Here is a 130,347-nt window from a genome sequence, read left to right as displayed (position 1 = left end):
GAGATGGGGAGATCTACACACAGAGGATCTCCTTTCTATACGGCTCTTTGGGGCATGACCTGACCCTTAACTATTCACTTTTCTCTAGATTAATATTGCCATGGCCTCATTTACATTAGGTGGCAATCTACAAAATATCATTAACCCTCTTCTCAGTCAGCAGAGCAGAAAAAGTACCTGGCAGCAAGAAAGAACCTCATCCTGTTTTCATTAAAGCCAGTAGTACAACTCCCAGTGACTTCAGCACTTAGCATCAGGCCTAAAGACACTGGGCCAGACAACTGGCTGGTGGTAATCAGCATAATGCCACCAAAGTCAATGGAGCAGCATCAATTTGCACCAGCTGTAAATGACGCATTATTTGTTGGCTCCTCCTTTCACAAAAATCATTGCCAAAGTAGGCTCGTGTTCTAAGAAATTGCATACCAAGTTGTAATCCAAGTGCCAGTCTCTACACCCGGTTTATAATAGAATTTCAGACACCCTTTTAACCATGGAGCTTCTGTGTCCTTTTGGGAAAAAATCCTTTGCCGTCTGAGTTTTTGACTTAATGGCACATATCTAAAGTTGTTTATAGTTTAGAATGACCAGATATAGTTGGAACAAATTACTAAATTAATCAGAATATCGTTTATCTCTTCAGAAGAAAAAAATAGAAATCATCTATATTTTCTTGTTCCAAAAATTCTTATTTCCTATTGCTAAACATTAATTATTTCTTATGAGGTCACATAGAAGGATAATGTTAAAGGCCTTCTGGCTTCTGATGTGGCTGATTTGCACTGCCAGAGCTTTAAAGGTACTCCCAACCTGGGAGAATCCCAGGCTGACATAAAGCCAATCTACTCAGTACTCCAGTAAGGGTAATGAAATGTACTGAGATGGGTCATGCACAACCCAAGAAATACAAAATCACAACTGCATCTTGTGAGTGTTTCAGTTCTGTTTTGCCATTTAATATGCATGTCCTCTGCCATGGGAAGGGATGCTAAGTGGTCTAAGCCCTTTGTCTGAAACACTGGTGCAAAGCCATGCAGGATCAGTTCAGACACCTGTGTGTTGATAAATTGTCCTCCAAGAAGTTTACCATGCAAAGGATTTTTTTGGATGAGACTTTACAAAACAAGATTCTATCTGAGCGTGATGGGGCCAGATTTTCAAAGGGGATTGTTACACCCATACAACTGTGTGTGTGTGTACTTAATTTGTATGTATTTTCATACACATATGAGCAGCTAGATGAATAATTGTCACTTGTGCACACAACTGTTCTCTCAATGCATGGCAATAGAGTATTGCACATAAATTAGATGTACTGCCATCTCTGAAAATCTGGCTGGTTTATAGCACTTTCATAAGAGCAGATATTTGTTCCAGTGTCTTTAGCCAAAATTTCACCTCCCACACTAGTGTGACAGTAAGCTGTTGCCCTTCCACCTCCATGGTGGCTTTATTCCAGTGCTGCTGTATTCATAGGATGTCTAAAGCACTTAGAGATCCTTAGGGATGAAAGGAACAATAAATGGAAAATATTATCATCCTCTCTGGTCCTCTGGGACAGGCTAGATTTGAAGCACTTAAATTTAACTTAAACACCTGTGAAAAAACATCTAGGGGAGATATTCTGATAGATTCATAGACTTAAGGCCAGAAGGGAACACCATGATCATCTAGTCTGATCTCCTGCACATTGCAGGCCACAGAGCCTCACTCCCGGTCTCCTGTATTAGGCCCATAACCTCAGGCCAAGTTACTGAAGTCCTCAAATCTTGATTTAAAGACTTCAAGTTACAGAAAATCCACCATTTATCCTAGTTTAAACCAGGAAGTGACCTATGCCCCAAGCTGCAGAGGAAGGGAGGGGGGAACCACAGTCTCTGCCAGTCTGACCTGGGGGCAAATTCCTTCCTGACACCAAATACAGCAATCATTTAGACTCTGAGCATGTGGCAAAACCCACCAGCCAGACACCTGGGAAAGAATTCTCTGTGGTAACTTAGAGCCCCTCCCATCTGGTATTCCATCACCAGCCATTGGAGACATTTGCTAATAGCACACTCAGATGGGCCATATGCCTTTGTAGGCAACCTCATCATACCATGCCTTCCATAAACTTAGCGTGCTCAGTTTATTCAAAGGAACAAGTGGCAGTTAGGTACCCACAACTGATTTGCAGCAGGAGTGGATCACATAACTGCCATTTGTGGCTTTGAATAGCTTCCTCTAGATTTTTGTCGAAGGTGTTTAAGGTTTAAGTCAGAGTTAATGACACAAATAAACAAAAGCTGAGGTAGTACATTGCCTCTTCCATTTCTAAGGACCTCTCTTCACATACAGTGCTACAACTTCACCGGTTCAGCTACGCTGCTGTGGCATGACTGAAGACACTAGTGGAGACCCTCTCCCATTGGCATAGGTAATTCAATTCCTCAAGAGGCAGTAGCTATGTCAGTGGGAGAAGCTCTCCCAGTGACATATGGCTGTCTACCCTGGGGGTTAGGTCGGTATAATTACATTGCTCAGGGGTGTGAAATCCACACCCCTGAGTGACGTAGTTATACCGATGTAGGTCTGTAGTGTAGACCTGGCCTAATTTCCCATGTTGTGGCTGAGTATTGCTAATGAGTATTAATTACATTAAATTATATATTTAGATTCAGAAAAGTCTCTGTATTTTCCTATCCAATGCTCTGGGCACTGATTCCGTGATTCAAGTTGATACTATATGTAACATTGTCATTTATAGACCTCAGTCCTTTGTAATGCCCGAGCTGCACCACAGTCAAACAGACTGATGAAAGAACACAGTTTCAGTCGTAGGGGTATCTTCTGCATTTAGAGTCTGCTCTTGCACCTGGGAAGGCAATGGCAGCTTTGCCAGTAACTTCAACAGGCTTTAGATCAGATCCCAAACACATGCATATAACCCTACTAGTGTTAATAGACATACAAGCACAGTCAAGGTGAAATTGACCCACGGTGTGAAGGGCCAGCTCATGCCCCTCATGCTACTAAGCTTCATACTGAGAGTGTACAAGGGAGCCACAGGTGTCTGCACACCCTGTACATGGCACCAAAGGAGTTTTTGCTTTGGTTCCACTTAGATCAAATCCAGTTGGTGCAGATCCAGTGGCCCCCACATCTCACATGGAGCTTCTGACACAGGAACTCTGGACTTTATTGTCTGGTTTCAGTCACATGACCTCCACTGGTCTTCATAGCAATCAGTGTCACTTAGAAAGACAAAGAAAACTATACATGCAAAAAGAAAATACATAATGAATTATATGAAACTTTTGACAGCAGTTGGTTTGAAAATGAGTACATTGACAACCTTGAACTAAACTAAAAATAATTAAACCCACATTACTCATCCACAGAGAATAGGATACTTGAAGGAGATTTCGCACCTGCACAAAAGATGTCCTTCCAAATAAATTTCTGTTCCCCGCCCTTTCTATGTTAATTCCATGAATGGCGCTGAGTTAGTCATCCCACTTGATGAGGCATTTATTTGTTGGACTGGTGTCCTTCCATTATTTTAAGGGGGGGGAGGACTTCTGAATCACTGGTCCTCTAAATATTTTTCTTTCTTAATGAACAAAAGTGTGCATTTTTCTGTTCTAAGTCATAGTGACATGTTACAGTGTAGTCATCTTAGAGCACTGACAAGTTCACATGCTATTGATGGCATAGGGCAGTAGTTCCCAAACTGTGGTCCATAGACTACAGTAGTCCTTGGAAAACTTGCTGGTAGTCTGAAGAGAACCGGATGGTCTCATGGCGCTGGCTCCTTCGCCTTGTTTGCATCTGCTAAATTGCATTAAAAGAAGCTAAATATCCATAAAATACTTCCCTAACGTTAATTTTCCAGTTTCTGTAGTTGCTACAGGGATGTTATTTGATCACTGATTGGAAGAGAGATTGTCCCCCAAGACAAGATATGGTCCATGCTGTGAAAAGGTTTAAGAACTGTTGGTATAGGGAACATTGCTCATGATCAAATGCTTGCAGTATTCTGCCCAATGCAAAATGACTTCAATAGGGAAGTGAGACTCCTGTGAAAAGGAAGCCACCTAAACATATATATACATCCCCTCCACTCTTCTTAAACAATATAAAATTTAAGGGCCACAGATATTTTAAGCTGAGGTTTTCTGAACTACTAAAATGTGTGGAAAAGGTGAGATTGCTCTGTACAAATACTTGTGAAACTAACCAAATAGAACAAATTAAAATATGGCTTTCTAATACTACGGAGACTTGTGAGTTTAGCATCAAAGTGTCATATTCACAATCATTGCTTTAATTCAGCCGTAAGGGCCTGATCCCCATAGACACTGCATACCAGCAATTCCAACGGAAGGCATGGTATATCTCTAATGTGCATACAAAAGCCCAGTGTCCTGAGGAGGCACTTCAAAACAAATTTAAATCGCTAAATACAATGAATGGGAGTTGTGAATGCTCAGCTCCTGTCAGGATCATGCCATTAATGGAATAAACACAGCAGCAGGGGGATGGAAATATTGATTTCAGATAATACTATATTAACTTACACTCCCTGATTATCTTATAAGTGGCAAATTTAAGCTGAATAAGAGGAAAACTTGCTGACGATGAGATCTGTGCAATTATCTCCCAGGAGAAATAGTGGAAGTCTTATCCAGGATAGAGACTTTGAAACCTAGATTGGACAAAGCACTTCAAAATATATCATAGGAAGCAATTTGGCAGAGGCAGTATTTCACAGAGCATAGTAACCCTCATTGGATATAAACACATTTTAAAGAAACACTGTGATGGATCCTTTAAGACCTTAGGGCCAGATTCACTCAGGGTCTCCACCAGTTTCTGATGACACAGACAGTGGCACAGATCTCCCAGAGGTGAAATATCTACCCTGAGAAGGCCTGCAACAACACAAGATGTCTCCAAACCTGTTCCCCCCCACCCCTCTGAGGTTGCGCACAGCCTCCCATTGCAGCCCCAAAAGGGAACAGCACTGAGGGAACATTGGGGGATGTGCTTATTCACTGCACCACCACTGCAGCCTCAGCCAGTAGAGCTCTGGGTGGTGATTAAAGCTGCTTTCCCTCAGAGGCAAAAGCCTCCTGGTTGCAACAACCATCACTGCTGCAGGGAGTCACAGGGCTGTTTCAGGACCCTATGCCTGAAAGGGAAATCACCACCACCGGCTGCCAGGGGAGTCTAGGGAGGAAGGAACAGGACTCTGGAAAGGGCTAATGAAACTGGGAGGGTCTTCATTAGGCCAACTTGGAACTACCTGGGAAAGGGGTGTGTCTGTGAGGGCAGGCCTGTCAAGAAGGAAGCCTGTCAGAGTACTGAGAGAATGAGAGTGCCATGCCTGAAGCAGTGAGGCTTACCAAGTAGAGAGAGCCAGAGCTTGAAGGGCTGAGGCCTGGGGGGAAGGAGCCTGAGGATAAGATGGGGGGCTAGGAGGCCTACAAAGCCTGAGAGAGGGCAGGAAAAAGACCTGGAGCTGAGCCCCCAAAAAGATCCAGCAGGGAATTGAGAGACACTCACTGGCGGGGGGAGGGTAGGATCTAAAATGGATGTTAGAAGCCTAAGTACCTTGGAGAATCTGGGCCTGAGGGACTGGAACAGGACCTGAGTAGAGAGTGAACCAGAGTGGAAAATATTTGGATTAATATTGATGAATGACTTATGTTGCAGGGACTCCAACAGAAGACCTGAAGAAGGAGAACCTGAAACTAGTGTGACTGTAGGTGTTGATTTATCTATTTTGGACAGGGGACTTTGATACCCTGAAAGGGTGAACCCTGACCAGTCAGGACGTCCAAGTCACCAGAAGGGTAAGGGGATCATGGACATCCAGAGGGAGTGCTTGAGAGGCAGAAACTCAATGTAATCCTGTCTGGGTGCTAGGGGGTGCTCTAACGGATGGATTTCCCCTTGACACACAGCTTTTACAGGGGTGAATCTAGTCCCTATTCTGTGCTCTGAGCAGATGCTGTATACAATAGAGCCTTAACCATGCTTTGGAGTACTCAAAATAAGCATCTGTTTGGATTGCCCAGGCGAATTGGGGGCTCACACAAGTGTACCCTCTCCTGTCTCTTTGCCTGTGTGAAGGCACTAAAATCTAGTCTCACTTTGAGTACATGAAGTTCTAAGTAAGCTCTATGGCTGGCCACGGTGAGAAAAATGTTCTTTCATGGTGCATTATGAAAACCCCCTAAAAGAAGCTTTTCACACCACAAGATCTTCTAAAAGGATTCTGTCAACACAAAAGCAAATTCTGACAGTAGCTGCATTTAAAAATATTCAGACCTCCAAACTCTGAAAGACATTTCCTTATTTAAACTTTTGTTAGTCTTTCAGATCAATTCTGCCATCTGTGTTCAGGGGGACTATATCAATAACTGCATGAACAAAAAATGTGTTTTGATTATTAAAATTATTGGGGGGGTTTAAATCAATAGCTTATCCTTCACATTAAGGTGTTATGCCTATGGAAATTGCATATTCAAATACCCAGAAAATCAAAGGAACTTTATCTCAGAGCTGATATGGAATTTTTAAGGTGCGCAGAGATTACTGTTCTCTGCTTATTGTGCATACAAAGAAACAGTTGCTCCTGCACTTGGTCCAGATGCACAACAATGTATACTATCTCATATACTTCAAATAAGATGCTGGAACTGCTGTTTTTGAAATAATATATAAAAATTAGTTTCTTACAAATCATGGTAAATAGAGACCTATGTCATTTTTCTTAAAAGTAGGGATTCCTACATAATTACAACCTGCCTTCTGAAAATTCCCCCTTTAGTTTTATGCAGATTATTTTATACAATGTAAGGGTCTACACCAGCTAACATCTGCCGAGGACTTTGCAAGTCAAAATAACTGTATAACTGTAAATCAACACTCCTACACTGTTTTGCGATTACCTTAAACTCCAGCCTTTGCAACAGATTGCAGCAAAGAAGAGGGGAAGAACTAGAAGTCCTTATTGTTAACATAACTGACAAAGAATCTTGTGTTACACTCAGTTTTCAGACTAAAAGAAACCACTGTTAAAGTCAGAGCAGATTGTTTTGGAAGGGTACTGACTATGAATTTGATTATTTGGTAATACCAAGGACATTTTCAAGTTAATTCAGCTGGAAGAGTCAGTAATGTCAATAGCTACAAATTAGTCACCTGTGCTGAAATAATCAGCTTCCTAAAGTACATATTCAGACAAATGTTAAAATTGTGGGTCATTTGATCCTTCGTAGAGTTTTTGAAGTCTAAGAAGAGGGCAATCTGCAGATCAGAACAATGTGTCTTGGAGGGATGGACTGGAAACCATCCTGGTCAGGCAGCCAGTGAAAATTCAGATGTGTAGTAACTAGAGTCTAGTAACTCTATTACAGTTGGTAATTATCTTGTAAAATTATCTAGTGCTTGAATTGGCAACCAATTTTACCACCTGTAGGGGATCATCTATCAAACTCTAAGGTTATGACATATTGGACCCCCCAGGGATAATAGTTGGGACACACAGCTGAATGAGACAGACACAAGGAAGGATTAAGCAGCTGGCAGGGATTTGTTAATTTAACACCGTGGAGTGACACTCTAAGTAGGTCCAGTGGGGGAGGGGGTTTACCAGGCTCCCACCATATATCCCATAACTCAGGGTAGAGGCTCCTCAGCCTGTCCCAAGGATTCAGCTCACTCTGCTGAATCCTCTCACCCTCTCCACTGTGAAGGGGACAGAAGGTGCCAAAGAGGGACCTTGCCCTGTGAAGACCTAAAGTCTCTCCTTTTCCTAAGGTCCAACAGCGAAATCCCAGGTCTCTTTTTTCTGAGATCTGGCCCTTTTGGCCTTTTATCGACACAGGACTCCTTCTGTAGGTAATGATAAACAAAACATTCACACAAATGACTACTGGTTTCTAAGTCCCAAGCCTAGTTAACTGAACTGTGCCTCCGTCACAATGTGAGCAAGGCAAAAAAAACTACTAGGCCTCTGCCAATTTGGCCCCCAAAGAGAAAAATTCCTTTCTGACGTCCCGTCCCCCCCAAAACCCAAAAAGCTACTTGGCCAAACCCGCAACAGCCTAAAACCCCAGCTCCTATACTACAACTATAGGGAGCAAGGCTGGGGCAGCTAAAATGGGGTAAGAGGGTCCAAAAGAACCAGGCAAGGGTTTGAATTAGTGAGGTGCTAATGAGCTCTCATCTCCCTCAAGCTGGTCAATGGGAGACAGAGAACCCATGGGAGATGAGAGGTCCAGCCTTGCTTTTCTCCAGCATGCAGTCTCTTCCCTCCTTTCCTTTCAAGACTGTCCACCATCATGCAGCTCCTATGAGTTCCCCCACCTGCTGAGCTGGGTGCGTGGCATTTGACTTGATGCTACAATCTTAGAAGTGAGCAATGAGAGAGAAAATGCATCCTTTTCACAAATACGTCAATTACTTTAAAACTCAAGTCACAATATTCAACTGCACTCTTTTTTTAAATGGTTTTTAATTATGATTCCAAGGACAAACAGTACTTCATATTTGTGTAAGACAACCCATTAAAAACCTAACAAGGACAATAGCATACTTTGCCTTGAAGCATAAAAGATCCATATGGGAGTTTTAACATCTTGGAAACAGCAGAAACTCTGGATCACATGGAAAAGCCTGAAATAAAAGCATGACTAATCCATGCTCCTTAATGACTGTTGAAGGAAACACAGTGGAAAATATCCATCCATCCATTACCCCAACCAGTGGCCTGGGAAAATAAACCTAGGCTGATTCTCGCTGTCCGTTCTTTTGTTATCTGATGAGATGCTCAATTGCTTTATCCCAAATTTTGGAGACTATCTTAGGTCTAACTTTCTTTATAGAAAACTTGTTTTACAACAATCCTAAAAGCCAGTCATATTTTTCAAAATCTTTGCTGCAAGAAAATTGGTAGCCTTCCATATAATCAGAATTACTTCATTGTCCAATATCAGTGCCACTAATTACTTTTTAAGCCAGATTTATTTGTAACCCTGAGGCAACCCCTCAAATGAATAAAGAATTCTTTTACTTTGATGTAGCAGTATGTTATGCCACTTATGGATTGTAAATGGTATAGGGGTGTGTACGTACATATTTCTATAAATATTGGCAATTTTTATAAAACCCTTGTATTTTGCCATATGTCTAAAATTTCCAATAGCATAAAAGCATATCTATTTTTTAAAGTATGAGATTGGATAAAACCTTTTATAATTTTTTTTTAATCTTTATAACAAAGATTCTTTTAAAAAACATTGGCAATGTTTGTTCTATAAGCAATGAAAGTGTTTAAACTGTATTCATAGTGAACAAAATAGGTGATGAATTTGTCTCAGGCTTACCTCAAATTTATATCACTCTATTTTATAGCAATCCAAAATATTTCCTCAACAAAGAGCAGCAAATATTCTTCCAATAGTAGCTTGTTACGTTGGTGGTTGAAGGACTGACGTGCATGTCTCTCTTGCTTTCAGTCAGCACTTACATAATTTGTAATATGGTAACACCTAGAGGCCCCAACTGATACTTGAGCCCCCTTTGTCCATGACACTGTACAAGCATACATGAAACAATCCCTGTCCCTAGGAGCTCTCAATCTAAATAGAAAAGACAGACCATGGGTGTGGAAATAGAGACACAGGGAGGTAAAGTGATTTGCCTATGGTCATATAGCAAGTCAGTGGAAGAGTTGGGAATAGACTCCAAGTCTCTCAGTGCTGTGCTCCACCGACTGTTGTAAGGTTTGCTCTACCTCTTTTCACTAATTTGTCTTAACCTTGTATTCCTGATCAAAGTCCAGCTGCGATTTAAGGGTATGCTCTCTGATAGGTTGAGGCCTAGTCTCTATACTAGCACAACTTGTGCCTGCAAATTGAACTGCAGGGTACATTCGGTGTGTTAACTATTCAAATTTGTGCCCACAATTGAAATGTAGTCATAATTTGGACCTATAAAAGGGGCAGAATTTGTACCTACCACCATGTGCACTTTGTATCTTCTGCCTGCCTACAATCTCTTGGCAGTTTGAATTCAACACAATAATCTTCCCTTCTATCCTAAACTGTTGGGTAGTGTTGCTGTGCGCTGTTTCATTTCATACCAGAAGTGGCTGCATTTCAGTAGTAGATGAGGTGATTCCTATTTATAAGCTTGGAAAGAACTTTGGAATCCTTTAGGATGAAATGTGAGTTATCAGAAACATCATATAAAGTTTATGTCTAGGCCCTTAGGAGGGATTTGTTGTTAAAATTGCAGTGTGGTCAGCTAAAACCACAGATTAGATAGATAGATTAGATTAGATTAGATAATCTGTGGTTTAAGATGACCACACTGCAGTTTTAAAAAAGCACACACACATTATAGATATATTTCAGAGTCGCAGCCGTGTTAGTCTGTATTTGCAAAAAGAAAAGGAGTACTTGGGGCACCTTAGAGACTAACAAATTTATTTGAGCATAAGCTTTCGTGAGCTACAGCTCACTTCATCGGATGCATTCATTATTATAGATATAGATATATTATAGATATAGATAGATAGATATACCACACCTATTCATATTTCAATATACATCCCATTTGCTCATTATTATGAGCTCAGAGAAAAACATATACACTCCTCCACTTGTACATTGAATTTAATTCCAGATCCTGATGCACACAAAATTTAAGAGCAAAGATCCCAAAAGACGGCTCAATTAGTTAATGTTGGCAACGTGCTTTGAAGATTAAAAGTACTGTGTAATTGACAATTTTTATTAATTATTTTTATAATTACATTGGCACATAATGTAACTCTACATTGTAAAATATGTTTATTCTGCTGGAATGGAAGTTACAACTTAGAAACTTTTAGCCCCGAATGTTTTTCTTCACTCACTCACTCACTTTGAAAGCCTGAGCCCCAGGGTGATGAAATCAATTCCTGGATGCCACAGTAGAGATTGCCATTCACTAAGCAGTGATTTTCTGGCTGGAAAGACTATGGAAGTAATTTGTGGCCTTTTACATCTTTAATGCAGGACAGGGTTTAGTCATTTTGGACAGAGATAGATTAGATCAGATTTGGGTCAGTACCTTGAGGGCTATTCATTAATTAGGAAGACCACACAGCTGTGCTCAGGTGAAGCTAGGAAGGAAATACTTGTGGATGCATGACTTTAGCACAAATGACTTTCCCTGTCAGATTTTTGTGCTATCTTTAAATGGTAGCATTATTCCACAAACGAATAAACAATTTAATTTGTCAGGACTCTGAAAGTCACAATAGAGTCTTTTGTAAGAACAGATGGCCCTGGGCCACAAAACTGGGAGGGATCCCACTCCAGATCATAACTTCTTTCCAACTCCTTGAAGCTCAGATTTGGGAAGCTCATTCCAGAGATAGGGTTAACTATGAAATTTTAATCTGGATCCAGATTTGTGTTTTGAACACCCCTCCCTTTTATGGGGGTGTCTCTGGAGCCAGGGTCTGGGTACAGAGCCAAAAGCAATATAAAATATCATCATAAGCAGTAAAAAGGGACCAGAAAATGAAGGCTGATATGAGGCTGATATGTATTTTATGCTATTTTTCAATTTCCATATGTGTTTGATGTATGAGAATGCTCACAGAAATGCTGTTTAACTTACATAGCTTGACTAATGAGTGAGGTTGCCCTTGACACCATTTCTTATTCGACCAAGAAAATGATCATTTAGAAACTGCAAACAAAGAAACTCTTTGATTTCAAATGTTTTTAACCATCCTGGGGGAGGAGAAGAGGAAGGATTCGCAGTACAGTGTGCACACACAAAATTACTCTTTTCTGCTACAGTTTATGTATGTTACTCAGAGGCTTGCAAACATTTTATTTAAGCTTGCAGTTAGTTTCATTCCCCACAGTTGTAAAAGATGTTGGGAGAGAGAAACGTAAACTGTTAAGCAAGCAGAATTCTCTGTGCGTAACATGAGAATCAAATATTGTGTTAGTATTTTTCTCCTTGTACTTTGCAAACGAGGAGCCCTCGTTGTTCAAATTCAGGCAATTGTTTTTAATGTCTTACTATTAGTCCTGATCAGAGGTTCCAAATAGAGTGATGGGAACTAGAAACTTTGATCTGGTTGACGTCCTACAGATTATTAGTGTACGGAGAGTTTGTACCCAAGGAATGTTAATTAAAAAAATGTAACTGTTAATGCAATAAAGTTGACAGCAAGAGGAAACAGAGTTATGCTTTTGCTGCCAAGAGAATGATTCTATGGTACCATGCCTTCTTACAGTGATCAGAAGTCTCTTGTCTAGAGCGACATGAGGTGGGTGGGTCTTTTATTGGACCAACTTCTCTTGGTCATTGAGACAACTTTCGAGTCACGCAGAGCAGGTGAAAAGTTTCAGCTAATCTAGGAAGCCAGGCAAATAGCAAGAGCTCTCACATCCATTCATTAGCCAGCATTTTCATCTAGGACAGCTAAAGGTGAGTTCTAGCATGAACTTTGTGTCTTGTTTTGTTTTGTTTTCTATTCAAATGTACTCTGCTATAGTGCAGTGCTTTGTATATAAATGCCCTAACCTTGTAGCATCTTTTGCTGTGTTGTCTGGTCTGCATCATCTGAGTGTATTTTCACAATTGGGATTGAAATAAATGTCATATCTGAACCTTTGAATTTTGCAAGAATAGGGTTAGGGTATGAACCATCCACGCTGGTTGCTAGGGATACATTTTTTTGACACAATCACATAAAATGAGAGAGACCTTGGTAAATGGCTGTATAGCAAATTAATATAATTTTACACTGAGATTTCCTTTGCCCTATTGTTTTTCAAACTCTGTTTTCAGCTACCCCTTATGCCTATGAATGCAACAAGCCTAACTTGCTCAAAACTAGTTCTGAGAGGCTAAACTGGAAAACTGCAGCCTGGGGTTTTTTTTGTTTTAAAAAAAGCTTAGATCACCATTTAGTTTAGCAGGGCTTATGCAGATCATGGTCCCTGTTGCACCAGTAAAGTGGACCAGGGACTTAGTTAAAAGTAGTGGTTTTTTTACTCCTTCAAATCTTGGTATAGATCACCAAGTGAATCTGAGTTTTATGGTTTCCTGCTATCTTCCATTTGCTGCACCTCACAAACCCCAGGAGAATTAGACATGATTGGCAGTCAGCCTCAGAGAGGCCCAGAACTGAAATAGCAGGGATATTAAAGGTCAGGACTGAGATGTATTGGCAGAGTTGATACCTACCCATCTGATGAAAGCCAGTGCTTTTAATCTCTCTTTCAGGAGCCACTCAGACAACAGTTTTCAGAGTAACAGCCGTGTTAGTCTGTATTCGCAAAAAGAAAAGGAGTACTTGTGGCACCTTAGAGACTAACCAATTTATTTGAGCATGAGCTTTCGTGAGCTACAGCTCACTTCATCGTCTGCTGCAGTTTCCACGGTATGCATCCGATGAAGTGAGCTGTAGCTCACGAAAGCTCATGCTCAAATAAATTGGTTAGTCTCTAAGGTGCCACAAGTACTCCTTTTCTTCAGACAACAGTATATACTTAGAATGCCAGAGTTTCTGATGCTTCCAGGGCACTGGAACAAAATGTTCTTATTGTTTGTGGGATCCGGGGACTTTTATTATTAATTAAACAGTTGTAAATTATTGTAAACTGTACATGATATTTTTATTATCAAACATCACATCCGTTGCTTTAGGAGCCTGACCAAAGCTCACTGAAGTCAATGGAAAGGCCTTTTGGGCCAATTTTCAAAAGAGCACAGCTCCCATTTAAGGCATCAAAATAGGTAGATTTTTCAAGAGTATAAGATTTGGGTGCTGAGATCTTTTGAAAATCTAGCTTTTATTTAGGTTCTTGAAGCCCAAACCACTGCATCTACACTGCTGTTTTTAGCCATGCTAGTGTGGGTAAAGATAGCATGGGTGTGTCTACCCAAGCTGCAATCACACCTCCTACTGCAGTGTAGACATACCCTAGCAATGGGAGCTGAACTCTTTTCATCATTTGGTCTTAAGGAGTAAAATATATGTCCTATTTTTAAAGCTTCTAAAAATCTGAATGTTCAATAAGCTGTGTAAGAAAGTGCACTACAGAAAATGTATATGACAATGGTAGCCCTTTTTGACCCAAGCAGCTAGTCAAAGTTCAGGCCTCTGGGGATGTTCTAGTTGCAAGTAGAAATTGATGATGGAGTCTGATACTATCTTTTATGCAATCTTGTTTATTTACAAGAAATATACAATATCCTGCTTCTCTGAACACAGGAGGAACCAAAATCAGGGGATAGCCTCTTTGCTGATAGCTTTTGCTTCTTTCAACCAGCAGCTCGGAGCCAAAACCTTCCTCTAGGCTTCTCCCCATGTCATATCATGCTTACAGGCTGCCACTTGGCTTTTTTGCTGCCTCTGCATCTCCCTCGGTTTCTTTTTGGTTCTTTTCCCCGTCCCATTAGACTTTTTCCACACCCACAGACTCACCACCCACGTGGTCAGAACAATACCCAATGGAACACTCCACACACATGGTACTAGTCTCTGGGCAGACTCCATTATGCCTTGTTTTAGGTGTGGCCCCTTAACCATCTCTTACTACTATCTTAAATGAAGGACATGTTCACATGTGATTTTCAAGAAGGATTTAACTCAATGCATTAAAATTCTCAATAAAATTCAACCCAGCTCATAATAGCAACATCTTTTATTGGAGGGCTAGTTCGACTTTAGTTATATGCATGCATGCACAGAAAATATCCATTCGGATATCGCCCTTTGCCACAAATATTTGACCAGTTAGGAATTTAGCATTACCGTCAAACTACCAATTTTTATATTAATCTCAAAACAGAGTCATGCAGAAAATAACTCAGTTGTCAGTTAGCATGCAGTGAGGGGGAAAAAACACAAGTGAGGAAAAAAGTTAAAAAAGAACAATAAAAAATGAAAATAATATCTATAAGGAAATCAGAATCTTTTAACAAATGTGATTCTTAAGGTTCTGTTTTTAAAGAGAGGCACAAAAGATTTAGCTATGTACATTTCCCATGAATTTATGGGAGAACAGATGTTTAGAACCAGCTCCAGATACCATAGTTACACTTGTATAGTTTGGATGGACTTAGGGTTAGCAATTTTGAACCTGTCAGGGTGATAAATAAAACCCGTGGCAGGATGTAAAACTGCAATAGCTTAAAGGAGTAATTCCTGGAGGAGACCTGAGAGACAGAACAGATGTTCCATTTATCAGGTAAAATGTGTTCAACAATATCATGTATTCACTATCGTTTAATTGAAAATCAGTCCGTCCTCCATTTTCACATGTAAAGGCGACACTTGGTTATTTACAACTAGAAAAAAATTAATGGTTCCTCCATTTTTAATAAATATTTCATGATATAACTACGAAAAGCGACAAATGAAACCACCAACCCCAGCTAATAGGTCCAAAACTTAATGGTTCTTTACAAAGCAGATGACATATGACAGTTCTTTCCCATATTTGCTTAGAGATTATTAAGTACCAAGCTTCCAGGAAAAAAATCTATTTGGGTAAATTACTTTTGTGATATCATAAAAACTAGATCTCTTCTCTGCTGAGATATAATAGTGTCTAAAAGCAAGATATTTACTTCCAAAGTAAGTATACATGAACAAGAAGAAAAATTTAGAGTTTAGACAATTCTCAGTTCATTTCAACTAACAAAACCAAACGTGAGGGTAAAGAGCAGACAAACCCAGCAGGCCACAGACAGTAGCCTAAACTAACAAATATTGTTGGAACTTTATGGGGAAAGTTTTCAAAGGGGCCCCTTTTGGATTCGTAAGGTCTTGATCCTACAACATTGAAGCCAATGACAGTTTTGCCATTGCACCCACGGTTGTGGGGAAAGAAGGATAATCATACAATTCATACATAATTGGGCTGGCAGGAGGAGATTGGGCTTCTATATCTGGCTCTCCCACAGATTTTCTATATTCATAGATTCCGAGAGTTTTAGGCCAAAAGGGCCCATTATATCACCTTGTCTGACGTTCTTTATATCACACAGGCCATTGAATTTCACACAATTAGTCCTGTATTGAGCCCAATGATCTGGGTTTGATTAAAACCTAACTTGTGTTTTGGATAAAGCATATTTCCAGAAGGGCACCCAGTCTTGATATGAAGACATCAAGAGATGGAGAATCCACCACTTCTGGTAGTTTGTCCCTCACTATCAAAAATGTGTGCCTTATTTCTAATTTGAATTTGTCTGGCTTCAGCTTATAGCCATTGGTTCATGTTATGCCTTTCTCCACTAGATAGAAGAGACCTTTAGTATACAGTATTTCTTCCCTGTGAAACAATTTATACAATGTAATCAAGTCACGTCTCAATCTTCTTTCTGATAAACTAAACAGCTTGAGCTCTGTTTGACCTGGGGCAAGTCACTCATCCTCTTTGGACCACATCACCCCTGCCATCATGCATCCTGCTGATCTAAATTGTTGCAGCAGCCAAGAATAGCCTGGGCATAGGAAAACCCCAAACAAAATCTCTTTCTCCCTTGGCCTGCCCCATGCACCAGGGGCTCCTGTTTGGAGTGGCATAGAACTGCCCCCTTTGAGAACCAAATCAAATCTATTCTTCAAGTAATTACACAACCCGTAACCAGAGAGAACCGGGTTTATATTAGATTAACCATCCCACCAGCAAAGGCTACAGGACAATTTGCCAGCCATCACTGCTGCCAACAGAGGTTGCGAGACAGCATCTGCCACTACCTTATGGCTGCTGCAGTGAGGAACAGCTTTTGGGTAGAGGAACAACTGAGATGCATGCTAGGGAAAGTGCTGAGAGAGAGTGGAAGAACTGATGGCTTTGGAGGCGAGGGAGAAGATTGCATTGAATAGGTAAGGGGAAAGGAGTTTGGATTTTTTTGTTGGAGTATCCTACGCAGTGAATGTGGCATATATCACTGATTAAGGTGCGCATTTTTTGAGGAAGCCCTTCAATAACATTTTGGTAGCACATAATTGCTATTGTATATGCTTTAATTTGTTCAATATTTTTCTATCCAGCAATCATTATTCTCGATAATGTACATCCTTCTAGTTTCACTGAAATGAGAAACTGAGTAAGTGAGAAATCCTGTTGTATGAGTCGCTGTAAGAAGTCACTATCCACTGTATGGAGGAAATTTTGAGCTTGTTTAATTTATTACCTGAAACACTTCCAAACCATCTATGGCTGATTACATAACTGCTGGGGAATTTCAAGAACACAAAAAAACAGGAGGAAGCAGCAGCATCCAGTAATTTACTCAGGTCCTCATTGCTAGTTCTGAGCAAACTTTTACCTCCATTTACATCTTAGCAAATCCCATGAAATCAGTGGAATTGCCCCAGTCAACAGAAAGCAAAATATGGCTCATGAACTTTATTTCTAGACTTGTTGGGGTCCAAGAAAGGAAGGTCACATTTAGAGAGGTGAAGGAGGACAATCCTGATGTACTAGTCAATCAAACAAGAGCAAGATATTGTTGTTAGGCGAATCTTTCACCTTAGAACTATAAATATAGCACCTTATCCATAACACTAATGTAGAATCTAAACACACTCATGAGTGCAGCTAAGCTCCTTGTGGCAATATTTAACCAGCAGCTTGTGCTTCCCCATCCCCAAAAGAACAATTTTCATTGTTGGTCCCTTCTTATTTCAAGACATTTGTGAAGGGCAGAAAAATAAGCTTCTACATCTTGTTATCTGGGGCTTTCCAACTACTAAAATACAAAATTGAGAAGAAACTGGGTAATTTTTCTTTTAAAAAAATGTGCAGAGAAGCTGTTATTCCCAGAGGTATTGTAATAGCTGAACAATTCCACTCTTCTCCATGTCTATGCAAATAAATCCTTATCCACATTTAGGTGATGACATTTGGGTAGAAAAAATAGATTTCCTGTGGGAAAGCTTCTCTATCACGTGGCATTCAGTTCCTGAAAACAGCAATTGATCTGTGGCGGTCAAACCTATTTAAACCATGTTTGATTTTACCAGAAATTAGTCCCTCAGCAGTCTCTCTTTTTAAAGTGAAATACCAACTAGTTTTTTCTGTCTGTACATAATATTATATTGCTAATATTCGGCAGATTTCAATTGGCATTTCTTTCCTCTTTTTTAAACCTGTCCGTGAGGTCTAATGTTAACAAAGGTGAGAGGCACATAGAATTGCTTTGAGCCAGGAATAGTGCAGGCCAGTGCTCTGCAAGCTACGCACACACTCTGCCCATGTGTCTATCAGTCTGGGAGCATTTGTAATTCTGTGGGCATATTCATGATAGAATGGTGGGGGAGGTGTCACTTGATTCATAAAAAGCTACAGAATCATAAAAGCTACAGGTATCATCCTCCGCAGCATAGCAGGGAGGGATTCATCTCCCTCCCCCCATCCGTTGCTCCCAGTTCCAGGTCCTCTGGTTGGTGGAAATGTTGATAATATAAAGTAATCAGAAATGGATTGAGTTGAGTATCATTCAAAAGCCTTTTCTCCCACAAACACAGAGGTACCAGACATGACAAACCTACAACAATTATGTAGATATATATTTGAGAAAATCTTTAAAAATCAATTTTTAAAAAATTATACTTTAACATGGGTGTGTCAAACCTGACACCCTCACAAAGTTAAATTAGGGTCCCTGACTGACAGTACTGTGTTATCAGCTAATACTCAGAACATGATACCTGATTAATTTTTTTAATGTTACAGATTTTTTCAAATGGAAGAAGTGCTTCAAGTTGATTTGCCATCATCAGCAAAAGAAAAAGCAGTTCAGTGGTACTGATCATCAGCTTTGTTTATTATGCCTATGGAGGTGCAATGAGGTCCTGGTTAAGACATCAGCATTCAGCCAGATATTACTGAAATCCATCCGCAAATGGTACGCACATAATTATACAACATGCATTACATAACATAATTAATTACAATCCCAAAATAAATTATAACGATTCTTGGTTTTACTTGGATCTTGATCATTTGTAGGCATCAATGGGGAGATGAGAAGTACTGTCTAGTAGCTGAATCTTTGAAGAGTACCACCTTTGAGGACCTGTTTCAACACAATGCTCAGTGGCACTTTACATGCTGTAAGAATGCACCCCTAAACTGAATTTGGCAACGTTGGAGAGGAGCTACATTGAACATTAGGAAAAAGTTGAAAATGTCAGGACAAGTGCCAGCTGTGGGTAAGACTTGCCTTATACTTAGTCCTATGGTATGCGTTTAAGAAAAACATCTGATTCTTCTACAGTAAATTCGAAGCCCAAAGGCCTCCACTAAGCACAGTTTCAACAGGTGAGACACTGTATGAAGCAGTCGCTCTTAGCATGGAAAGTAAAGTTAAGTGGGTGAATGGCTGGGATGACTTTCTCAGAAGTAACCAAGCACCATCTAGACTTATTAAATGTTGTTAAATGACAGGGTAATTTTAAAGCTACAGGATGAGCTTGCTCACACTGCCAACACATTCTCGTATGACAGACTGGAGATCATTAATATCATGATGAAAATAGTCTTCAGTGGTGAGATAGCTAAAGATGTCAGTCCAATGGATACTTTGGGTCATGACTTATATGAAGCCTTCAATACACAAAGAATTATCCAAAGCTCTGTCAATCTATAGACTCCAGTCAAGAAGAATAGACTTAAGCTGGGTTTGAATGCAAAGAAGAAAGTCAAAGTGAAGGTGGCAGAGACTATTACAGAGTTAACCACAGACAGGTCCAGGTCATTGTTTTCTCATCTCCTGGTTATATCTAGATCTCAGCATGATGTTGATCTACATGAGACTTTGGACAAGTATGAGTTCTCCATGGTACCATGATCAATGTTTGAATGCAATGGAACAATGCATATGTGCCAGGCAAAAAGCAAATTAATGCACATCTTTCATGATCTTACTAAACCAGCACCTATTAACCACAAGGCCATGTAACAGGGTGCACTCACCTCTCGCAAGTGCCCTCTTGGGCCGAGTGTGTGTGCCTGAATACTCTCTTTCTCTCTCTCTCTCTCTCTCTGTGGTGTGCCTTTGGAGACTCAGCCTTCCAACCAAGTCACACACAGTCTGTCTGTGTGATGAAAGCAAAGCAAAACCCCTTCCAGGAGTACAAGTCCAACAGGGGTCTTTCTCAGTGCCCTCTGTAATGTCTCCCACCAGTTGTCCCTGCTCTGGGATAGAGCAGTGCCCCAGGGCTCCCTCCCTGGAGACAAAGTCCTTGTCCTCTTAGGGCCTTTCCAGACGCAGCTCTCCAGCTGGGCTGCTGCAGTTCAGTTTCCCCCCTCTGGGATGCCTCAATGTCCAGGCCACTTCCCCCAGTAGTTAATAGGGGCTGGGTGGCCCACCCACTACTCCAGGTCCCAGCCCAGGAACCCTGTAGATAGCAGCTGTCCACTGTGTCCCTTTATCTAAATCGCCCTGCTGCTCTAATTCCTTGGGCCACTTCCCCACGGCCCTGCACCATCTTCACCCTTACCTCAGGGCCTTGTCCTGATGGAATCCCCGCAACTAGCTCAGGGCTCCTTCTCACTGCCCCCAGCTTCTGGCTGCACTACCTCATCCAAGGTCCTGCAGCTCCCTCACTGCCCTTTTCTGTGGCGGGGCCATGAGGCCTCTAGCAGGGGCCTCAGATGGTCTGATATACCCTGTCCCAGGCCAGTACCTATGCCAGCAGAGGCCTTACAGTGTAGCAATCATATATGGTATGTCTGAGGTCAAGCTTTTGATAAACCAGAACCTGTTAACACCTGCTGAGATTTATTATGAGGCTACAGAGAAACCACTGACAGAACAAGGAGTAATGGTCTCAAGTTGCAGTGGGGGAGGTTTAGGTTGGATATTAGGGAAAACTTTTTCACTAGGAGGGTGGTGAAGCACTGGAATGCGTTACCTAGGGAGGTGGTCGAATCTCCTTCCTTAGAGGTTTTTAAGGTCAGGCTTGACAAAGCCCTGGCTGGGATGATTTAGTTGGGGATTGGTCCTGCTTTCAGCAGGGGGTTGGACTAGATGACCTCCTGAGGTCCCTTCCAACCCTGATATTCTATGATTCACTGGACCTATGATGAAGTCCGTGCCTGACACATATGCAGAGGAACCAATTAAAATATTACCAGAAAGAAGATGCTCAGTGGTATTGTACCTGTCCAATACAAAATCATTGACTCCGCAAACATTTCCAAAGTCACAATGAAGAAGCTACTATCTCATACTCACACAAAGGATGAGTTAACTGCATACCTTGCAGGAGAAATGCTTCCAGCATGCAAAGAATTCATCAATTAATTTTGTCAGTGCATGGCATAACAAAGCCACTGCCTTGCACTGTTCAGTGGAGTTTCTTCATAGTTCCCATGAAGAGGCTGACACTACAAGTCTCTTGCATGCCATCAATGCCACAGAGAGGTGCTACTCAACTCCAGTTTTGCACAAGATACAGGTGTTCTAGTGCTCTCTGTGAGATGCTACCCAAGACTTCTGCAACATTCTGTTTTTATGCCTGCTGCTGGGGAGCTGAATTGCTGTATATCCCTCAGAGATGTGTTCCTATCACTCATATTATTAAAAGCTGCCACACTGCCATGTTTCCATGTCTTTCCAGGATGTGACACTATGGGAAGGTTGACTGGAAAGACCAAATTATCTTATTGGAAGTGATTTGATTCAGCCTTTAAAGGCTCTCTCCTCACTCTGAAGGAGCTCAGAATGGCTGAGACAGTCATTGATGAGGTCACAAATGCAATGGAGTCATTCATATGCTGAGTTTACCATTTGAAGACCAACATTACACTTGAAGAGCTAGGTTGGATGTTTTCCAAGAAGCAAACAAATGGCTAAAAGATGCCACCAACAAGGGTGCATTTATACCTTTGTGACTGGGTATACTCACCCTGCACTGGGCCGGAGGGGCGTTAACTCCATCCTGTGGGCCAAGGAAACCATGCCCACCCGCTCACCCTGACTGAACATGGTCCAACTGGAACCACAGTATAAGAGGGAGCAGCTCAGCTCAGTCTGGGCTGACCGGTGATGAGAGCAGATGTGTATTGCAGCCTCCTGAGGGGGAGTGCCAGAGCCACTAGATGCCAATACCGGCCAGGTTGGTGCCTCTTTCGAACCTCAGACCACTGCCGAGGCCAATAGTGGTGAGGCAGCAATTGCCCAAGGACTCTCCTCCCCCCACTCCCCATGTTGGAAGAAGGGGTAGGAAGTGACCCAGGGAATGACATGTTAGTGACAGATGACCAAGACTGAGCAGCAAGGTATCGGTTCCCTATTGTCCCCCTACCCCATCCGACCCACTGTAGACACTGCCAACGGGTGGAGAGGTGAATTGGATCACTAGGCCTTACTGTCCCTGAACCCTGGGACAGCCTACTGATTTTGGCGATTGGGCCAGACTGCCCTGGGAAGAATGGCAGCTACTTAGACTTTGGCCACTGGGCCTTATTGTCCTGGACCCCTGGGACAGCCCGATTGACTCTGGCCATTGGGTCACATTACCCTAGTAAGAAGAGCTGCTACTTAGACTTTGGCTACTAGACCTTACTGCCCTGAAGCCCAGACCCACCTTAGTGACTGGGCCCGTGAGGCCATACTACCCTAAAGGACTGACTGGGTATATTACCCTGCAACAATCTGCTATCAATAGGGCAAATTATCAAGCAATGGAATGGCTCGGGGTGATCGAGCACATCCAGAACTACCCTCCCCTATCAGGCATGGATGGGTCTTGGGAAGATGGACTGATCACACTAGAAATGTGTGAAATGCTATGCGCTCTTGAATCAATCCTTCAGCTAATCAAATGTTCATGTGCAAAGACCAGGCGGTCACCACCCTGCAAATGTTTGGCCAGCAGCCTGCCTTGTACTGAGATGGGCGAGTGCAGCATGGACGAGGATCAGTGTGACATTTCTAGCCATGGTGCCCTTCACAGAGATGACCGTGACGATGACTTTGCTGAAAAAATGTTTTCAGTCCTACATATCAAAGCTAACTTCTCTAGGGTTATCAAAGATCAGTGTCTTTTTTTCATGTAAGCAATGCAGCCCTGTGGTAAAGTATAATTTTTAAAAATTATTTTTGAACATTTTCTTGAATATATATCGACCTAATTGTTCTAGATTTGTCATGTTTGGTACCATTGTGTTCAGGGCAGAAAGGGCTTTCAAATGACACCCTGCTCCACCCATTTCTGAGGACACTGTCTTATCAAAATTTCCACAAACCAGAAGCCCTGGAGCTGGGAGCCAGGGGGGCAGTGAGTCTCCCTGCCACACTGCAGAGGGTGTCACCACTGAAATTCTGATTCTGTAGATTTTTACAAATCAAATGACACCTCCCCTATCTTTCTATCACTAATTTGCCCACAGAATGGGAGTTTACTACATTATGCTCCCAGACTATACCCTGAGCTATAAAATCCAGGTCAACCCACTGGCCTCCTGGGAAAAGAGTGCCTATTATGCTGAACTGTGTGATGCTTTGGTGATCTAGATGAATATGCAACCATGCCCTAGAACGAAACTACCAAATGTGTTGTAACAAATTGGCTCATGTGTCCGTATAACACTTCCTCCTGTGGGTGGAGTCAGACTGTTCAGCTGAGTAACATAGACTCTATAGGTCAGATCCTGAGATACGGCCAAGAAGTACACAGTGCAAGTTGAGGCTGGTGGGTGCAAAAGTGGTATAAAGCTCCCTTTGCACTCCCAATCCTGGAGCAAAACATGGTCCCCAAGCTGGTTTAATTTAAGCCTTTGTCCCAAAGGCTGGTTTAATTTAAGCCTTTGTCCCAAAGGGCCAAAATAGCAGCTGGGAATCAACACCGCATAAGAGTGCCCTCGTCACATTTCCTTGACTCCAAACACACCCCATACACAGGATGATGGGGCATAAGACCCTATACCACTAACAGGGGTCCTCCTTGCACTGGGGTGACTCTCCCATGACCAGATACACAGACTTTGCTGTCAGATTCCACAGCAACATGGCACAAAGCTGATGCAGCTGCCCTACAGAATCCAGCTGTACAGTGCATATGTGGGTGAGCACTTACTCATACAAGTGACTTCTACAATATTACTCATGTGCATAAATATTCATCCATGAAAACAAAGATTGTACAGCAGGGCCCAAAGACAGCACACAAGATAGGGGCCAGTGCCCTTGAAGATGTAGAAACAGATTCTGTTTCCAGGAAGTTCTGAATGGACCCAGGGAGAAGCAGTGACAAAGGTGAAGCCTTTGCTGGCCACAGATTTCTTACAGTACTTATTTGTGACCTAGGGCATGTCTACACTGCCCCACAGTTCAGGCTATGGAGGAGGGAATAGCAGTGCTCACCAAAGTTCTGTGCTGTAACTCTCCCCTGTGGATGGTACAGGTGCAAACTAAAAGGATCGTATTTCACATAGACATAGTCCTCTTCAAACAGGTCTACCTTAATGCGAAGTACAAATCTTTTAGCTCATGCCTGCAGCATCCGCACAGGGGAGTTACAGCATAGGACTTTGGTACACTCTGCTATTCACACCCCTATAGTCCAAACTGTGGGGCATGCCTATAGTCCCCATTTGAACCCATCTTTCCAGGGATAAAAGCCAAAGGTATTAACTCATTGCACCACCAAGTCTCTTTTTATGTGAATTTTCTAAAGTAATACATTTTAGTCAAGATCTTGCTGTTTCCAGTCATTTACATTTCCTTGAAAGGAAATTCTTAGATTCTCATAACTTTTAACTGTGTTTTTGAATCCACATGCAAAGTCTATGACACATAACTTTGTTTTTTATGGGATCTTTTCTTTTATTTTTAATCAAGGCTTTTTATACAATAAAACAGGTAATCTTATTTTAAATCTGTGTATAACAGGCAGATGCACTGTAATTATAAGGTTAAGTTCTGGTAACCTTAAGTATGTTGAGTTGTACCTTATTCCATGAGTATTCATGATTACTACTCATGAATAACGATGGCAGACTGTCCTAAAATAGCGTAAGATCAGTCTTCTGAAGTAACACGTATTTCCTGTAATATTCAACCAAAAATGACAAAGGAGCAAGTAGCCTGTTTAGTTACTCATTTTGAAAAATCACGAACATTAACAAAATGGATGAGGAAATGAGTCACAGAAAAGTAGTTAGTCCACCAAATGCATGATTTATGGCAATGCTACTCAATTTGATATTCCCCAGTTTTCAGTGGAATCAGTTCCCAAACATCAGCACATCTCTCCAGTAAGTAATCTATTCTCATGTCTTATAAGAAAGGCATGGGTTGAAATCCTAGTTCCATCAATGTCAATGGCAAAACTCCCCTTCACTTCTGCTGGGCCAGGATTTCACCCATGTTATTCACTGAAATTCTCAAGCAATCTCCTTAATCCTAAGGTTGATTCTCACTGTTTGGTAACCATTAAAACATATGATTTGTAACTAAATATAGATTTTACAGTAAATTTTGTGCTTCTTTTTTGCTAACCTGGGGAATACACTACATCTATACACATGTATTTAAGCAGTTATATAGCTGAATTTACATTTATGCAGATTCTTAATTTTTACTTTTTTATTATGCTAGAAAATGGTGACTGGTACATTTTCTTACTAGGTGATGAATAATTTTTTACTTGTAATTTGTGTCAAGCTCTTTTTCAATGGAAATTCAAATTCAATTAAAAAGCACAAAAAGGCATTTTACAATTCTTTTTATACTAGTTAAATAAAACTACCTTAACAGTCCTGGGTACATAAGAAAAAAGTTTATCAAAACAGTTTTAAATGCAAAACATGACTGATTCATTAAACAAAATATTAGCCGTAGATGGTGAATTGAACTGCTTCTGGTTATCTTTGTCCTTCAGTATTTTGGAACTAATGGATTTCATTCTCTCACACCTAGATTCATAGAATCATAGAATATCAGGGTTGGAAGGGACCCCAGAAGGTCATCTAGTCCAACCCCCTGCTCAAAGCAGGACCAATTCCCAGTTAAATCATCCCAGCCAGGGCTTTGTCAAGCCTGACCTTAAAAACCTCTAAGGAAGGAGATTCTACCACCTCCCTAGGTAACGCATTCCAGTGTTTCACCACCCTCTTAGTGAAAAAGTTTTTCCTAATATCCAATCTAAACCTCCCCCACTGCAACTTGAGACCATTACTCCTCGTTCTGTCATCTGCTACCATTGAGAACAGTCTAGAGCCATCCTCTTTGGAACCCCCTTTCAGGTAGTTGAAAGCAGCTATCAAATCCCCCCTCATTCTTCTCTTCTGCAGGCTAAACAATCCCAGCTCCCTCAGCCTCTCCTCATAACTCATGTGTTCCAGTCCCCTAATCATTTTTGTTGCCCTTCGCTGGACTCTCTCCAATTTATCCACATCCTTCTTGAAGTGTGGGGCCCAAAACTGGACACAGTACTCCAGATGAGGCCTCACCAATGTCGAATAGAGGGGAACGATCACGTCCCTCGATCTGCTCGCTATGCCCCTACTTATACATCCCAAAATGCCATTGGCCTTCTTGGCAACAAGGGCACACTGCTGACTCATATCCAGCTTCTCGTCCACTGTCACCCCTAGGTCCTTTTCTGCAGAACTGCTGCCTAGCCATTCGGTCCCTAGTCTGTAGCTGTGCATTGGGTTCTTCCGTCCTAAGTGCAGGACCCTGCACTTATCCTTATTGAACCTCATCAGATTCCTTTTGGCCCAATCTTCCAATTGGTCTAGGTCCTTCTGTATCCTATCCCTCCCCTCCAGCGTATCTACCACTCCTCCCAGTTTAGTATCATCCGCAAATTTGCTGAGAGTGCAATCCACACCATCCTCCAGATCATTTATGAAGATATTGAATAAAACCGGCCCCAGGACCGACCCTTGGGGCACTCCACTTGATACCGGCTGCCAACTAGACATGGAGCCATTGATCACTACCCGTTGAGCCCGACAATTTAGCCAGCTTTCTACCCACCTTATAGTGCATTCATCCAGCCCATACTTCCTTAACTTGCTGACAAGAATACTATGGGAGACCGTGTCAAAAGCTTTGCTAAAGTCAAGAAACAAGATTGAAAGAAGAAAACAAGTTTTCCTGCCATTTTAGCTCCCAATTGATTTCTTGTTTAGCTGAACAACCTATCTGTAACAATAGAGAGACACACAAAAATTTCCCAGGAGTAAAAAGTTAAAGAAACTCCTATGACAACCCAGTTCCTGTTTCTCTGTCCTCTTCCCTCCCACTACCCCACTGGGGGGCCAGACACCCACAACTTCTCCCCCCACCAGAGCCCAGCCATGGGGCTCCCCCCAGCCAATACATACAACCCCCCAGCCCCTCTCAGAGCCCAGCCACAGGACCCCCCTAACCCAGACACTCACATTGCATCACCCCAGAGCCTAGTCATGAGGCCCCCCCGGCCCAGATACCCACCCTCTTCCCTCCCACAGAGCCCAGCCCCGGGACCACCCCCAACCCCAGCCAATACACCTGCACCCCCTCCACCAGAGCCCAGCCATGGCCCCTCCTTGCCCAGACACCCACCCCACAACCTCAGAGCCCAGAGATCCAGAGGGAGAAACAGCTTGATGCTCGGTCCCATGCTTGCATGGAGTTTCCTGTTCGCCACCCTCTCCTTCCATCAGGGCATGCTGGGAACTGCAGATGCCAGGGACCCTCTAGCTCCCTCCCTCTCCCCCACGGGGAGTGTCTCCTATGTGCGAGCTGGGTTCTGCAGAGTCCAGCAGCCCGTAGTGGCGGCCAGCAGCACTGCAGCCCATTTCTGTGGGGGAAAGGAAATTCTGCATGCACAATGTTAATGTCTGTAAAATTCTTCAGTGTGCAGTGGTGCAGAATTTCTCCAGGAGTAACATACATAATGGTACTCTGGCAGAGTTCTAGTGGTTTCTGAAACAAAGGGTAGACAGTGAGGACTCACAAACTAAAGGAATACTACCCATCTCCTATACACTACACAGAATTTGGCCCAGGAAGTGGCTTTAAAATTTAAATGAGAAATTTAACATGTATAAGAAAGCCAATATTAAGAAAGGATAAACATAGTTTTTTCCCTATAATAAATGTTAAATAGAACTTTTCTTTTCACATGGGCTTTTTAAAATCAATAATAAACATCCCTTCAGAGGCTAATTACTGAAAAAAGGCAACTTCTGGGAATCACTGATTTTTTTGTTTTGAGAGATTCAGAAGAATTGTCCTTGCAGAGAGATCATTTACTGAAATAATGACCAAATGTAGTCATTGTATAAAGTCTAAGAGCACACTAACTTATTTTGATCAGGTTGGGAACTTTTGGTCCATATTGCGCCACCAATGTTTGTTTTCAAACAGAATTCTATCTGTGTAGATATCTATGGTACTGAAGAACTCACAAGATATTAATAAATTAATCCTCAAAACACGTCTGTATGTGGAGGGAGTTATTATTGTCCTGTCTATAATATGGCTTTCATCATAGTATTATCTGAATATCCATCGACATTTTACGTATGGGGGAATAAGGTACAGAGAGATTAAGTGACTTCATAGATTTTTAAGACCAGAAGGGACCACTGTGATCACCTAATGTGATCTCCTGCATAACACAGGCCATAGAATTTCCCTAAATAATTCTTAGAGCAGATCTTTCAGAAAAACATCTAATCTTGGTAAATGGTTCCAATGGTCAATTACTCTCACCGTTAAAAATGTATGTCTTATTTCGAGTCTGAATTTGTCTAGCTTCAGCTTCCAGTCATTGGATCATATTATGCCTTTCTCTGCTAGATTGAAGAGTTCCTTATCAAATATTTGTTCCCCATGGAAATATCTATAATGGAGCTTTTCACTGGTGTCTCTACTCTGGTACAGAAGTCCCTAATGTTGACAAGCTTGCAGTTTGGTGCCTTAGTTACAAGATCATCTTCCACTGAAAACCAATGGAGAGTTTTTCTTGAAAGTAGATGGTACTGTATCGTCCCTTGACATTTTTGTTTTAAGTGACCTTTAGTCATTTTTGCAACAGTAGTGCTGGCTTCTTGTTTTCTCTCCTCTCAGCGCATCCTGGAAAAGACTAGAAGAAGGAAAATCTCACTGTTACTGGGCTAACAAAAAAACCCCCAAAGAGTACACATAATTACCCCTGAATAGTAATATCCTATGTACAAGCACAGATGTGGGAAGAAGCAGAGAGAAGCTATCTCAGACTGCTGCTGACAGCAGTACTTAGCACACGTACAGGTTTGAATGGTGGAGGAGCATTAGCAAAGACGCAGAGATACACCCCACTTTACACATCAGAGACAGGGCTCTGGACCAGATTGTAGCCATTTCATGTCTTCTTGTCAACATACAAGAGCTGCAAAGTTGCATTAATTACCCTCAGGGGGAATTTTTCCCAACACAGTGGGAGTCACTGGCAGGCCACAGAGCTGACCTTAGCCCATCCTACATCATCCCCTGCAGGAGCCCACAGCACTGGAGATGTGGTAGCAAAAGGAAAGGTATGGCCAGTGCTTTTTTACACTCTGGCTATTCCTGGTTGCTGGAACAATCTATAGGGGTTGTTGCAGCAAAGGTGTAAATTAGGTTTTAGGCTACTCTAATCTGCACTAGGGGCCATAGCTAGCCCGTGAACAGAGTAGGCCATCTGTGCAACTCTACCTCAAGCCTTTTGCCAAGCTCAGCATATGTACAGAGATAAAGTGGCACCCTGCATCAGTGCATTGCAGTCAGTTACAGCCAGAGGCCAGACCAGGGGATCTGGAATCCAGGTCCACAGGACCATTAGGTGCTAGTAAGCTCCACCCAGCAACCTGCTGTGATGTTATTGACAAACTGTGACCATACAGATCACTGTTGCAACCACTGTTGCAGCAAATATTGTACAAAGGTTGACATGTGAGGTCTCTATGAAAAGATTACAATTTGCTGATTATAATTATGCTATCTGTATGTGTGTATCATTTTTGTATTTGAAGTTATGAATATTGGCTACATACTTGTATCTCAATATGTTTGATTCTAAGTAGCCTCAGTGAAGCATTTGGTCATCTTCTTGAGAAAGCAGGTTATTTTCAGATTAAGTGCCCAATCAAGAAACACTTAACTGACAATGGACCTTGGGAGACTCCAATCCACATGAGAAGTCTTCCTGGGAACGTTCAAGGTAGCATGTGAGCAATGGCTTCCGCCTACAAACTGAGTCATGCATGGACATGTGACTTACCCATGTGACTCCAAATTCCAGCTTGCTGCTGTGATTTTGCACAGGAGAACAAAGGGGTTTCTGCCCACAAGAAAAAGAATATAAAAGGCCCTGGAAACCCCTCCATTTTGTCTTCAATCCTGCTTCTTACGTTTGGAGGAACTTTGCTACAAACTGAAGCTCTGAACAAAGGACTGAATGACCCATCCAAGCTGTGGATGTACTCCAGAGACTTGATTTGAACCTGCAGTTTATTCCATCACTGCTAAAAACCTGAACAAAGAACTTTGCCATTACTGTATGTAATTGATTCCATTTAACCAATTTTAGCTCTCATCTATATTTCTTTCTTTTTATGAATAAACCTTTAGATTTTAGATTCTAAAGGACTGGCAACAGCATGATTTGTGGGTAAGATCTGACTTGTATATTGACCTGGATCTGGGGCTTGGTCCTTTGGGATCAGGAGAACCTTTTTTCTTTTACTGGGGTATTGGTTTTCATAACCATTTGTCCCCATTATGAGTGATACTGGAAAACTAGAGTGTCTAAGGAAATTGCTTGTATGACTTATGGTTAGCCAGTGGGGTGAGACCAAAGTCCTCTTTGTTTGGCTGGTTTGGTGTGCCTTAATAGTGAAGAAAAACCAGCCTTGGGCTGTGACTGCTCTGCTCTAAGCAATTTGTCCTGAATTGATACTCTCAGTTGTGTCCCGTCAGAGGCAGCATTGTTACATCTGCTGACAGTTGTTACGGCAGAAGCTGAACCCCAACAGAGGACTCCTGATTGGCAGGACGCTGGGCGTCCTGACTGGTCCACAGCTTGTATATCTGCACAAGAAGTAAGATTCACACTTAGAGGATCACATGACTGATTCGGAATACCACTGCTGGGTTCATTGGTCTGAGATTAGGGGCAGCAGTTCAGCAGAAACAATCTGCTAATTAATTGCTGCCCATCTTCTAGTGTTTCCTTTTTGCTGTTGCTCCCAATCATCCAGGATGGTCTGTCATTGCCTCCTCTGCTATCTGAAAAGGTCCTCTAGTAGCACAGCATGGCATGGTCAAACGTTAAGAACTGAATGCCTCCTATTATTGTTGTTACCTTGTGTTCCCTACCTCCCATGATGACCCACTTGTTTACTTCAATTACTTGTTATGACTTGGTGGAGTTGGTTTGGTTTTGAGGGGTCTTTTAGTTTGTAAGCTCTTAGAGGCAAAGACAGTCATTTTCTATGTGTCTGTACAGCACCTAGCACAATGAAGGCCTGGGCTGGTTAGTCTCTAGGCTCTACTGCAATATAGTAAAAAGGATAAATGCCCATACCTATAATAATAATAAAATGAAAATCCCACCTTTTCCTCTCCTCCCTGTCTATCCCGGTGGTACTACTGCTACCATCATTCCTCTGCCTATTATGGTTTATCTTTTACCCCTAATATTTCTGTAATTTGTTCTGGATCCAAATTTCCCTAAATAAAAGGATTTCTTAATAGGTTTCAACCCTCTGCTGAGGTCCATTATCAGTTCTATGCATCATTCAAATCCCAAAAATAGAGCATAAGTGCGACTTAAGTGGTTCACAGGCTGCATGATGTCCCTCTGGACAGCCGCGAACTTCACCCAACATGAATATCATTCCAAAACCATATATTAACCATTGCCAACCCATTATAGTTCACCTTAATTCCCAATGCTCTGCAGCAAGTTATACAAGTGAGAAATGAATCACGGTGGGGCACAAATGCTACAAGCAAAACAAATAGGAGATTATTCAGGCTACCAGCTTAACTAAAAGACACCTGATCTCAAACCAGCTGCAGCAAATGTCGTAGGCCTGCCCAAGATAGAAAACTGACAACATTCCATACGCTCTTTGGGGTGGTTATAAATCTTTTATACCCAACTCTTACAGACAGCCCTAGCTAAAATACTCTTCAGGCCAATGGACAGCACTCACTTCCTAACAGTGGAAATAAAATGCCATTTGCAAGAGACAATGAAATCCTGAATACCATGTTGTTTGGCATGTGCAATAAATAGCAGGACCACTGCAAGAGCTGGTCTTTGTGCAGGCTGTAGTTACCTATTGCAACCACAAGATGACTCTTGTAAACCATGCAAATAGCGTATAACTCATACAAATGGAGCATTTGGGAAACATGAACAAATTCACCACTTATAACCTGGGTGTATTGGTTTTATATTACACCAGCATATCACAGAAAGTTAATAATAGAGGGTCAGATTCATCCCTGGTATAACGCCACTGACTCCAACAAGAAAACCAGTCCAAAGATTTTGCTGAACATAAGGATATTTTTAAATGTAAATCACAGGTGCTTTCCTGCAAGGGCAGATTTCAGCCCCAATACAATGGCTAATAATGAAATTCCACACTGAAAGTATTGCACATGAAACAAACAGTACATCGGGAACCATGATGGAAAATGGAATTCGCCAATGCAGACTCCTATCTCCAGTCCTATCGAGTGTATTATAGTTTAATCTCGCTTGGGCAATGGCACAGTGTGAGAAACATGGTGTCTGTCTAAATAGATAGTTTAGGAAGGACTAATTGAAAGAAGTTGTGATCATTGACAGTGACCATAAGAAAGACCTATTGCATGCAGTAAAAGTATAACAGGCTGACAACCACCAAGTGATGAGAACCTATTGTAAATAATAACAATTGGTGCACAATAGGGAGAACAGCACTGCACAATAAATTCTTTGGGGGTGGGTGATGGTGCTGAAGGACAAGGAGAAGTTGATCAGTGACAATAAAGTGCTGTCTCTTAATTTTTCTATTATAGGAATTATTATTTTAAACCCTGACAAGTATTTACTAGAAAACTTCCCAGGATGGTTAGAGAGGCGAGATTGTTATTGTCTTTACATTGGGATGGATGCATGCATGACCCACATGAATTATTTCTGTAAATTACACAACAGCTTTTGACCTTATTTTATAGTCAATGTTTTAGTTAATGCATTTTTTCATTAAATGTTAATGCTGGTTTTAAAGAACTGACTAATGCAGCTTGATAGACAAATCCAGTTTAGACTCTCATTTTGTAAACAGACTGTAATTTAGTACATTTGCATCGCCCAATTTGCTCTGAAAATCTGTGCGTTGAAATTAGAGCTGATGGAAATTTTTCTTTTGAAATGTTTAAGAAAATTTTCATGGTAGCAAAATTTCGGAAGATTTCAATGTCATTGAAAGTGACATGAAAAACTGTAAATGTACAGTTTTTGGTTGATGAAAAAATCAAAAAAATTAATCTGGACAGGTGACATTTTGAGTTTGGGAAATATTTCCTGACCAGCTCAAATTGAAATGTCTCATCTCAAAATGGAAAATATTCCTCAGTTGTTGTTATCTAAGTTAGGATGAAATTACACCAGACACATATTCACCTACCCAGTAAAATAATAATATTTATCACTAATAATCCACAAACCCCAAAGCTCCTTACAAAGAGGGTAAATAATGTTATAGATGGGGAAACTGAGGTACAGAGAAATAGCATGACTTCCACAAGATCACAGAATGAATCAGAAACAGAACCCTAGATTCCAGGCTACTCATGAGTCCTCCCCACTGGTCTACACTGCCACCTGAATTCAATCTTTTGGAGCTGCTCCCATGTATTGCTAAGGGCAGGTCTACAATTTAAACACTTAAGTGAAGATGCCCCTACACTGACAGGAGAAAGTTCTCCTGTCGGCGTAGCCTTCCCAAGAGGCGGTACCTATGTTAATGGGAGAAGCTCTCCTGCCGACATGGTACTGTCTGCCTGAAGGGTTAAGGTCAGTATAACTACATCATTCAGGGGGGTGGATTTTTCATACTCCTGAGCTATATAGATATACTAACATGGGTCTGTAAAGTAGACCTTAGGTTGTAAGTTTCTTGGGCCAGGGACTGTCCTTTTGTTATGCATCTGTACAGTGCTTTGTACAATAGGACCCCAATCTATGACTGGGACTCCAGGTGCTACTGTAATACAAATAATAATGTTATAAGCTGGGTGAAACCTTCTTATGGTTTGAGTTAAAACTCCATTGAGATTATTAGGTGTGACTCACCTTTCAATTAAAATAACTGTAAGCAAAAGTCTCCACCTAAGACAAAATGTGTGTGTGAACCCACCCAGGAGCTTCTGGCTGAGTATAGTTTTGGGTATGTGTGGGTGGGAAGAGAGTTTTCATAGAAACTGAGAATGGACAAGAACAGAGTGAGAAGGAGAGGTAAGAAAGCCAACTGGGAGCCCTTATGCACAGGTAAAAGCTAGAGAGAGAGCTTTTGAGTCTGGTGTTAGCAAGAGATTTGGAGGCTGTAAGATAAGAATCTGCACATTTTGTTCTTGGTTCCTTCTGCATTGAGAGACACCAGACTTTGTGCATTCATTGTAAACAAAATTACATCAAAGAAAATACCAGACTCCATCAATTTCTACTTCCAACTGGAATATCTCCAGAGCCCTGAACTGTGACCAGTCAATCAAATGAAAAAGGGGCAACAATAACAATAATATATCTGAGGCCAGAATGTGGCTTTATGTCTATCCTACCCCTTTGCCCCTGAATGAGGTATTTTTTTCTTGCTTTCTGAGTTCAACTTCTTGCTCTGTTGAACATACTGTCCTTCGCAACCTTTACCCATGTGAGTAGTGTTGTTGAAGTCAATGAAACAAATGACATATGTAAGGATGTAGGGCCCGATTGTTACAATGTATGCAGTAATAAAAATAAGGCAGCTGAGGAAAACTTGGTTTTTCAACAGACCAATTAGAAGAGTTCTATACTGCAGTAATATTAGTGGATGTTCTGAGGCTTAATATGTATATCTGTGTAAGATTTTCAGGTGAAACTTTATATATAAATCCAAAGTATACAATTGCATATTAGATTACAAAAGAATTACTTTAGGCACTTTTGTAAATTCTCTGCCTGAAATATTGCTTTGATAATTTTCCAGAGTAATTGGGATTTTCTGTAAATACCATACCAAAATAGTTACCTCATATACTGTACAGTAAATATACAGATCATCATCATCATTCTGCAGTGCAATGCATGATACATATCATTATTAATTTATAATAGCTATTATGGATCATTAGTCACTTCTTAAAGGAAATTTGTGACTCAGAGAGAATACTTAGACAGAATAATAGGTGACTGTGATTTTATTTCTAATTAAATCATGGGAAATTTAACAATAGTCTGTGATGACTACAGTACTTCATTAGAACATTAGTGGGTTGATCACCACCGTTTTTTGCTGAAGGAGACAGGTAACCGTGTGGTTGAGAATTTAAAGTTCCTGGAACCTCTCATTCTAATTCTGGCAAGCTTGATTCAACCCTTCATTTTTCTGAGGTAGACTAACTGAGCAATGTGCAGTTTAATATGTGTGTGGGTCTACTGGTGGGATCCTAGAAAGGTAGATGCTGTTTGAGCTGCATGAGCATTAAATATCCCAAGGCATTCTAAGTGTGAGGGGCTTGTCCTGAAATCTTTAGCCAGAATAGCTGGGACCTGACAGAAAAGTCTGAGCACCTTGGAGTCTGACTTATCCCTCATATTACAAGAGTAGCTCCAGTAAGTGGGGAGCACAAAGGTGGCTTTAAGCTATCTTCGCACCATTCCCTGCATCTCCAATTAGCTCCTGCAGCAAGCATAGTTTAGCTGGACCTGAGGATCTAGCCCAGGATATTACATAAAAGACATAGGCCATGATTTTTTAAAAACGGATCCTCATTTTAGATTGCTAAATAAGCTATACTACACCATGCCTAGATGCATCAATACAATGCATTCCATTGCCCAATGCAACAAGTTCCCATAAATATACACTAGCATAACATAAAACTGTGAAATATAAATCAGCCTTGTTTACTAAATTCTACTTACAGATGTTGATCAAGTTGCTTGATAACTGTTACATTACATGATTCTAAGGAATGGTAGGAGGGAAATCAGCACAATAAAAATAATGGATTTCAAGAAGGCAGACTTTCGCAAACTCAGGGAGCTGGTAGGTAAGATCCCATGGGAAGCAATTCTAAGAGGAAAAACAGTTCAAGAGAGCTGGCAGTATTTCAAAGAGACATTATTAAGGGCTCAAGAGCAAACTATCTCACTGCGTAGGAAAGATAAGAAGTATGGCTTAACCAGGAGATCTTCAATGATCTGAAACTTAAAAAAGAGTTCTACAAAAAGTGGAAACCAGGTCACATTACAAAGGATGAATATAAACAAACAACACAAGTATGTAGGGATAAAATTAGAAAGGCCAAGGCACAAAATGAGATTAAACCAGCTGGAGACAAAAACGGTAACAAGAAAATATTCCACAAATACATTTGAAGCAATAGGAAGACCAAGGACAGAGTAGGCCCGTTACTCAAGGGTGGGGGAACAATAAAAGAAAACATGGAAATGGCAGATGTGCTAAATGACGTTTTTTGTTTCAGTTTTCACCAAAAAGGTTAGTAGTAATTGGACGTCTAACTTACTGAATGCTAGTGAAAATGAGGTAGGATCAGAGGCTAAAATTTGGAAAGAATAAGTTAAAAATTACTTAGACAAGTTAGAATATCTTTAAATCACCAGGGCCTGATGAAATACATCCTAGAGCAGTGGTTCTCAAAGCCGGTCTGCTGCTTGTTCAGGGAAAGACCCTGGTGGGCCGGACCAGTTTGTTTACCTGCCGCATCCGCAGGTTCAGCCGATTGTGGTTCCCACTGGCCGCGGTTCGCCGCTCCAGGCCAATGGGGGCTGCGGGAAGCGGTGCAGGCCAAGTGATGTGCTGGCCACTCTTCCCGCAGCCCCCATTGGCCTGGAGCAGCAAACGACAGCCAGTGGGAACTACGATCGGCCAAACCTGCAGTTGTGGCAGGTAAACAAACCAGTCCGGCCCGCCAGGGGCTTTCCCTGAACAAGCGGCGGACCGGCTTTGAGAACCACTGTCCTAGAATACTCAAGGAGCTGACAGAGGAGATATCTGAGCCGTTAAAGATTATCTTCAAAAAGTCATGGAAGTCAGGAGAGATGCCTGAGGACTGGAAAAGGGCAAATATAGTGCGACCTATGAAAAGGGGAATAAGGACAACCCAGGGAATTACAGACCACTCAGCTTTACTTCAGTACCCAGAAAGATAATGGAGCAAATAATTAAGCATTCAATTTGCAAACACCTAGAAAATAATAAGGTGACAAGTAGTAGTCAGCATGGATTTGTCAAGAACAAATCATGTCAAACCAACCTAATAGCTTTCTTTGACAGGGTAACAAGGCTTGTAGATAGGGGGAAGTGGTAGAAATATATCTACTTTAGTAAGGCTTTTGATACTGTCTTGCATGACCTTGTCATAAACAAACTAGGGAAATAAACTAGATGGAGCTGCTACCAGGTAGGTGCATAACTGGTTGGAAAACCATTCCCAGAAAGTAGTTATCAGTGGTTCACAGACAAGCTGGAAGGGCATATCAAGTGGGATCCCACAGGAATCAGTTCTGGGTCTAGTTCTGTTCAATATCTTCATCAGTGATTTAGATAATGGCATAGAGAGTACACTTAATAAATTTGCAGATGATACCAAGATGGGAGGAGTTGCAAGTGCTTTGGAGGATAGGATTAAAATTCAAAATTATCTGGACAAACTGGAGAAATGGTCTGAAGTAAATAGGATGAAATTCAATAAGAACAAATGCCAAGTACTCCACTTAGGAAGGAACAATCAGTTACATACATGCAAAATAGGAAATGACTGCCTAGGAAAGAGTACTGCAGAAAGTGATCAGGGGATCATAGTGGATCAAAAGCTAAATATGAGTCAACAAGATAACACTGTTGCAAAAATAGCAAATATCATTCTGGGATGTATTAGCAGGAGTGCTGTAAGCAAGACATGAGAAGTAATTCGTCTGCTCTACTCTATGCTGATTAGGCCTCAACTGTAGTATTGTGTCCAGTTCTGGGCACCACATTTCAGGAAAGATGTGGACAAATTGGAGAAAGTCCAGGGAAGAGCAATAAAAATTTATAAAGGTCTAGAAAACATGACCACTGAGGGAAGATTGAAAAAAATGTGTTTATTTAGTCTGGAGAAGAGAAGACTGAGAGGGGACATGATAACAGTTTTCCATTAAATAAAAGGTTGTTACAAGCAGGAGGAAGAACAATTGTTCTTCTGAACTTTTGAAGACAGGACAAGAAGTAACAGGCTTAAATTGCAGCAAGGAAGGTTTAGGTTGGACATTAGGAAAAAATTCCTGTCAGGGTGGTTAAGCACTGGAATAAATTGCCTAGGGAGGTTGTGGAATCTACGTCACTGAAGATTTTTAAAAGCAGGTTACACAAACACCTGTCAGGTCTAGATAATACTTAGTCCTGACTTGAGTGCAGGGGACTGGAATAGAAGATCGCTTGAGGTCCCTTTCAGTCCTATGATTCTATGATTTAAAAAAAAAATTAATCTCCTGCACAGAGTAGGCTAGAGTCTACCAGATCTGCAACTGCTAGCAGAAGCAGGCCAAGTTATCTCTTTGCTCTGAGAAAGAATAGTAGCTGTAGGTCCTACAGCTATTAAAAGTTGCTCCAAATGAACTGCAGCCAGTTAGCAAAGTCTGTATTAAACTGTGCAAGACTCTAAACTGTTTTATCAAAATTCACCTGTGACAATTAATACCTTCACAATTATTTGAAAATTTTGCTCCAAAGGATTTTTTTTACTCTTCTCACCAGTGAACATACCTTCTCACAGTGCAAATAGTAAATTATTAACCTCTCAAACTGTTCGATTTCCATGATTTTATCCCAAGCAGAAAGTCACCATTTTTACAAAGATGTGATTATACTGGCCGTGAAAAGGAGCTTTTTACAGGAAAAAGTCAAGTTTTTCTTCCTCAAAAAGTTTTACATCAAAAAATGAGACAAATGTAGAGAAATATTATGATTTTTGGCAAACCTATCAAAATATGAATTTTTGCTAGCGTTGTTGGAGAATGCTGCATATTAATTTTATTTATAAATGTAGTCTGTTTCTAGAGCTCCTTCAACAAAGCACATAAGCACAATACAATAATTTATAAATATATAGAATTACGGTCCAGGCTTGCATTCATTTTGTTATCTCAAAGGGGAGCCAAGATAACCCTGAATGTGTAAAGTGGTGTAGGTATCAGAATAGAAACAAGCCCCTTTTTCTCAAAAGAACAGATTCGCCTTCTGCCGTATCTGTCACTGGTGGACTGGTGCAGATCTCCTTCCCTCTCCCCTTGTGTGGTGGTGCACAATAAATATAACTGACAAGAGATAAGGTTCAAAACAAACAGGTAAATGTATTAGCGGATAGAATTACACAGATAGAGAAGGAATAAATGTAAATTACTAATAGCTATATAACAAACAAACCCAGTGACACAGCAGCTCTTCCCTGCAAGCATGAAGCTCAGGCCCAGGAATGAAACTAAACCCACCCTGGCATTCAAGAAATATGACCCCCAACTTAGAAACCCTAACTGCTTTCTCACTCAATTCCCAGCACTTCAGTGGCAGCGGTGAAGTCCAGGACCTCTACTCCGTAGGTAATTGAAACCCTTGGAGGAGGAACACTGGAGAGTCCCTCGATGGATGTCAGAACAGAAGAAACGGACCAGGAACCCTCTGGATGATGACATTTCCAGGTGCAGGACAGGTTGGATGGTAATGTGTCTTCTTCTTTTCTTTTTACTCCAGGAATGAATGGTGTTCTTCGCTGATGCACGAGTGCCACGAAGACCCAAAACCGAACACAAAGTCGCTGTGATGGACTGCCTCATCAGCCTGTGATCACAGTTCTTTTATAGAGTCTATGGCGGGAAAACATGGTACGATCCATAGAAAGGCGGGAAACAGTCCAAAGTGATGGAACTTTGGGGATTCAGTTCTCATTCAGTCCAGTTCTATCCTGACCAGCTGACAGCGTACCGAGGTCACAAGATGGAGTCACAAGAAGACAGTTTTCAGACTCCATCTTGGATTGCCACAATGTCCTTAAAATCTCTGATCATTGGGTCTGATACGCACACAATAAACCATGTGTAATGAACCAGAGAACAATATAACAGTCCAACAATTTAAGCCAATGACAAAACTCACATTGACTTCAGTGTGTGCAGGAGTGATCCCTTAAAGTAAAATTGTACCCATCATAAAGTGGTACAGAACTGCACTGCTCCAAGGGAAAACCAGGAGTCATTGTCTTTTGAGCACAATGCCTCCCAGAGCTCTTAGAGCACTACAGGAATGGGAGTAATTTGCTACAGCCCTGTGAAAAGTACTCCCTCTTCCCACCCACCCAACCCCCATTTCTCTGTATGGGCAGTCAATGTCATCTCCACCTTCTCCCAGCCCCTCTCCACTCAGTTGCTCATCTCTGCTCCACTGAAATGCATTGCTGTTACTCAGGCTAACCTGCATGTGGGCTACAGAAGTTCAGGAAGGAGTTCCTGCTCCTTCTCCACCACCACACAGCCACATCAAGGCTATTCCTGGATAGTTTTCAATGCAATATTTTTTGTGGTGGGAGAAAAAATTACAAGATGTGACTTACAGTTCTTTAAAGTCTTTAAATGTTCAATGTTAGCAACTAACCTAGGCCTTCAAATGTGTATACCCTTGAAGTACATGCAAAACTTACATTAGCATGTGTAAATACACAAATATTTTATTGCATTCATGGGATTTTGCATATACAAATGATACACATACAATTTTGCAGGCCTACATTAGGAATTAATGTCAAAACCCTTAGCCCTTAGGCTTCGTTCTAAACTGAAAATTTCAAATACACGCAGCAAAATCAAGATTTATAAGACTATAGTGCCATGGAAACCCCGCTAGTCAATGGGTACCTAGCTTCCCTACATGCCTTTGAAAGTCTCTCTCTCATAAACTTGTTTCCAAAAACTCTCAGAGTTCATCCACTCTAAACTTCTCTCTCTACCCCACCGCATGTTTTGTGCAGTTACCTGAGAAGCTGCATTGCTATATGGTCTCTAATGTCATTCTTGTCACTTGGCTTTATTTTATTTGTTCAGAAATCAAAGCTAATGCACATTTAAAAAACCAAAATGAACTAATTACTAACCACCACAAGAGGGGGCAACTGAGATTTGTAAGTGCAGTGGAGAAGTGAATGGTTTTCAGTAGTAGCTGGGCTTGGAAGTGACTGACAAAACAGATATAGAAGAAACACCTTACCAAGTGCAGTAAAATAAGAAAATAAATACATCTTGCAACACACTGAATGTATTAATTATTCTATTATTCTATTTCTGAGGTGATCCTGATTAAGAACAAAATACACTTTAAAAATAGCCAAACCATTTTCAAACCATTTTGAGAAGGACCTACTTGTTACTAATTCAAAGAAAAAAGGTTACAAGCAATAACCAAGGTGGCACTCTGCTATGAAATTAATTCTACAACTCTTTATTGGTCTCCACTGATATCCTTAGAAACAGAGTGAATTTGAAGATGGGGGAGCATTTTCTGATTTCTCACAACAATGTAAATCCGCAATAATTCCACTGGCTTCAATAGTTATTCTCAATTAACAATGGTGCAATTAAGCTCCAAAACTGGCCTACTGCATTTGTGAATATTTTGTAGCTGTCTGAGCATGCAGAGTTGTTTATTATTTGTATTAAGGAACTGCCTAGGACCCCCAGTCATGGACCAGGACCCCATTGTGCTATGTACCGAACAAACACAGAACAAAAAGACGATCCCTGCCCTAAAGAGCTTGACGAATGATCATATAATAAAGTTGACCAGATGTTCTGTATATCAAGCTGTGACAGGCAACTGCCTTCAAATGTCATGCTGAGTTCTGAGTAGATTTTCCTCTATTATCTTCCCTTTCCTCTTTCTCTGGCAGAGAGATCTTTAAAGATCTCTCATAGATTCATAGATATTTAGGTCAGAGGGGACCATTATGATCATCTAGTCTGACCTCCTGCACAAAGCAGGCCACAGAATTTCACCCACCACTCCTGCAAAAAACCGCACACCTATATCTGTGCTATTGAAGTCCTCAAATTGTAGTTTAAAGACTTCAAGGAGCAGAGAATCCTCCAGCAAGTGACCCGTGCCCCATGCTACAGAGGAAGGTGAATAACCTCCAGGGCCTCTTCCAATCTGCCCTGGAGGAAAATTCCTTCCCGACTCCAAATATGGCGATCAGCTAAACCCTGAGCATATGGGCAAGATTCATCAGCCAGATACAGATTCATCAGCCAGATACTCTCACCAGAAGTGATAGATTTTCCATTGCTTGATATCATCCAATCAAGACTGAATGCTGTGACCGTTCTCAGGGCACCCAGGACTGTGAGTCACCTTGTTATCCTCCGCTTCCAACATGAGGGAGTTGTGCCTGTGCATGACTGTGTGCCAGCTCCCTTATAACACCCGCCTTTCAGCCACTCAGGTGCTCTCCTCTGGGCTACACCTTGCCTTTCAGGTTAACAATAGGTGCACCGCAGTTCCCAAGTCCCTTTGAAGCATTCCCCTGTGATATCCAGCCTCTGACAATGACTAATCACAGAAATCCCAGATCCTCTGCCCCCAAAGGTGTCATGTGCCCCAGTTTCTTAGTTTTACCTGATATCACCACTCCTGTAAAATCACAAAGCACGTCTGAGCACTTAAAATAAAACAAAAGTTGGTTTCATTAAGAAAGTATGGAGAGTTAACTACAAACAAGAGAGATTCATGGAAACAAATCGTTACAATACAAAACAAAATTTTTAAAAATGAACCTAGGTCTAAACTTATTAACCTAGTTACCTTTCCCATATACAAAAGTAGGTTTCCCCATCCCCCTCCCCTCCTCCAAAGTTCAGTCCATTGCAGAGCTGGCTGGTTTCACAGGGACCAGGATCCATTTTTTCTTTTGTGAGAACACTCCCTGCTCCCCAGATATCTCCTCAGTGAAAGGATCCAGAAGGTCCTTCCACCTCTTCTGTTTCAGTATAACAATCTTTTGTCTTTATTCATAGGCAGAGTGATTCTGTGTCTATAATGTTCCTTTTTTATCTCCAAGTGGTTTTGACTGTTTGGAGTTGTCTCTGATGGTTTTCCATTGAAAGTTTTGGGATGGAGCAAGGCTAGACAAGGGAGCCTGACATTACATCAGCAGCTAACCAGGGTGGGATGACAACTTCCTTCCTGAATGGGCAGTCACCTAGACATATTATCCTCTGGTGACTAGCTTTTATGCCAAGTCCAAAAAGCAAACTTTCAATATATTTACATTATTCCTTAAATATTACTCAGACATATATCTCAGAATGATTATGAATCTTGACAAGTTACAAACTTTCTGGAGATTCCTTACATGTTACTCTTTACGGATAAATATCCTGTAAGATGTGTTTTGGTGTAGTGAGTTTGTCAGGTCTAGAGTGAGAATTGTTTGTGAAGTAAAGGGGACTCTTTACCAAGGAACCTCTGTCACAGATGCCTTTCTGGAAAATCTGCTTTAGCCAAATGCAAGTTACTGGGCTCAGTACAGAGGCAACGGGGTGAAATTTAATGGCCTGTGTTACACTGGTGGTCCCTTTGATTTAATGGTCCCTTCAGGTCTTAAAATAAAGTGGTATTCATAGAGTTAATCACAGTAAGACCACACCTACTGCTACTGTAAATCAACTTCCAGGCTTCCACCACACCACCTCAAAACTTATCTAGGTAGTGCTCTTGTCAGTGATGAGTAGGACAGACCACTTGGGGAGGCTGCAAGGGAGGGCGGGCGTGGAGCTGCTGGGTTTGAAGAGCTAGTGCCACCTGGAGCGTGTCCACTTGGCGCTCCATAACATTTAAGAGCTGCTCTGTGGCTTCTTTCTGGTGTGCTGCGTTCCCCTTTTGGTCCCTCTTTTCGCTGTCCCACCACTCCTTCAATTCCTGTTTCTCAGCATCGGAGTGCATCATCACCTCACGGAGAAAGTCCTCCTTAGTTCTTCATGGCTGCTTTCTAACTCTGCGCAGCCATTCTGCAGCCGATAAGGGAGGCTGGCCTCCCAAGGTCATCTCTGTGAAGTTTAAATGCAACATTTTACAGAAGCACTATTGTTTGCAACACAGACAAAACTGATTCAGTGCTTTAAAACACAGCCAGTACTCACACACATGTCACTAACTGGCTGACCCCAGGCAAGCATACATGAGCCACAAGACCCACAAAATGGTGAGTAGCCACAGGGGCAGGGTGACTCACTCTTCCCAGACCCTGCTGTACACTGAGCAGGTGGCTCTTGGGGAGAGGTAGTGCTGTTGGGGGGGGGGGCTTGATAATCATTCCTGTTCCCACACTTTCCACAGGATGTGATCATTATGAAAGATATCTTGCTGCTAAGGGTGAGCAGGGAATCAAGGGAGGGTCTTCTCCAAGCCTGTGGCTTCTGCCCTGCCCCCTATGCAGCTCGCCTGGTGGGCAGCAACAGTCCCGTTACGCCCCCACCCCCACCTGTGACAGCACAGTGGCGCAGGAAAGTTACCATTAACAGGGCAAGAAACAAAAGCAGCTCTGCAGAGGAACCTGCGGCAGCAGATTGCCCTGTATCTCCACGAGAGTTTCCTGGAGATCTCTGAGGGAGATTCCTGTGAAGTGAGGGAGTCTATCAACAGCCTGTTCTCCCCTTCAGAGTCGGCATGTGGTGGGAGACAAGCCTGCTTTTTGCAACCCTCCTGCCCCCAACAACTACTTCAGCAATTCCCAAAATTAGATCTACTTACTAGGAGTCTCCTCTCCTGTTTGTGCTTCACAAAGATCCGACTGCTGTGACTGGCTAGGCTTCTCCGGGGTAGAAAAGAGCTCCTTGCTGCATGCATCTCTGGCCTCTAAGCCATTCTCTGCCTCTGAGTCCCCCTCCCCTTCTTCGTCCAAGATTTCCTCCTCTTGACTCGGTCCACTCTCGACTGGCATGTGAGCCAATGAAGTATGCACATGGGCCTTCGCTGTGGAGGTGAGGTCACCACCGAGTATCGTGTCCAGCTCTTTGTAGAAGCGGCAGCTCATGGGCACAGCACCGGAGTGGCGGTTTGCCTCCTACGCCTTGTGGTAGGCATTCTGCAGCTCCTTCACTTTTACCTTACACTGCAATGTGTCTCAGTCATGGCCCTTTTCTATCATGCACCGTGAAATCTGTCCATAGGTATCATAATTCCTACGGCTGGAGCTCAGCTGGGACTGGACAACCTCCTCTCCCCAAATGCTAATGAGGTCCAGCAGCTCGGCATTGCTCCAAGCAAGGGATTGCCTGGTGCAAGAGCAGGCATGATCACCTGGAAAGATGCACTGAGACCACTGCACACATCACTGAGCAAACAGGAAGGGGACTTTCAAATTTGCAAAGGAATGTACAGGGTGGGGATGACGGTTGGTCACCTGAGGGCAGGGCAGTAGAGTTCAAACCGATGATCACAGAGGTGAGAACGGGCATTGTGGGACACCTCCTGGAGGCCAATCGCAGCACTGTAATCGCCACGGTGTCTACGCCTCTCGTTGGGGTGGGGTTTTTTTGAGCACTACAACAGCGCAGTTTCTGTGCAGTAAGTGGCTTGGCAGTGTGTACACCTCGGGAGTTACAGCGCAGAAAGCCGCTTTACTGAGCAGAAACTTGCCAGTGTAGACGTAGCCTTATGTATTTCCTTAACTTTAAGAATGTGACACACATGTGTAAGTGCAGGATCAGAGTGTGACAGACTGACAATTTCTTGCAATATCCTGAATGAAGTTTACTGAATTAGGTTAATACCTTTGGGGGCCATTGTATTAAAAATGTAATTATGGAATTGTATATTTCCATGGGAAGGGTAAATAGGAGAACAGCAGAGGGGGATTAGGCAAATTCACTTCTAACATCTCCAGAGGAACTACCCCCACCCCACCCCCAACCACCCAGAAGAGGTACACAGGTATTAGTTCAATCTGGATTCTCTGGGGACCAACAGACTAAGAAAGAATTTTTGGATAAATAGCCTGGTATTAAACTGACTCATGACCTTCTTCCTGATCCAGCAAACAGAAAGGATCTCTGCTCCACAGAGGACCCCAATCCTTAGGACAGTGTTGGAAGGACTGGGCCTGCCAGAATCTGAGTTAGAGTTGGGGTTAATTCTGGTAAGATTATTAGTATGAATGTAGGTTCTCTTATTGTTTTTAATGATTTATCTGTAAGGCATTGTACCAATAAAGGGTTAAAAGGGCTGGCTGTTTCTTCCAGGGGTAGTTCTGAGTGAACCTTTCCTGGTCCCTCTCCTAGCTTCTTGAAGAATATCAAAACAAGTTCAAGGTCTCAGTACTTATCTTCGAAGTGCTCCATGGCCTGGGCCCATGATAAAGCTGAGAAGTGACAGAGGAAGGTAGTTCTGCTCACCTGATCCTGAGGCTAGGTGCTGACAAATTAAAACCTGGCTGCAACAGCCCAGTGCAGGGACCCCTGTGCCAGCCAGGAATCAAGCAAAGCACTGTCTATTCAGTACACCCCTTTCCAGGATCTCCCTGCCCCACTCATGGAGGGGAGTAGTCTTCTGCTGCTCCTCTAGGGCAGCTCTCTGCCCAATTTGTGCTGCTGAGGCAGGGAAGACAAAGAGGGATCAGGGCTGAGAATCTGGACCAATATGTGAATAAATGTGGATCCAAGTGTCTGAGCTAATGTACACTTAGATAATGTGCAAATGAGTCCTTGCAAAACTAACTTTAAAAATGTGAAGGAAATAAAAGATGAAAGAAGCCAGGATTTATTGTAAGTAGAGCTGGTGGCACCACCTATAATTACCGCTATCCAACATTTCCCTGTATGAAACCCTATTTTCAGTTTATGATTTTCTCAAACATGAACCATTTGGGCTGGAATCTTTTGGACCACGTCTGCCTCTCTCAAGCTGAAGTTGGTTTGGTTTGTTTGTTTTCTTGAAGTGTCAGCTAAAACTGTTCATTCTGAGAATATTAAGGGAAAATGTTTGACATGAGTTCAAAGAAAACCTCCCAACACTTTTGCTGAGAAGCACTAGTGCTCCCATGCTTTGAAGCAGGGACTTGAAATATGAGGGGAGAGTATCCCTGGTGCCTGGCTGCGCCTTTTGCTATGCCTGTGAAAAACCACCCACATTTGGCCAACTTGTGAGCCTCAGAACATCTCAGTTCTCACATGCTCAGTAGAGGCTTGCTAGAGCGTAACAGCTAAATTCTTTGAAGATTCTGTCTGCATCACCTCCTTTCAGCTCCTATAGGCCAACCAGATTGGGCATGTTCCATCCCCACCAAGCTACTGAGCATGCTGCATCTCAGGGCTGCAGAGGTTGAGCAGGACTTTTCCTGTAATTGATCCTCCCATCTGCTGGGGGCCATTGTGTCACAAGCATAAGACCTGAAAGCAGGGAGATTGTATGTTCAATGTTCCCCCAGCTGCCTCACAGGCAGCATGAAGAAGGCAGAAGCATGAGATTTGAATGCTGACAGAGGAGAGGGGGTTTCAGGAGTCAGAGGATGAGGAATAGCAGAGGGGAAAGAGGACAGGAATTGGTGGGGGCAGGGAGGGCAGAGTTGGATAGAAGTAGAGAGTTGAATAGGGAGCACAAGGAGGCTGAATTAAGGTCACATGTTAATCTGTAAGGTTGCATGTTAATCACCCTAGATGTTGTAGTAATACATTTGACATGTGATAGAATTGCTTCCTATATTGAAGTTTCTTAGGCATTTAGTACTCAGTATTAGGACAATATGATGTGTGCAATGAATACATGTGCATTTCCAATTGAAGTCAGCACATATTTGATCTGATTCTGCAGCCAATGTATTCTGAGGGTATGATGGGATCCAGCATTAATGTCCAAATTAAAGCTGTCCACGGTTAGTTTTAACTCATGTATTTCTTTTCTCCAGGATGTCTTTCTGGGGGAAACTATATATATACCCCTGGTTTGGGACAATGGGAAGGACAAGTCTCAGCCTCTTTGAAGGACATGCTGGCCAAACTGAAAGCACTAGAGTTCTGACATGTGTGACTTCATGCACTTTAGATGTTTGATTTGTGTAATTTAAATGAAAGACCCCTATCAATGCAGTTCTAATTTAAATTATACAAGAATCAAGGATACAGGATGTGTGACTTCTGGCAGAATAAGGAAGAGTGTTGAGTGCTCATCAGATATACCACTGTCCTTGAAACAAAAATAAGTGGTTATTTTAAGTAACCATAAGCGATACTCATGTGCAAGCCAAAGGAGATTGGATATTAAGAGATAAAGATTAGACGACAGCAATATGCCTTGCATTATAGAATGTAATCCAGCATGTCGGATATAACTGGATGTGACACAAATGAATAGCAACAGGTCTAGAAATGTTAATGTGCTGAAGGTTTCTTAAACTAAAGTGTAACTTTATAAATAACTCTGAATCACTTTGTTTTAAAAAAATTCAAGTTATCTTTTATAAAAATGGAGATCCTGTTGTGTATGCTAAAAACATAATATGCAGAAAGTAAACAGAAACATTCAGCAAGGTAAAATGGACACCTTACTTGAGTAAGAATTGTATGATTTGACCTCTTGAGTAGCAAATACAAAAATTCTGGCCATTTCCAGGTACTGGCTGTGCTTAAGGGGAGGGGCACTTGTGAGTGGTTATATCTTTCTTTGTACACTATTGTATGCTTTTAGATACTCAGAGAATGACTGTGAAATAGGAATAGCTCCCCTACCCGAATAACTAAAGAAGAAAACTTTAAATGGTCAAAATGTACATGAAGTACCAATTTCATAGAAACAAAAGCTAGACTTTGAGCAAAACTCTGCATTTTAATTACGCCAGTGTAATGATGGCATAAATCCATTAAAATCAATGGTGTTATTCTGGATTTACACCAGTGTAATTGAAAAGTTTATTTTAAAAAAAGAAACCATTAAAAAAATAAAAAAAGAAACAATACCAAATTGATCAGTTAGCGTCCTCACACTCAACCATCTTACAGCATTACCGGATTCATACATAACTTACATGATTCGCTTTAAAAGTGTTTCACTGTAAAAAAACAAAAGGACTCATTAAGAGACCCAATACTAAGGAATTAGTTCTTAATCATGTTAACTGACATATTTACCCAACTTAGAAAAACTGAGAGATTTCAGAGAAACATCTTTGTATAAAAAGCCCCCAATTTTGCAGTTATGCATGTGCATGAGTAGTACCAATGAAATCAATAAGACTGTAAGGTTTTGGGGGAAGGATCATCTTTTTGTTAAGTGAATGCACAGTGCCTAGCACAATCGGGTGTTGTGCTAAATTCATTGCTTCAGTGTGGCTGCACTGGAGAGGAATTTGAGCCACTGTCTTTTGCATTCACTTTGCCCAGAGAAATGCTGTATTGGGGCATAAGTGTTCCTATATTTATGTATTTAAATTGTATAAAATGTAAAAAAAAAAAAAATCATATGTGCCACACGCCCAGAGAAATATAGAATCCATGCAAAGGATTTCTATGACTGTGTGAAGGTTTAAGAGATACCATTCCTCTAGGGTCAGAGGCCTGCAACTGGCTGGCTGATTAGCTCTGCCTGCAGCACCTGAGAGATAGAACTTAATTACCTGACCCTTGTAAAAGAAGACAGCAGGAAACAGAGGAGCGGGATTGCAATTTCCCCACAGAGCTGAGGGGCTATGCTCCTAGTGGACTGCTACTGAACTAAGGAATTGGTCCAGAAATCAAATGGAGAGAAGGGAGACTGTGTGAAGTCCTTTATTGCTTAGGCTCTGAGGTAAGAGCTAGAAAACTTTGGGTTGCTGAAGTTACTGGTGTGAGGGAGAACTGCTTGGCCTGCACAGACATTTGAGGGAAGAGTCTGTGAAGTTTTGTTAAGAATGCTTAAAAATAAGCCAGCTAACACTGCTGGAAACTGCTTTCCTGGATTCCTTGAGAAAGCTCACACAGAATTACTCCAGGGAGTGAGCTTGCTCAGCAAGAGCAAAACATGGTCCAGTAGGAAGAGGGTGCTGTAAGATTGACCCCAATCCTTTTAGAAACCAAGACCATATTTGATGCCCACTCTCAGGAGTATGATGTAGACTTATTCCAGTTTTACTCTGCTATTCAGTGTTTCGGAGCAATGTATTGTACTACTTTGCAAACAGCATGGGAATAATAATAATAATAAAAAAAACCTACTTAAAGTCCCCATTAAATAAAACACTTCCATGAGCACAGTTTACTGCTAATTTATCCTGATAAAAATGGAATTCAGAATTCCTTTAATGCAACATGCAAATTGGAACTTTTAGGTAATAATGAAATCCCCTTAGCTCTTCAACACCATTTGTACATACACTTAATAATTGAATTTTTAGCCAGCAACTGAAGGCCTGAGTTTTAAGTGCCACTTTATAATTTTTTTAAAAATGAAAAAAAAACCCAACTCTGAGCAGTGTACAGACCCCTGCAAATGTATCTTTTTTGTCACTACAATACAATCTTCCTTCATTTTAATAAGTTATCAGTTTTCCTTAAATGTTTCCAGTTACTGGCTGTAAAGTGTAACATGCTTTAATTTCCTCATGTATCAGATTCATCTGTCAAAGTTCTTCAGGAATTCAGCCCATTCATCTTCAGAAATCTCAAAGGGTTTCTTTTTGTTTTCTTCCTTGGTCATCCATCAGTGAATCCATAAAGATGCCCAACGGAAGGAGGAAAGCCAAGTTGTATCTTTTGTCTCCATTCCCCCCTTCTTTCTTTCTGTTCATTCTCCTGCTCACACACATACTTCATTGCCTTTTTATTAGTAGTGGTTGTATTAGAGTTGCATAGGAGCCCCAGTCCTTTAGCTAACTAATTAAATAAAAATTATTTTATAGTTGTATAAATAATGACCATTCCTTATGGGAGTTAAAATAATAAACAGCTGAGAGCTAAATTTTCAAATAATATTTAATGATACTTTGCATAAACAACCATTTACACATGACTAGCACACAAACCTTCACTGATGTCCGCAAATGGTGAGGCTACGTTGAACTGTTCAGACAATAGGAACTGCACCAAAATTCACTCACTCCTTATGCTGATTTTAAGGGAATACAGCAGTCAAGAGGTAAAGAGGAGGGTGCCCTGAGTAGAAGCCTAAGTAAAACTAACTACGCATACAAGAGGCAGAAATACTTGTGTCTGTATATGAGCACACAACTGAGCCCTAAAGTCCAAATTCTGTTCCTTAAATCCAAATGAACTCCATTGACCAGTATTAGTGAGAACAGAATTGTCCTATGCTGTATATACTCTTTGCTTAAGTAATTCATTTGCTAATGTGAATCTGTAAACCTTAGTGTTTAATTTGAAAATTAAATATCAATTCTATCATTTGATTACCTAAATCACATTTTATAGACTTTACTAATTTTAACAAGATCACGTGAGTGGGATTTATGGTAATGAAATTTCAGATCCTAAAACATTAACTTGCTTTGCAATTTATTTATTTTTTGTTAACTGCTTCCTGATACAAATATGAAACTATTAACTCATTTGTTTTAAATCAAACATTACAAATCGCTGTACTCCATGAGATTCTCTAATTAAGAGAAATGTTGAGCTCCGTTACATTATTTTCTCATTTTTAATACATATTTGTATTAAAATCACTGTCAGCTGTTTAATATTTTTATGAAGGTTTTACCTCCATCCTTTGAGGCAAATTCACACACGATGTAAGCAGATGCAACTCCAGATCCAAATGTGACCTAACAGTTGAAAACAAGTAAAGGTACTCGTGAGAGGTGGTAATTCTCCTCCTCCCAAAAGCACTTTTACAAACACTGGGAGCAATACAACAGCATCATTCACTCCTGACCATGGCATTTTCCTCCATAACCAGGCTGGAGGTAATGTTCCTACATCACATGAAGGCAGAAAATGAAATGTCAAATTTTATAAATGCCTGAATACAAATGCAAGAAGTTTAAATATGAAGATAAGTGAATGTGAGTGCTTGGTATTAAATGATATTGCTATAATAAGAATCAGAAAATTGGTAGAAGGATAAGCAATGGGACACAGTAAAACCAGTGTACAAAAAATATAGTAATGACAGTAGTTTGCACTGGCAGGAGGTGCGGTGGCACTTCATCTGAAAGAAAACACAGAATAAAATATAGTAAAAAAAATTTAAATGAATCAGACAGTAGCACAGAATCTCTAGGGATAAAATTCCATGCATGAATAATAAGAATATAGCCATAGGAATATGCTACTGACCACCTGACTGTGATGGTGACTGTGAAATGCGCAGGGCGATTAGAGCGGCTACAGAAAACCCAGTAATAATGGGGGATTTCAAATGTCCCCTATTGATTAGGAACATGTCACCTCAAGATACAGAGAGAAAATTTCTAGAAACTCTTAATGACTGCTTCTTGTAGCAGCTAGTCCTGGAACCTACAAGGGGAGAGAATTCCTCATTTAGACCTAAGTGGCACACAGGATCTGATCCAAGAGGATCAACAAAAGACACAAAAACTAACAGCAATTTTTCTTTTAAGTACATCAGAAGCAGAAAGCCTACCAAACAATCAGGGAGGCCACTGGATGATGGAGGTGCTAAAGGAGCACTCAAGGAAGACAAGGCTGTTGTGGAAAAGCTAAATTAATTCTTTGTATTAATCACCATTACAGAGGATGTGAGGGAAATTCCCACACCTGAGCCATTCCTTTTGGGTGACAAATTCTGAGGTGTTTTCCCAGATTAAGGTGTCAATAGAGATGGTTTTGGAACAGAATGATAAATTAAACAGTAATACGTCACCAGCACCAGATGCTATTCACCCAAAAGTTCTAAAGGAAGTCAAGTATGAAATTGCAGAACTACTAACTGTACAACTGTGGTATGTAACATATTGCTTAAATCAGCCTCTGTACCAGATGACTGGAGGATAGCTAATATAATGCTGATTTTTAAAGAAGGCTCCAGGAATGATCCTGATAAATACAGGCCAGTAAGCATAACTTCAGTACCAGATAAACTAGTAAAAACTATAGTAAAGAACAGAATTATTAGACAAAGAGATAAACACAATAGGATGGGGAAGAGTCAACACAGCTTTTGTAAAAGGAAATCATGCCTCACCAAACTACTAGAATTATTTGAGGGTGTTAACAAGCATGTGGCCAACTGTGATATAGTGGATATAGTGCACTTTCAGAAAACCTTTAAAAGAATTTGGTAAAATTTATTAAGCAAAGTAAGCAGTCATGGGACAGTTAAGTGGAAAGATCTTCTCATGGATCAGTAAGAGGTTAAAGACATTGTTTTTATGTACAATGTCCCACCATTTAGGTGGTCAGCCTTTACATCTGACTGATATTGATTGTATTTGCATTATTTTCTCTGGCCTCCTATCATCTGTTTGTCTTTTATAATTTCTGCACTGTAATCTTTCTGACTGCAGCCAATCCTGCATGCTGCCCTTCACCCACTCCTTTAAGTCTCAGTTAAAAACAATTTGGGAAAGCTGCATGAATACACAGCTTTATATTACAGCTGAACTGCTAAAAGCCTATGGGACAAGTGCTATCAGAGCATTAGGAAAAATGTTTAAGGTACAGGAGCAAGAGGAGGTATCAGATGGCTGACTAAAGGCCATAGTTGTACCAGTCCTGAAGAAAAGAGATCCTGCTGAGCCAAATAATTATAGACTATAACAAGGTTCAAAAAAGAACCCTGGAGGGAGGGATAGCTCCGTGGTAGTACTGGCCTGCTAACCCCAGGGTTGTGAGTTCAAACCTTGAGGGGGCCATTTAGGGATCTGGGGCAAATATTGGGGATTGGTCCTGCTTTGAGCAGGGGGTTGGACTAGATGACCTCCTGAGGTCCCTTCCAACTCTGATATTCTATGATTCCAAGACCTAGATAAGTCCATGGAGGATAGGTCCATCAATGGCTATTAGCCAGGATGGACAGAGATGTTGTCCCTAACCTCTGTTTGCCAGCGGTTGGGAATGGGCGACAGGGAATGGATCACTTGATGATTACCTGTTCTGTTCATTCCCTCTGGGGCACCTGGCATTGGCCACTGTCAGAAGACAGTCTAGCGGACTAGATGGACCTTTGGTCTGACCCACTATGGCCGTTCTTATGTTCTTAGGTATAAGCTTATTATCAGTACTGGAAAAATCATGATGAAAGTAATTGTCAACAGATTAAGGCCAGTAATAGGCAGGAGGTAATTGCTGATTTATACATGTAAAGTTCAATAGCTTTCGTTTGTAGGACTTTCTTTTTGTTCATTTCTTGTTGCACTTTTGTGATTGTGACCCTTCCCCTCGTGCAGACTCAAGTTTACCTCCTCCTCACAAAAACTGTTGTTTGTTATTACTTTAGATTATTTACATGTGAAATGCTAAATCATGAAATTGAGGTTGCAGGAAATGATGATGTAAAAGCTAATCTCACATTATTTCAAACGTTTACGTATTCTGTTGTGTCACTTTGACCTTCTCCTAGTTAAGGACTCTGGTCTGCAAGCAGTGAACTTTCCCCTCAGCAGGAGCTGTAATAGAAGCACTTCTGAAAGACGAAGAAAGGCTCTTCTGTTTCACTTGAACAAGTTTTTTAAAAAAAGTAGAGAATGAAATACAGGGAGCCTTCCAAATCTTATTCGTTTGCAGACTTAGGGAATAACTTAAAGCAATTTTTAAGACGCTTTCTCTTGAAGAATTTTGTTTGAAAGATTTAAAATCTGTACTTAAAAACTTATTGAATTAGTCACAGCCCTAATGCAAGGTGCAGTGGAGAAAAGAAAGATGAGAAAATAAAGCTCTGCACCTCTTCCACCCCTCTAAAAAGAGGCTGCTAGTTCTTCCCTAATACTCCTAGGAAAGCTCCGAGGCTTCTCTTCCTCCTCCTTCCTCCTAACCCCAACGTATTGCTACTCTTCCAACCCCACCCCCCCCCCAAAAAAAAACACCTTCCAGGGCTGCTCCCCCACTGACTCCTAATTGCCAATAAAAAAATCCATAAAACTTTCCCCCAAAACCTGTGTCCCCCCCTCCCCCAATGGACTAACTAATCCCTACGAAGCCCTCCGAACTGCTCCAGCCCCACCTCCCCCAAACCTCCCGCCTCATCCCTCTCCGCAAATACTTGGAGCTCCCCACCTACCTCGGCCATCCCGCGCGCTGTTGTGGCTCCGGCTGCCCGACCCGAGGGTGACCTACCCTAGTGCCCCCCAAATCCAGCGCCGTCCCCTATAACCCCTTCCATGCTCCCACACACACACAGCGGGGCTGCCCTGGCCTCGGGGGCGCCCCCCCCCCCGGCCAGGGGCTGCTCGGGAGGGCCCGACGGGGGGGCGGGGGTAACACTTCGGCCGCCGCCGCGGCCGCCATGTTAGGTCGGGACGCTGAACTCGCGCTCCGCTGAGGCGGGAGCTGCCGCCGGAGGCGGGGAGCGCCCCCGCTGCCCGGCTCCGCCCCGCGGCCTCTGAGTCGGGCGGCGGTCGGGCGGGAGGGGGAGGTTCCGCGGGCGCATGGGGCGGCCGCAGCGCCAGTGAAGGCGGGGGAGGCAGGCAGGAGGCAGAAGGCCGGCCGGGCGGGGGAGCTTCCTCCTCCTCCTCCTCCTCGCAGCGAGTCTCCGCGCGCAGAGCGCGTCCGGATCCCTCCTCCTCCTCCCCCCCACTTCGCTGCCCGGTCCGGCGGCGGCCCCGGGAGGAGCAGGGGGCTCGAGTCCTTCCCTGCCGGAGCGGCTTGAGAAGCAGGTGAGAAACCGGCCGCGCCTTCACCACCGGAGAGGCTGCGGCGGCGGCGCCCGGAGAGCGATAGGCCCCAGTCCCTCCCCCCTCCGGAGCCCCCAGTCAGCGCGGCCGCCTCCCCCGCCCTGGGCGAGCCCCTTCCCCCCGGCCGGCTCCGTGTCCCTGGCAGGACGATGGGCGGTGCCCCGCCCCCTTCCACTGCCCCCCTTGGGTTGACAGAAAGTTCCCGGTAACTTTTCCCCGCCCAGCGGGGAGCAGAGCCCGTATGCCTGGCCGGGCTGGGGGGTGGCCGCACCCCAGGGGACTATCTCTGAGGCGCGGGGGGGGGCAGGAGGATCCCGTTGGTGGCTTCCCCTCTGCCCGTCAGTCCCGTTCCTTGCAAGGGTGGCAGCGGCCGCTGTCTGTTGGCCGCTTGAAGCCTGGCAACAACTGCTCTGGGGAGAGGGGTCTCTGCCTTCCCTGGCTTGCTTTGATTGAAAGCCACAGCGTGTCTCATTGTTTTGAGAGGGGGCGAAAGAGCAAACAAGTTTATTGGAGGCTCCGCTTTTCATTTTCACTTACCACTCCTTTCAGTTTCCTCGACATTTCTCCACCAGGGCGCATGCTGGGAGGTGTATGGTCAAGGTTTTTTCCCTTTTCCCTTGGAGTTACACCAGCATATGTTTTACACTGGTATTGATGGAAGAGCGTTTGTTTCTTGGCTTTAATTTTGACCACCTTGGCTCATAATGAGCCATATCCAGTATAGCATGGTCCAAGGCTGAATTGCTTCTTTTATCAGTTCAGTGCAAGCGCCCCCTCCCCCACACTATGTTAAAGAAGCACTGTGTCTTGAGAATCTAAACCAGCAAAGTCAGGAAATTGAAAATTGATTTCCAAATCAACTAACTTGGCACCATTGTCTAATTATTATGTAGTATTGTATATTCTGTTTATTGTTGGGCATTATTACATCTGTGTGTCTAGCTGAGGCATGGTTACTTTAAATTTCTGACTTTTATATATATTTTTCAATCACAACACTTCACCAAGCCGTCTTTATTTATAAATAAAATAATTAAAAGCATATATAGAGAATACCTAGGCCTCCAGTCCTGCAGAGGCTTGTCCTTAACTTTATGCGCTGTGAGTAGACACATTGACTTGAATGGGACTATTTGCACTACATAAAGTTAAGCATGTACCTGAGTTCCCATAAGATAGGGGCCATATAGTGTGCGTATATATACATCTTATGCCTTAATTGAGATACATGCACTTGCTTGCACTTATTGTAATGTATGCAACTCTATACAACCTGTACACACACTGATATGGAGTGCTGCACTTTGCGTTGTCGGAGTGCAATTATAACACTATAGAACTTTATTCTCAGGACAGATTTCCCCAAACATACCAAAGAATTTTTGTCCTCATTTAAAACTAAGTTTATGTTTGTTCATGTTAAAATTAACTATTTTTAAGATAGTCTAGAGCAAACCTGTCTGAAACCAGTTTGTAATGTAGAGAATATTGGTGGGGAATGATGTTGTTTGCTTTTTTCACATGCTGACAGGTTCATAAAACTAAATGGAATTTTGTCATTTCACACACAGAATTAACCTTCGGCCACAAATCCAAGATGTGAAACTTCACTGTAAACCATAACTTTTTCTCTGAGAAATTATAAGAGTGTGAAACAGACATTGATAATGAATTTGCTTTCAAATATAGTTACACTAACTACCAAAGTTCTGTAATACAGTTTTAACACAGCTGTTTCTACTGACTTAATAAATTGCAAAATTGACTCCTTTACTGAACAGTAGAACTTTGGGCCTGAGCCTTACTCTTAAGTACGTACATAACTTTATTTACAAATGGTTCCATTAAATTCACGTGCATAAAGCTAAACATACACACAAGTTTTGTAAAATCAGGTAGTTGATCTGTAGTCGCAGGACAAGGTAGTGTTTGTGACATAAATGAAGCTTACACGTCAGAAGGACTATATCAAGTTTCCAAGAAAAAACAGTACGGTGCATGCTATTAAGTTTACAAGACAAAAACTTGAGTGTAAAACACTGACAGTGATTGCTCAGGTCTTTTGTTTGGTTTTCTTAAGTCTTTCACTACTTTGGATTCAAATCCTGAATGTTTGAAGTTGATCCATGTCAATGGGAGCATGATTGGGCCCTAGTGGATTTTATTTTATTTTTTTGTCCTCAATCCATCTATGCCTGCAACTAACCTGGTATTCTGGCTCTATAGAAAAAAACAGCTACTGTAAATCTAAAAATATATTTAAACTGCCAAACTTTCTTAAGCAGACAGGATGGATGAGGTTATATCTTTTATTGGACTAACTTCTGTTGGTGAGAAGGACAAGCTTTCGAGCATATGCAAAGGTTTTCTTCAGCTCTGGGAAATTAAGCAGCTGTGGGTGCAGGATTGTTCATGGGTTGCAGATTACAAAAGCCATAAATGCAGTGTTTCTATTCAGTCCATGGTTTTTAGTGTCTAGCAAAGTTACGAATTTAAGCTTCCAGGGACATCTTTTGAAAGTGTTGTGCAGGTTTCCTTTGAGGATGAGGACTTATAGGTCAGATACAGAGTGATAGCCTTTAGGGAAAAATATTGCAATTGACGTGTTGTAGAGTATCAGGGAAACAGTGACTTTGGCATGTAACTTCAGACTTTAAATTTGACCTATATTATACCAAAGTAACAGAACAGCAGAATGTCTTCTTCGAAAACATCAAGGGGTTTTTTCTTTTAGCTAATATTCATATAACATAACAAACAAGAACATTTTCTGCTCTAGAAAGCAATTTTTTTTGTTAGATGGGAGGCTTTACCTTCTTGTTCTGATATGCAATATACTTCCAGCAACTCCAAGAGAATAAATCAGAACTGTGTTTGTTGTTCCACTGTGGTAAATGTGTGTTGTTGTTACGTGTTGGTAAATATCTGTTTTGTGACAAATGTCAGTTTATATAACCAAAGCTTGCTTTATGAATTAAGTGGTAACATGACTTAATGTTCTATATTTTCTGTTTTAAAAGCTACTTATGGACAAAAGAAAAACCTAAGCGACACGTTTTCAGTAGACTAGTCCAGATGTTCATGCCACTACTGGGAAAAGTATGCTGTTTCATCTTTATTCATTGTTTGTTGGACTGACTACGCTATTTCCATAATCTGGACACAGTTTGAACAAGCCATTTAATGTTAAGAATTTAAAAATTAATGTCCGTGCCAAAACAAACACTATCACAAGAACACTAGATTATTCTACTAGGTTTGACTAAACCAACTCTGTCAAATAGCATGCTTCCCCCCCATCCCTTCCCATCCTCCCAAAAACCCAAACAAACATTAGCTGTGTTTGAGAGATTCTAGAAGAAAATGCTCTGAGAACAGTTCTTGTGAAAGGTGTTATACACAGAGCAGATTCAGCACAGACAGTGGAAATGCAAAGTGTCCTACGCCACCCTACTAGTATGATTTAATCCTTCTCCTGGAGTCACCATCTCTGAGTGAGAAGGTAGGCTAATCTTCATGTTCACTTAAATCTCTGGCCTCTCTGGGAATGTCAACAAGGGTGCTATTTATGATGGTGGCTTTTGTGTTGTGGCAATCACTAGTTCTTTTTATATAAACCACTTCACAGCTGTGGTATGGTAACCACTTTCTGTGGCTTCTATGCTAGGAAAGATTCAAACCAGTGACTGAGATCTCAAAGGCCCCATATTGCATTACTAGTTGTCACCTTCTGTGAAAACACATCTGGAAAAGTGCCCAGGTGTATTTTAGACTTTATGATAATGATGTTGTTGTCGTCGTCTTGGCCAAGTATTTAGATTTTAGTTTTGAAGAGCTAAATCTTGGTTCTGTTGAAGTAAAGGACTCTGCTAGGTGCTCATCTAGCAAGCAAATGTAAGTTTTTGCATAAGCACATTAGTAGTCCTATTGAAGTCAGTGAGACTATGCCAATGGATAAAGTTAAGCATGTGACAGCTATTTGCGAGATCAGGGGCTAAGATGTTAGTAACAGAAATAAACTTGTTTATAATGGGTTTATGTTAATATTGTTTTTGGTTTAAAATATTGCTTTCAGACAAAAGTTTGAGTAAATGGATTGGCCTTGCCACATGCGCTGGAGATCAACAGACTTAGTTTTCAGTGTATAGCTGTGTCTCCTTAGGGGTGTTAAAAATCCACACCCTCGAGACACATAGCTATGCCGACTTAATTCCTGGTGTAGACAAGAATTCTTCCATCGACCTAGCTACTGCCTTTCGGGGAGGTGGATTAACTACAGTGACAGGAATACCCCTCCATTGCTCAGTGTTTTTAAGAGTATACAGACCCTCATGGTCTGTCACCCAACAAGAGAAGTTAATTCCAAAATCAAGGACCTTTCTCTGAGAGCTCTAATCTCCTGATGTACCACAGTGGGGGTTGACAGTGAGAGTGCCTTGGTTAATCTCAGCTGTCGGGACTGAGGATGGGGATGGAGATTTGTTTTTCTTGTCAGGAGTAGTAATATGTAGTGTTACAGGATATGGTTAGAGAGTGCAGAGGAAGTAATGACCACTAAAACCTCAGACTGATATTTGTTTTTCAATTTCTTGAATACTCCAGGAGGCTACACAGGAAATTAGATAATTTTTTTCCAGTGTGGCTTTGTTTTCTGTTTGCATTTTGGGAGTGGAGACAACTTGCTGGGTTTCTTGTGATCTTGAATGTGCTTCAGAGATGTGTGCTACATATGTTAAATATTCAGACCACGTCTACGCTACCATTTATGTCGCTCAGCAGTATGGAAAAAACACACACCCAAGAGTGACATAAATTTTGCCGGCATAAGTGGTAGTGTGCCCAGCGCTATGTTGGTGGGAGAGTTTCTCTAGCTGACATAGCTATCGCTGCTTGTTGAGGTGGTTTTATTGTGTTGACGGGAAAGCTCTCTCTCGTGGGCATAGAGTGATCTTACAGCAGCACAGCTGCATCGGTACGGCTGTGCTGCTGTGAGCTCACTAGTGTAGACATGGCCTCAAAAATGTTTCATACGAGAGCAAACTGTTGACCAGCTCAGCTATGTAAACTTTAAATACTGACGCTGCTGCTGCATTTAAAATGATTCCACACACAAATGATTGGTACTTCAGGGCAAAATCTCCTGTGGATAAATCTGCATGCCCACTGAATACTGGGTGTTCTTTACACTAGATACTAGAGAAGGATGGAAAAGAGTAAAGAACACTTTAATAGCATTTACCTACCTGGCCTGATCCTACAGACTAACACGTAAATAACCTTACATGACAACCCCCATTGACAAGGTGGTTGCTCACATGAGCAAAGTTACTTGTATGTAAATCTTTGCAGATCAGGCCTATAGCTCACTTCTGAGGAAACTTGTGGGAGATTTCGTTGTTAGCAATCTGATATTTAAGGCTGGTTAATATTACTATAGAAACAACCATGCTGGAAGAGGCCCAGGTCCTCCATTGTTACTTTCTCTTCTGTGCACGTGTTTCTTCCCAATCTCATAACACAGATGAGGCCATAACTATGTTTTAATCATACCCTGAAGTTCATGGTACAAATGTAGTCAGGGTCTCATCTGCACTACAATATATGTCTGAGTTTTTTTAACAGGAATGTGAGAGTGGGGGTAGATGGCCGAAGCCGTCATGCTGTAGCCCTTAGTTGCTTCTGCTAAGCCAAGTTTATGGAATACTTAGCTTTGGGAAGGAAAAAGTACAGTGCTTGGGCAAACTGCTAAAACTTCTAAAACTCGGTCTAATATGCTTACAGTTTTAATTGTAAGAACAAACAAGTGTTGTTGATGGGTGGTATTTAAGAGTACTTAAATAACAATATTAAACCTTTATCCACCACAATCTTTAGAATTTCTTTGATCCACAATCAGGAGTAGACATCCTACCAAAGAAAATCAATTAATAACTTTCTAAAATAAGTATTGTTAGGTGTTTTCAGTCAATAAACACAAGTGTTAGAATTTGACTTAAATACACAAGAAAAGGAATTCAGAATTAGGGCTGGGTCACTGCTTCCTCTTTCCATATAAGCTTTAAAGGAAATTTAAAGATTATGCAGTACACACTTTCACCACCTCTGAATGAAAAATCTCAAAAAACCTTACCTCGCTTCGATGAATGCATGCAACGTATCTATATGACATAGATAACATATTAGTATTTGTATTACTGCTAAGAGTAGAAAAAGGAGCATTTCCTTTACGTTACATTGTGTTATTGGTTAAAGTACATTCCATTAAGGAATTAATCTAGAACTATCAGTTAAACTGGTATTTCTCCTGGTGGTCTAATAACATAGTGGCCCTTCTTGCATCTGTGCATGTACAATGTAAATATACATATTTGAGGTCTGCCATTGCCAGGCCCAGATTAAAGAATTTTGGACCCCTGTACACTATGGAAATTGGGGAGGGGATTCACCTTCCTTAAAGCACTCCTGCCCAATATATTCCGCACACCACACAGCTCCCAGAATTCCCCTCTCTCCACCCAGTACCTTCCACCAGCCCCCACTTATTCTGATAAACCCCACACATCCCAGCAGCCCTGACATACATCCAACTCACTGCAGCCCCACTGGCTGCAGTCCCCAACATCCCAGCCCCTAACCTCGTCATCCCCCAACACACCCCGCTTAGCCAATAGCCCAGCCCCTCACCCACCACACCACACTTCCTGACTCAGAACTCCACTCCCATCTGAAGCTAGGGTAGCTCCTCCTGATCCTGGCTGCCCATCTCTGCTCACTCCCTTTGCCTGTCCTGCACTCCCATGGTCCAACACCACTAAGGTTTGGCCCAGTAGCCCCTGCATTCAGGCACCTGTTTTCAGTTCTCCTGCTTCTGTCCCTTCAGTTGTAGTTCATATAGTTTATTCATCGCCAGAATACATATATGCAGTATCAAACTAGGAGTGAGCAATGTGATTACCTTGAGTGTAAGGCTCAAGTCTGGTCTCTAATATCCAAAAAGCTCTACAAGTTTGAAAGACTGACTGGTTGGCATTGCACACTTCTTCCCATCGGTATTCTCTATGGAAATGATAAAGTCTTTGTTTTCAGACTGTTTTCTTAAAGTGTTATGGGATTGTATTTCAGGTCAATAGGCAAAATATAAATGAAAAATCTAAAAATGCAGCTACATCAAGTGAAATGGTGACTGATTCTTAGCTACAGTGATGTTCATGTAACATTCCAATAATATAACTGCATTTTTAAATATTTTTTTTAAAAAAAGCATGATTTATAAATGGCAGAGTTTGAAGTCCCCTGTTTTTTAATTGAAAAAAAAAACTATCCGACTAATTGTGTATTATCAATTTTAAAGAAATCAATTTTCATTTGTAAACTGTGGGATGTATTTATTTGCTCTAAATGTATAAAAACCTAAGTAGTGTTGTTTAATTATGGTTCTGGCTGAACTAACAATTTATCCATAGATCCCGAGACAAGTGATAAAATTGTTTTCATAAACTATCTGTCTTCTCTGGGTAGGTCTGACTAGTGCAAAGAACATTTTTGGTTGTAGCTATATTTTCTATTGGTAGAAGTAGTATACTGTAGCTGTTAAATCTAGGTATCTTTCTTCTTTTCTTTTAAACCCCTGAGAAGTCTGAGCTGCTGTAGGACTTCTGAATGCTATTTTGATTTGGTGTGTGCAGGGTGAAATGGTGGCTAACCTAACACGTAGTCAGTACAATGAAGTTAGACTATACAGTTCTATTGTATTTTCTGCCACTACTATTTTATGAATTATATTTTGAAATGTGTACAGTATCTCATTTTCATATAGTATGTGCAGTATCCACACAAGTGAATGGTTTAAGTTTTTTTTCTTTTTTTTTTTTTTTTGAGCCATTTTAAGGCTAGAAGTAATGTGACAGTTTAATTCAGAAGTTATTTTTATGATGCTTGACTGAGATTTGCAAATATCATTGATTTCAGCCTCTAGTCCTTTTAATCTGAAAAGACAGAGCAGACAAATTTAATGGTAAATCCTTCACTATTTAAATATTTTGAATGCGGTGAACTTTTTTTAAAGTCCTTGATCTGACTGGCTTCTGATTTGCAAGTTACGTGATTTCAGTCAAAATCAAAATAACAATAACCCTTTAAATTGCGCAATATACCAATTTAACTATATAATTTTGTTAACTAATTAGGCAAAGAAAAATGTCAGTTTCTAGTGTGATTTGCTGAGATTTTAGCCTACTTATTTTAGGGCTTGATCCTGTTGACATGGAAGTCGCTTGCAAAGTTCCTCTTCAGGGAGAGCTGGATTAGGCTTTTACACAATAGCTCCAGATTCTCTGATGGCATAAGTGGAGGCAACTGTATTGAAGTCAACTTCACTGAAGTATAAAATGAAGAAAATTTGTATCTGCTTATCCTAGCAGTGAAATTGCCGGAATTTTCTAAAGCCCAGTCTACGCTTCAAATTTATACTGGCATAGCTATGTCACTCAGAGGTATGAGAAAAGCACGTGCCTTAGCAACAAAGCAAATTTTTTGTCAGCGTAGCTCTAGATATAACACAGAAGAGTGCTCCTGCTGGCTCAGGCTATGTCAGCTACAGAGTGTATGCTGGCATAGCCCCCTAAGCTATGTCTACACTAGAACCGTTACAGTGGCGCAGCTGCGCTGTTGTAGCGTAGAAACTTGCTACAGGTCATGGAAAGGGTGGTTTTGTCACTATAGTAAACCCTCCTCATCAAGAGATGGTAGCTAAGTTGATCAAAGAGTTCTTCCGTTGACGTAATACTGTCTATGTTGGGGCTTAGGTCAGCTTAGCTATATCTCTCAGGGTGTGAATTTTTCATACCCCTGAGCGACATGGCTGTGTTGACCTAACTTTCTAGTGTAGACCAGCCCCTAGCATAGACACAACCAATGTGGATGGAATTGTTTTCCTGTCAGTATAGGAGCACCACCTTCACAAATATTAGCTACATCCACAGAAGCACATTTCTGTCAACATAGCTGCATTTACACTGGGGGTTTTGTCAGAGTAGGTATGTCAGTCACACCCTGACCAGCATAGCTATGCTGATGTAACTTGCAAGTGTAGGCCAACTTTAATGTCATTTGGGAGATAGTGTTCCTACACCAGCAGAAGAACTCCTCCCGTCTCTATACGCTGCAACTACAGTAAGGGGCTATGCCAGCACAACTATGCCGACATGACTATTCCAATTTGTTTTAACAAACAATATACTGTATGTTGGGAGTTACGCCACATTTTTCTTGTTATATAATCATAGTGGTGTTTGTTCCAAGTGTTTCATTAGTGGAGAAGTCTATATAATCTTCCCATGTGCGAAGGAAAATTAAGTGTGTTTAAAGAAAACAAAATAAAGTAAAAAAACTGGACCAAATTTCTGCCTTCCTCTGTTCCAGTGTTCATCCAGAATAACACCTTTAACTTCAGTGGGTGAAGACATATTATGGCCTTCTATATAGTTACTAGATTTTATACAGTGATATCCAAATTGTAAATATGAAGGTTATCGAAAGCTAAAGTATCCAAAAATGTTAACAATTTGAATACAGTGCCTATATATGCAGTAGTGTCTTACTCGTTTGTCTTATTGTATTTATGTGTGTTGAAATACCCTGTTTTTTAGTGATTCCATCTATTGGAAGCATTCATTTAATAACTGATCACTCTGATTTCTTTCAGTAAGCACTATATGATTTTACTTGTGGAGGACAAAAAAGATGATTGTAATCATTTGAAAATTTGACTTTTAAAAAATACTTAGAGCTAAATTTGAGTACCTTTTTATCAAAATTTTATGTGCATAATGAAATACCATAAAATGTAAGAATGAAGATCCACAAAATTCCCAGTCAAGCATCTGCAGTTCTGTAGAAATTCCACAAACCATACTCTAGGGATACTCTAGTTGAGCTGATATTGTAACTTGTGCTGAGTTAAAAGTCAAAGCAGGAGTTCTTTTAAATTTGAGCTACCAAATTTACAAATAAGACACAAAAGTAACTTTTGGACTGATGAAATGCACTGAATCTTCAACTTCTCCCTGGAAACATTCTGTACTTGTATCATCTTCAACTAGCTTAATCTATTGAGAGACCCACTGTGATTTTTTTAAAAAAATTCTTGCTGCAATTTCTTTGTGACTAAAGGACATTGTCAATCAACCCAATCCTCTCCATGCCAACCAACTGTCCCCCTTAATGCAGCAATTCAATTGAATGAATAGAGTTTCTACTTAAAGGATACAATTGGCTACCAGAGAGAGTGCCAAGTTGATTTAACTTTGCACAAGTGTGAAAGTTTTTAAATGGATACTGTCTACCAATGTTGGTCCAAAATTTCAATTGCCTGAAAATTGTAGTAATCTGATAGGGATTATGTCCAAATTTATGTGTGTAATATGTTATCCACTATTCCTTTGCAGTGAGAGTTAAAGTCCAAGAAATTAGGTAGACAATGTTCCTTGGTCAAGCAGAGCTGCAATGTTCTGATCAAATGTGCAATGTGACTTAAAATAGACATTTTTGGGACGTGCACCACTAAATTGGTGGAGGGAATAGAGGATTCATGTTGTAATCTGCTCCTCCACTATTGTTTAACAAGAAAATATGTGCTTGAAACACTGTCAGATGTGTGGTATAGTATAAAAGCAGAATTGTAGTCTACATGACTGTAACTTTCATGTGTACTTTAACAGATAAGTGTTAAAAACTGAAATATTATTTAACCAAACTACTATTTGAGCATGCAGTATCTTAGAAATACCTGTAACTGGTGGGAAAACTTTAATTTAAGAGGCTGACCTTGGTAAAATGCAGCCCTATTAATACACCTGACCTAAACATCACCATCCTTATTCCTCTTGCCTTCCCAAACCCCTTTGATAAATTGTGTATGGAGAGGGTAGGTAGAAGTTTCTGGCTGCTTTCCTGCTATATGGCTGGCTGCAAGGTAGAAAGAAAACACAGCACTGAATCCTGGTGCAGTGCTCCTTCCTCCTCTTCAAGTGGTGTGAGCCAGAGAGCTATCTTACTGCAGTTGAGGTCTAACACACATGTCTTCATCTACACTATAGCCTGGAGAGAAGACATGGGAAAAGAGAGAGGAGAAAATCCAGGGGGAAGACACAGGATGTAGGAGACTTGTAGTGTCACCCAGAGGAGCCATGAGGTCTGGGGCAAGGAGATGTTAGTCAGGAGGTGTAAGGAAAGATGGAAATTAAATAACAGAACCCCCGGGAGGGAATCGAGGGAATAAAATGACTAATTTATAGAAGTTTGGGGGTGGGGGGGATAGCTGTTTAGCTACCTATGATGGCATGAGCAGTCTATGAATGACATGAGATTGTCAATTGTAATTGTTGTAAAGGCAGCCAAGCTGCTAATGGAATAACGTATTTTATAAATTAAGACTTAAATACTCTCTCTTTCTTTTTTTAAGTTGCAGAGATTAGGAGCAGGATATAGGGCGACAGAAGGAACTAGGGTGAGGATGAGACAAAGCTATTTCCATCTGGCTTCTGAAAGAGAGAATGATCTTTTTGTTTTTGCTTTTTGTCTTACCATTTCCTACCGACAGCCTCCTGGGGGTGGTTCCCTGCAACTCTGCTCTTCTCTCAGCTTTTTCCACTTCATTTCATCCCTGTGAATATACCAGTGTGTTCCTCTGTGCATTTTTGCCCCCAAACAACAGCACAGTGGAATTTACATAATCTTGTCACTTTCATAGCTGCCATGTGGTTCTTCCTAGCACCAGTGAAAATGATATGAGTTCTGTTAATTTCACTGCTGTCTGAAAAAGCAAACAGCATCAGAGGGTCTGAGTTGAGAAGACGTCCTGGCCATTCATTCTTTTATATATGGAATGCTGATTTTTGCGACCACAGTGTTAAAACTTTTTTTTTTCTTTTTTCTTTTGAAAAGTGTAAATTTCTGCAGAAATTGATGGTATAAGCCCCTCACTTGCCAAGGTAATCTTCTTGCCCATAGTGAATGGGTGGGTAGACTTCCCTCCCCCAAGCCCTAGACGAAGATGTTAAATTCAAGAATATTGTTTTATAGCATTATTAATAGTGAATTATATTTTCATTAGTCTGATACATTTTGTATGTCAAAATTGTAGACTGGGATAGGGAAAGACTGAAGTACATTGTGTTATTTTAAAGAAATATAATAATCTAATTAGAAACTAGCAAAAATGTCATTATGAAACCTAAAAAGAAAAGGCGTACTTGTGGCACCTTAGAGACTAACCAATTTATTAGAGCATAAGCTTTCGTGAGCTACAGCTCACTTCCTCAGATGTGAGGAAGTGAGCTGTAGCTCACGAAAGCTTATGCTCTAATAAATTGGTTAGTCTCTAAGGTGCCACAAGTACTCCTTTTCTTTTTGCGAATACAGACTAACACGGCTGTTACTCTGAAACCTGTCATTATGAAACCTGAAATTCTATTTGGCCTGGTTTACTGAAAGGCTTGACAGCACTTGGTAAGGCTGGGTTTATTTTCAAATCTTGGGAAGGGGTCTTTGGTTTTGAATGGACAATAAGGCAAAATTCAGTGTGTTTGTATAGATACTGAGAAAATCTTGGTGAGTTTGGCTTTGAGATTCAGGTTTCATCTGAAAGCTTCTGTGAAAAAACTGCAGTTTCATATAACTGCTGAATATATACAGTCTAATGTATGTCAAACATCGGATGCTTTGGTAACTTTCGTATTTTCTTTAGTGTATGAAGCTACCAAATGGGTGGTGGCGATTTCTGCAAGAGTTCTGAATTTTTGTACTTTTTAATTAAATGTTTAAAAAGCAATATTTCTTTATGTACAGGCTACTAGAGAATCTCATTTACGAAATAATTCACCCTTCACCTGCCAATTTGTGGGGGGGGGGAGGAGGGGTTTCCTACCATAAAAGACAAAGCAAACTGTTAAAATGATTGAACTGCTACAATGGCTCATCCTTTTGTGAGTGTACATTCATCGAATCATATTCTTTAGATTGAATGGGTGGGGCAGAGAGAATTTTTCTTCAGTAAATGTGGCCAAAGAATTGCAGTGGTCCACTTGAAGTAAAATTTCATGTTATGGATCTTAACAAAGAGACTGCTTAGAAATTTGCATTTTTTTTCTTGGAATGTTTACATCATCTAAATGCCAGAAAACCATACAATAGACTTGATATTTTTAAAGGGAGTGGTGGGGGGGGGGTTGGATTTCTGATTTCTGTTTGAAAATCAGAAAATGCATAATTTCTGTAATTTGAAAAAAAAAAAAAATCCAGGGATGTTAGAACAGCAGTAGAGATGGGAAATGCCAATTAGGATATACATTCAAGGTGTTTGTGGTCACCTTTTGTTTGCAACTTTAAAACCACTCACTTGTTCCCTTGTGAGCCATTTCCCAGAATCATTTAGGCTATCTATCCCAGACTAATTTGTGCTATGTCAACCAAAAATCCCAAAGTGGTGGTGTATGTAGTAATAATTTTCTTAAGTCATTGTTATATTTGGCTTAAGAAGATATTTACATATAGTGTATATACACTTGATTTCACATTTTGTAACAAAAAATGTTAATTGTTACTGAAAAGTTCATGAGTTACATAGTTCTTAACTTTTGTATTATAAAAGTACACTTTGGACTTAAATAAAGTAGATGTTTAGAATATGATATTTATGTTGCTAATAACACCTAAGATGATTAAAAGTAATAATATTTTCAATTAAGTATTTATTACTTGTATTACCATAATGCACAGGAGCCCTAGTCATAGACCAGGACCCAGTTGTGCTAGGCACTGTATAACCATAAACCAAAAAGAATGTGTCTGCCTTGTAAGCTTGCATAATTAAAATTAAGTCTGTTTTACTTGCAGGTTCTTACAGTTGTTTTTACATTCCAAACAGACACATAGTATGTTTCCTTAGAATTTTTTTTAAAGTAATTCTGGAAACTATTCTATTTGTCTTGTCCCTCCCAACTCACTAACTTTGGAAAAGATCAGTTCCTGGACTCAGAAGAGCATGGACTAAAATTGTGCCAGGTCTCAGTGGAAAAGTAGTTGGGTGGGAGGCAAGTGGGTTGGATAGAAACCGAAGGATACCTTCGTCCTGTCCTCCCTTCCCACAAATAGGGCTGTGCAAAATGTGACTGAATACGTCATAGAAAAATAGAATTCTGATCATGGAAATAACCAAGAGATCCCTATAACTGCTAATTGGGGAGAAGATGCCTTAAAAAATTTTTTTCAAACAATTTGTGTAGAATGGGAGCGCTGATTTTTTGAAAAATATGACCTATTTGCTACAGTGATAGTATTGCTATTTAATGTGACTGCCTTCATTTTCCTTATACCAGATCACACTTGTAAAAATCCTAGCTGATTTAACCATTTTATTTTCTCATAATTGATTATATATAAAGAAGAATGGAAAAATAAAATTTCTGGAGTTGGTGTACTTTTTTAAAGTTTACACCACTTTCTCTTTCCCTTCCCCAGTGTGTTTGCTTCTTGCATTTGTTTCCCTCAGAGTCCTAATTTTCTTCAGAAGCACAATTTTTTTATTGTGAGGATGATTAAAAGATTGCAAATCACAGCCATTCATATATTTTCATCCAGCTATATATACAATTTTGTTTGAGAGAGATTCTTTCAGAAACCATCTTACAAATTTTACATATGATTTTCTGTATATGGTTGTATTATTTTAAAATAAAACTTCTTGATGTTTAGTATGTGTTATCATTCTCATGAAGATGTCAAATGTTTGGAGTTTTTATTGAAAGATTTGCTCATTTTTTTTCCTATGGGCAGAGCTCTGACCACTGTGTGTGGGGGAAAATAGCAGTGCCTGCTAATTTTTAACTAAGCATAATATAAACCATTCCAGATACAAATTTAGGGTGTCTTGTAAATAAGAGAATTTTTTAAAAAGTTTAATTGGCAAAGTGGTTGCACAACCTTCTGAAATGGATTCTTACTCAGATTGCAACTATTGTAAACTCACATGATTATCATTCAAATAACATTATTAACACCATCCTAGCCACTATAGGTGTAGAAGCCCTCTACACCAACATTCCACACAAAGATGGACTACAAGCCATCAGGAACAGTATCCCCGATAATGTCACGGCAAACCTGGTGGCTGAACTTTGTGACTTTGTCCTCACCCATAACTATTTCACATTTGGGGACAATGTATACCTTCAAGTTAGCAGCACTGCTATGGGTACCCGCATGGCCCCACAGTATGCCAACATTTTTATTGCTGACTTAGAACAATGCTTCCTCAGCTGTCATCCCCTAATGCCCCTACTCTACATGCGCTACATTGATGACATCTTCATCTGGACCCATGGAAAAGAAGCCCTTGAGGAACTCTACCATGATCTCAACAATTTCCATCCCATCATCAACCTCAGCCTGGACCAGTCCACACAAGAGATCCACTTCCTGGACACTACGGTGCTAATAAGAAATGGTCACATAAACACCACCCTATACCGGAAACCTACAGACCAGTATACTTACCTACATGCCTCTAGCTTTCATCCAGACCACACCACGCAATCCATTGTCTACAGCCAAGCTCTACAATACAACTGCATTTGCTCCAACCCCTCAGATACAGGCAAACACCTACAAGATCTCTATCAAGCATTCTTACAACTACAGTACTCACCTGTTGAAGTGAAGAAACAGATTGACAGAGCCAGAAGAGTACCCAGAAGTTACCTGCTACAGGACAGGCCCAACAAAGAAAATAACAGAACGCCACTAGCCATCACCTTCAGCCCCCAACTAAAACCTCTCCAGCGCATCATCAAGGATCTACAACCTATCCTGAAGGATGACCCATCACTCTCACAGATCTTGGGAGACAGGCCAGTCCTTGCTTACAGACAGCCCCCCAACCTGAAGCAAATACTCACCAGCAACCACACAACAAAAACACTAATCCAGGAACCTATTCTTGCAACAAAGCCTCTTGCCAACTGTGTCCACATATCCATTCAGGGGACCCCATCATAGGGCCTAATCACATCAGCCACACTATCAGAGGCTCGTTCACCTGCACATCTACCAATGTGATATATAACATCATACGCCAGCAATGCCCCTCTGCCATGTACATTGGTCAAACCAGACAGTCTCTACGCAAAAGAATAAATGGACACAAATCAGACATCAGGAATTATAACGTTCAAAAACCAGTCGGAGAACACTTCAATCTCTCTGGTCACTCGATTGCAGACCTAAAAGTAGCAATTCTTCAACAAAAAAACGTCAAACAGCCTCCAACAAAAGACTGCTGAATTGGAATTAATTTGCAAACTGGACACCATTACATTAGGCTTGAATAAAGACTGGGAGTGGATGTGTCATTACACAAAGTAAAACTATTTCCCCGTGATTGTTCTTCCCCCTCCCCCCCTTACTGTTCCTCACACATTCTTGTCAACTGCTGGAAATGGCCCACCTTGATTATCACTGCAAAAGGTTTTTTTCTCTCCTGCTGGTACTAGCTCACCTTACCTGATCACTCTCATTACAGTGTGTATGGTAACAGCCATTGTTTCATGTTCTCTATGTATATAAAATCTCCCTACAGTATTTTCCACTGCATGCATCCGATGAAGTGAGCTGTAGGTCACGAAAGCTTATGCTCAAATAAATTTGTTAGTCTCTAACGTGCCACAAGTACTCCTTTTTCTTATTACTAACACTGGAGGCCAGCATCATTGTACAACATGTACTTCAGCTGTGTGGCATAAATTCTTGTTTGATGTGTGCTTACTTCAAAATACTGCATTAGTGGAGTTTTGGAACTGTTTGGTTTTCTCTAACTCTAGTTTCTTGATTTAAGGATGTTTCATTGTGGAATATGTTTGCTTTGGTCATTCAGAAACCATTGACATTTCTAAGCAACCTGTTGAGTTTACAAACTCACAGGGAAATTAGAAATATTTCATTTAATAGGCTGTGTGGGGGGGATGACATGGGAGGACTAGGGTTAAACTGTTACATCATTTACATTCAGTAATAGCCTTCATAACTATGCCCAGTTTTCTGAGCTGCAAAACATCCATAATTCCCATTGAAGCCAGTAGGAGCTTGATACCTCTGAGAATTAGATCATGAGGCTTTATTTTAAGGAGGGTGTGAGAAAATTGAATTTTTTAATAAAAGTACTTGCCCAACTGACTGTTATGCCAGTTTAGTGAAGGGTCTCTGCTTTTCTCTTATGAATTTGTTCTTAGGGATTGAGGTATCTATCCCAACACTCACTCTCAGGTCAATAATATTTGAAGAAGTTCAGCACATCACACAATTGGACACTTAATTTGTGTTTCTTTTCACATTGAGTTGAAACTTGGAAAAATCATATACATTTCTCATTGTGCCTTAACTACTATGCTTCCCCTTTAAGGGTCTCTTTTCTACTCTCATGCTGTCTTTCTCTCCACAACCACAAATGGGAGTATCAGTACTGCATCACCACCATCTCTTGGTGGCTACAGGTGTCTATATTGGGTTCTCTGCTGCTCCTTCCCAATCTCAGTATTTTTGGGTCCTTGTCCTCTGTGAATAGCTGCAGAGCCCAGACCTGCTGCTGTTAATATATTGGTAAAACATTAGAAGAATTAAGTTGATGTGCTTCTTGACTGTTTCACTGCATTTAGCAAATAGTGTAGACAAAAACAGTGATGTTTAAAAAAAACATGCAGGCTGGCCTAGGTTGACCCTAAGGGAAGACAGCACCATATTCTCACTTACTTGGAAGATGACGTTTGCAACCATAAGAATTAAAAGTTATTTCTTTGTAAATTGAAAGTTTGAATTCTGCAGAAATTCATGGCTTAGCAACCCCTCCTCCATCCACTAGGGAATATTTCTCATTCTCCACTTTCAGGCAGCCAAGTGTCTTTTTCATGTCTTGTATTAAATAGATCCCGGTTTTATCTTCTCACGAGAGAGTAAGAAACCTGCATGTAGGGGGTTCCTGTGAACCTAGAAAAAATCAGCCCAATATGAATTGGGACACTACGCCAGAAGAAGAACTAGAGAAGAAGTTTTAGGATGTTACAAAAGTTAATTCAGAAATGCTATTTTAAATACACACACACACACAGAGTACTTTTGTCTTTTTTGTTTTAGGATTTCCTTATGAACAACTTTTTCCATGATAAAATTGTTGTTTTTTTTAAATGCTTTGTAAATTAGACATATTTTTAAAACAGCTTTGCATTACAGCTATCTTATAACAGCATCGCTACGGGGTATGTTTCAGCCCTCTGTTAATACATGCCTCAAGTATTACATGCAGTGTATTAATACATGCAGTGTTTTGCCTTCACAATGTATCTGTTTAATGCATTATTAAATGTCTTTTAAAAGTTGTTCATTTACTATCTCCATTGTTATTACTCATAATTTTAAATATTTTTGTCGTCCAGCTTTCAACACTCCATAAACTCTTGGGAATAAACTATGAACTTGCCAAACTTACTTTTGCCAAATCTCAGCCTTTTTTAAAACCTATAAACTTTTTTTTTAAAGTAGTAAAACATCCTTTCTTCTTTTTTGGTGATACTCTGGTAGCTAAAACAGTTCTTCCTAAAGCTCCATTTTCCAGTTTAGAAGAAAAAGAAAACTTACTACTGGGCTGAATTTGTTTGTTTAGCCTTAAGTAAATCTTTAAACACGAGTTACATACACCTGAAACAAGGTGGCATAATGCCTGATAATTTGCAATGGCTGATTTCTTTATATTTTTATAGATATAGATATGGGTGGGAATGGAAGAAGGGAAACTAAGTCTAAACCTGGAAAGCTGGTTGCCAATACACCAAATAAAATGTTCACCTAAAAAGAGAATCGTTTTTCTTTTTCTTGGTAAACTGATATTGATTATTTCTGGCTCTTCTCCTTGGTTTATAAAAAGAGAACTGATTTTTCCACAGGGCTTGCTCCTTTTGATATTCCACGTTCTCAGTGTGACCGGGGTCCTAGGAGTACCATGCTGAGATTGCTCAACTAGGGCAAACCCCAAAGAATGGGGCAGACAGTCCCCAAAACTGGTGGTTGTTCTAATACTTAGATTCACCAAGCCAGCAACAAAACAGCTTCTGCAATACCTTACGCGTTACCCAGAAGCCAAAAACAGTTCCCTTAAAGCCTTCCTTCCAGACAGCCAAGTCAAATATGATGAGGATTACTGAAAATCTTGTTCAACATATAAAAAGTTCTACAAATTCCAAATGATTGGACGCATTACCCACCCAGGTCAATGAATATTTCACATCTTACCCAAGTACATGCTTACAGCCAATTCTGATTAACAAAACTAAAATTTATTAAGGAGAGAGAGAGTGAGTATTGGTTAAAAGATCATTATACACAGAGGTAAGAATAGAATTCTTAGGTCAGTTTCATAGTAGAGATGGTGAGCTTTAGAGTTGCAAAGAGTTCTTTCAGAATTGGACTGAACCTAAAGACTAATGTCCAATATCAGGGTGACCAAGATGCAAGTGTAGACTTCAGTCTTTCGGCTCATGCTTCCCCTGATGAAGCTTAAGCAGATCTGAGATGAAAAGGATAAGGGCCCAAGAGGTGGATGTTTTGTTTTGTTTTTTTAAATATATACAGTTCCTGGGCAGCCTCTTGACATGCGGTCTTTGGGTGAACAATAGACATTTATCCTAGCTTTTGAAGTAGACCTCCTCTTTCCTAAGCATCGCTGATAATTAGCTAAATGGATTAACATAAGACAATTGCCTGTCTCCCGCCATTTACAGGTAGTTTGCTACATACTTCCAAGAGGAATTAAGACGGTGATATCACTACATGCACAGTTCATTTAAATGAATTAACAGAACACCGGGATAGACAGAAACTGTTTGGTTACATTATCAACCTCTAACAATATATATGTAAACACACACAACACACACATTATCTACTAATATGTAGGGTCCTACCAAATTCACAGCCATGAAAAATGCATCAGGGACTGTGAAATCTCATCCCCGCCCCCTGTGAAATCTGTATAGTATAGGATAAAAGCACAAAAAAGACCAGTTTTCATGGAGGAGACCAGCGTTTCTCAAATTGGGGGTTCTGATCCAAAAGGGAGTTGGGGGGGTCACAAGGTTATTTTAGGGTGGTGGGTCACTGTATTGCCACCCTTATTTGTGCACTGCTGCCTTTAGAGCTGTGCGGCTGGAGAGCGGCGGCTGCTAGCCGAGGGCTCAACTCTGAAGCCAGCGCCCTGCCAGGAGCAGCGCAGAAGTAATGGTGGCAATACCATACCATACCATCCTTACTTTTGTGCCGCTGCTGGCGGCGGTGCTGCCTTCAGAGCTGGGCTCCCAGCCAACAGCTGCCGCTCTCCAGCTGCCCAGCTCTGAAGGCAGCACCGCTTTCCCCAGCAGAGCGCAGAAGTAAGGGTAGCAGTACCGCAACCCCGCCCCTCACAGTAACCTTACAACCCCCCCTCCCCAAATCCTTTTTGGGTCAGGACCCTGACAATTACCACACTGTGAAATTTCAGATTTAAATAGCTGAAATCTTGAAATTTATTTATTTATTTATTTTAATAAATCTTATGACCGTGAAATTGACCAAAATGGACCATGACTTTGGTAGGGCCCTACTAGTATGTGTCTAAAAGTTGAATCTGGGTCAATTAGCCTGCTAGTGTGTAACGCTTGCTGGCCCTGTGTCACACCTGGCCTTTCCCACCTCCCATTTTGTAATCATTCCTCTCTGCGCTGCCTCCCCCCCCCCCCCCCGTTTTCTTTTATTTCCTACAGGGTTAATCCATTGGTTTCCTCTGTATGATGGAATGGACTGGAAAGTGGCAGTTGCTAAAATGTTGGTAGGCTTCACTTTGCAAACTGTGGAGCACAGTGACTTACAGGGCTTTGTGTGTGCTCTGGATAGTTTAACTTTACTGTCTGCAATATGGATAGCACAGTGGCATCTGAGCTGCAGAATGCCAAGTTACAAGGAGAGACTGTTGAGCAAGTGCAGCACCCTCTGTTACATATCCCTAAAAGAGAGGTAGCTGGCATATCCTTAAGAGATTCATTTTTTAACGTGTTCTTTTTACTTACTTTACTTTAGCGCTCCTTGTGAATATGAAATGGATGGTTGGTTCTTACTTCAAAAACTTTTAGTGGTGCTTCTACCTGAAAGAGTGATGTCATTCAACACTGTTTCCTCCACCTTCTATAATGTCTTTCCTGAAAAGTCTTTGGCCTTTGCCTAAAACAGTTGCAGCAATTCCTGTTTGTTTTTCCACCTGCATTTTAAGATTTGTCCAAAGGGAAACAGACAAGGAATGGGAAATGCACAGTATGTGGTTTCCTGTTACCATTAAGCATTGCAGACTTAATATACACAATATATTCTGCTGAAATTGCTTGTTCTGAATTGGAAAGAGCTGAACACTTTGATTCATCAGGCCTCTGAGTCAGCGGGAATTAATATTGCCTTGTGAGATTCATGGGACCAAGGACTAGGCTTTCCCAGTGGCTGGCCCACAGTTGTGTAACTCCCTCCCTTCAGCTGTTGGAATTAAGAGATGTCTTCAGTCCTGGTTAATACCTTTGTAATAGCAACAACCCAAGAATAGCCAAGTTTCACTTTCCAAAGACAAGAGGAGAGTAGATGTATTTTCTCTATTTTGTCCAGGACTGTAACACAGCAAAAATATCATGTCTACGCTGGAGAGCCAAGAGCATTTGTAGAAGGGCACTGCACTTTGCAGAGCCTGGTATCCGAGCATGGAGGAGAAATTGTTTAATAGGCACATCTGCACCACTCCATTGCTCATGTGGTCCTGCAGAGAGTGGGTCCATTGGCCCTGAACTCTGTGGGTAGGGAAGCAGAGGACCACATCTGTTCATCCTTGTGGTTTGCATTTTCTGGTGTGGATTGGTTCAGTGCCAGCTACTACTGCAGGTTGGTCACATTTCCTTTACCAGTCTGCTCTTTTATTTGGGTATTCGGGCATTGTGGTCTTTCCCAGTATTTGCTTAATAACAAAACTCCAGGATTTAACAAAACAATAAGAAAAAATGTTTGTCAGACTTAGATTCTACCAACATGAAATTTCTCCAGTATAATAGTGCTGTATCTGTCAATATATGAAGCAATACAATATAGGCAATATAACAGCAGTAATGATAGCAGTTGGCAACAATACACCTTGTTTTAGGTAAAATTTAATATAACTTCTCTTTCAATAAAGCTGTTTAGTATGGAGTTGTGGGGGAGTGTTACTTTTTGTGTTTAATTTTGAATTTTTTTACTTAATTACATTTTTCCTTTTTATGCACAAAATAAAACAACCTTTTGTAGCATTAAACATACCGGAGTGGCTGTACTTGTTTATAGATATATATTAACTTTTTGTATTAGTGAAAAGGTTGACTTTTTCCAGCTGGCCTTCCTGACCACTGTTCAGCAGAGAACTTATTGACTAATGAGACCTGGGTATGTGGCCTTTGAATAAATTAGAGCTGCCACTTTTTACCAGTAATTGAGTTTAGACACTTTAAGCACTGCTTTTGTTAATATGCTAGTGATTATCAACTAAGGAAGTAATTAAAATGGTCACACTATTTTTATTCTGTCTACTGTTGTAATAATTTGCCTTTTCAAAATTAGTAGAGGCTGGGAGGTCTCATGAATTTTATATGTGGAATCAATGTTCTTTTTGTAATATCTTTTAAAAATCATCTTTAAGGTTTTTTAAAATAATATAAATACAGTAACTCCTAACTTAAAGTGGTCCTGGTTAATGTTTCGTTGTTACGTTGCTGATCAATTAGGGAACATGCTCATTTAAAGTTGCGCAATGCTCCCTTTATAATGTTGTTTGGCAGCCGCCTGCTTTGTCTGCTGCTTGCAGGAAGAGCAGCCTATTGCAGCTAGCTGGTGAGAGCTTGGAACCAGGGTGGACTGGCAGCCTCCCTATCAGCTCCCCGTTCCCCCAAGTTCCCTGTGCAGCAGCCGCCCAGCAGGCTGTCAATTGCCAGCAGTTCAGCTGTCCATCCCCTCACTGCTACATGCTGCTCTTGCCTTTTGCCTAGGAGCTGCTCCCCAGAGCCTTTTGCTTGCTGGGCGGGGGAAGAGGGGTGCTATTGTCAGGGTGTCCCCCTGCTCCTGCACCCCGCTTACCCCATCTTCCATAGAGCAGGGGCGACAAACCACAGGGCTCAGGATGGAGGGAGCTTCCTGGCAGCAGCTGCCATCTCAGCTTGCTGATTAACTTGACAAGTCAGTGTACTCAGAGCGGGGTCAGCGTACTTAAAGGAGCGATGTGCCTCTCTCTTTCTTTCTCTCACACACGGGGTGTGTCTCCCCTCCTTCCATTCCTGCAACAATGAGTTAACCCTTGAGGGCTTAGCCAAGTGCTAGTTCATCATTTAGCAGTAAGGCATTCCCTGGGAAATATCCCACCCTCTGACTTCACCATCTCAACCAAGCTTCACAACCATCATCGCTGCGTACCAGTATTAAATTGTTTAAAACGTACGTGTGTGTGTGTGTGTTATATAATATAGTCTTTTCCAGGGAAAAAAAATTCCCTGGAACCTAACCCCCACCCGCCATTTACATTAATTCTTATGGGCAAATTGAATTCGCTTAACATCGTTTCACTTAAAGTCGCATTTTTCGGGAACATAACTACAGTGTTAAGCGAGGAGTTACTGTAAAGGTCTCATCTTGCAGCTACTTCTGCTCATACTTAACCTTTATATTTGTGAGTAGTCCCAATAATGCATAATTGTCTGCAGGATTGGAATCAAAAATAGCAATTTACAAAAGATTTGTGTATGTGTATATTTACACACTTTTCTTTTATTGGAAACGAGTGTAAACTAAAGACCGTATTCTAATAACTCTGGATTGCTACCTCTTCCTTCCCTGCTGACCCAAATCATTGACGCTTCTGCTGTTCCTGATACATATATTTATGCATCATTCAATGTAAATTGCATTCATCTCTATAATCTCTTATTTTATCAGTTACTATATAAATAATGAAGTGCTCATATTAGGCAAACTCAATCCCCTCTATCTATCTATTCTTAGTTAGCATATAAAGTATGTCCATATCTTTCTAATTAGTTTTTGATATATGAAGTAAGAGACATTATTTTTTTAAAATTCTTAATTCTATAAAATGGTAAAAATCATAGATTAAATAATATAGGATCATTAGAAATATAATACATTAGTGTTTTGTCTTTATGAATAAAATTAGGTTTGGCAGAATTTGACTTTTTTAATATAATTTTGAGGATAAAATTTATTCTTTTAAATTTTTCTCTTTAATGACAGTAGACATTGAGATTCAAAACACTAAAGCTTTGCAACTGTTAAAACACAAATTGTTAACATCGCATGTCAAAACATACAATATAAAACATAAAAAATCAGATTCTAAAGTTCTCAAGCAGCATTTTTCTTTCTTTGCTTATCAGTAAATTTCTGTTGATGGAAATATTTTTTTCATGTGTTTGTGTGTTCAGTGAAATCAGGTACCTACATTTACTAATAAAAATCTAATCCTTCCAAGCATAAATAAAACCAATGAAAACATTGCAAGAGGCTTCTGTATTTTTCAAATAGTGAGATAAGAATTAAAATTAATATAACACATTTTAAATATGTAACAAAGGATATGAGAAAGAAGACAGAAAAAGGAAAATATAGAGTGAGAGGAAAGGGGTAGCTTTAACGTCTCCCTCATTTACTACTAAAGTACCCTGTTCCTGTTTATATGATCTTTTGTTTAAAGTAATTTGCAGAAGAATGTGCACAGACTTGTGTACCTTCTCAAAGTATAACTAGACAAAGTTCCAGACTTGAACCTATTCCAGTATGGTAGAAAATCCCTGACTCTTCCATCATCTACATATAAGCAATGGAGCAACCATAAGTAAAATTTGAATCCGCTTCCATTTATCTCGCTCATATTTTTCAAAGTTCAAATTCCCCAACATACAAGAGTCTGGAATGCTGGGCACCAAAAAACCAGAGAATTTTGTTGAGTGTGATGGAGAACAAGTGATCAATAAGAAGGTAATTATGAACAGGACCACTGAACTTGAAATAGGAAAACATGTTGATCACAATGCCTCCAATGTTTGTCAGAGAAGTGATTTGCCATCTTGTTCATATTTACTGGTATCTGGTACAATGTGTTATTATTTTATGCTGTATTATATTTTAACTCTTACACATATTTTGAAATGGAACAAACACAAAAGACACTATGAAATCTCAAACCTCTGGCATCAGAGCTCTTTCCCATTTATTCGTGAACTCTTCTTTAACAGGCAGGGAAGACAGATTATTTTGTACAATCTTCCTGTAACATTCTGAGGTTCTTTTCTTAAAAACAGGATTTACTCAAAAAGAAAGGCATTCTAGTACAGGCAACTTAAACTTCAGGCCAAGTGAGAAGACTACTTATCTGAAGATACACCGCATGAGGCAAACACTTGTAACATTAAATTTGGCACATAATTTTGATGTCAAAACACACTAAACTACTTTAATCAAGACTAAATGCACTGAAAAGGGAAGATTATTTCTTGAATGTCTGTGTGACATACATTACAGGAAAACCATTAGGGAAATATGTTTGAAGTAGATGGGGGAACCATAAAGACAGTAGAGCCTTTAAAAATATGCCTTTTGATATAGATTCTATGACTGACTTTTATCCATTAATAGCTCTTTTAAGTTGGTTAATGGAGACTTTAAATAAAGCTTTCATTGATGTAAACTTTGCAGACTTTGAACTCTTCTCCACTGTTCTTTTATATTAGTCTATATTTCTCTGACTATAAAATGTAGTTGCCACACTAGGCGGTCCTAGGCACTGTCCTTTCAGACAGGACAAAACTAAGATAAAACTTGCCATACACTAAGAGGATTATCTCTGTAGGTAAAATTAGAGTTATTGTGAGCAAACTGCATGCTTGGAACTTTAAATATTGTGGGCTTGCAAAATCTTGTTTAGTGTCAATAGGAATGATGCTAAATAAGTGTAGAAGTCTGAAAAAATAAGTGTCTTCATGGTGAGAAATCTGCAATTAATCTAGTTTTGAAATAAATTCAAGCAAATGATGTGTATTAGGAACATATTTAAGCATGACTGTTAAATTGTGTCTATTTGCAATAGTTTTAGCAGGGAAAAATCTATTTTTTGTTTTTATTACGTCTTTGAAAAATAGTTGCATATTAGTTTTTCTTTTACAGTGCTTTTTCTGAATAGTAGTAATGTTGAGCTTTTTATTTTTAAATTTTGTTAGTGTAGTGGTTTATTTCCATACCCATTGGAAAGAAAATCTAAACTTGATTGTGGTTGGTGTAAAAAAGTTTTTATATGTAATCAAACAACCAGGTAAGTGTATTGTGTTCCAAACACTTATTGGAGGGTGTTTTGACAAAAGTGTCCAAAGTGGTTAATGCATTGATGCCTCATCTCACTTTTTCTGATGGTTTAAATTTATGAATAATGTGAGTTTTTTGTTTTATTTTGTTTTTATTTTTAGGTCACTCCAGATTTGAATTGTGTGTGATAGAAGCAGACTTAAAGTTGTTCTCCCTACTGTGAGCTCCATAGAGTACAGTAGTGGTTTTATAAAATGGCTTTTTAAAAAGTTGTCAGATGCATCTTTCTTTGAGAACAAATGTATTGAATATAGAAAGTTTGGAAAACAATGAGTTGCTTAAATATAATCTGTGAAATGAACAAGATTTACCCAGCTGCCCTAGTGCAAATAGGTTTCAGAGATACAAGATATATTTTGTTACTGGCAGTAGTTCATCAAGTCAGTCTGAAGTAGACTAGGTGGTTTAGACAAGTTATAACATATATTTTATGTTAATTTGAAACTAACTTTTGGCCTGCTTTTTCACACATGCAAGGCTCTTAAATCTGTTAAAATGTTCTTTACCCATTCAACTAAACATCCATGAGACTAAACTGCTTTTAAGTGCATCAAAAAAGCATTGGAATTCTTCCCTTCCTACTTGTATTTGTTGCATTGATTGTTTGACTCTGTACATTTAAGGAAAAGAATGTACTGACTAGACTTTTTGTGGAGCAATAGCAATGGTTTATGGTTCATGTATTGTGGTGGTGTGTTTGTGGTATCTTAGAAGATTTCATGTGATGACGGTATGCTGCACCACAAAATACATCTCACTCCTGAGACATGAATTTACATTTTTATTTTAAAAATTATTCCTTCATACTCTGGTTCACATGTCTGCTGTACAGAAAATTTCTTTTTGCAAACTGTAGTTTTAGCAAAAAATCTCTTGGATTCTTGGCTGTTGGAGTAAGGAAAATGAATCATCAGCATCAAGTACAATTTCATGTGGTTTGGGTGGGGGTTTTTTAGGATGTACCCAAGAGCATAGTTAATATATATTTTTTTCACTTCTTGAATATAAACAATATGCTGACTTCTAGAGAACCTTGAAAGGGACACCAACAACTTAACGATGAAAATCTAATTTGTAAACTTTGTATCTGTTGTTGCAAGTAACCCCTAAAGTTACTTGAATTTTTTTCTGCCTAGATTTTTGGCTCCAGTTCAGGCAACTCAATCCTAGCTGTTGAGCAGTTTTGTATCTACTGCATCCCCTCCTCTTGGAAACCTGTGCTTTCTCCCCCAGTCTTCAGTTACCTCACACTGGATAGGCAGCTCCTGACTGAAGTGGAGTACACTAATGGCAGCAACAGGAGTGCAGAAAGGGTGGCTTGTCTTTCTAGTGAAGTGAGTGGGACTTAGGAGATCTGGGTTCAATTCTTGATTCTGCAAAAGACTTCCTGTGTGACTCTGGATAAGTCACTAAGAGCTTGTCTACATGGGAAAGTTTTGCCAGTTTTACCCATATGATTAATCAGTATAGCCATTCCTCCTTTCCCTTTATGGAGGCACTTATTCTCGTAGCTTAAACCCCTTCCTAAATGGTATCAGATAAACTGAGTAAAATAAAAACAGTGATATCTAGCTCTTATCTACTAATGAAAAGCACTATCTCAAAGAGCTTTACAAAGGAGGTCAGCATCATTATCTCCATTTTACAGATAGGGAAACTGAAGCACAGGCAGGTGCAGTAATTTACCCACGTCACCCAGCAGGCCAGTGGTCAGAGTCTCCTGAGTTCCAGTCCAGTGTTCTGTCCAAGGCACTCATACCAGAAAAAATGTGTCTACACAGTAAGGTTATAACAATTTCACTATTGGTTCAAATTCATGCATTAACTCATACTGATATAATTTTCCCATGTATACAAACAAGTCCCTAATCTATCTATGCCTCCATTTTCCATCTGTAAAATGGGGATAATACTTCCTTTGTCTCATCGTTTGTCTGACTTGTCCATTTTAGATTTGTAAACTCCAAGGCAGGGGCTATTTCTTGCTATACGTATGTATGGCACCTAGCACAGTGGGGCCCTGATTGTGGTTGGGGCATCTAGGCACAACCACAATATAAATAGACAGTAACTTTAGGAGGAGCACCAGACGCTGTAGCTTCCATGGAGCCATCTGTGATTGGGTCATTTTCTTCAGTGTACTGCTTGGGACCTTTGCCTTCCCCTGAAATGAAGGAAGACCCGTCCAGAAACCGTTTACCTCCCAAGGTAAGCAGTGAGCAAGTAGTGGATCCTGTAGGTCAGGCACCAGGCAAAAAGAGGAGAGTGCAGTCTGAAGAGGGACTCCCAGTCCTCCCTACTGATCTCTGCTTCACCCAGCTCTTGTCATTCCCTAGTCCGCTTCTTTTTGGTGTGAAAATAGACCTTTTTCTCCCTCTGCTCCTTGAAACTACAATCCCATAGGACCTTGGGGTCAGGTAGTAGGGCTTACCTTGTGTGGCAAGTATCTTTTAGGGTACATCTATACAGGGATAAAAGACCTGTGGCATGGCCGCAGCTGGCCCAGGTCAGTTGACTTGGGCTCATGGGGCTCGGGCTGTGGGACTAAAAATTTCTGTGTAGATATTCAGGATTGGACTGGACCCTGCACCCTCAAAAGGTCCTTGTTAGTCAAGAAACTGGCTCTTTATTGAGAAAATCAGTCACCCTCAAGAACCATCTTTGGCAGAAACATGAAATCTAATTTCTGAAGGAACTGCAAGCTGGTTGAGGACAGGTATAATATGTTCATCTGCTTAACTTTTTAAAACTATTTATTTAGGAAGGTTTAACCAGTTTACAAATCTTTACTGAAAATTGTTTTATACAGAAAGCTAACTTTAATAGAAGTGATGGCATCTGAGCAATTAAGAAACACAATTTATAACTATATCAATCTTTGCAGACAACTTTCCCATCAAAAAACTTCTTAAAAATATACCGTTAATATAAAAGGCACTTTCTTCTTACATAACTGGTTTATTCCCTTTATCTTTTCAGAGTTCTGTATTTGTGCTTCTCTTCAGTTGCTGCAGTGCAATGGGAGACTGCTGGGTTTTATTCTAGTGTCTGTATAGTCAGTGAAATCAACTAAATTCCAATTGCAGCACCAAATTCTGACCTTAATTACTTGTGCAACCCTGTTGAGGACAGTATTTGGCATGTGGAACCTCTTACTGGTTGGTTTTACAGTGCTATCAGTAAGGAAGGGGGAAAATATGTATTGCTGTTAAACTAAACAGATTTTTATCTGAGTGACACAAAACAACGGAGCCAACAGTGCTGTTTTTCCAGTAACTTTTCATTATAGAACCACTCTTTAGTACTAGTTGTACTAATCACAGACCTTCTGGTAGTTAAATTCTGTCCATTGTTTCACTGGCTTCTTTTATGCTCCTGTCTCACTGTCTTCACTCCTTCCCTCTCACCAAGTCATTATTTACAACCAATGACATTCTCAGCTGCATAACAATAGATTGGAGATTTAAAGTGGTTGTTGCATTATGCTAATGTTGTTATAATTAATTTTGATGAAGATACCCTGTAAATGAATGGTCTAAAATTTCATGGGTTGGTCACAGTGAAATTAGAAAATTTCATGATTTGCCAGTTTTAGATAAATTGTATTAAATAATACATGTGATGTAATTCAAGTAAAGACAAAAGATTATTCCAGTTTTGTGAAGACTAGAAACAATTCGTTTATCCTTTGAAGTATGCATTTCTTATGTGTATGTTCTTCACGTTTTATAGCAAAGGCAATACTTTTCATATCCAAACACATACCCTTTAGATGGAATTAGTAGAATGTTATAATAGAGCATTTCTTCCTTTTAACCAGGATTAGGAGCATAGGTTTTTAGCCATTCTTAGCGGGGATCTTTGATTTCCCTCATTCTTTTAATCTGCACCACCCTCCTACCTTATTAAATCAGTTTTAACTACTACCATCTGAAACCACCTGTTGTTCCACTGTGTTTGCCCAGTACAGTAAGCAAGGAGTCTCCACTCAGACACATTCAGGTTACTTGTTTACTTAAACAATCAGAAGCTTCAAGCTTAAAGCTTGAAAATCCACTGAACTAACCTGCAGAATATTAGTGACATTTGGAATTGTAAAAAATATTCTATTTTTATAATCACACAGAATTTTAATAGCAAGACTTTTTTCTTTAACACTAATTTGGAACTTCGTGTCCATAAAAAAGAGAGAGAATTAAGTATTGACTCCATAGAGCCAGTCTGTTGTTAAGATGGGGAGAGAGGAGTTCTAGGCACTCTGAAAAAGAGAAATGTATAAACAAAAGTTCTCTTCACACTTGTCATCAGAGAATGGTAAGTGCTCAGACTGTAACAAAGAAAGAGGAAAGAAAGAGACCCCAAAAAAGGCTTCCCTCTGGACCGCTTCAGAATCACACTCCATAAGAGATATCCGAGTGTATGATGAATCAGGAGGAAAGTAAGAAATTCAACAACAAAATTCTTTTTTGGTATGGCTTCTAAGAGGGAACTCTGCATTCTCCTTGATCCTAAGGAGAAGAATGTTATCAAATCAGAGCAGGCACAAGTGAACCAAACTTAAGAGGTTCTCACATTATAAAAATTCAGTGTGGCACCCACATTAATTGAAAAAAAAAATCTGCTTTCATTACTCTTTCCAACATGCATACAGCAGTTGCCAGCCCACTGAATGCTCAGTAATTCTCTGAAGCCTTGGAAACCAAAGATGAGTTTTTGCCCAAAAAACCTCACAGACTGCAGGGTAGAATCCACCTTATGGAAAAATTGAAACAGCTGTTCTGAGGGCTTTTCAGCCTGCTTTGCTCTAGCCATATTGGCCTTAAATGATTCAGTCAGAAGTTTTATCCATCAGTCCTAAAGATGTAAAAATAAGCCCTTCCCAAGATACTTTTGGTACAAGCCTTAAATCAAATATGGCCTCTTTTGAAGCACTCTGGGAGCCAAGTGTTTTAGCAAACCAATGGAAAAGCAGTTCTTGAAACAAAAGATATTTTCAGGAAGATTCTACTATTGGAAGAAGGAATGAAAAACAATAAAAAAGCAGGCATTCCTTTTGTGACTCCTTCCCTGCTAGATTCTGTAGACAAGACTCAGACCACACAGAAAATTTGAAATGGGAAAAACAGACTAGTTGTACAGACGTTCTGTCACAAAAACTTGGAGTGCTTCTTGTCCCAGTGCATTCCTGGAGATATGGTGGCTCTCATCAGTTCTTCAAACTAGGAAATCACAGGTAGGTCACAGAGATAATCAGCAAGGTCTATGCAATAGCATCAATCACTCAGACCTACAGATAAATTGGTTTTCCCCTGGCCCAACGTTTTGTAATCTAACAAAGCAGAAGTCAGAAAATAGAAGATGGAGAAATAGCCTTTATATTTTTAGCCTCTCAAACTACTCCACTTTGGACAGAGACCGAGGGATACTCCATCTTCCACCGTCAAGTTCCCAAGTATTTGCAAAGCATCGAAACTACCTTTGACCTGAACCATTTGGACAGATCAGTCAAAAGGGCAAAATTCAATATGGAAACTCAAAAATCTCATTTGTCAACTGTCTCCTAGAACAGTTTTTCTTCTGTTGGCCCTCACGGAGGCTTACCTGAAAATCTCTTTCCTCCCCACAGCCAGTTTCTCTTTTTTTTTTTTTTTTTTTTTGGACAACATTCTAATTGGGGCCCCTGTCCAGTTAGAGAGCAGAATTGGACATCTACGTTTTTAGTCCATTTCCTTCAGAACATAGTTTCCTGGAAAACTGGCACTTGATTCCCAATTCAGTACCATGGGATCGCAGGTATTCATCTCTTATCTCCAAGGAGCCAAGTGTTGGGAGTCTGTCAAGCCTTTATCCTTAGTTAGATTTCTGTGAAGCCTAGTGAACGATGTTGGTTTCGCGTATAAACATAACTTGGGCCAAGTTTTTATTTATACAGTTATAAAGATCTTCAAAAGATCTTGTTCCTCCTTCTACATGTCTGTTTATCTCGTCTGTAAAATGACCTTGGTCTTATTGCCCCTGGAAGGGGTGGCATAAATTAACTGGGAAACACATCGTTCGTATAACTATTTTGTATTGTCTCTGGTAACACCAGTGGAAAAGAAGTGTTAAATACTTGTTGGAAGCTGCTCTGGTTATATACATTTTTAGTAACACATACTGTACTATAATAACCAATCCCCACATTACAGACCAGCTGTTTAGGATTTTTCCTTTCTCTAGTAATGCATTACAAAGCTAAACACTCAAAAAAGCCTATTGTTTCTCTCTCCAACTTCCCTAACCCTCCTTCCCCCCACAATACGTTATAGAAAGTCTTCATGTATGTTTTTATTTTTTTAAAACATGGGCTTTTGTCATTTTCTGTTTTGTGTTTTTAAAGGGGGGAGTATGTGATTTTTAAAGTAGAGCTCTTGGATTTTCTTTGGCTGTTTGTGTCTGAATGTGGCTTTTCCTTGAAGTGCCAATTGAATATCTATTGTTAATCTCTTAAACCTCAGAAAGAAGATTACCTTAACAGTGAACCAAAAGGCAGGGGGATATTCCTTGAATATGAATTCAAATCCTCAATAAGTATCTTTCTGCAGTCTGTTCAAATATAACATGATGGTACTTTTCACTACTAGCCACTATTTTAATTAATGAGGCTTGTCACAGAAACTATTTATAATCACTACAACATACATTAACATTTACACTGTACATTCGGCCAAATGTACAAGTGCTCTGGAGAGAATCCAGCAGGTTTTACTAGGTCAAGCAAACTTTTTTTTTTTTAAATCCTGAAGTCTCATTAGCTTGTTAGCCAGATGTTAAAGATAGAGTACAAAACTTGACAGAATATCTCTGACAGATATTTAGTGGCACAGTATGTTTTGAGGATGCAGCAGCTTTTCCTTCTGCCGTCTTTATTTAATCCACATTATTTTTGTTTTAATAAATAATGCTCATGTATTTGTCGTCTTGAAGCTCTGACTTTGTATGACTTTATAACTACAAGCCAGATAATACATCATTTTATTAAGTACAGCTAGGAAAACACACTTTCACAAAGGCAGTACGGTTCATACTGTACACTTTAAAAAAAATTTGCAATGGAAATTGTCTACTAAAAGGGGTAGGCCTCAGGATTAGGCAACAAACCACACTGAGAATCCAGACAGACAAAATATGGTGGTTCATATCCTACTGGATTCAATTTTCCAGATGTAGTAGAGAGGTTATAAATAGGTGTTTATCGTTGGATTAAACTTAATTAGGAGTTACCTATTAGGAGCCTTCCAGATCTATATTACAGGATTTCTTTTGTAAGGTGTTTTTAAACAGCTAAACTCCATTAACTTCTCTTGAAATCATGCATTTATGTGATCCTTTACTTGGTTGTTCTAATAACATTTAGACATTCCCAACAGATATGGGTTAACTATAATTAATTTAAAAAAAAAACCTCCTTGGACAAATTCTGGCATTTCCATGATATTTTTGTTTTGTTCATCCCTGCAGAATTTTTAAACGATACTTGCAGGCTGCAACAATTCAGCTAGTTTGGATCTTTCTTTCTCTTAGCTAGTACAGTACCACAGATGTTAGAGACCAAGTGATATGCTGAATATTCTTATATTGATGTGTAGGAATTATGTGCATTGAAATGAGAATATAGTTTTGTGTGCTTCCTCTGCCATGTGTTCATGGTCCATTTCAGGGCCTGAGAGTTCATTTTTAAGAAAATGAAAAGTGTCTTTAATATTTTAATGACCAGATGAAAAGAGAAATAAGACACACAACCTGAAAAAACATATTTGAAAGTAGATGTATTGGGGCAATGATTAGAACTTAAGTTTGTTCCAGATGCAAATATCTAATGATTGAAGAGATCAGTGATGATTGCAAAGAAAAAATGTGGACAATTAATTACTTGAAGGAAGAACTCCAGTGTTCATACTTATTTGACCAGCTATGGAAGAAAGATTCATGCAATATTAACCATAGATGTCAATGAAAAGAGACTATTTTTTTTTATTAAATGCTTCCAATTTGTTACTGGTTTCAGTCATTTTCTCTAAATTTCTCAGTGATGTGGATGGCTAATTATTTCATGTTAAAGGAGACTTCCACTTCTGAAGTTAAGACAGAATTCTTATCTCTGGAATTGTCATGTCAGATCAGTGCTCCAGCTAGCACACAGTAGAACCTCCAGAAGTTATGAACACCTCCGGAATGGAGGTTTAAGTTCAGTCTCTTCTCATGTAAAAGTCTTCCCGCTGCTCTAATCTTTCCATTACCCATCTTTCTACTTTTTCTGTCTCCTTAGAATTTACAGCCCAGGGAGGAATCATAATGATGAATATCCAAATACTGTTCTTGTTAAGGGCTGTCAGGGTACTGTAGTACTTCGGGGGAAAAATACGTTTGTCGATTCTATGAATTCTACAGATTTCCGTCCAGAAAACTTTTTTCATTAGTATTTGTAATCCAGGTATGCTAGCAAGCTAACTTAACTATTTTCTCCAGCCTTTATCTATTGAAATTTCAGCAGTTTTTGTGGCTGTAAAACCAACTACCACCTTCTTTTTAATTTTTAAGCAGTACTTAATCAGTATTTATAATAAGCCTTTATCATGTTTTCTACATTAACTATATATCAACGGTGAGATGATTTTTTTTCCCTCTACAGAAGCAACTATGGGGTGCATTAAAAGCAAAGAGGACAAAGGTCCAGCTATGAAATATAGAACTGATAACCCTCCAGAACTTGTTAGTTCCCACATCAGCCATTATGGATCAGATTCTCAAGCAACACAGTCGCCTGCGATAAAGGGACCATCAGTTAACTTTAACAGTCATTCCATGACTCCATTTGGAGGACCTTCAGGGATGACACCCTTTGGAGGAGCCTCTTCCTCGTTTTCAGCTGTGCCAAGTCCGTATCCTAATAGTTTAACAGGTGAGATTTATGTAAAATAATTTAATTTTTATCTTTTGACAGTCTCGTCTAGTAAATGTTATAGTGCCATACAACACAGGAAAACTTACATGGCCAAAACAGAACACTTTTCTAAGGGCTTCTGCTTTTCAAGGTCTTTACCATTCACGTGGTAATTCAGTGGATATCATTCCAAAGAGTACAGCAAAGAGAACATCAATGGAAATCCAAGGCAGTAACAGGAGCAAGTAAGACTGTATTCGTGAGTCTGAGACATCAAAGATACATGTATGGAATAATGACCTTGAAATTTGGGGGAATGATTCAAAATGTAATAATACAGACAACAAAAAAGATTCAGGAAGTGTTTTTTGACAAAAGATTTCTTACGAGGCATATTAATACAGAACTTTGAGTAATAATTTATTTAACCTACAATATAGAAATGTATTTCCCGCACTCCTCAGGAGCAGTGCAAAGGCTTGGGGGAGCTGGATAATGGAGGAGCTGAGAAAGAGGGAAGTAATTGCTGGGGAAGGAGCCTTGAGAGTGAACCTGAAGAGGCATTGGGTGTGGATGGGAGAAGCATGGAACAATTTTTTTGTGTGAATGGGGATGAGGGGAAATGGGATTGTTAGGGAGTTGGGGAGCCTTCCCATCAGACCCTGGCTGAGCCTAGCCTCTCCCAACCAGTCAAACACATCTGTCCCTGTTCCCATGTGGCGCTGCGCCCCCATTCAGCCATGCGTCCTCCCTGTCCCTGTGTGGCCCTGCCCCTCCAGCCCCCATCCCCATGTGGCCCTGCACCCCGACTCCCATTCATCCCCTGCTCCAGTCTGTCCTGCCACAAGCCCTTCTGAACCCTGTTCCGTTTGGGTGGACCCCCCAGTAGCCCCGTGTGTCCCGCTCAGTCTGTGCCCCCATATTCTCTTGCCTCCTCATCTGGCCCCCCAGGCAGGGAGCTTTGAGGAACACAACCTCTCCTCCTCCTCCCTACTGGCTGCTAACTGCTATGGCCAGTGAGTGGTGAGCCAGCGGCTGCTGTTCTGGTGCCACAGCAGCCCCTGGTGGGCAAAAGACATAACTGCAGTGCCTTTCTGACAAAATGTATTTTCTGTGGAGAAAAAAAAATCAGCAGAGCATATGAATTCTGCATGCGCACAATGGCACAGAATTCCCCCAGGAATAATGTCAATCACTTCCTTTACTTTGGTAGCTAACTGTTACAGAGAGCTGACATTGGTGAGGAAATTCAACACCACCTACAATGCACCATATGGTGCCGAAACCTGGGTCACGTACAGTAGACGCTTCAAGATTCTTCAACGATACTATCAATGGTGCCTCCAGAAGAACTTCTGAATCAAGTGGGATGACCAATGCACCAACATTAGTGTTCTTTCCCAAGCCAAAACCTCCAGCATTGAATCTATGATCACCTACCACCAACTCCATTGGGCTGGTCATGTTCTTTGAATGCCGGAAAATCATCTCCCAAAGCAGGTCATGTTCTCATAATTGGACGATCGCCAACAGACAAGGGGTGGGCAAAAAAAGCACTTCAAAGGTGTCCTCAGAGCCAACATGAAGAAGTGCAGTATTGACATAAACTCACGGAAAACCCAAGCCCTAGACCGACCAATATGAAAAAGGACCTTGTGACAAGGACCCCAGTATTTTGAGATCCATCAAAGACAACAGGAAATGGGAAAGGAGGAAAGAATGCACTGCAGCCCGACTCCACAGTCCAGATCTGCCCCATCCATTGGGAAATGTCTGCCCCAATTGTTACAGGATCTGTGGATCCTAGGTCCATCTCATTAGCCACCTGTGAATCCACCAGTGATAACTGGCTATCATTTATGGAAGGCAGTCGTTAAGGATACAATTCTGTCATGGGGTCACAGATTCCGTGACTTTCTGGGACTTCTCAGGCAGGACTGGAGCAACTTTCAGTCCCCTGGGCTGCTGAAGCTGTCAGCGGAGTGGCAGCTAGCCCGAGTTGGGTCAGCCCCCGCTAGGGCTGGAGCAGCGATGGGGCTGGAGCAGGTGCAAACCCGGGCAGAACTCTTTGTTTCCCCCTTGTCCCCCAGAGTATTTTTAGTAAAAGACAGGGATGGGTTGCAGGCTTCTGTGAATTTTTGTTTATTACCCATGACCTGTACCTGTCTTTTACTAAAAATACCCATGACAGAATCTTAAGGTTAATAATCATCCTCAAACTCTGAGGGATCACTAATGAGTCTAGTCTAGGCTGGGGTGCACATTACCAAAAACTCAAAGTACTTGGCCACTGAAACACATGGCAGTTGACGCTCTGTGTAAACATCCGATAACTCAGGGCCGTATGCTGTGCCCTGAAGGTCTTTCGTCCCATCACTGCAACATCAAAGTATTACACGTCCTGACAGGCAATGTAAACAGAAGTGTGCAATCACTGAGCCTCTCCTTGGAGGTTAGGAAGCTGTAGCTGTGATACATAAAACATCATATCTATTCAGTTCTCCACCTAGCAAGAGAAGAAAACACATAGGCGGAGACTCGCTAAGCAGACAGACATAAATCTGGCAAGAGTGGTCTCTAAAACAAACTAACCAATGTCCTCTTCCAGAATGGGACCACCCAGATATCAACCTCTTCACTTCCAGAGCAAACACAAAATACCTCTTGTATTGTACCAGAGCTGGAAGAGTCTAGAAATCCCTATCAGACACGTTCCTAATGAGATGGTGTTCATAGCTCTTGTGTGCCTTCCTTCAAAATATGTGTTTCTCAGAGTCGTCTTGGAAGATCAGATAGCCCAAGGATGAGATTTGCTTTGTCTGTGTCTACACTACCGCTGTATCGATGCTCTGGAGATAGATGCACCAGGAATCGATTTAGTGGGTCTGGTGAAGACCCACCAAATCAACCACAGATTGCTCTCCAGTTGACCCCAGTACTCCACGCCGAACGAGAAGAGTAAGGTAAGTCAACGAGAGACACTATCCCATCAACCCAACACGGTGTAGACACTGCAGTAAGTTGACCTAAGCTACATCGACTCCAGCTATATTATTCAAGTAACTGGAGTCGTGTAACTTGGGTCGACTTACTGTGGTAGTGTAGACATAGCCTTATAGCCCCCCTAAATCCGCACCAACATTGTTACTGTTTCCTAGAGCTGATCCTTATTGCCTCTCCCTCAAGATTATCAGCCTTAAAATGGGCAGCTTGCAACACAGAGGATAATATCCCATCCACTACTGACCACTCCTGATGACAAAATGCAGACAGTTCTAACCCAATCAAGGCAAAAATCACATCCAAGATTGAAAATGTTGCCTAATAAAGATTTGATTCCATCTTAGTCTAAAATTTGCTGTAATTCTGACCTGTCTTCTGTATAAAGTGCTTAGACCTGTGTGTAGCCTCTCAAAGCACACCTAACATCCCCTCTGCTTACTATCAATGTGTTGAAGCAGACTTACATTTTTCAATCCACTGTTGCTGAATTTTTTATTTTTATTTTTTGAGTCCTGATCAATGCATTCAGCCTCTACCAAGGAACTTTATGAAACCAATATATGCCTTTCCTTCGAACCTCTCAGGGAAATTTCCCTAGAGTGAGTCTTGTAAAGGCTGCTTTTCTAATTGCCATAGCCTCTTCTTGGAAAATAAGTCAACTACAGACCTTAATAACTATGCCACTTTCTATTGTGATCCACAGAGAAAAAGTGATCATGATACCCCACCCAAGTGTTATTCCTAAAGTGGTATTGGATTTCCACCTCAGCTGGTATATGCCCCTCCCTGTCTTTCCCAGACCTATTCCCATCCTAGGCAGGTAATTTGCACAATTCAGATGATAAAAGAATGTTTTTCTATTTAGAGAAGACAGGCTCTTTGTCGCTTATGGGAAAGATGTCTGGGAGAAAGTCAGAAAATCTTCAGTGAAATAGTTTTTCCATCACAAAAATGCCATATTGACAAAATTGAAATTTTTCACAAAATCATATATGAACGTTCCGTTTGGGGGGAAATTTTGATATTTTTTCTCTCTAAATGTCAGTGTTCTATTTTGACATTTTCAGAAGAAAACGTTTCAATTTTTTTTACTTCAAAATTTATTTTCTATAAAAAAAATTGTGAATGAATGAATTATGAATGAAATGTTTCAGATTTATTGAAGGAAACATTCTGATTGAACCAAAACTTTTTTCTTGATTTCATGTATGTAAAAATGTTTAAATTTTGGCTTTTTATCCTAATTCAGAATGAATTTTTTTTCCAAAGTCTCAATTTTTCACAGGATGGGGAAGTCCATTTTGTGACCAGCTCTAGTCCGGGAAAACTTAGATCTAAATAGGGTCTTCCTCAGTAGAATATGAGGTGCACAGAACTATGTGGCATCTTAGCTAGACTGCCAATTCTTGCAGGCATAAGATCCCCCTCAGAAGGCTGTATAGGCTTCAGAGTCCAAGCTCCATCCTGAGCCACAACTTCAAAGTGCTATCTATCGAGCTATTTTCCCACCGGCCTGAGTCCATCAACTGAGGCTCAGAGTCTTGCTCCCACAGGCTCCAAAATACTATGTAGACATATATGTCATGAGAATTTAACAGTTCAGGAGAAGGAACTGAGGCGGTTGTGGAGGAGCACATTCCTTTATATAGATCTGGGTATCTGATGTATGATTCAATGTTTGGTTGCTCATGCGCCTACCCAGCAGAGATGCCTTCTGAAAGAGGTTTCCATGTATTCACTGCCAGAGCAACAGTCAAAGAACAGCATTGGTAAATAACTTCTTTTGCTGTGTGGTTTGCATTTGCATGCATTATTCTGTTATTTTGGTTAGTATTGTGTAGTTTAACTGAATTAATAACTTCCTAGTTGCGATAAATTGTACAGTTGATCATGAAACGTGTTGGCTGGCTGGTAAGCAATCAACGCATCTGTCATAATGGAACTCTAGAGTATTCACTTTTGTCAGATGTTGAAGCTTAAAATATAATCAGATACAGCTTGTTTCCTTATGTTTGAGCATCAGTTGTATATTTGTGTGAATGTGTTTAAAGTGTGCATTCTTGCCATTTTCATTATTTGGTGCATCACCTTGACTTCAGACTAAGCGAGTGGTTACCAGGCAAAACTGATGAAAATCATGTTGATGTCATTTGTTTTATGCACCATCCTTCAACTTCTGGAAAAATTCAGACAGCGTGCTCTATTTCTTGGGCAAGCCGTGGCCAATTCTCTATTCATAAGAGGCTAAATTCTTTGTAGTCTAGGTTGTTGTAGTTCTTTTTAAATCCTTTCATGACTGTAAATTTAATTTTCAGTTTTGCTTCTTTCTCATAATGTTGACTTGATTTGATTTCATGAATGATCTAACAAGAGGTCTTCCACGAATTTAGCTGAATGCCTCCTAGCAACTTTGATCTCTGCCTCCAGGACATACCAATAGTAGAAATTTGAGATGAAAAAGACGTTTTGGTTCATATAGCCTCTCATCCTACAAAATATTTGTACTTAGTTTTAAATGTGCGAAACAGTGGCGCTTAGAACTCCCTCGAGACTGTTCCTCAGTAATAGATCTGAGAAAGGTCTTTACTGATAGTCCATCTGTAATTTTCCATTCTCAATTTCATCCAATTGCTTCTGCTTCTATTCCTATTCCTCCTTGGTGTTTTACACCTTTCAAATATTTGTAGACTCTTATCACATCCCTCCTGTGTCATTGTTTAGCCAAGTGACATAGGGTATCTTTTAGGGCAAGACAGAGTGTTGCCTTACCACTTCTCACACCTCACTCAAAGGACAGACACGTTAACAGTCCCCATGCTTGGAATAACTGGCTAGAAAGGCTTGGAGGAGCAAATTTTAAATGGATTGATGCAGTAAGCTCACTTCTCTTATGAAAAATCTTATTCAGCATTCCCCCAAGGGTGATGCAGCTGTGCGTCATCCTCAACACCAGTCTCCCTTCCTGCTTTTTATGGCTGGGAGATAACATGTATGTTTTACTACTGTGTGGAATTATGCTATAGTGAGGACCTTTTTTTAAAGCATAACAGAATGAAAATGTTTTGTCCCCTCTGGAATTGGCCTCTTGTCCGGTTAATCCCATGCACAGATCTTGATATTTAGTTCCAGAAAAGTGGAGAATCCATGGTGTAATGTCTGGAGATGCTCTGCCATAAAACTAGTTTAATTTATAAAAATGTAAGTTAAAAACTTAAATATGATGATGGCTTTTGAATCTATTTTATGTTCCTTCTTTAAAATATATTTTTAAAAAGCAACTCTTTTGAGTTTTATCATTCTTGATGTCTTGTGTATAGTAAGCCCTGTATATGGTCTGACTGGAAGTACCACTCTTGATTCTCTAGTGAACTGCTGTAATCTTGTTTGTATTTTCTTTTTATAACTCAACTCACCTTATCTGAGGATTCTCTTTATGTAAATTCCCTCTTAATGAAAAGAAGTTAGCCAGTCTATTGATAAGTCAGCTTTTGCAGCTTGACAGGATCTAGTATGCAGAGAACATTTTGTTTGTTTTCAAAGCAAAATTGATTAGCTGCTGTCATAGACTGCTTTTTAAAAAAATTAATCTTAGTGGTATTGCTATATGATATGCCTTTTTCTTTTCATAAGGTGGTGTAACTGTTTTTGTGGCCTTATATGATTATGAAGCTAGAACTACAGATGATCTTTCGTTTAAGAAGGGTGAACGGTTCCAGATAATAAACAACACGTAAGTATTTTCTGTCAGAGACTTCTATAATTAGTGTTACTTTGGAAATAAATACCTTCAAGATACCTTTAAGATTTTTCAACAAAGAGTAGACAGGTTTTCACCTGATTTACAAAGCTCCATAAATATGGGCTTAAGAGGACTACATTAACATGCTAATTAGAGCTGGGTAAATTTAATTTTTTTTTTCCAATTTGGCCAGCAAACCAAAATTCAGAGAAAAATACTTGGTTTAATTCTGAAAATAATTTGAATTTGTCAGCAAACTGGAAAAGCCCAATTTGTGTCATCCACAAATGGGGGGGGAGGCGTTCTGACCTTTTTAGTTCAGTGTTTGCGGCACTTGCCTGGAAGTGGGAGACCCAAGTTTGAATCTCAACTCTGGAGCAAGGATTCCAATCTCCCCCTCCCAGGTGAGCATCCTAGCCAATGGGATATAGGATTTTCTGGGGTGGGCTGCTCTCAACCACTTCAGTTGAAGTTGTTCCACTTGTGTAATACTTAAATATTCATTGGGCCAAAGAAGGGGGGAAAATCTGTAGCCTGGTGATTAAGGCACTCGCCTAGGAGATATGGATTCAGATCCCTCCTTTGAATCACAGGGTTGCCAATCTTGGTTGGATGTATTCCTGCAGGTTTTATTACATGACATAATATTCAATTAAAGATTAATCTTTAATTCCTGGAGACTCCAAGACAATCCTGGAGGGTTGGCAATCCTAGAACTACATGTGACAATATGCTGAATTCATATAATTCTCTGATCTAAAATTTGTACACAATTTTATTTATTTACTTTGTCCCTCCCTTGTAGCTCAGTGTGTACATAAAGGCAGCCTGCTGTGGTAGCTACATAACAGTACTTAAAGATCTGGATTCAACAGAAAAGGACTAGAGAATTGGGTTCCATTCCCTACGCAGTCACAGATTTGGTTTGTGACCTTGGACAAATCACTTAAACTCTTTGGGTGAAGTCCTGTCCTCACACAAGTCAACGGGGAGCTTTTGCTACTGTCTTGAGTAATTGGGATTGTTCCTTGTCTAAAAACTGGGAATTAAAGGATGGAGAAAGCACTCTGAGATGCTCTAAATTGCCATAAAGTGTGCTAGCACTGGAACATCTCTTAATTTGCTTATCTATAGTTGACAGTTTTCTACAACATTATAAATGCATTCATCAGGGTTATTTTTCTTTTAGCGTTTTTTTAATCCTGTTCATCACGAGGTGCCATTTTTTCCAGATTGTCAACAGTGGCAAATTGTCTGAAATGTATGAAAGTGATTAGAAGGCACTTCTAAAAAACCTTCCTAAAAATTTAACTTTGCAATATATAACTGGAACGCCAATATCTTTGCTTAATAATCATATAACAAAGCAGTCTATTACTCTACACCTTATATGTCAGTAAATGCCTTTCTCTTGTACATATTTCTGTTTTAAAATATGAAATGAAATTAAGATGTACACATGCAGCTTATGATGAAGTGAAAAATTTACTGGCAGGTACTGCATTCTAGTTGGGATGATTGTCCTCTAAATTTAATTTTGCATTGGCTAAAATTTGATCTGAGTTGAATATTTGTGGATGATAATACATCACTTTGTAAGAGTTTATGCAATTTAGAGATAATTGCTATTGCATTTCAGGGAAGGAGACTGGTGGGAAGCAAGATCCATTGCTACAGGAAAGACTGGCTACATCCCGAGCAATTATGTAGCTCCTGCAGACTCCATTCAGGCAGAAGAGTAAGGCATTATTCAGTCTTTTGTCAGTCACTTTTGCCCATAATTTACTACCAAAGAATTATACGTAGGAACTAATTTACTACAGTGCCATATAAGTAGCAGGTTTCAGAGTAGCAAGATAACATTTAATTTGGGAAAGTATGAATATGATACTTCTCACTAATTAATGGATGGGAATACTACTTAAATAGTAACAAGTATAGATATGTGACTTTTTAATGGAATGCATTAATACGTATGAGATTGTTTATATGTGTGTGTTTGTGTTTAAAAACCTGAGTATGTCTGAGTGTGAAGATAACTGAATTGGTATACATACCCTTCAATGTGTTATTGCTTACATCTAACAGCCATCTGTTTCTCAATCAAGATATGCACACTTTGGAATGCAGTTGATAAAATGTTGTTTGTTAACTAGGTGGGCAAACCCAACAGACTCCATCACCCTGATAGTGAGTGAACTCAAAGTTCTAAGCAAACATTTTACATGGATGGCATTCCAAAGCTGTTCAGGGTTTAAAGCCATTGATTCCTCCAAATCTCTGGGACAGATCTGTGTGAGGGGACAGAAAATTGCTCAGCATCCCCAAAGATCAGTGAGAATTGAGGCAACATTACCATTTTTACTGCCAGCACTTCTTACAATTGAGGACAGACACAGCCCATAATCTTTAATGTAGTAGTTAAGGAATCACCTGAAGTTTCTTTAGGGATTCTGAGATGTCTCAGGTAGAGCTTGTTTGCTAGGTAGTGGGTACCTAATTATTGCGTTAAGACTTACAGAGCTCTGCTGCCTTTGCCTCCACAATGCTAGCAGTGGGAGTGTTTCCCAGCTTTCATTGCCCTGTTATGTGGTCAGGACTCTTCCAGTCCTTTTCTTCACACATCTCACTGCACTTCTGGGAAAGAAGCCCAATTCCCAGCTTGCTTCCTGAATCTCAGTCTGAGACTTCAGTATATCACTATTGCTTCTGCTGCCACTACCTGGCCCTTTAATATTGAATAGCAGCTGCATCAGAGAGAGATAAGCATTTGTTCTTAAAAATTAAATCTTTCAGCTGCTTACAAAATGCTGCTCTATATAACCAAAAAAAGTAATATTTAAAATTCCTAATTGAATTACTACGGCTGCAGTGCTGCACCTGTGATGGCCAGCAGTAGCATCAATGGAGATGCTAGTGCTGATATATCCAAGTTTTGGGGATTGTTTCTAGAAGTGAGATGTTGCCCAAAGAGTTACTCTTGGGGGAACTCTGCATCACTGGGCATGCACAGAATTCATGGCCCCCGTAGATTTCTTTGCTTCCCCGCAGAAAAATTATTCCCCGCTCTTGCAGCTTCCCTTTGCTTCCCCGCAGAAAAATTATTTCTGATGGGGAAGCAAAGGGAAGCTGCAAGAGTGGTCACACGCCCTTCTCCAGCAGTTCAGGAAGATCAGTTTGAGTGCCCAGAACAGCCAGCAGAGATGTAAATAACTGCCAGGGCAATGGGGCTGGGTAGTTAGAGATACACTCTGTCCTTCTTGCTCACTGTTGCAGCATGTTCAGTGTGGAGGGGCAAGGCTTTGGGGTGTATCTGAGGAGGTAGGTTTGGGGAAGGCTCTGTCCCCTCAGGCAGAGTAGAATGTAGCAGCCTGCCTGCTTAGTGAATTGTTTCCATTGTTCATAGTGAATTCCCCCAGGAGTATAAAACAGGTGTAAAAATGTCCTTCACAATAAGGCTCCTTTACACCACTCTGGCAGTGTAAAGGAGCCTTAACTCTGACCTCCTTGCCCAGTGCTAACACCACTCTGACCTCCTTGCCCAGTCTCTGAGGAAGGTCAGAGGAAGGTGTTAGGTTTGATCCTGGGTTTTGTTATGTTCTGTTAACACATCAGAGGAACCTACAGCTTACAGAGGGAGGCTTCTTTTTCTATATTAATATATACAAATTATGGGACAAATTATTTAATCAATTTGTGAGCACCTGTAGGATAATAGGGTTGTAAGGAAGAGCCAGCCATGGATTTGTCAAGAATGAATCATGCCAAACCAACTTAATTTCCTTCTTACACGGGTTACTGACCTAGTGGATAGGGGGAAGCACTAGATGTGCTATGTCTTGATTTTAATAAGGTTTTTGTCACGGTTCCACATTACATTTCTAATAAGCAAACTAGTGATGTGGTCTAGATGAAATTACTATAAGTTAGGTACAGAGCTGGTTGAAAGACCGTATGAAAAGAGTAATTATCAATGGTTCACTGTCAAACTGGGAGGGTGTATCTCGTGGGGTCCTGCAGGGGTCAGTCCTGGGTCCAGTGCTTATTCATATTTTCATTAGTGACTTGTGGAGAACATACTTCTAAAATTTGCAGATCACGCCAAGCCGGGAGGGGTTGCAAGCATTTTGGAGGATAGGATTAGAATTCAAAATGACCTTGACAAATTGGAGTTGGTCGGAAAGCAACAAGATGAGCTTCAATAAAGACAAGTGCAAAGTATTTCACTTAGACGGCAAAATCAAATGCACAACTACAAAAAGGGGAATAAGTGGCTAGGGAGGTAGTAATGCTGATAAGGATATAATGCATTATAGTTGATCACAAATTGAATGAGTCAACAATGTGATACATTTGTGAAAAAAGCTAATATTATTCTGAGGTGTATTAACAGGACTGTCATGTAAGACACAGGAGTTACCATATATACTCGTTCATTAGCCCGTTCATTTATAAGCCTACCCCCCAAAATGGATAGGTAAAAATAGTAAAAACTGTATGACCCTTTCATAAGTCGACCCTATATTTCAGGGGTTGGCAAACTTTTTGGCTCCCAGCCCATCAGGGTAAGCCGCTGGCAGGTCGGGACGTTTTGTTTACCTGGAGCGTCTAGGCATGGAGCCCCTCAGTTCCTTGTGGCCACGGTTCGCCATTCCCAGCCAATGGGAGCTGCGGGAAGTGCGCGGCCACAAGGAACTGATGTGCTCCATGCCTGCAGACGCTCCAGGTAAACAAAACAACAATGTATTAGATATTCAATTCAATGATTTCATAGAGTTTAAAATCAAATTTTGGTGTAGACCCATTTATAAGCCGACCTCTGCTCTTCGATGCATCACTTTTTTACCAAAAATATTTGGCTTATGAACGAGTATATACGGTAATTATCCATCCCTCTCTACTCCGCACTGGTGAGGCCTCAGCTGAAGTACTGTGTCCAGTTCTGAGTGCCACACTTCAGGAAAAATGTGAATAAACTGGAGAGAATCCAGTGGAGAGCACCAAAAATGATTAAGCTTTAGGAAACCTGACCAGTTGTTCTCCCTGTCCACTGAAAACAGGACAAAAAGTAATGAACTTAATCTGAAGCAAGAGAGTTTTAAGTTAGATATTAGAAAAAACTTTCAAACTATAAGGTCGATAAGATCTGGAATAGGCACCCAAGGGACACTGTGAAACCTTCATCACTGGAGGTTTTTAAGAATAGGTGGGACAAACACCTGTCAGGGATGGTGTAGGTTTACTTGGTCCTGCCTCAGTGCAGGGGGCTGGACTTGATGATTTCTCAAGGTCCCTTTCAGCCCCTGTATTTCTATGATTCAATGAAATGAATAGAAAAATATAACCTGTAAAATATGCTAGCACAGTGCCTGTTAATTTAGAAGTCAGAATTTCTTTCCAGTGAATGGAAGCTCAGTCCAGAGATTTTGCTGTTCAGGGTGAAGTCAGATACTTTAATCCCTGCTGTTCCTTATCAGTAGTCCAACAGTTAGTAGTGGTATAGATTTATGAGAACTATATTTAGATGAATATCAGTGTTTGGGAGTTTGCATTATGAGCAGAAACGCTTTAGTGTTTGGCCTTCTGTTATAAATCACCATGTGAGTAATGATGATGAAGCAGCATTGCATCTGTATCTCAAGACCTTGCTGCCTATTTAGGTGTAAGGGCCTATGAAAGGCCCCTAAGATTTGAAAAAAAATTAAATGAAACTTATACAAGCAGAATTTATAGTGCTATTTTATGCAGATTATTACCACAGTATCTTCACTAATCTTATCAAATATTTTCTTTAACTTCTTCTAGATGGTATTTTGGTAAGATGGGCAGGAAAGATGCAGAGAGATTACTTTTAAATCCTGGGAACCAACGTGGTATTTTCTTAGTACGAGAGAGTGAAACCACTAAAGGTATTTTTTTTAAGCTTACTTCCTCTCTATAGCAAAAGAGTTAATTGTTTCATATGTGTACACTTTTTTTTTTTTTTTTTTTTGGTAAGAAACAACATTCTAACTGTTTTTTCTAGGTGCTTATTCCCTTTCTATACGTGACTGGGATGAGGTCAGAGGCGATAATGTGAAACACTACAAAATCAGAAAACTTGACAGTGGTGGATACTATATCACAACCAGAGCACAATTTGAGTCTCTACAGAAGTTGGTTAAACACTATACAGGTAGGCTCAAGTCCCTACAGTCCAATACTAGTTTAATGGTTTTTACAAGAAAAGAAATTTGAATAAATGGTACGTGGGTATGTTTACATTGCAATGGGCTCACTCAGGCTTGAGCCCAAACTCCCCTTTTGTCTACACACTCATCTCTCAGGCTCGGACCTAGGAATCAAGCAGGGACCAAAGTTTAGCCCTATTACTTTGCAATGTAGACACAGCGCGCGGGTGTACACACACACATCACCTCGGGACCCTGGGAGTCTGACAAAAGTATCCCATGGAACAACTTCCATTGTCCTTTCTATCCCAAAAATCTCCTGTTGACTCCAGGGAAATGGAGGCAACCCCCCTTGGTGTAGTGCAGCAGCTCCATGAGTCAGCGTTTAACCTGTCTGTTGTCTTCTGAACACTGAGCTGCAGACATACCATCAGAGAGCCTTCTGTGTTCGCAGTGGAGACAGATCAGAACAAGTCTTTTGCAAAGTGCACTGCTTCATGGTCATGGGTGTACAGCCAGATTTTGGTGCATCTCTAGAGCGAGGCGAGCAAAAGAGTGGATTTTAGTAAGGGTACCAGGAATGACTACAGATACCAGCAAATAACAAAGAAGCTGGCAGCATTGCAAATTAACCAGAGCGGGTTAAGTGGCTCAAGACTGAGTACATGAAAACAGGAACCAGAACGGTACCTTGGACAACTTGCCAACATCATGCCTGTTTTATATGGAGTTTGACTGGATGCTGGGCACTGCACTGAACATGGAGCGCATCATGATGTAGTCAGCCAGAATGGTGCCCTTCTAGCCCCAGAATCCAACATTAGGACTGATAGGAGCCAGCAGCAGGTGCCGAGTGAGGACAGTGAAGTGTCTCTTACTGAAACTGTCCCAGAGGAGGTTTTGCAGTAGGAGAAGCAGCAACACATCCTGGGGCCATACTCAAAGGAGCAGTTTGATTTCTTCTCTTCCCCCCCCCCCCCGTGTCCCCCCGCCGAGGCACAGCCCACTGCGGAGCCTGCAGCCGACACGGAAGGGACAGAAGCTGCCCCTGGGCCTGGTAAGTTTCTGGCTCCATTTTAATGTTGTATTACTATAGGGATAGGAGGTATTTCCATCCTATGAACCAGTGCAATAGTTATTAAAGGACCCAGCTAGTAGTGTATATCCGCTAATGGCAGATTTTATGTCACCAGTGGCTTGGCTGCACCCTTTCCTACCTTCCACTATGTGGAGTTCAAAATGGCATGCAAACAATAAAAACATCTTGAAAGTGAATTTTTACAAGGGCATTTCTATTTCTTAAAAGTAACCTTACATTGCCAGGCCTATAAGTATGTGGCTCTGTAACCGCTCAACAGTGTAACGAGTCGCCTGAAAACAGTGATCTGGATGGGTGGATGGGGCCGGGGTGAAAGGGAGTGAATGTGTTCCATTTACAAATCTAGTCCATTTCAATTAAAGGTCCATAGGTCCATGCAGTCCATAGGTGAAAAAATTCATTTGCTCCAAATTCAAGTGGGGTTTGAAATTTTGTCCAGAAATGGGGGTGGGGGGAGAGACAAGGAGACTGGCTGTGGAGTTCTGTGTATTTCCATACAGGCTAAGCCATATGAAAGCTAATACATCATCCTGTTGAGTCCCCTTTATGAATTCTGACCCAATCCCAGATGCTGATAGCTGCAAACTTTTCCTGAAGCGGGAACTCCAGATAGGCAGTCGCATTTTGGGGAAGGGCATATTTTCCACGGCCACCCTAGTAGCTGACCAGTCCACTTCATTCATAGATGAGCTGTTCAGTCACCACACATTTGAATACTTAGGTGCATACACTGCAGGTGTCCCAACAGTAGCTTGAAATAAAATCTCCTTTGCCAATTGGGCACCACAGCAACTGTTATCTTCCAAAATGTGGAAGTCCTGAAATAATAGAAAAAGCTTTTGTAGCATGGCTGTTGATGGCACACACGCCCCCCCCAACCCAAGTAGTTCTGCAATTTTTAGAAAACAAAAACAGCTTTGAATTTTTAACTTATCATTGCCTCTGCACTTCTTTAGCTGAGATTAACCAGGCAGTGTCCAGGGAACTTCTGTGGTCTGAAGCATTCCTCTTACAATATATTAAAGTTCAGTTTGGAAAAGTAAAGTTTTGTCCTTTGAATTTCCACAATTTCTGTGCTCCTGCAGTGAGCTATTGAGACAATAGCCCTCTGTGTCTTGTCCTATTCCAGGCCCCTTGACCTCTGCTGGCTCTGGTACCTCCACAGCTCACCCACAGTGCAGCAGACGCCCGGGTCAGTGTCGTCATGGACCATTCCAAGAGGAAGCATTTCCGTGATGAATTTGTTGTTGAAGTTCTGGACAGGGCCAACAAGCAGGTCCAGTACTATAAACAGAGAGGAACTTATGGCTAGAGGAGAGACACGGTGAGAGGAAATGGCTGGCTGTATAGCTTGAGGGCAGGGTTTCAGTGAGAGAGCAGGCGCTTGCCTCGCAGTTCCTGGAACAGGAATGGCAGATAAGGATGGAGGACAGACCTCAGCAGAAATAATTGTTTGAGCAGCTGATATCACTAATGGTCACGAATAGTGGCTCCTGCTGCATCACCAATGCCACAGCCTCAGTCCCCCTGTGATGCAGTCTAGAAACAGCTTGGAAAACTCTATGGCTGGGTGCCCCATGCAGTTGAGCCCCATGAACAGTGGCTAGGCAGGGTTATTTTACCCCATGCGGTCCTCCATATTGGACCCCCTCCCATATGGATGCCTCCACCCCTACTGCCAAGTGCACGACAAACAAGGAAAGGAGAATGGGGGGGCAGGGAACATGCAACAGTAAGGGGCTTCTGTCTTGTAGATGGTTTCACTATTTGCAGTTGTTCATGCACTCTGTGTTTTGCTTTTTCTTAAAGGTTCTGTTATTGATGTTTGGCTTGGTAATGGCAGTTGGCTGCCTGGCAATGGGCAAATGTTGTACTTTTCTAATACATGTTTATAAATAAAGCTTTTATTTAATCAAGAAAGTGTGTTGCTATCACTGCATCACATCATACAATGTGTTTTTAAAATAATAAAGTTAAACACATGATCGGAGCAAACACCATTCCTGAATGTGATTATCTACATAAATCTATATTTCAACCACTTCCTTGCATCAGTCCATACTGTGAATCAGCCCTTGGCCCCCATTTCATAAATGGTCACCTCATTCATAAATACACTGCATGGCAATCAAACCCCCACCACTCCCCAAGCACTGAAATCCCTCAGAATCAATGACCCGCATCCCCACCCATCCACAAGCACATTCAGAAAGGTACTGTTCCCCCTCTTCCATTGTGTCATGTAAGTTCATAATGTGAGAGCACAAACCATCCCCAAATTCTGTAGCCTGGGTGCATCAAGCTCCAGCTGTGGTAGGTGCACTTTCTGGCTGAGTGCCAATTCAGTGGCCTCTTACTGTCATAGTCCATTTAGGGGAAAATGGCTCACCTCTGGTTTCACAAAGATTGTGAAGAGCACATCACAATAATTTGGACAATACTGATGACCCTGACATCCAAATGGGTCGGTAGACAGACATCTCCACAGGATTTTCAAATGAACATTCCACAACTGTTGTACACCTGCTGACCGTCTTTTGCCAGCGCCTCTGAAATCAGAGTATTGTTTCATAAGTCAAAGCAAAAGAGGGTGGGGGGACATGGCAGGATTCCCCAGAATAATGGTAGGGACAATAAGTCAATTTATGATCATGTCATTTGATGGGAAGAGTGTCCCAGCCTGTCCATAAATACAGACTCTTGATGGGCGAAAAACCCTGGCATCATGATCTTCCCAATGCAACTCTTGTTGACATTCCATAAATCATCTTCTGTGGTCCATGAGGGCATGCATAACAAAGGAGTAGAACCCTTTGCGGTTTATGTACTCCTGTTTTTTGAGGAGGGCAAACTGTAAGTCCCTTCAGTGGTTCTGGTGCACTTTGGAAACCCCATTCTCTCAAAGTCAGCAGTTACCTCAGGATTATCTTTTATGCCCACATGGGGTAAACCACACGTCTGACTGCCTCAGAAACTTCCACTACCACTTCAACCACAATCGACTTTCCGACACCAAACTGGTTGGCAACAGACCTGTCTTTACGCTGGAGGGTCAGGACAAGCTCCTTATGAACTCCAGAAATGTAGCCTTCTTCATGAGAAAGTTTGGGACCCACAGCTGGTCATCCCAGGTCTGCATGATGATGTGATCCCACCTGTCTGTGCTTATGGCTCTGCACAAGAAGCGTCGGTTTGTATAGGGGGCATCAGTGGCTATACCGAGTGTACTGAGCAGCATCAGCCAGCGCAAGTCCACAATGCCTGGGTAGACCTCCACCTGCTCTATCCTAAGCCCTGTCAGGTGCCTTTGGTGGTTCCGAAAACACCCAAAATGTCCACTAGAGCCTTATGGATGCTCTACCTGTTTCCTGACACAGGAGTGAAAGTGCAAGCCAGAGAAGTTCTTCAAAAGGTGCCACCTCCATGTTGCTGGCTTTGGTAGCTGGGAGTGCATAGACAGTCTGCTCAGTAGCCTGTGGTGTTGGGCTGTTCAAACTTCCTGGAACATGCAGGGTGGGCAATAAAGTTTTCCCACAGTGCTAGAGCAGCCACGTTTTGTGAGGGTGCTAGGGACTCTGGGGTATGGCCAGTTTGATTTGGGTTTGCACGCTGCAGCGAAGAGTCTTAACGGATTAATGACAGGTTTCACAGTAGCAGCCGTGTTAGTGTATATTCACAAAAAGGAAAGGAGGACTTCTGACACCTTAGAGACTAACAAATTTATTTGAGCATAAGCTTTCGTGAGCTACAGCTCACTTCATCGGATGAGCCGTAGCTCATGAAAGCTTATGCTCAAATAAACTGGTTAGTCTCTAAGGTGCCACAAGTCCTCCTTTTCTTTTAACGGATTAAGAATCAGTGTGGATGCTGAAGCCCAGAGTTCTCTAACATGGCTCAGCTGATTCAAGTCCCACCAACCCTGGGCGTAAAATTGCAATGTAGACATACCCTATGTGGCTGGTGATATTTTTGGAAAGTGTGTTGATTTATTTTTTTTTGTTGTTGTTGTTATTAATAAAGCTCTTTTTAGCAATGGCAAAAAAAATGCAACAGATAACTTTGTTAGACACTCTTTGTATTTTATTTTCTTTTATCATAGTCTTTCGCATATTATTTAACTTAAATGATTTCATTTTCCAATTATCCAGAGCATGCTGATGGCCTGTGTCATAAACTAACAACTGTGTGTCCAACTGTGAAACCCCAGACCCAGGGACTATCAAAAGATGCCTGGGAAATTCCTAGAGAGTCTTTGCGGCTAGAAGTTAAGCTGGGCCAAGGATGCTTTGGGGAAGTATGGATGGGTAAGAGTATGATATTTGCACCTATCCTGTTGCAATTATTTATTTTTACCTAAAATATCATAGTCTGGAAAGATAATCTGATGAAGAATTGAAGGCAAAATTACTAATAGCAGTGATATGTGTCAAGGAAAGTGCTTTCAATGCAAAATTTCCTGTAATTTTTGGATATGAATTCACACCATGAATTATGAGCTTTAGCCAGTAGCAAGGACTCTGGGATTAGCAGGTATGAAGCAGTCCAGCCACCATAAAGGAAGAGTGAGGAGGTAATGGCAATCACGGGTATGCTAGGAGGAGAAAAGGTGGCAACAAGAAGTAATAAATGGAGGAGACGACCCCAACAAGCATGAGGGGAATCAGAATAAAGCTCATTTGAAAACTGAGCTTTAATAATTCCATCTCAGTTGTTCACATGACTACACAAAGAATTTTGTTTTGTAATTTACTAGATCTCCATAATTAAATTATGCCCTCATTACATGTATTTGGTACTTCTGTATATTTATATATAGTAAAATTCAAAGCTAATTTTCAGTATAGTTCTTACTGCTTTATCCCCTTAAAAAAAAAATGAAACAAAAAGAATAAAAGCAGTTTCAGTTGAAAACCTTTTAGAAGCATAGCTGAGGCAGTAAAATGTACTTTTTTCTTTAGGAACGTGGAATGGAACCACAAAAGTAGCAATCAAAACACTAAAACCTGGTACAATGATGCCAGAAGCTTTCCTGCAGGAGGCTCAGATCATGAAGAAATTACGACATGATAAACTTGTTCCACTATATGCTGTTGTTTCTGAGGAGCCAATCTTCATAGTCACTGAATTTATGACAAAAGGTATGTGATATTAACTGGAAGGCACTAAATTTAAAAGTTAATAAAAGTCCCAGTAACCAAAAAAGGTATATTTTGATTCATGTTGAATACTAATATGTGTAAACCTAGCCCAGCATGTGAATTTGTGATTAGATTTTAACATATGATAGGTTCTGAAATCATCTTTGTTGGATCTGATGTTTTTTTCTTAATTTTGTGCTATCATGATTTGTTCAAATCTGCTATAACCTGTTTCTTTACTGAACTAAACCAGATGAGTTTTACAAAAGATCCAGATTTTTAGTTGCTAGGATCTACGTGGCAGAGATGCCTGTTAGTGGCAGAAGTCTTTGTAATTATCCCATTGAATCAATAAAACTTTTTGAAATTAAAAGAAGCACTGTTGAGGCTAGTAGGGCAAAAGTTTGATCTACTTGCAATAGTTCTGCAAACTAAACAGTAAACTAAAATTGTTTGCTGTGCTCTTTCGTCATCTTTTTTCCCCAAGCTACCCTTCGCCCCAAAAAGAGAGAAGTTTAAGGGTTCAGGATGTGTGTAATAGGCTTTAAATGTTTACTTCCAGCATTAAACAATCTTTAAAAAGAACAGGTCCCAAATCAAGTACTTTAATTTTTGAAGAATTTGATCTCTTGTGCTTATCTTGGAGAGAGTTGTGGCAATGTTAGGAGGATAGAAATCAGATTGAAGTCAGAAACTGAAATTCTAAAATTTACAAATTATATTAAAGCGCATATAGCATATGAAATATTTTTAAAGTTTTGGATCAGGCCAGATAGGGTGGAGAGGAACTGAAGATTTCAAACTTTAAAAATAAAAACAAAATGGAAATGAATGAAATGAAGCAGTCTCTCTGATGGCAGATCTTAAAACAGCCTTGTAAAATCAGGTTTCACTGTTTAGAATAAGCCATTTATGTATTTATTTACTTACTTGAGATGGGATGGTACAAAGCAAAAATTAAAACTTGAATTGGAACATTGCCAAAACAAAGTAGGCTTACTAAAGTATTTCAAAAATCAACTGTGCAGTTTTCGATATTACAAATGTAAAACTCTAGTTTCCATTTTAATCTTAGACAAATTGTTCATTATTTTTCTGAAAATGTAAAAAGCCAGTGGAGGGGGGAGGGAATCAATTTTATACTAGTGCATAAACTGTTTTGTTAATATTTACCCCCAGTAGCACAAAGCCATTGAAACAAGAAGGTTGTGGCATTTTAATCAAATCAGGTTGTTGGGGTTGGGTTTTGGTGTGTTTTGTTTGGGTTTTTTGTCATTATTTTTCATTATTTGCACTGCTTTTCCCACCCCACCCCAAGAGAATTGCCAGTGCTACCTCTCAGGGTTAATTTAGCTAGCCTCAGAGACCCCAGCATTAAAACAGCCTTCTTCAAGGAAAAGAGAGCTGCATGGAAGCACGACAGAGCCCAACAGTGTTGTTCCTGGTCAGGCAGATTACTAGAAGTTGGAGTAAGGTCTTTGCTCCTCCACAATACTCCTTCCCCAAGAAACAGGGTATGGAAATCTCGTGTCTCATGAATTTAGTGCAGAACATCAACCACAGAGATCTTGGTTTGGCCCATCGCTGTTCCTTTAAACAGAAAATTGTAGCAAGCGATTATAAATATATCATATGTATTTAAACTTGTGGCAGTTACAATGATGAGATTGCTCTGAAAAGTCTATGACTTGTTTATTTTTAACATTTTTCATTCCATTTTTGTCTTTACCATTTTGGAAGGTGTGACTTTCTTAAATTACTCCAGTTTCTAGAATTTTAACATATTTTCATACTAAAGAGAACATTTTCTTGAATACCTATAGTATGCTTACAGGTGGGCAAGCTTCTATATCAGAGACCAAGATTTAAGATTGCTGCCTTTTAAGGAGTACAAATTATGGTCAGTTATTAAATCACTGCAACTCCTTTCAAGCAGTACTAATGTTTTAGTGTTCTTTGTATACATGTGATATGTAGTTGAGGAAAGACTATTAAAATATGTATCTTAGAGGAGGAGAGATGGATTTTGGAATCAAAAAGAAAGTACAACAAACAACATTGCTGCTTTTGATACGTTCAAAGCAAAAACTGCAACTGTGTAACGTTACAATTTCCCTAATATATAATTGAGGTTGAGTGGCAGAATAACTTCCTTAATGTATTTTAGGGAAACTTAATTCACATCCAAAAATTAAAAAAAAAAAATTTATACTCTAAACACACCTGAATGTATTTAGTTATGCAGTAAATAATTTATTTCTTCTTCACTGTGAAAGAGGCTGCAAACAAAGCATTATACATTATATAAAATGTCTCTGTTTTTGTTAAATGGTGTAGGTAGCTGACAAGGAGCATCAATGATGTAAGGATGCTTCCTGACCTAAGAATTTATTAGCTTCCAGTTGTCCAGTAGCAGTCCATTTAGCTAGTGCAAAGGGTATTATTTAACATAGTCAATATAGGATGTGTGTGCCCTATTACTTTTACTGTCCTCATTTGAAATATTATTTACGTTTACAAATAGCCATGATATTTCACGTAAGGAGCTATTGCATTTCAGTGGCAGATAGAGTGTTTCCTATCTTCTTCTAATCCTGGAGCACCTTTGCAGGCACAGGGAGTAGTACAGCATTGCCATTCATTCCTGTCTATGCCTTCTTCCTCCGTTAAGCCTAGCCTGGTCGTGTCCCTGTGTATGATGTCGTGTCCCTGCCATCTGGTTACTTTTCAGCCTCTAGGTCTGACCTTGGTTGTGTTTATATTATTTTTCTGGCATCCTATCATATGTTTGTTTTCTGCAGTGTCCCCACCATCATAATCTTTTTGATTGTAGCCAATCCCATATTCTGATTTTTACATTCTAGTCTCCTAACTTCTTCATTTGTCTTAAAATCATTCCACTTTACTCCTGCCATCTTTTGAAGATCTCTTATCTCTACTGCTTCCAGCCTTCTAATGTCTGTTTCATTTAATCCAGCTGCTTCCAGACCATAGACAATACTGTTGGTACGCTGGTTGGATAAATTTTCACTTTGGTACCAAATGTAATGTTTCCTGTACATATACATATATGCTTTTAAATTAAGTTGATGAAAGCAAAGGGTACTATGTAACTAAAAATGACGGTGCTCCAGTTTGCAGGTGCTAAATATTTAATTTAATAGTGCATTTATGGTCAGATGTATTAATGAAGCACTGATGATAGTGATATAGTCATTGAAAGAATTAATGTCGTAATTTTAATCCCTTTATATATGCCAGCACATTTCACTTTTATACTGTTGAATATATAGTTCTGATAGAGACATCTATATAGTTAAGGTTGCCTGATGCTTTCCATTATTCTACCCTATTTTCAGTTCCTCATTACTTTGGCAAACTTCAACAATTCCAGCAGAAATTTTCCATTGAGAGTGTCTACCTCTGGCTGGGGAAAAAAAAATATATAATATATATATTACGTTTCAGCAAAATGGTTTTGTTGTTTCCTTGAATGAGATTATAGGAAAATGTTATTTTTGTCCATGTTAATTACAACCATTTTGTTGAAAAGCTGTCCTGTATCCATGATTTAGAGTCAGGGACCTGAAGTTTGGCAAAGGTGTCAAGCTCGTGTCAGCAATGTATCTCTTGCTGTCCCTGTGGGAAAATCCACCCAAATTTAGCCAAATTATACATTTCTGATCTTTTCAGTTTGCACATGCCCAATAACATGTTTGCTATTGACTGGCAGCATTATTCTTCAAAGATTCTGTCTGTACTAAACATGTTCCATCCTGACAGTTTCTGTGTGCCTACCAGACTGATCTTGCGCCATCCCAGTGCTGCAGGGGCTGAGCAAGCCTTTTCCTGCAGTTGTTTCTCCTTGCTGCTGGTGGCCACTCTGGCACCAGTTACCAGATCTGAGGGCAATGAAACACTTTCTTTGCTCTCAGTGCTCCCCCTGCTGTCTCTCATTTAGCCTGGCTTGTTCAACGACAGAGGGATGAGAACTGGGAAGAGATGGATGGCCCAGTAGAAAAAATACTGGGATCATGTAATTAAAGACTGTATTGTAATGCATGTGCATACGGTCACTGAGTTAAGTCACGTTTCTAAACTTTAGAGTGCTTGGTTTTGCAATCTTAACATTCTTTTGATGTACGTTTTTTATGAAATACCTCATTTATATTTAAATATTGTGTTCTCAATAAATTACTTGCATAGACGACTTGCTATATACAGTGGCATACAGGATTGCAAGATTCTGCATATGTATTTAAGGTTATATAATGTATTATTTGAGAAATAATACCTAGTTCTTACAAATAAATTTTCATCAGTAGAGCTCAGTGTTTTACAAAGGAGGTCAATATTATGATCCCCGTGTTACAGATCGACTATGAAGCACGTGAATAAAGAGCACTGTTAAGGTGGCATGTGCAAAGTTATCTTGGGCAGTTTCTGGCTTGTAAGTGCTTCCTCATGCAACCATAACGTTCTACTAATGTCAAGTTTCAGAATAGCAGCCGTGTTAGTCTGTATCCACAAAAAGAAAAGGAGGACCTGTGGTACCTTAGAGACTAACCAATTTATTTGAGCATGAGCTTTCGTGAGCTACATCAATGCATCCGATAATGTGAGCTGTAGCTCACGAAAGCTTATGCTCAAATAAATTTGTTAGTCTCTAAGGTGCCACAAGTCCTCCTTTTCTTTTTGCTATTAATGACAAGATTTTGTATAGATTAATTAAAGTTTAGGCTAAACCTTTTAAGGATTCCCATGAGCATCCAAGGCATTGTACCAGTAGGTAACATAGCAGCATTTTATTCCTAATGTCTGCTTTCTTCATATTGACCTTGTGAGCACTTGTTTCTGGAGTGTGGTGAAGTAACCGAGATATGGAAGGAGGAGAGACATTCTTATGACCAATTCTTGTATTTTAAACAGAGGAGCATGCAGAATTGGATGAAACTTGCTGTTAGTAATTTTCCCATGTGTTCAGTTAAAGGAACACTATTAGATTGTGCAAACCCAGTATTACATTTTGGAGAAGGAAATATTTAGGGGGAGATTTTCAAAGGCACTGGGACTTTGAAAGTCAATGGGAGTTGAGTACCTAAATCCCATCTGTGTCTTTGAAAAACTCCTTCTTAGAGGCTTTCAGCTAGACTGAATGATTGCGTCTGTGTTTTCCTAATTTATGTTTATCTTCTTTTTACAGGTAGCTTACTAGACTTCCTTAAAGAAGGAGAAGGGAAATGCTTAAAACTTCCACAGTTAGTTGACATGGCTGCTCAGGTACTTTGTATAAGTCAACAAATGAGTATTTTCCACATAGAAAACATGTTAAAAATGTGAAACAGATATACCAATGAACATCACAGCTGAATGTTCTATATGCTTTTACTCTTTACAACAGAGGTACGCAAACTACAGCCCGCGGGCCACATTCGGCCCGTGGAACCCTCCTGCCCAAGCCTTGAGCTCCTGGCCTGGGAGGCTAGTCCCCGGCCCCTCCCCTGCAGCCAGAGCTCACTGCAGTGCCGGCGCAATGCTCTGGGCGGCGGGGTTGTGAGCTCCCAGGGCAGCGCAGCTGCAGAGCCCTGCCTGACCCAGTGCTCTGTGCTGCGCAGGGTCGTGGCTGGCTCCAGCCAGGCAGCACGGCTGTAGCGCCGCCAGCCACTGATGCTCAAGGCAGCACGGTAAGGGGGGCGGGGTGGATAGAGGGCAGGGAAGATCGAGGGGGTTGTCAGGGAGCAGGGTTGTAGATAGGAGTCGGGGTGGTCAGGGGGCGGAGAACGGGGGTTGAATGGGGTCCAGGGGGCGGAGAACGGGGGTTGAATGGGGTCCCAGGAGGGGCAGTCAGGAAGGAGAGGGGGGGTTGTATGGGGAAGTCAGGGGCAGGGGTTCCAGGGGTGGTCAGGGGACAGGGAGAAGGGGTGGTTGGATGGGACGGGGTCCTGGGAGGGGGGCAGTCAGGAATGAGGAGGGATTGGAAAGGGCGGCGGGGGAACAATCAGGGGACAGGGAGGGAGGGATGGATGGGGCAGGGGTCCTGGGGGTGGGCATCAGGGGACAGGGAACAGGGGGGGTTGGATGGGGCAGTGGTCCTGGGGGGGGTCGTTAGGGGGTGAGAAGCAAGGGGGGTTGGATAGGGGTCGGAGCCCGGGCCACACCTGGCTGTTTGGGGAGGCACAGCCTCCCCTAACCAGCACTCCATACGATTTTGGAAACCCGATGTAGCTCTGAGGCCAAAAACTTTGCCCGCTCCTGCTGTACAGCTTCTGTTGAAGTTTTATAATTTGCTACAAGAAATATCTCTTTATTAGATGTCCTGGAGTAAAATACACTTTATTAATGATCAGCAAGCTATAATGGCCAGCTGTGATGACGTATTTTATGCAGCTATATAGCAGAACTGGCACCAAAAAGACTGGCTTGTTACATGTTTGTTTTTGGAGAAATGAGTCTGGTCACCAAAAATAGCTTTTAAATAAAACCTTTCTTTTTCAGATTGCTGATGGCATGGCGTACATTGAAAGAATGAACTACATCCACAGAGACCTTCGGGCAGCTAATATTCTTGTAGGAGACAATCTTGTGTGTAAAATTGCAGATTTCGGTTTAGCAAGGTTAATAGAAGACAATGAGTACACTGCCAGACAAGGTAAGACAGATTTATTTACTGTATAAATAAATCTATGTACAAGTTTATGCATATATATATATATATATAAAATAATCATACCCTTGAAGGCATATATGTTTGGTCCCAACTCCCACTACTTTAATTGCTGCAGCTTTCACTAACAAGTAAACTTTGAAAATTATTTGGTGATAATGGCTTAAGTTATCAAAAATTACTAGTGATTTTGGGTTCCCATCCTCTAAGGCACATTGTATAGGCCTGAATTTCAGTGGGAGAGTGCTCAGCACTTGCTGAAAATAAGTTACTCAAGCCGGGCACCAAAATCACAAGTCACTTTTGAAAATCTTAATTGCTGTAATGTTTTCCAGTCTGAAAAATCCCTTTATACTAAATGATATTAAGCCATCCAACTAATTGAACTAGCAAAGCAAAATTTAAATTCTTGGTAGTCCAATATTTATTTCAAATTATATACAGTAAAAGTTTTGTGGTTTTTTTAAACCGGCATGTTGGAGGAATGCGGAGCGCTGATAAGTGAAAAATGCTGTTTGACTAAGAGGGGGAGGGAGTTTGGATGCAGAAGGTGGTACGGGGCTGGGGATTGGAGTGCAGGACAGGGGGCGGGCTCTGGGAGGGAGTTTGGGTGCTGGAGGAGGGTCAGGGTAGGGGCTTGGGGTGAAGGAGGGGGTGTAGGGTGCCGGATCCGGAGGGTGTTCACCTCTGCAGCTCCCCCGCAAGTGGCGATGTGTCCCTCTGCTCCTAGGTGGAGGCGTGGCAGGGGCAGCAGCAGTGCACAGAGTCGCCTGCCACGCCTCTGCCTAGGAGCAGCAGAGAAACATCGTTGCTTCCGGGGAGCCACATGGAGCCAGGTAGGGAGTTTGCCGGCCCCATGCCAACTGGACTATAAACCAGACTCTCTAGGAAGATTAGAAATGCCGGTTTATAGAGCTTTCCAGTTGGTAGGGGGCCAGATAACACAGCTTTTACTGTATATACAAAAACACATACATACTTCAGTGTGAGCGAACTGGATCTAGGAAAAAAGTGTCTGTTTTTCTCCACTGTCTTAGGAGCCAAATTTCCAATTAAATGGACAGCTCCTGAGGCAGCATTATATGGTCGGTTTACAATCAAATCTGATGTGTGGTCATTTGGAATTTTGCTGACAGAACTGGTAACAAAGGGTAGAGTGCCATATCCAGGTAAGAAAGCATTAAACAAGGCTTTATTAGAAAATATAACACCAGTATGTTATGATGATCATAATGGGATTTATATAGTTTGGTGTTAAGGTAATACTGTGGAAAGTGTAGAAGATCTTTTTATACACACACAGCATGAAAAAATACCTCCCCCCACCCCACTCTCCTGCTGGTAATAGCTTATCTAAAGTGATCACTCTCCTTACAATGTGTATGATAATCAAGGTGGGCCATTTCCAGCACAAATCTAGGGTTTAACAAGAACGTCTGAGGGGGGGGAGCGAGTAGGAAAAAACAAGGGGAAATAGGTTACCTTGCATAATGAGTTAGCCACTCCCAGACGTTCTTGTTAAACCCTAGATTTGTGCTGGAAATGGCCCAACTTGATTATCATACACATTGTAAGGAGAGTGATCACTTTAGATAAGCTATTACCAGCAGGACAGTAGGGTGGGGGGAGGTATTTTTTCATGCTCTGTGTGTATAAAAAGATCTTCTACACTTTCCACAGTATGCATCCGATGAAGTGAGCTGTAGCTCACGAAAGCTTATGCTCAAATAAATTGGTTAGTCTCTAAGGTGCCACAAGTACTCCTTTTCTTTTTGCGAATACAGACTAACACGGCTGTTACTCTGAAATCTGTTAAGGTAATGAAACTCAAAAAAGATACTCCTTTTAGTCCTAATTTCTCAAACTGCTCATTTGGATCTTATTCCAGTTTACAGTATAATCTTAAATAAAGCTCTTTGAAATCTTCCTCCTGCTCCTTTCTTTTCTACTTCTCCTATGTCTAAATCAGAGGTAGAATAATGAATACTGGAAATATGAATGGCTTCTATGTCCTCTTTCCAAAAATAAGTCTAACAGAAGAAACTTGTCTTTCTCCTAATAGATTAGACTGTTAGCCATTTTAACATACTCTACTTCCAATATTATTGGAGAAAGCAAAGCTACCCTTTAACAGAATATTAGAGGAGTAAAATTATTTTCCAGGAGGAAAGCAATGGTGTATAGTGCTCCATTATATAAAGTTGCAAAAAGAGAAATGTCAAGCCCTGTTTCTAGAACACGACATGCAGCTTGGGCCTTATTAATAAATAAATTGAGAAACTGGGAAATTTTTCTTCCGTCACAGAAAGTTGTCTTGACTCAGGGGCTAAGGATGTTTAATCAGTGTAGTTGATTGATATTCATTACTTTTAAATGTTTGGGTTTGATTTGTGGTTTTGCTCTGTTTGGATTTTTGTTGGTTTTGTGGGGGTTTTGTTTGTTGGTTCTTGTGTTTTTTGCCAGTGCTGTAAAAAGCATAGTACTCGTTACATTACATTGCTACATGCCAAATCCTCTTCCCTGTACATGGGTGAGTGCTATGAGTTTCGAGGGTAAAGTATTTTTACACCATAGGTTAGTGTTCTGTGGCTGCTACTGCCACCTGCTGGAAGAGGAGATCAGCGGACCTGCATAATTGAGGATGCATTGGCCATGCTACGTCCTCAAAATCTTCCCTGTGTGCTGCTATGGATGGGCTCTGCAAAGTATAACATTCTAATATGTGAGGGTATAGAACCTACTAGAGGAGTTCCTGCATCATAACACATTCTGCATCCCTGTGCATCAGAACCACACCAATTTGTAATACTTACCAGGCTATAACCAACCAAAAAGACATGAGTGCAACATGTATTCCTAAAGAAGGCATAATATTTTGAGTGTCAGAAGGGTAAGATTTGCAATTAAGAGTCTTCTCTCAGAATGTAGGCAAGTCCAGAACACTCGCTTTTAGCATAATTTTGATACCTCAGGATTTTAATGCTGTTGTGACTCATACCATTAATTTCCAAAAAACTATTTCAGTGATCCAGTACGAATAAACACTATGATGACAAGTCCTAAGCTAAAATATTTTAACCCACACTTGAGTGTCATAATTAGTCCCGCTTCTTTAGGACCAAATCCTTTTATCTGGGCCAAACCCAAGCAGCAGGATTTAACACTAGTGGTTTTATAGAGACTGGAGGTGAAACTTACATGCAGTATATAGTACCCCCAAGCAATGGAACCACTCTGGCAGCTGCTGCTACAGCCTTGAGACTGCAGTAGCAAATACTGCTATTGTACCAACTTGGTGCAGGAAACAGTGGCAGCTGGATCATGGAGGGGAAGATCCCCTAGCCTAGAGTGACCAGATGTCCTGTTTTTAAAGGGACAGTCCCTTTTTTGGGGACTTTTTCTTATATAGGCACCTATTACCCCCCACCCCTGTCCTGTTTTTTCACAGTTGCTATCTGGTAACCCTACCCTACCCTAACTCTGTTTTTTTGGTGGACTGCCTCTGCCCTTCCACCAGTCATAATGACAAAGTGCAGGGAGCCCCTAAAAAGTAAGGCTCCACAGCATGCAGGCATCTACTCCCCAGGTCTCTAAAATCTGCCGACCACAGACTCCTATGCAGAACACCATTTGGACAGCTGTGGACCTCCATGGCTGTAGAGAAGAAAGCAAAGTGCATTGCTTAAGCAGTATCACTTAACCATTATGGCTGAGATTTTCAAAGAAGCCTGAGAGTGAGTTAGGCACCCAAAACCATGCTCTTGTAGGCTCTCTTGAAAATCTCAGCAAATACCTCTTTCCTGAACTAGGACTGCTATTTACCTAACAAAGTATATTCTGAAATTCTGAACTGTTTGTGTTTAGGGAAATATTTTGATGATTTTCATAAATGAATCCTTCAAAAGCCAACATTTTCAAAAACAGAAAAATGTGGGAGCTGGGTGGTACTGAGTATTTTTTTTTTTTTTAAACTTCATTATTCATTAAGGCAGATAAATATAGAGTTAGGAGCCTAACTTTAAGCTCCTGTTTTGGAAAATCCTGCTCTTACTCTTTTTGAAATGTAAAATGTATTTTATAATTTTTATTCTAATTACAATTATGTAGTTTTTTGCCTTGCAATTTAATTATTGCATGGTTAAATGTAAAATGCTTTAGAACCCCATAGTATCTTAAATCCCACTGATAAGGTTTAAGAGTACTGAGTACAGGAGAATATTAAACTTGTTTTCTACCTGCTCGCTTCTGAAATTTCAGATTTGGGGCTTCCCTGACTTACAGCAACCTGATGCTGTCTGCAGCCAGAATCTATACAGTATGTGTTGAAAATGGCTGCCTTATGGACGGGTTCCACAGGTTTTAGATCAATAAATGTAAATAATATGAAATATTTTGTTGTGTTGATTTGAGTTTATATATCACTTTTGTTCTGGGCAAGTTATCAACTGAACTTTAGTATACAGAATCTCTTTTAGTATTCTGTTCAGATCAAGTGGCCAATGAACAGAACTCCAGACAGAAGTAAGGGTCTTTTTGTGGGGATGTCCTTTGCAGGAATTTTCTCCAAGTAAATAGGAAATGTTCTTTCGCAAAAGTATTTGGAGAAGCATGAGGATGGGCCAGTACTAACTATTTGAGAAACATGGGTGTAACTGAATATTTCAGAAAATATACTTATTTTAAAATTTACAAAATTAATCCAACAGACTGTGTCTATAGTTAAGAGTCCCTTGTGACAGTACAGTTATATTTAACTCTCAGGTGGTCTGATGCCAGAAAAAAGCTGAGGGATTTTTGTAAACTGTTCTTTGTGAAATGTCATTAATACCTAAAATTCTTTATTGTAGGGATGGTGAATCGTGAAGTTCTGGAACAAGTAGAACGTGGGTATAGGATGCCTTGCCCACAGGGCTGTCCAGAGTCTCTCCATGAGTTAATGAAACTGTGCTGGAAGAAGGACCCTGATGAAAGACCAACATTTGAATATATTCAGTCTTTCTTGGAAGACTACTTCACTGCTACAGAACCACAGTACCAGCCTGGAGACAATTTATAAGCCAGCAACCTACATAACATGCACAAATCTGCCAAATGTAAAGGACTTTCAAAGAGTTCCTTGCTTCTTTAAAGGAATCCAAGGAAAGAAAATCTTCACTCTGCATGCATTTAATGGCAAACTGGAATTCCATAATACAGTTGCACAAAACCACTTTTAAACTGTTATACCCTAACTTACCTATGATGTGATTTCGCCCCTTTATCTCACCCCCCTCTACCCCCTCAAACTGATTTCAGGGTCCAAAAGGAGCTTGCTGAAGTTGCTCAGTGGTAAAGTGAGTGTCAGCATGACAATTACTAGCAAGAAAAAACCCTAAAAAAAAAAAAATTTTAAACAAAGGAACTTTATGGGACCAAACAATTCCATTCCAGGTCTATAAAATTTCCTGTGTTCAGAATTAGATGGACTTTTTCTTAAAGATGATACCACCATATCTGAGATATTGATAGTAATCTTCAGTTTAAGCTTCCTCTTGCATGGACTTAATTAGGATAGACAAGGTTAAAACAGAAATTTAAACAGTGTATGACAAACTTGATTAAATGCTAGACCTCAGTAGTGGAATTGGAGAGCATAATGCACTGTGTTCATATTTGTATTAATGTAACTGGAAAGTAGCGTGAGATTTTTCATTTTTATTTTTTTCTGCATAGTTAAGAATAATGAAGATAACAAGAAAATGAGGTAATATTTTATAATGTTGTGTTGATAAAATATGATAAAGTTTGAACTTGAAACCATACAGTACAATCAGAGGTTAAAATTCTCTAAACTTTTAAGCTCCAATCCTACAATGAGCTCTGTGTGGGAAGACTACCTAAACAAAGCTCATTGCAAGATCAAGACCTTAGCTGGTAAATGGCCACCTTTAGACAGTACACATTAAAACACAGATTTGGTACTGTGGGATGTGGCTAGTATGTATTAACAGTGATGGGTGCCACAAATGTAAAATTACACTAGTTCAGGGATTTGATTGCACTTTTGCTTTTCGTGACTATAAAGACTCTTACACACAGAATTATTTAAGTGAGAATAAATAGGAGAAGAAAATGTGAAGGCTTAAAAATTAGACGGATAAAGTATATTTAATATTGACATAATACAGTGATGACAAACCTTTGCTGGCATTCAGCTCACACTAAATCTATGATATTTTCTTCAACTACTGACATATCTAGCAATAACTTCATGTCCTCTGTTCATCTGATGACATGAAGTTTGGAATTTTCAAATTAAGCTAACATACTTTAATTATGAAACTAAACGGTTTTCTCTGGTATCATGATGATGATCATATTAGCAGTGTAACACTATCTGACAAATGAATTTCATGCAAGTGGGCAATGTAGTTCTGGTACTAAAAATTGTTTTTCACATGTTTACACTACATTCTTCATACTGAATCTCTCCACTAAATGAAACTTTGTAAGAACAGTGCCATCATTTTGCATTTTCCCTTATCTTCTATACACGCGTGATTATCAAATTTTAAAAGGGCTTTATGTAAAAAACCAAGAACACTATGGAATTGTAATTTTTTCTGAATATTTTAAAATGGGTAACACAATCGTGCAAGTTTATGTATTAATACAGTTACAGTAAAAATGCCTGAAAATGTTGCTGGCATTAATTGGATTTTAATGACTGAATGGAATAATTCCTTGTAATAACATTTGTATAGTAAAGAAATAAAACACTAACTTAATGAGTTCGTTCATTGTAAATGGTTGTGTATTATAGAACTTCTCCAGAAAGAGTTTCTGTATGTATATGAAATTTTTATTTTTAACCGTCCTTCACCTCAAGACATTGATATGGAACTTACCCTAACAAAAATTTCAAAGTTCACATTTATGCTTTTTATGTAATAGTAATAAGTTTAATTATGTAATTATTTTTATAAAGTATGGCACTGTGGAATTCTTTTGCAGAATTGGTTTAAAATAAATGTCTCCCTCGTTGCATCTGATTTACTTTAAAAAAGATAAAATTGTTTGGTTTCAAGGTTTCAAAACTACTTCATGTGCTAGCTGCTTTTTGGAGGAAAATTTTTTGAAGCTGCAGAGAACGGAGTTTTGATTTTTTTTTTCTGTTTAAGCTATTTTTAATATACTTTTTCAGACATTTGAATTGTGAAATCTATTGTGAAAGTGAAGATTTTCTAGAGCACTCCAGAACTCCTTAGTAGTGATCATTTAGAACAAATCTTATCTAATCTTACAACTCTTACAAGGAACCGGCATTATGTGAATTCCCATAAGAGAAATTCCAAAATAAACAAAATCCTCTAGTTGGGCATCACCTTACTACAGACAAGCATTTGTTTGTTCTCTTGTACCTTATCTGTTGTCAACAGCTATTACTGATTTCTGTGTAATTGTTCTGGGAAGTCATAAATCCACTCTTGTGATAGACATAACTTGTTGCTAAAGTTAAGAAACATCAGCTGTCACTATGACCACTATCATTCAATGGGCACTTACAGCCAATCCCAAATTCTCAACTGTAGAGGAGGGCCACTGTATATTAAGACTGTACTACTTGTTAAAATGTTTTCTAAGCTACATCAAACAATTCTAATATAAAATTACAAAACAAAAGATTCTTTCTACACAAGTTATAAACTGCGAAGTTTACCATATTTTTAGTATTTCTTGTAGTGTAATCAATGTTTATTTTTTATTATTGATTTTAAATGGGAACATTTTATGTAATATTTCTGGTAAAAATTGTACTCAAATAATTGTTCATCAGTTTTGTCATATACATTTGTTGTGGAAGACTTTCAAACTGTTTCTATCATGCAGTGTTCTCAAGCTTTAGTATTTTTAAAATATTTTTATATTACTTTTGAGTAATTAAAGTTCCAAAAGTACAAACATTGTGTATGTGCCTACTCTTTAGAGAAAATAAGTAGCTACTTTAGCATAGTTATAAAAAGGGCCTTATATATTCCTGGGTCTTGCAACTATGGAATTGTGCCATAGGTTTTTTTTCTTGTTTCTAGCTCTCATGGGTTGTGAAGAGGACCTTGAAAAGGTAAACAAAACATAAACCAATGCAGTGTTGTCTTCATGAACTTGCAGACAGTCTGCAACAATTCAGAGTTCTGCAATCTTCCCCTTTCATCTAAGATGATGATAACCCTAAAAGTGGTGATCTGTGGCAAATTAAAAACTGGAAAAGTGGACAAAAGTTAAAAATAACTAAATTTAATATCAAAATAAGTACCTCAGTTATAGTGAAGGAATTGTTCATTTTCATGCTTAACCCAATAAAATTTCTGTTTTAAATATTTTATCTAAAGGTGCTGTAGAACTTAGCATTTCCACCAGCCTGCCACAAAATGCAAGGGCTTTGCTGCAGAATACACTGGGAGTTCTTGTTGAAATGAATCAAAATATTGTTAGTGATTAAGTTTATCACAAAACAGTGAGGAATTAAATTTTCTTTAGCTGGTTGTGTGTACAAACTTATTTCTGTTGTATAATATTTTTCAGAAAAAAATTTCAGTCATACTATTGTGTTAAATGAGAATAAACTCGATAGTATAAAAATTTCAGATCATTTGCACTCTGCTCTACAGTTGCTGAACACTGCCACTTTCTTCTGAGTTTCTCACTTATTTTAATGAGAGAAAAAACATGCTGTCCCTAAATGCCATTTTTCTTTTTAAAAAATTAAGGGCCAGTTTTAGACTGTACAGTGGGGCCTGGGGCAAAATCAGAATTTACGAAGGAGGAGCTGAATAAAAACTTCATCTGTGAATAGAGGGATAGATGCCTGAAGAGATCTGTGTAACTTGAAAGCTTGTCTCTTTCACCAACAGAAGTTGGTCCAATAAAAGATATGACCTCACTCACCTTGTCTCTCTCATATTCTGGGACAAACATGGCTTCAGCAATGCTACAAACAACAGATGCCAACTTGACAACTGTGAAGACAGTCTTTTCTTTATCCATAGGATAGCTACAAGGAGAACTGAGAGTGTTCCTTCTGCCCTGTCAATAGGTTTTTTTTTATTTTTCATTCCTGGGCTTCCACTAGAAACCGTCAACAAGTGTGCACTAACTCTGATGTGGATGTGTCAGTGCATTTTGTATGAGGCCCTGAATATCCATTAAATGGTAATAACTTTTATTTTTCCTTGCCCTCAGCTGGATTTGAATTAGTGCCAGGTTCTGCGACTCGCTCTCATTCATTTTCTAATAGTCATGTGCATGTTGGGACTTCTCTCTGCTCTACAGTTTGAAAGTGCCAGTGGTATAGGAGCTGGACAAATGTGTCCTGATTTTGCTGAACCAAGCCTCAAAAAAGGTAACCTCACCACCCTGATAATGCCACAAATTGGGAAGAGAACTTACCTATCACTTGGCTTTCTCAAAAATGAGACCAACCTTGAAGACATCAGAATGGATTCAGGCAACTGCGGGCTCCTCAACAGCTGACTGCATGTATGATAAGTTGATAAGGAGCACGAGGTTTGTGGCCAGAGCTGACCTTGCTGGCTTTGGGTGGATCTTCCAAATAGTGTTTCATCATCACTTCAGAAACCTAATGTTGTCAGATGTTCAGCTGCATGTGTGTTTTCTTTTTGCGTGCTGTACTGGCTCTGGCCAGATAGCCCATACAGCAAGCTCTGACAGAATCGACCAATAAGAAGACCCCAAGACTTGGTTTAGTAGCCCGGCTCAATGGTTACAGGTACACTAACACACTTATGCCTGTGACAAGGGACCAGCTCAGTCAGCAGCAGGACTTTCCACTGTCCCCTAGGCCAGACAAAGGGTTACGGTGATGTATCCCAACATTTATAGATGGAAACAAACAGTATGGGATCAACAACTTACATATCACCTTTACACGTTTCATGACATGTTTGTTACCGCCTCTTGTACTTTTATCCTGATGTTTCAGACAAAACATTCCTATTCAACACCTGTCTTTGTACTTTTACTCCTGCTGTTTCAGGCAAATTTTCACTATTCACATTTGTCAAACCATTTTATCATGTGCTAGGTTGGGATGTTCCTGTGCTGGCCTGCTGGACTGTGTTTACATATTCAGAGTGTGTTTTAGCAATGCTAGCAATATGGGTGCCAAGTTTGTGTACCAGACACTAATTTGCAGGCAAGCACCTGCTTTTGACAGGGCCTGACTGTTGCTCAGAGCATAACTTTTGCTGACTTTGGTTCAGGTCTCATGCCTTGCACCAGGCCCATGCCTCTCTCTTTCTACTGCACCTAACTGACTTGACTACCATGAACACCCCACTGTTCAGGGCTAATGTGACTGGTGTGGGAGGGTTATTTAACATCCAAACACAAAATTTATTTTGTATAAAAGAATGGAAAGGGAGGGAGATGTTAAATACCAGCATTCTTTGTTCTCTGCCAACCTATAGCCCACTAGCTCCTGCTGTCTAACATACTATTGAGCTTTCCATGTTTGTTGTCTGTCACATTGTGTGTTCAGCAAATGTGCAAGCCTAGCTGTGAGCAACTACCTGGCAGGAGGAAACTTGTCGTAGCCCTAGTGCCATCAGCAGTAATGTAATTCCAAATGCATCTGGAGTCCTCCAAAAATCAGGATCACAGCCTACCCCTGGACATCCGTGGGGGGGGGGGTAGTGAATAATCTGTAATCTTTAGGGAAATCATTGACAAGCTCTCAACCCTCTTGGTTCGTTGACAACTCTATTTTCAGGGCTCTTTGGACAAGTAAAAGGGAAAGCTAAGACAACATTTTTAAACTGCGATGCTTCAACTTAGAAAGCTAAATCCGGCACTGAAATAAGTGGCCAAACGTGTTTACCAGTGGTGCAGAGCATCTGCAGTCAGTGGGAGATGGGGGTGCTCAGCATCTCTCAAACAAACATTAGATACCTAAAGTGTGGATTTAAATCCCTATTTTTCCAAGTTAGCCTAACTCAAGTTTAAAAATGTTTGCCTTTTATTTAAATGAAAGCTGAGGCTCTGTTTTACATTTCTGGGTTCTTTATATCAGCAAAAGAGGGTTATCTGCCAGGAAGTTCATAATCCTAAAGAGGATAGCAAGATCTACACAGACGGAGTTAGCCTGGCGTGATTGCTAGGAAGCCACACAGATGTGTGCACACTTCTTCTGCTATCTGAAATCAAGGGGGTGTGGTAATTACCCAGCAGTTTTCATTCTCTTGTCTCCTATCTTCTCTGCAACCATCACCAGCAAGGTCCAGGAAAGAGTGGGGCTAGCCAGGATCTTCACTTCCAGCTCACCTAAAATTCTTCTATTTCTCTCAGACGGAGAGGTGCAGTGCTGCAGTTTTTCTTTTTGCTCTCCATGTGATGATGCAGGGATGATGCTAGCATAAACTCCAAGCTTGGAGTTACTTATGGCTGTTAGCAACAAACTGGGAGGGGTAAATTCTGATGAGCTAAATACTGCCAATATGATATTTATCTATTCAGCAAATTTAGTGTTTGATTCACACATCTCCCCTCCTAGTCTCCTGCTGTAAAGATTAGACATGCACACAGCCTCAAAAGTAAATGACCTTGGAAAACTTGTGTGCATGTCAACAGCTCCCTGACAACAAAAGCTATGCAGCTGCCTTGTAACCACAGAGGCACTGCAGCAATCCTAAAGAGATCATGCATCAGAATATCTGAAATTGCTAGAATACGTGCTGATGTGGACTCTCAGTGTGAGGTTGAATGTTGAGCATCCTGTGTAAAGTAAACAAATCAAAAGGAATGTAAAGGCGGGGGGAGCCCTTCCTAGGAATAGCAATAGTCAAATTTGTGCTAACTAAACTTTCTAAAAGTGGAAACTGATCACAAGTGAGGTTTACATTCTCCTTGAGACAACTTTTCTTTCACTTCAGTGGATTCTCTGCTCCTGAATGTGGTTACATAGTGTATGGGCACAAATATGCAAATCTGAGAACAACACCAAAAATTTAAAGGCTCCAGATTAAACTCCACCACAGCTATCCTTTTAAATTAGAATGTGAAAAGTGGTAAATATATAGTTAATTGACTTGCCTTTAATGTCCTGCACATGCACTGAGCACAGAAATATGCTGTTTTAGAGCAGTTATGATGTAACACCCTGGAGATGCTGCTGCTGAAATACTGCACTGAGCATTTAGGGGACTCGCCCTGGATTACAGCAGCAATGGTGGAAAAGATTCAGGATTCTGTTTCTCAGATTGCTTAGGGTCCAGCGTGAAGATAGAACTGGTGAGCAACATTACCTGAACAAATCATAAGCCAGAACTCAGAGACAAAGGGTTTGGTTTTACTTTTGGTTTTAGCTGTGTTGGAAGTATAGCAGGGAGAGACGCATCTCTGCCAGAAAGGTCCTTTTGCATTGCCCCTCCACATTTCTACCCAAGGAAAGATTTTGAGTCCTTTTGGGATTTCTGGGTCACTAAACAGCAGAGACCAGAAACTCTGAAGACTAAGGAGAGCCAGCCTAACTGCACATTGGAATCCAGACCAGAGCACCAAGGAAGATCTTACCATCCTTGGTGCACATACTTTGAGAGAATACCCTGGTTTGTTAATTTTTTTTATTTTGTTTTAAGCCCACCATGGACATCAGCGCTGCACCACCCATCAAAGAGGGGTGTTGGGGTTGATCCTGCTTTGAGCAGGAGGTTGGATTAGATGACCTCCTGAGATCTCTTCCAACCCCAGTCTTCTATGATTCTGTGAAAGACTGAGCTTAAGATCACTATTTGCCTATCCAGGTGCTGGGAGGTTTGTACTGGCTGTAAATATTGGGAGGGCTAGTGTTAAATATTGTTGTTTTGTCTCTTTATCCTAATCTCCTGTTCCACTGTCCCTTATCCTGAGTTCCCCATACCTAATAAAGACCCAGTTACTGTTTTATTACTGTGGGAATTGTGATAGCTAGTTTAGTTTTGTGTGCTCTGACACCCCCTCTGTATGAGATTATATGAAATATTTTGCCAGGAGACAAGCC

The 130,347-nt window shown here is 40.4% G+C and overlaps 1 protein-coding gene across 2 annotated transcripts; it reads left to right on the top strand.

Moving 5' to 3' along the window:
• The first annotated feature begins 55,718 nt into the window (after positions 1 to 55,718).
• YES1 (YES proto-oncogene 1, Src family tyrosine kinase) lies at positions 55,719 to 125,140 on the top strand. 2 transcript variants are annotated; one of them, XM_073331443.2, is made up of 13 exons: positions 55,719 to 56,058; positions 90,887 to 91,051; positions 91,250 to 91,519; positions 98,135 to 98,234; positions 99,883 to 99,981; positions 104,049 to 104,152; positions 104,269 to 104,418; positions 109,661 to 109,816; positions 110,471 to 110,650; positions 115,854 to 115,930; positions 117,146 to 117,299; positions 118,352 to 118,483; positions 122,162 to 125,140. In XM_073331443.2, exons 3-13 carry the CDS (start codon positions 91,258 to 91,260, stop codon positions 122,368 to 122,370), a joined length of 1,623 nt encoding a protein of 540 aa, XP_073187544.1. In that variant the 5' UTR covers positions 55,719 to 56,058; positions 90,887 to 91,051; positions 91,250 to 91,257; the 3' UTR covers positions 122,371 to 125,140. The 2 variants fall into 2 exon arrangements, with proteins under 2 accessions (XP_073187544.1, XP_073187543.1); XM_073331442.2 differs by lacking the exon at positions 90,887 to 91,051 and having other exon boundaries at positions 55,720 to 56,058.
• Positions 125,141 to 130,347: the final 5,207 nt, after the last annotated feature.

This window comes from Lepidochelys kempii, chromosome 2 (genome assembly GCF_965140285.1).
Source record: "Lepidochelys kempii isolate rLepKem1 chromosome 2, rLepKem1.hap1, whole genome shotgun sequence".
Taxonomy (NCBI): Eukaryota; Metazoa; Chordata; order Testudines; family Cheloniidae; genus Lepidochelys; species Lepidochelys kempii.
This window is presented reverse-complemented; position numbering and strand designations above follow the sequence as displayed.

Excerpts from the sequence above, each read along its gene's own strand:
- YES1 (XM_073331443.2), top strand. The coding sequence starts at position 91,258 with ATGGGGTGCATTAAAAGCAAAGAGGACAAAGGTCCAGCTATGAAATAT. Across the intron at positions 91,520-98,134 it reads GTATCCTAATAGTTTAACAG|GTGGTGTAACTGTTTTTGTG; the intron begins GTGAGATTTATG and ends TCTTTTCATAAG. Across the intron at positions 115,931-117,145 it reads TAGTTGACATGGCTGCTCAG|ATTGCTGATGGCATGGCGTA; the intron begins GTACTTTGTATA and ends TTTCTTTTTCAG.